General features: G+C 43.1%; 1 protein-coding gene across 1 annotated transcript; it reads right to left on the bottom strand.

The window, feature by feature from the left end:
• Positions 1–19,227: 19,227 nt before the first annotated feature.
• On the bottom strand, positions 19,228–76,241 carry GCNT1 (glucosaminyl (N-acetyl) transferase 1). The gene is made up of 2 exons (XM_082244079.1): positions 76,150–76,241; positions 19,228–20,688 (listed from the first exon to the last, which is right to left on the bottom strand). The coding sequence occupies exon 2, from the start codon at positions 20,552–20,554 to the stop codon at positions 19,274–19,276; it is 1,281 nt and encodes a 426-aa protein (XP_082100205.1). The 5' UTR covers positions 20,555–20,688; positions 76,150–76,241; the 3' UTR covers positions 19,228–19,273.
• Positions 76,242–144,179: the final 67,938 nt, after the last annotated feature.

Genomic DNA, 144,179 nt, shown 5'->3' on the forward strand with positions numbered 1-144,179 from the left:
CTTGGTTACGGTGTTCAGGCGCCACCAACAGCAAAGGCCCAATTTTTGGCACCCGTATGACAAGTACATGCGATTTCATATTTTTATGGATTTTTTAGCAACAGGGTCCGTTTCTGGGCCCAGCAAGAGTAACTGTGAGGGGTTACGGTGTTCAGGCACCACCAACAACCAAGGCCCAATTTTTCTGCACCTGTATGACAAGTACATGTGATTTGAAATTTGTATGTATATTTGTATATGCCATTTTTTGCTTTAGAAATGTCAGTATTGCTGCAGCAGGCTACATACATGGTAGAGATGCATTACTTCACAGGCACATTCAGGGGACCCCCCAGGCACGATATTTGAAGGAATTTTGAATTTTTATAGTTTCACTTTAAGCCTCATTAAAATCAGTAAATCAGTGCTCCTTTAAAAACGATTGTTTTTAAAAACTTTTTTTTCATTGCTACATGTTCCCCAGGTCAGGACCCAGACCCCCATACACTTTTTTGGGGCAATAACTTGCATTTAAGCCTTCAAAATGAGGCCGCTTGATGTTCAAGGTTCGAGTCCCATAGACTTCAATGAGGTTCGTTTGTATGAATAAACTTTTCCTCTTTTTGCGGTGTTCTGGTGTAAACCAAACTGGGGGGTGTTCGGCTCATCACTACTGGAGACATGCTTGGCTAGTCCATCACCCTTCCCCCCCAGCTTCTTTAGCAAGACAGTGCTCGTCTTGGAGGTGTGTTAGGGGTCGTTATGTTGGAATACTGCCCTGGGGCCCAGTCTACGAAGGGAGGGGATCCTGCTCTGCTTCAGTATGTCACAGTAAATGTTGGCATTCATGGTTCCCTCAATGAAGTGTAGCTCCCCAGTGCCAGAAGCACTCATGCAGCCCCAGACCATGACACTCCTACCACCATGCTTGACTGTAGGCAAGGCACACTTGTCTTTGTACTCCTCACCTGGTTGCCACCACATGCGCTTGACACCATCTAAACCAAATAAGTTTATTTTGGTCTCATCAGACCACAGGACATGGTTCCAGTAATCCATGTCCTTAGTCTGCTTGTCTTTATCAAACTGCTTGCTGGCTTTCTTGTGTATCATCCTCAGAAGTGGCTTCCTTCTGCGACAACAGCAATGCAGCCCAATTTGATGCAGTGTGCGGCATTCGGTCTGAGCACTAACAGGCTGAACTCCCACCCTTTCAACCTCTGCAGCAATGCTGGCAGGACTCATGTGTCTATTTTGCAAAAACAACCTCTGGATAGGACGCTGAGCACCAGCACTCAACTTCTTTGGTTGACCATGGCGAGGCCTGTTCTGTTAAACTGCTGTATGGTCTTGGCCATTGTGCTGCTGCTCAGTTTCGGGGTCTTGGCAATCTTCTTATAGCCTAGGCCATCTTTACGTAGAGCAACAATTCTTTTTTTTCAGATCCTCAGAGTTTTTTTTGCCATGAGGTGCCATGTCAAACTTCCAGTGACCAGTAAGGCTGGCCATACACCATACAATTTTCTTATTCAATTTCCTTTAGGTTTACCTTAAACTATGTAGTGCAAGGGCCTGCCTGACTGCATACAAATTGAAAGTGTTTAGGTTTGACCCTATATTACATGGTTTTGGTAAATCTAAAGGAAAGTTGAACAAGAAAAATGTATAGTGTATGGCCAGCCTAAGTAAGAGTGAGAGCAATTAAACCAAATTTAACACACCTGCTCCCCATTCACACCTGAGACCTTGTAACATTAACGATTCAGATGACACCGGGGAGGAAAAATGGCTAATTGGGCCCAATTTGGACATTGTCACTTAGGGCATACTCTTTTTTTGTTGCCAGCAGTTTAGACAATAATGGCTGTGTATTGAGTTATTTTGAGGGGACAGCAAATATACACTGTTATACAAGCTGTACACATTGCTTTACATTGTAGCAAAGTGTAATTTCTTCAGAGTTGTCACATGAAAAAGGTATAATAAAATATTTACAAAAATGTAAGGGGTGTGCTCACTTTTGTGAGATACTGTAGGTAAGTATAAATGTATATTATTTTTTATTTTTTTATAAATTTCCATACTTCTCTTTGAAAATTATTACTCATATTTGCAATTGTAGTCACAAGAAAATGAAGCTGCTTGGAGATGGTCTTATAGCCTTTAACTTCGACATGCCGGTTTATAGTTTTCTTTCTGATCTCCTTAGATAATTCTCCTTTCTCTGGTCCATGTTCCGTGTCGTGCACTGATGATACTAAACAGAGAAACTACTTTTCTCTATTTAACCACTTGCTGACTGCCTAACGCAGATCTACGTCGGCAGTCAGCCCCTCACAGGCAAAGCGACGTGGGTCTAGGGAGCGAGCGCGCACCCCCCCGCGCGTGTGACCGGCGGACCCGATGTCCGCCGGTCACTCGGCGATCGGCGGGGGAGAGGGAGAAAGTCAGGCGGCTTGTGTAAACAAGCTGCCTGTCATTCTCCCCGGTGTATGAAGGATGATCATACGGTTCTACTATGTAGAACCGTCGATCACTCTTCATACACCTGAAGCCACAGCCAATCACAGTAGAAAGCACGCCCCCTAGGGACACACACACAGCCCCTCCCTCTCAAATAAAGTTAACCCCTTCACTACCAGTGTATTTTTACAGTAACAGTGCATATGTATAGCACTGATTACTGTAGAAATGTCACTGGTAACCCCAAAAGTGTCAAAAATGTCAGTCAAGGGTCCGATCTGTCCGCCGCAATGTTGCAGTACCGCCAAAAAAAATAAAAAAAAATTGCAGATCGCCGCCATTACGCGTTAAAAAAAAAAAACAACAAAAATGACAAAAATCTTTCCCTTTGTTAGTAAACGCGATAACTTTTGCGCAAACCAATCAAAATACGCTTTTTGCGATTTTTTTTTACCAAACATAGGTAGCATAAAACAAATTGGCCGATAATGTTAAAAAATTTTGATTTTTACATTTTTTTGGGGGGGAATTTCATATAAAAAAAATGTGAAAAATATTGTTATTTTTGCAAAATTGACGCTCTTTTTTTGTTTATAGCGCGTGATCAAAAAATCGCACAGGTGATCAAATACCACCAAAAGAAAGCTCTGTTTGTGGGAAAAAAAGGACGCCAAATTCGTTTAGGTACAGCGTCGCACGACCGTGCAATTATCCATTAAAGTCACGCAGTGCCGAATCGCAAAATACCCCCTGGTCAGGAAGGGGGTAAAATCTTCCGGGGCTTAAGTGGTTAAGAATATCTTTATACAATAAGCAATAATAAATTGAACTATTTTTTTCCTTTACTCTGGGACATACCAAAAGCATGCAGGTGTGGTGGGATTTTATATACAGGTACCTGACCTCTGTTAGACAGTGATACCCAGTTCAAAAGATAATATGTAGCTACATAGAGACTAGACAGACTCAAGGATGCCAAGTAAGCTGTTTTTTTAAATTTAATTTGGCGCAATCTCAGATTAAGTATACAAATTGGCGTATGTCATGTAGGTTGTATCAAGATATGAAATTGACCAATCAAAGAAAAATATGATTACAGCAAACATTGAGTTGTCCTGTGATCATGGCTCTTGAAAAAGTTATCATAAGAGGGTGTTTACTTCTTGTGGCTTGATGTGACATTCAAAAATAGCGTGCAGAGGTCAATTTCCAGGAACTGCTTTGCCACGGGTTCTTCAAACATAAATCCTTAGTTTTGGTAAGTCATTATAATTATTTTTGCAATATGCCAAGGTTACAAGGAAAATACCAAGCACAGATTAGAATTCTTATAACGAAAACCATCTATTCCCTAAACAGCCATCTTGTTTTGCTACCTCACAGGTATACAGTTGCTTTTCATGTCATCAATTCATAGGAGGAATGACGCACAGGTACCAACACATTTGTCTATCTCTGTATCACTAAAGGCCCGTACACACGTACCGATCGTCATACAAACGTCGGCGGACGAAAGATCTGCCGATTGTCCGCGTGTTAGTATGGTGCCTCCGACAGCTGTCTGCGCACAATCCGCGGACAAGAGTCTTTCTTGCAAACATGAAAATTTTTGTCTGCGGACACCAGAACGGACGATTGTTCGCCTGTCAGTACAGAAATCAGCCGACAGACCGCAGATTTGCAAGACTGGGCATGCTCAGAAAATAAAAAACACAGGGAAAGTTAACCATTACATGACATCACTTCTGCAGTCAGCTGAAGTCTGCGGACAAAATTCTTGTGCTGTCCTTGTGCTGTCTTTGCACTTTTCAACAGACACCGACATCCCGGGGAGAAAAGACGAACGTTTGTATGACGACGATCCGTACGTGTGTACGGGGCTTAACTGCTAACAGAAGGCAGACCTGAAGAGGTTTAGGACAGGGTAATCCTTTGTGGATATCCCAAAAAGGTACTAAACAACATATCTAACCCAGCACCCTGCATTCACTATATCTGGTCACCAACAGAACATGGAAATGCATTTTAGTAAATATAAGCTGATAAATAACTTTCATCAGCAGTATATAGCAGTCTTGTGACTTCTATTAGTTTCTGGTTAAAGCTTGGAGGAGGAGTTTTCACACTGCACTGATCTATCCTATTAAGATGCAGGACCCCTAACACTGTCAGGACAGTGCTAATTGGCCCTGTGCTGATCACTTGCACTCTCCCAAGAAAAAAAAAAACTGTTCTGGAGTCAGTGGAAGAAGAGGAGCATACAAGAACAAACAGCCTTTTTACACAATGCAGAGGAATAATCCCTTAGTTTCCACAGTAAGATAAACAAGCATGCTAAGGCCCCGTTCACACTGGGGCGACGCTACTTTGCCAGGCGACCTCATAGGTCGCGGCGCGCGGCTCGCTCCGCGACCTCGGAGCGGCCGGCACGAACTTCATAACATTGAAGTCTATGCAGGACGCTCCGGGTCGCCCCAAAGAAGCTCCGGACCCTTTTTCTAAGTCGGAGCGACTTGTGTCGCTCTTATTAGAACGGGTCCGCAGCTTCTCTATGGAAGGCGTCCTGTCAGGCGACCAGGTCGCCCCAGTGTGAACGGGGGCTCACTGCATATATAGACCGATTTTATTGTTGTGGGTTTAGTAACACTTTAGCCACCAAGTGCATGTGATGGCTGCTGCAAGATGTGCAGTGTTGTTGGGACGTAAGAATAAGTTAGGAAACAGTGCAGAAGGCAAACTATCATATGTAGCCCCCCCATAGTTTGAAAACTTATTTTAACATTCCAATGACAGCTCTCATATCAGGTATTGCCTTGGTGGCATCAGATACAAAATATTAAATACAAGTTGTACATTATATTTTCTCTGTTATTTGTTTTTGTTGCTGGGTATCATCTGCCATCTCAGTTATGTGTCATCCCTATATGAGTGAAACTGGCCTGGGTGCATGGAACTTAATGGCTGACCTAAAAACTGGGCCTCAGGCCCATGACTTTTCCCCACTGGAATACTAGAACAGTGAAAAAGTTGGTGGGATTTAGTACATGATAAAAAAAAAAAAAAGTTTAATAAGAAAATGAGGTCCACACTAACATTCTATACAGAAGTGGCCAAACGTTTTGAGAATGACAAATACATATTCACCAAGTCTGCTGCCTCAGTTTTTGTGATGGCAGTTTGCAATTCATCTGACAACTCTTTGTAACATCCTGAAGTATTTGCAAAGTCCCTCTGCTGTGAAAATGAACTTAAAGTGGAACTTCCACTCATCTGCTTCCTCCCTCCCTCCAGTGCCAAATTTGGCAAGTTTCGGGGGGAAGGGTACCTGTTTTTGACAGGTACCCTTCACCACTTCCAGGAGACGGCACCGTCCCTCAGAAGTTCTGTCCCCTTTCTCCTTCCCCCAACGCCGAGCAAATGAGAAAGCGCATGCGCAGTAGGGAACCGGCTGTGAAGCCGAAAGGCTTCATTGGCAGTTTACCTTAGAGTGAATGGAGGCGGCAGCACCTGGAAGCTGACTGGGGTACGGACATCACGGGCTCCCTGAACGGGTAAATGTCTATATATTAAATGTCAGCGGTGGCAGTATTTGTAGCTGCATTTAATTTTTATTTCTCACAGCTGGAACACCACTTTAATCCCAAAAAAAAAAAACATTTTCACTGCATTTGTGAATAAGGGTTCGGGGGGGGTTCAGTGCCATCTCCTACAGTTGATTCAGCTGCGGGGTCGGGGCACCACCAGTGCAGAGCTTGCTCAGGAATGGCAGCAGACAGGTATGCACAGTGAGGTGAAAACTTTTGAGAGGATGGCCTGGTGTCAAAAAAGTGCAGCAAAGAGGTCACTTCTTTTCAGGAATAACATCTGGGACAGACTGATATTCTGCAAAAGGTAAAGGGATTGGACTGCTGAGGACTGGGGTAACGTCATTTTCTCAGAATAATCTCCTTTCCAATTATTTGGGGCATTTGGAAAAAAACTTGTACGGAGAAGAAAAGGTGAGCGCTGCCATCAGTCCTGTGTCATCCCAACAGTAAAGCATCCTGAGACCAATTATGTGTCAGGTTATTCTGAGCCAAGGGAGTGGGCTCACTCACAATTTTACCTAAGAAAACAGCCATTAACAAAGAATGGTACCAAAACATATTTCGAGAGCAGCTTCTCCCAACCATCCAAAAACTGTTTGGTGACAAACAATGCCTTTTCCAATGGGGCACCGTGCCGTAAGGCAAAAGTGATAGCTAAGCAACATGGGGAACAAAACATGGACATTTTGGCTCCATGGCCGGGAAACTCCCCAGACCTTAATGCCATTGAGAAATTGTGGTCAATCTTCAAGAGGCTGGTGAACAAAAAAAAAAAACCCCACAAATTCTGACAAACGTCAAACATTGAATATGCAAAAATGGGCTGCCATCAGTCAGGATATAGCCCAGAAGTTGATTGATAGCATGCCAGGGCAAACTGCAGAGGTCTTCAAAAAAAAAAAAAAAGGACCAACACTGCAAATATTGACTCTTGGACTAAACGTTATGTAGTTATCAATAAAAGCCTTTGACACTTATGAAATGCTTGTAATTATACTTTAGTATACCATAGTAAAATCTGACAAAAAGATCTAAAAAAAGACTGAAGCAGCAGACTTTGTGGAAATATTTGTGTGGTTCTCAAAATGTTTGGCCATGGTTGTAATTGTTGGAGGATAAAACAATCCTCCCCTCTAAAGCAACTCCTCCCACTGCCTTCCTGAAGACTGGTGCTGGACTGAGAGCCCTCCTCGCTCCAAACACACCACGGAAGAGATACTCTAAGCCCCCGTTCACATAGGGGTGACGCTACTTCACGCCGCGACCTCGGAGCGGCCGCCACGGACTTCATAACATTGAAGTCTATGGCGGTCGCCTCCTGGTCGCCCCAAAGAAGCTCCAGACCCATTTTCTAAGTCGGAGCGACTTGTGTCGCTCCTATTAGAACGGGTCCGCAGATTCCCTATGGGAGGCGACCTACGGCGACCTGTGAGGCGAACAGGTCGCCTTAGTGTGAACGGGGGCTTACACATACCCCTGATGTCACAGATGTCAACAAAACTTAATTTCACAAAGCCCATGGAATGCACTACGGAGGCATTTCATCAACAAAAGCTTAGTCGAATATACTCCAGCCTATCTGTAAGGATATATTCAGCACTATATAATGGCTATATACAGAGCACCAACTATGGTTCCTACTTTGGTCTCTTTATTGCTCCTAGTCTCGTCACCCGCCCCCCCCCCCGTTTGTGGCTGTCATCTTAGCTTGGGGGCTGTTAAGGAAACACTGTTGTATACATGCTCCCAAGTGATGCTGTGTGCTTCCATAGACACGCACCACTGCTTTCTTTCCCCAGCAACTTAACTGGCAGGAGCCTATCATTTTACAGAGAGCCATGCTGGGGCATTTTTTACCCTAATGCAAGAATGTATTAGGCCCCTTTCACACATATGGACCATTTGTCCGTTTTTCATACATCCGTTGATGGATAAAAAAAATGGGTATCAATGCATTGCTATGGAAAAACAGACGACAATGAATGATCATCCGTTTTCATCCGCTTCCGTCAATATACGTTATTTTGAACGGATGAAAGCCCTATTTTTCTTCCGTTAAAAAAACAGATTGGATGAAAACGGATGTAAACTGACAAACAGTCCCTTTTTCATCAGTTTTTGCATTCGTAGTGGATGTAAAAGAAAAAAAGCGAACAAAAAAATGAAGAAGAATACTTCATCCATTTTGACGTGACTGAACTGTTGAAATGAACGATCTGTATGTGTGAAAGGGGCCGTAAGGTAAAATATGCCTAGCATTTAGTACCATTGTAATTTGGGGTTTCACTTAACTGTGTTTACTGAACAATGTTTTTACAGTAGCAATTTGCAACTGCTGCAGACAGATGTTTTTATCAGAGCAACCTGGAGGATTCAATCTCATTCTTGATAATATCCTAAGGGCTTGTTTACATTTGCAGCTATCATTGCTGCTCCTCTGTAATGGAAATGGAAGGTGATGGAAATAATCTCAGTATGTATAAGGCCGCATGCACACTGGACGTTTTAACAACTGCCATTTTTGGCTTCAGGAGTTTTGTCCTGCAGACAGTAAATCCCCACCATGTTATCCTATGTGTCCATACACACATAGGCTGGTATCAGCAGCTTTTGGCAGGGACTTTTTCTGGCTGGAAAAAAACCCTAGAACCAGTGGGTTTTGAGAGGAGTTTTTCAGCTGTAAATACGCTCTAACTCTTCTAACGTGGCTATTCTGCGTTTATAAGCGTTTTTGAGCCATAGGCTTTTGCGAGAGTGTAGTTTTGCTACAAAAGGCTACTGCAAAAAAGCTAAAAAACTCCTTCTACAGCTTTCTACTGGCGTTTTTATAACGTCCAGTGTGCATGAGGCCTTAGGAGGAGTCTTTCAGCTGTAAAAAAGCTCTATGATAAAAGTTCAAAAAATATTGAAAAATGATAAAAAAAAAAACTCAGACTTTGACATTTATCAGCATTTTTAAACCATAAGCTTTTGTGGGAGTATAGTTTTGCTCAAATAAACTACAGCTAAAAACACTACTACAAAAATGCTAAAAAAAAACACCTATAGATTCTACATGCTTCTGGCATGTTTAGAACGTCCAGAATGTAAGTGGCCTTACCGCCGACGGAACCCAAATATGCAGGCCTCGGCTTCAGGGGGTTGTACTGAGGTGATGCCTGCAGCTAGGGGCATCAATCGTTGTTTAGAGCCGATGGTCGGCTTTCGTGTAATAACAACCAGTGTGGCTGACCAGCCACTCAGCTGTCATAAGGAGCAGAATGGGATGCCCCCCTCCCGCAGCTTGCCCGGGTCTCCCGTCCCACCGGGAGACCAGAGCGACCAGCCAGCACGTCCGCCGGCTGGCCAAAGGCCCAAACAAAGCTGAATTCGGCTCTGTTCACGGGTCTCGGATGTAAAAAAACGGAAGTGATTTCATGACATCACTTACAGGTACTGGGGCCTTAAAGATTTAAAAAGAGACAGCATAACAACCAAACTTGGCGTTTGGAATGCTTTTAAGTGCAAAGGAGGAATTTGGGATCGCAGACCCCAGACCCCTCCGTAAAGACCACCTGTCACTGCCAATTACTGTCACAATGGATGCTTGCATTCATTTGCTTGCTTTTATATGTTCATTGTTCCTTGCCTAGGGTGGTTTTTTTTATTTTGTTTTTAGGCAATTGCACCAGTGCCCATTTATTTCTGCCTGGGGGCACATTTAGGGTGCCAATGCTCTTTACAAATCTGTTAGATACTTGTCAGAAAAAATAGAGTTCTAGAAGGAGCTTTTAGCCATTTATTGATGGGGTTCTTAAAGCGGAGTTCCGGGCACAAAATCGACCTACTCGATTTTGTGTCCATCCGCTTGCTCTTCTTCACCTGAAAAGGAATTGGATAGTTAGGGTTATTTATTTTTTTTTTTTTAACTTACCTTGTAATTGTGGATAGAAATACTCACCTATTTTCCACTTCCTCCCTCTGTGGCCACGGCCCACGCCGTCACTTCCGGTTTTGAAATGATTCCTGGGAGCTGAACGTCACCGCTCCCAGGAATCAATGCGACGGCACCAGCCCCGCACGTCACTTCCGGTGCGACGCCGCATTCCCTGCTCCCAGAAGCTGTGGAGGAATGCGGCGCCACACCGGAAGTGACGAGAGGGGCCGGTGAAGGGAGAAGACGCGGAAGAGGATCGCGCTGGCTTTAGCTGCCCACAACAGAGATGGCAGCGCTGGAGAAGAAAATTTTAAAAGTGAGTATTTCTTCTTGCAGGTAAGTGCGAATCGGGACAGATCAGAGGCTAGCCATTGTGGAATGTACTAGCCCTGACTGTCCCGGGGGTACGTTCATTGAAAAAATGATTCTGTGCCCGGAACTCAGCTTTAAAGGACAGCTGCAACCTTCATGGGGAGGGTCAACGGAATACTGCCAGATCCAGACAGGGGCAGCTCACTTTTTAACCAGACCATCTTCAAACGGGTACAATATGTATCGGTTAATGATTTAAGAGACTCGCATCAGACAGGGCTCTGGCAGCCGAGGGCTCAGAGGCTGCAGGCACTTTGGATAGGGATGTAAATGATGCATCACCTGCAATGCTTATGGACTCTGCGGTCAGAAATAGAAAAAAGGAGCAAATTGTCCCATTTTATCCGGCATGCCTGCAGTGAAATCCTTCTGGGATAGAGCTAAGAAGCAGACATACCCAACAGAGTTAAGAACAGAGAGAACAATTCCTCACCATCTGTGTCACACACCTCAGGAAGTACATGAAGGCAGCACAAACTGTTAAGTGTGCACTTCAGTCACCCAGTTTTAAAGGGACTGTTCCCCATGTGTCTATAGCGAAGCATGTTACACCGCTCTGCCGTACATACCATACCTTGAGTAAGAGGCTAGGCATCAGATTCTCTGTAACCCAGCTGCTGGGTAGCAGAAATAGGGTAAGGTGGCCAAAATTTACCAAGTCTCTGAAGGTAGACCACAAAGATGAACCACGTATAGTTCCACCTGTCACTTCCAATGAGAAGCAGCAGTGGAAAGGCGCTTCCTCAAAAACACTAAATAGAGTGAAACAGTGGAGAGCGAGCACCACTCCAAGTAGATGATGCCAGCACTCAATTTCTCAACGTTGACCCCTTTTGTTGCAAGATCAATAAAAAGTAGGGATTTTTTTTAAAGGCACCCAGCGGTCCTAGTAACAAGGTAGATCCCAGTGCTTGGCTTGCATATCTTACTCAAAATGTGAGTTTTCTGAGACAGGGTCATACTTGAGGCTGTGCCACAGCTCTGGACCTAGAGAGCACACTGTGGCCAACTTAAAGAGTATCAACTTAAATCATAAAATTTCCACATCGAATTACATTTTTTCCTAGCCTATTCCAATTAATTTGAATAATAAATGGATTTTTGTAAAATCTTACCGTAAAATCCTTTTCTCTTAGCTCATTGACAGACGTAGTCCTCGGTGATCCAGCACCTTCGGGTTATGTTGCCTCCACAGGAGTAGGACTAGACAGGAAATAAAATGCTCTGGCCACACCCTAGGGGCAGTCCCCGAGGGTATATCCTCTCTCTCTCTGCCACAGCAAATCAGTTATGTCACAAAAGCAGTGTTTAGAGAATTTAACCCAACCCAACTCAAAAAACAGAGGGGCTGGTACTACGTCTGTCAATGAGCTAAGAGAAAAGGATTTTACGGTAAGATTTTACAAAAATCCATTTTTCTCTATCGCTCATTGACAGACGTAGTCCTCGGTGATACAGCACCTTCGGGAAGTCCCAGAGCAGTATCACAAATGAGGGGTGGGAAAATGGAAATCAAATCCAAATCTAGAAGGCCCAACCGGTGCCAACTAGAAGTTTACAATGCTCATCCTTAATGATGAGACTCAACAAAAAAATTTTTCAACAGAAAAAAACCCTCAAGGTAGACCACCGGTCTCCTCAAATTGCGGCCTGCAGCACTTTGCGGCCAAAAGAGGCATCCGCCGATGCCATCACATCAATTTTATAAAATTTTGTAAAGGTAGGTGGCCGCCTTACATACCTGGACCACTGACGCCTGATGGCGAAAGGCCCAGGAAGTACTGAGCGCTCGAGTGGAGTGCGCCCTAACAGGGAACGGAGGACTCTGACCCTTAATAGAATAAGCCTGTACCACCGTCTGTCTAATACATTTGGCAATAGTCGCGGCAGATGCAGGCAACCCCTTTCTGGGGCCATCCGTGATCACAAAAAGTGAATCCGTCTTACGGAATGATTCCGTAGCTTTCAGGTATACCCTGATTGCCCGAACCACATCCAAGGAATGCAACGCATGTTCCCGATGATGATTGGGCTGAGGACACAAGGAAGGTAGTACAATATCTTCATTCAGATGAAAATCTGAAACCACCTTAGGAAGAAAGGATGGCTTAGGATGAAGTACTACCTTATCCCTATGAATCACTAGGTATGGGGACTGGCATGATAATGCAGCCAGTTCTGACACCCTGCGAGCAGAAGTGATAGCCACCAAGAAGGCCACCTTCTGGGATAAAGTAAGCAAGGGAATCTCCCTGATGTTTTCAAAGGGAGGTTTCTGTAGAACCGACAAAACTAAATTAAGATCCCAGGGCGGTAAGGGCGCGCGGACTGGTGGAGCCAGGTGCCGCACCCCCTGGATGAAATTCCGCACCAAGGACTAGGTAGCTAAAGGTTTCTGAAAGAAGATTGCTAATGCTGAAACTTGACCCTTGATGGTGCTCAAGGCTAGTTTCTGCTCAACCCCTTTTTGCAAAAAGGCCAATATTCGAGTCACCGAATAGGTACGTGGAGGAAATCCTAAAGATTCGCACCACGCAATATAAGTCTTCCATGTGTGATAATAGACCTTGCTGGAAGTCGCTTTCCTTGCTTTAATAAGGGTAGGAATGACTGAAGCTGACAACCCTCTGTCCTTCAGTACTTGGGTCTCAATGGCCAGGCCATTAAAACCAGCGACTGTAAAGCACGATGGTAAATTGGTCCTTGAGACCACAGACACTCCCTGAGACGAAGTTCCCACGGAACGTCTGCGACTAGCATGTCCAAGTCGGCCAGGCCAGCTTGACGAGGCCAGCCTAGAATTTCTAGGACCACTGGCGCTGACTGGATCTGAACCAGGCGTCCCTAGAGCTATCTGGCCCAGACCATCCGAGAAAGTCTGGTCGTTTTCTGTTCCCACACATTTATCAGATACCTGATTCCTATCAGGAAGGGTGATCTTTTCTGGTTGAACCTCAGGGACCGAAGTCACCCGGCTCGAGGCTTCTTGGTCTGTCTGGTCAACCAGATCCCATTCCTGTGGGGAATAGAGACTAATCTTAGGAAAAGGTAAAAGGAAAAGATCTATTCAGGGAACGGTGACTACCACTCCCTGTAGTACTTAAATGTTGGAAGGGAAGAATCGCACCGGTAGTAGTAGTCGATGCTCGATCTAATGTCCTGAATACCGGTGAAAACGTCCCCCCACCCTCAACCCGGGTGGGGGCGCACCTTCAGGCTGTATAATCCTTTGCTTCGGGTTTGGCTGAGTCGGTCCTCTGTTTGTCCGACCAGCCTTTCTTGAACCCTCCTGGAGGAGTCTTGCCTTTCCCGCTTGTTCCAGCCGGGCGTACGAACCCTTTATGGGCGGTAAAGAAAGGTCCTCGCTTGTTGCGAGGTCCCTTAGCTTTAGCAGCCTGTGGCAAGAAAGTGCTCTTGCCCCCAGTGGCGTCCTTAATAATTTCATCTAGGGTGGCCCCAAATAGGCGATTCCCCTGAAAGGGGAGATTCGTCAAGGTCTTTTTGGAACCTAGGTCAGCTGACCAGCATTTTAACCACAGCACACGTCTGAGGATTACCGCTGACATAGATACATGCCCTAATAGGGGGGTAGCATCCAAGGCTGCGTCACAGACAAACTGTAGCCCTTGTATAATCTGTTCCATCAAATCAGATGTTCCCTGGGGGATATCTTTTCCCCTTAGGTCTTGGCGTACCAATCTCGCCCATTCCGTTAGTGTCTGGGAAACTAGACCAATAACAATTACTGGTCTAAATGCTGACCCTATCAGGGAGAAGATAGTGCGGGACTCCGCTTCCATCTTTCGATCCACCGGATCCTTAAAGGACGAAGTGTCCTCCACTGGGATAACCGTGGCTTTATTCAGCCTGGAAATAGGTGGATCCACCACTGGTGGTACCGTCCATTTCTTAATGATGGATTCCTCAAACGGATAGCGTCTAGCAATACGCTTGGAAATAGTAAAGGTACGCTTAGAATGCTCCCATTCTCCTTTAATTTTTTTACCAAAACACTTGGGTACAGGAAAAACCTTCACCGTTTTAATGGGCTTGTTAGTACCAAAGGGAATCTCTGTTTCAGTTGCCTCTGCCGGTGAAACCTCAAGTCTTAAGGTTTCCCGCACCGCCACAACTAGTGCGTCCACCAATGCTTCTTCCTGAATTATAGCGGGAGAAAGAACGTCCTCCTCACTATCTGAGGGAGCTTTACCTGAGATAACAGCCCTTGCAGAGGGACCTGCAGCTGCAGTGACCATCTCTGAATCTGAGTCAGAGGTGTCAGATAATATAGGGGTAGGCGGGGGTCGCTTTCTTGACCCCCGTCCCTGACAGACTGCCTCCACCCGAGCCACCAAAGACTCCAAAACTGCTGTAAATGCATCCCGTGGCCCCCTCGAGGGAAACAGGTGGGGGTATTTGTGTGGCAGGGTCCATGATTATTCTAGTAATTTCCCGGAAAATACAATTCAAATAAAAAACTTTTTTTTTTTTTTTCAGACCCCCAGCGCCACAAAAGCCCCTCAGTGTTACCTGCTAGGCATCCCTATCGATCGAGAGAGAGAGAGAGAGAGAAAAACCCCCAGGCTCACCACTTGATGCTCAGAGTTCACTGCAACAGGTTACAGCGCTGTGTTCACAAACAGGAAGTCTTTTGGCTGGCTGCCCAGGAAGAAAGGAGGCGGCTCCGCCCCTCTGTACGCCTTCCGGCGCCTCCCCTAGCTCCACGAGGTGCTTGGATCACCTCAAACATGGCCGCCCCCATGCTGGAGACACGAGGCTACGCCAAAATGGCGGCCTCGTGCGATCTAGCAAACAATGGCGGCGGTAGTACCGAATAGCGGCGTGACTGCAGAGCATCACAACACCTTCTCTACATGGGGATTTAGCCTGGTCGGCGGTACCGGCCCTGGCGGACTGCATGGCCGTTCGGACGGCCTGCTATCGCTGGAGACTTGACTAGGAAGCAGTCTACATGTCCGTGGCTACTGACTGGTAGGATACTTATATATCACAGTAAGATACCCATACTGCCACTAATTACAATCTTTTTTAACATGTTTACAATTAGATTGTCAGCTCCCAAACCAAGCCTCCTGGCTTTTTGCACATAAAATCACACTCAAAGTAGGGGGATCTGTGCCATGTTATAGGATAGAGGGGAACTCATCCTTACCATACAGAGAGGGGCCCGCGTTCACCACAAGACCCGTCAGGGGAAAAGGGGGAACATGCTACTCACCATACCGGAACCAGGCGGGCACCAACTCCTGACAGTACCCCTCTCCACCGGGGCGGGAGGGCTGTCGACCAATATGGACGCCGTGACTCATGGTCCTTGGCGTTTCAGCGAGACATTTAACTCGCGGGGTCAGTCCCACCAGTGGGACTATGTCGCGGCCGACCCAGCGCGGAGCTATGGCCTGCACGCGCTCGTAGGCTGAACTGGGGTGACCACCGGATCTCAACATCCAGCCCGTCGCCCAGTTCAGCTTTCTTGCTTGAAGATCTCACAGGAACACTGGAGAAAAAAGCGGTCTAAAAAAAATCTTAAGAAAAAAATCCTGCCAGGACCGAAGATCCCAGCAAGGTATCTAGGTCCTTACTCCTGACTAGACAGAAAAAAAACTGATTTGCTGTGGCAGAGAGAGAGAGAGAGGATATACCCTCGGGGACTGCCCCTAGGGTGTGGCCAGAGCATTTTATTTCCTGTCTAGTCCTACTCCTGTGGGGGCAACATAACCCGAAGGTGCTGTATCACCGAGGACTACGTCTGTCAATGAGCGATAGAGAAATTGAAATTTGTAAACTTACTTTCTGAAGAATCCCACATATTTCCCTGGATTGTGTGACACATACACTATGCCCTGTGAATATGCACTGCTGTGTCACCCAACTACAGTGGAGCTGAGGAGAGAAGTTTCAGGAGGCAGAGTCAGTATAGGAATCCTGCAACATAGCACTGGATATGTCTTTAGAAATTGAAAGTAAAACAAAAAGGAACGAGCAGAAAAGCAACTGCATTTAATGCAGGAAATCCAGGAAATTGTTGAAATAAATAGCTGACAAACAGGCAATGTGAAAGGAGATTTTTCAAGTAATCTTAAATTAGAATGTCAAAAATGGCTATTTTTTGCATTGTTCGATGTTATGTGTATGGTGTGGCTACAGATCTCCTTTAACGGGCGGCACAGTAATGTAGTGGTTAGCACTTTCACCTAGCAAGCAAGAGGGTCACTGGTTCGAATCCCAACCATGACACTACCTGCATGGAGTTTGCATGTTCTCCCTGTGCCTGCTTGGGTTTCCTCTGGGTACTCCGGTTTCCTCCCACACTCCAAAGACATGCTGGTAGGTTAATTGGATCCTGTATATAAAAAAAAAAAAAAAATGGCCCTACTGTGTATGTATGTGAGTTAGGGACCTTAGATTGTAAGCTCCTTAAGGGCAGGGACTGAGGTGAATGTACAATGTATATGTAAAGCGCTGCGTAAATTGACAGCGCTATATAAGTACCTGAAATAAATAAACCAGTAAACACTGGAAGGCACCACAGTGCAAAACTCAGCACCCAAAGGTCACCCTCTAGGCTAGGTTCGCAACACTCAGTTCAACTGGATCTGGGTATAGCACTCAAAGGTGGGGAAAGGCCCATCAAAATAGCTACGCAAAGAACAGCCCAGAAGTGATGTAGAAAAAACCTGAAGAACATTTCTCAGCCGACAAAAAAGGTACTACCTAAAAAACAAAAGGGATTTTCTAACTGCCAGTGTCATGTAGGCAGCAGAATACCTTATAGACTCTGAATTCCCATGTCCATCAATGAATTAGAAAGTAGTATTATCTACATTTAAATACTAAGGAAGTGATTCTGTTAGGCACTGAAGAGAAACTAAAAGTAACAAGCAATAAAATGTGCTTTATTTGTTACCAAATTGTTTTGTGTGCAGTCTGGAGGCACCAAATCCTAGATACACTAAGCAATTAGGGTCTTCCCTGGTCTGAGATTAAGGAAAATTCAAAATATTCAATTTCTAACTGAAAATGTCCATTTTTATTGTTTTAATGCACATAGTGACTCATGAAACACGCAATGATATAGGAGGAACAAAAAAAAAAAATGGTCAACAAATATTATGAACTCTGGTAGGGAATGTAAATAATATGACACTTCATGCAATTTAAGCAAGTTTTGGCTTTATTCAATCAGCATCAAAACCATTTAAATTTAATGTACAGTACCCATTTTGACAATCATGACCCAGAAAAATAAAGGTGCTTAATTTTGTAGAAAAATATAGAATATTCTTCATATGAACATTGGACAGGCACTTAACGATACTAAAAAATGCCCTGAGGAAAAGGTGCACTGCATACAAATCTATAATGTAGAGGCCTTTGGATTTGGAGGAACATAAAAAAAAAAAAAAAGATGCCAGACTGAAATGCTTAAAATGAACTGTGTATCAAAATATAACAAACAACATTTTACAGGTATTAAATAAATTTCAGCTGACAAGAATATTTAAACACTAGTAAAAGGGGTTCTGTAATTACCAGACTATTTTTACATCAGCTATACATAAAAATGTTAGTTACATATTGGATAAAATATTTTTATCTTTTTGTCACATAAATCCATGAACATATGAATTCTGGCTGTAGCAAAAACTCTCCTGTACATAAACTCCATTTTGGAGAACACCTTAGAAAATGTTGCAGTGCAAAATCAGTATGTTAATATCTGGCTACACACAGCCAGGAATAATCAAAAGAGGTCACTCAGAAGTGGGTGAATGATGGTCCTCCTCCCATTTAATAGGCTCAGTAGGTTTACCATTAAGGAATACCTGGCATTGATTAACTCTTTCAGTAAGGTGAATCGAACATAATTTTGGCAAATTGACTACTTTGTCCAAATGTTTGACTACAACCCTTAAGCCAGCCTAAGGTGGATCAAATCTTGGCCAGTTCAGCATGAACAGCCAAGATTTCATACATCTATGGACAGGCTGGTTGTACCCAAGTCAATCAATTGATCAACTTGGCTACAATCAGCCTGTCAGATTTTTTTCTTACATTGTCTGGGAAGGCTCCCCGCTGGCAAAACACAATAGCGCTGCGGGAGGGATTCCCCCAGCAACACATTCAGTGTTGCTGGGGTAATCAAGAGATTTTCTTTCCTTCCTCCACCTGTGGTGGAAGGAAAGGAAAATCAAATCATCTATGGCTTGGCTTGTCTTAGGATAAAATACAGCATATTATGGGTGGAACCAGTGTTGACTGGATGGCACTTAACAAATGACTTGAACTTTATGTATAACTTAGATAGAAAGTAAACAGATTTTTGCACGGAAGAAAAAAAAAAAAAAAAAAAAAAAGATACTGTCTGCAGTTTGTATGACTGTTGAAAAATGTTTCAGGAAATGACTGTTGATGTTCCTAACAAATCAATTTCTCCAAGAATGCATGGTATGACAGGCAGCTAAGTTTTGGCAATACCCAACAATGGTCCATAATGGTAGTAGATCAGACACTGCACGTAATACATAAAAGGTCAATTTTCATGGGAAACATTCAGATGGGTAACAAGTGCTCCATATAAATATTTTAAACAAAAATGTGCCGGGATATGGAGATATTTTCTTTGGTTGTTATAATCTACCTAACCTTGTCAACATAATCTAAAAACAGTCACAACTATAAATAATGCCTCAATCTGACATGAGGATATGAAATGCAGCTGGGATTTTATTGCACTGCAACTCCTACGGAGTTAAAATAAAAATCGTATGAATCTTTCCAGCTGTGGAACAGTGCATAGGCTAAAAGGTGTACATTTATTTCTATTACAATCTACTGATACTTGCAATGTTGATTTATCGCATCAAAAAAAACAAAACAAAAAAAAAAAACTACACATTCCTGGATTATAGCACTATGTATGCCAATAAACAGCTCAAGTGTGTCCATCTGGATTCAAAGCTTTTTGTCTTAAATGTTCTTCCAGGCACTGAATAGCATTGGGGTCCACATCAACATCAAATTTGTTAGCAAACAAGTGGTGCTGCTTCAACATGAACTGTAAGTCCCCCGCACCGAAGACACAAACTGAGCGAATATGGGTCCCACTGCATGGAGGATACGGGGCACCCTTGTTGACATCTCCTTCCCAATATTCCCATTTCACAAACCTGGCTATGGAATTCATGTCAGATACATCATATTTACTATTTGCAGGGACGGATCCAGGCACTTCTGGAATTCTATGTAGGGTAGCCCACAAAAATTCATCCGGGCTATAGGTATCCTTGGACCATTCTAAAAACGTTCTAGCTTTTTTACTTTCCAAAACATGTCCAACAAATGCCCTACTGACAACAAAGTAGGCACTGCCAGAAAATACTGGAATGTGAAAAGGTGGAGGTTCTTTGTCAATTTCTGTTTTATGAATACCACTAGTTTCTATGTCATAGTGTTTTCGCCATCTGCTTTCTTTGTGCGCTGGCATCTTTTCAGTTTCAAGACTGTTCTCTCCTTTTAACGCTTTTAACATTTGCACCATTTCCCTGTTGGTCTTTATTGGGAAATCCATGCCACAAAGATTTATTAAGTACTTCCATTGTGCATTGGCGTTATATAGATCTTTCATGCAGTTGAGATCAGCTTGAACCCGAGTCCAAGATGCATACACGACATTCTCTAGCTCTGATGCAATAAAGACATTTTCAAAGCAAGATGCAATTGCCCTCACTGCGGACAAAAAGGATTCCGAAGACTTTTTATCAACGTGGATGCAGTAGTAGTTCTGAGGCATATAAATGCTGCGTAAAAGTCTTTCCAGCATGTCAATTTTATGGTGAACCACTATTGAATAGGCTATAGGAAATTCACTCTCCTCCTGACTAAGGGGATATAGAATATATTTACGGTTTCTAGTAAATGAGTTGCAGTCTTTTGTCATATTGATTAAGTCTTTTTCAGTCAGCCTGCTGTGGCTTTTTTTGTAATCCACTCTTAGCAGTTCCAGTTTGGCAGTCTGAATTTCCTCAATGTCCCCCTTAATGATTTTGGTGCAGTTGACATGGTTTTGGTTTTCTACCAACTCCAAGTTTCTTTTGCTAAAAAACAGAGTTTTGTTGTGGTTCTTAAACAGCGTAAGAGTCACAGCCGTAAGAGCTATAAAGACGAATAGGCTTACGCAATTCACTTTACAATGGCGGAGTTTTCTTCTCAGCATTTCAAAATTTAACTGAGCACTTTAACATGAGAAAAAAGTATAATGGAGAAGACTATCTTGTACAGCCTAGTTGTCGTCGTCACCAAATATCAGCTGCAAAAGTGTAATTTTAAACAGTACGGGCCAAGCATCTCCTGAAACAGAAAAATAAACTATGGTTAGATTTAAGATTAAATCATTTAAAAAACAGAAAAAGAAAAAGCAAACACATACATCAGTGTCTTTTAACTAAATTGATGCTGCATTTGTAAACTAAGCCCTCCCTATATAGATCTATTTATCTAAACATATTTACATGTTGAATGAGATTACATCATTGCATCCCATTTTGAAATGCCACGTGTAAGGAGCTTCAAGTTCCAATAGTAGCCACCATTCAAATGTAAGTAATTAGAGGTGAAAGAACACATCTCCGACAATCCTTTAGACAAGCCTGTTCCTCCCTGCTAACCACTAGATGATGCAGACTAAAGCCTGGTACACACTACACGCTGGCTTAAACAGAAAAAAAACGCCAGCTCCGGTCAGAGCCACTGTACTAATGATCTGACATTAGTACAGCGATCTCCCCCACTGAGCTGTTGTGTTCTGACCGCCCCCCACCCCCCCCCCCACCTGCCAGAAAACTCAGAGCAGCGTTCTCAGCCATTGGCTGAGAGTGCTGATCGGCTGCTGGTTTTCCAGCATGCTCATCTGACAGAAGCTGGCCAAATGGTCGGCTTCTGTCCGACCAGCTGCCATACACATGGGCCGAATGTCAGCCGGTTATTAAACCGGCAAATGTAGCCCGGCATTCATCCCTGTGTGTACAGGACAAACTGTGCTGAACAGCTGTTGGATTACGGTTTCTGAAGCAGGTCTGCAAAAGATAAAAAAATAAAAACTGATGGGCAGAATGCATAGCCAAAGTTTATACCATCCAGGAAATACTAAAAAAAAAAAAAAAAAAAAAAAAAAAAAACAACAGCAGCTACAGGGACAAAAAGGGGACATGTACACATTTTCAAAAATTATTTCTACATTATTAATTTGGCATTTAAAGTCAATGATTAATGCTCTTAATAGTGCTTGTAAAGGTAAAAGTTTTTTTCTACGCATTAAAAAGTAAAAAACTTATGTGCAGCTCCCACCACAGCCCCTAAAATACTCACCCGAGTATAAACTTGGTCCAGCGCAGTGCGCTCTGCAACAGCTCTTCTCTCATGGGCTTGGCTGACAGCAGCGGGAGCCATTGGCTTTTTAATTTCTTTTTTTTTTTTAAAGTAAACCTTTAATGCAATGAATGAGACTTTACTCCTATATATGGTTCTTTTTGCCTAGGGTACCTTTAAATGCATTTTTTTTAACATGCTTAGCTGACTAGCAGCCCTTCATTGTAAATAAGGAAGCAGCGCCCCCCCCCCCCCCCCATTATCCAGAGAATCATAGGAAAGAGATGAGTGCCGGGTGCCAGGGGAGCAAAGTAATGCTTTTTAATGGTTTCCTAGAAATAAAAATAGCATTCAACTCTTGCAGTGTATGGGGTGTCCCACTGCAGGGGGAGTTTTGAATTTTCCCCATAGTTCATCTTTAAAGGGAAAGTTCACTCAACCTGTAGCTGTGTGTACTTTGAATACCTAATTGCGTGCAAAAAAAAAAAAAAAAAACACAGGAATTGGTTTTTCACTTGATTGGATGAATAAAGAGAATTTTCACTCATATTTGTTGAGCAAAGATTCACAAATAATTTAGTAAATATGAATCAAATCATGCAACATAAAAAGTACATTGAACAAAATTATAAAAACGCAATACTTTTGTTTTTGATCACATTTTTCATGAGCTGAATTCAAAGATCTAAGACTTTTTCTATGTACACAAAAGGCCTATTTGTCTCAAATATTGTACACAAATCTATCTAAATCTGTGTTAGTAAAAAAAAAGAAGAAAAAGCAACTTACAGTTTTCAGCAACTTAGTTGTATCTCTACACACAACTTTGTTCTAGCGGTCATTTTTCTAGTCAAAGAATGGTTTCAGTGAGCTGTGACTTCACATTTCCTTCCTCAATTTTTATACATTAGCTCTGCTGACAATCCTGTCCACACATAACCCTTGCATTTATTTTTACTTTAAGATTTGATCAGAATTTAAAAGCTAAAATGACAAATTTATTACACAAGCTTAAAAAAAGTGTATGGAAAGGAAGGATAGATCTATATACACATACATATACACAGTGAATATAAAAGGTCTACACACCCCTGTTAAAATGTCAGATGATTTCTGTGATGTCAAAAAGTTAGACAAATACAGTGGAGATTGAAAGTTTGGGCACCCCAGGTAAAAATGTGTATTAATGTGCATAAAGAAGCCAAGGAAAGAAGGAAAATCTCCAAAAAGGCATCAAATTACAGATTAGACATTCTTATAAAATGTCAACAAAAGTTGGATTTTATTTCCATCATTGACACTTTCAAAATGACAGAAAACAAAAAAAATGGCGTCTGCAAAAGTTTGGGCACCCTGCAGAATTTATAGCATTCACTGCCCCCTTTGAAAGGATGAGACCTGCCAGTGTCATGGATTGTTCTCAATCATCATCTGGGAAGACCAGGTGATGTCAATCCCCAACAATCAGCACCATGGGATCTTCTAAGCAGTGGTCTAGAAAACTGAAACTGAAAATAGTTGACACTCACAAAGCTGGAGAAGGCTATAAGAAGATCGCAAAGCGTTTTCAGATGTCAATATCCTCTGTTCGGCATGTAATTAAGAAATGGCACTGATAAAGGAACAGTGAAAGTTAAAGCAAGATCTGGAAGACCAAGAAAAATATCAGACAGAACAGCTCGCAGGATTGTGAGAAAAACAATTCAAAACCCACGTTCGACTGCACGATCCCTCCAGAAAGATCTGGCAGACACTGGAGTTGTGGTACACTATTCCACTATAAAGAGATACTTGTACAAATATGGTCTTCATGGAAGAGTCATCAGAAGAAAACCTCTTCTACGTCCTCACCACAAAAATCAGCGTTTGAACTTTGCAAATGAACATATAGACAAGCCGTATGCATTTTGGAAACAAGTTCGGTGGACCGATGAGGTTAAAATTTAACTTTTTGGCCGGAATGAGCAAAGGTACGTTTGGAGAAGAAGGGGCACAGATTTTAATGAAAAGAACCTCTGTCCAACTGTTAAGCATGGGGGTGGATCAATCATGCTTTGGGGTTGTATTGCAGCCAGTGGCACAGGGAACATCTCACGAGTAGAAGGAAAAATGGATTCAATAAAATTTCAGCAAATTTTGTATGGTAACTTGATGCCATCTGTGAAAAAGCTGAAGTTAGAGGATGGCTTCTACAAATGGATATTGATCCTAAACACACCTCAAAATCCATGGGGATTACATCAAGAGGCGTAAACTGAAGGTTTTGCCATGGCCTTCACAATCTCCTGACCTCAACATAATTGAAAATCTATGGATAGACCTTAAAAGAGCAGTGCGTGACAGACAGCCCAGAAATCTCAAAGAACTGGAAGACTTTTGTAAAGAAGAATGGGCAAAGATACCTTTGAAAGAATTGAAAGACTTGGCTGGCTACAAAAAGGTGTTTACAAGCTGTGATACTTGCTAAAGGGGGCAGTACAAGATATTAACTCTGCAGGGTGCCCAAACTTTTGCAGACACCATTTTTTTGTTTGCTGTTATTTTGAAAGTGTAAATGATGGAAATAAAATCAAACTTTTGTTGACCTATTATAAGAATGTATAATCTGTAATTTGATGCCTTTGAGATTTTTCCATCTTTCCTTTGCTTCTTTATGCACATTAATACAAATTTTTACCTGGGGTGTCCAAACTTTCGATCTCCGCTGTAACTCATTTCAGAACTTTTTCCACCTTTATTGTGACCTATAAACTGTACAACTCAATTCAACTATAAACTGAAATCTTTTAGGTGGAGGGAAGTAAAAATAAAAGAATATGGTTGCATAGTTGTGCAAACCCTTAAACTAATACTTTGTTGAATCATTTTTTGATTTTTTTACAGCACTCAGTCTTTTTGGGTAGGAGTCTATCACAATGGCACATCTTGACTTGGCACTATTTGCCCACTCTTCTTTGCAAAAACACTCCAAATCTGTCAGATTCAGGTTCTGACTGGGCCATTTCAAAACTTTAATCTACTTCTGGTGAAACCATTCCTTTGTTGATTTATATGTATGCTTTGGGTCGTTGTCATGCTGAAAGATGAAGTTCCTCTTCATGTTCAGCTTTCTAGCAGAAGCCTAACGATTTTGTGCGAATACTGACTGGTACAGGCGGTCCCAGGGTTACAAACATCCGACTTACAAAAGGACTCCTACTTACAAACGGAGGGAGACAACAGGCAATTAGGAGAAATCTACCCCTAGGAAGGGAAATTCTCTCCTGTAAGAGTTCTCATGGGAAAAAGGTGTCTCCACTGAAGCTTTATCACTAATCCTTGTTTCCAAAACAACCCAAAATTTTCAAAATCCAGTTGTCATAGGGACAGAAAGTGAGGTGAAATCTTCTGAACAGGGTTATACACAGCAAAACAAATGTTACAGGGGTGTTAACCCTTCCCTATGCTATCCAAAAAACATGATGAAAAAATGGTCTGGTGCGCTAATAAATGTGACAAAATAAATACCCATACACAAATGTATAGGAAAAAAGTGAAGTGGAAAAAATGTATACACATAAAAAAAGTCCATAAATCACTGGTGTATCAACAAAATGGTGTATCAACACCCTTTGAAAACGCCCAATAGGCGGGTGAAACGCGTTGACGTAACTTCCGGTACGGCTGGAACGCATCGTCACTTCCAGTTTGCTTCCTGGATCTCAGTGGAACGCACGCCTGTAGCGGCGTCCACCGCGATTGCAGATGTTTTTTTTTTTAAATCAGAATGTCTTTATTGAGAGAAATTCACATCACAACGGTAAACAACATTACAGGGTTCAGGCAGAATAGCAAGAAATCACCATTACCATGCATAACAAATACGTCACATTCCCCCCTAATCAGGCAACCCCCAACAACAATGCCAATTACAATATCACTGCCCTCCAGTCCACCCCCAATGGAACAAACCGTCATCCCACAGCGACCCCAACTCATCTTCACACAATTAAGATAATAAACGGTCCAGGATGAGGTCATTAGGAGCCATTCCCGGGCAATTCAACCAATTACCCCATATTTTAGAGAATTTTTGTGGAGAGCCCCTATGTTGGTATATAACTTTTTCCATTCTGAGAGTGCCCCCCATCTGCTCTAACCACATCCTAAAGGTCGGAGGTTCAGGTGCAGTCCATTGCCGCAATATAAGTAGGCGAGCTTGGAACAGGGCGCGGGAGGCCGCCTGCCGCAGGTATCTGTCTTCCACTTGTAGGTCCAGAATGCCCAGAAGGCAATGTTTAGGGTCCCCAGGTATATCTGCAGATCTGTTTTACATGCTGTTTTTTTCTGTTAAGCTTGCAAGTATGTTTTATTGCTTTGGGGGAATAAAATAGCCAAAACTTTCTACACTATTGGTCCCCTTTTTTTCTTACATCTGGGAAAGCGGAGCCTTCAGTTGGAGTGATCCCATACTAGGCATCTTCAATCCTGGAAATCCTATATCAAGAGCTGAGTTGCCAAAGCCACCTTTGATCTTATCAAGCGTTTGATACTCATATTTGTGGTGAGTAGGGAACCTAGAGGGTCTGGACACTCACTTGAGCACCGTTTGAATGATCGGTTTACTGCACTTGAGCACTTTTATTTGGACACATAACTCCTAAGGACTGTTTTATCTATTTAACCACTTTACCTCCGCTCACATGGAGGCTACTGCGGCACTTTGCCACGATCCCATCCAGCGACGTAGACCTACGTCGCTGGACTCCTCCCCCTGTAGGCGGCGCTCGCACGCCGCCGGAGGGGCGCTCCCGCTGTTTTCATTCACAGCGGGAGTCTGGCCAGGGGAGGAGCAGCGGCGATCGCCGCTGCTCTTACCCGATCGTCGGGGATCGAGTCTGGAGATCCGCCCGCTGTGTGTAAACACAGCGGGCGGATCTCCATAGTGACAGGGAGTGACAGATCGGAGTGTTCAGCATAGCTGGACATCCGATCTGTCCCTTTCTCACAAAGTCACCTCCCCCCGCACACGTCAGTAAGCACCAGGCATACATTAACCCCTCCCTCTCCAATAAAATTAACCCCTTCACTGCCAGTGTCATTTTGACAGTAACAGTGCATATATATAGCACTGATTACTGCAGTAATATCACTGGTACCCCCAAAAGTGTCAAAAATGTCAGTCAAGGGTCCGATCTGTCCGCCGCAATGTCGCAGTCCCGCAAAAAAAAAAAAAAAAAAAAAAAAAAATCGCAGATCGCCGCCATTACACGTTAAAAAAAAAACAAAAATGACAGAAATCTTTGCCGTAGTTAGTAAACGCAATCACTTTTGCGCAAACCAATCAAAATACGCTTATCGTGATTTTTTTTACCAAACATATGTAGCAGAAAACAAATTGGCCAAAAATTTAAAAAAAAATTTGATTTTTACATTTTTTTGGGGGGGGGGGGGGGGGAATTTTCATAAAAAAAAAAATGTGAAAAATATTGTTATTTTTTCAAAATAAACGCGATTTTTTTGTTTATAGCGCAAAAAGTAAAAATCACATAGGTGATCAAATACCACCAAAAGAAAGCTCTGTTTGTGGGAAAAAAAAGGACGTAAATTTCGTTTGGGTACGGCGTCGCACGACCGCGCAATTGTCAGTTAAATTCGCACAGCGCCGAATCGCAAAAAGTGGCCTGGACGGAAGACAGCAAAATCCTCCGGTGGTAAAGTGGTTAATATCTATTGGATTCTATTTTAATACCATTCACTTTGCACTTTATTGGATATATCACGATTAGGAATTGTAATATTATTGTATTATTTGTATACACAAAACATGGTTATTTATACATATTTATCAAATTAGTTTTATATTTTTATGGAATGCTAGCGCTGTATTAATTTATATTTCACATTTTTCTAAGATTTACTTAGATGCACAGCAGCTTCACTAATTTATTTATTCATCAATTTAACACAATTATTCAACACCAGCAGCGCGGGTTTTAATTTTATTTATTTCACATTTCACATGAACCTTCAAAGTGTTATGGGAAATGCCCTGGTCTGCTCCTTCTTGTAAAAAAAATCTAAGATTGCTGAAATAGTTCCCTTGTCGGGGTCTCCTTTGTTTTCTAATACCAGAAGACAAACCTTTTCCTCACTTTTTCCTAGATGGCTCTAGTCGCATGTTTTCTGCTGGCTAAGATGGTGTCAATCACCCTGTTTGTTCTGTAACTCTTTCAGGAACCAGGTCGAAAGCTCCATGACCTTGTGCTTCGGGTGGTTGACTGGCCCTTTGCGATAGGAGGTTCCGCACGTCTGGAAGTTTTAGATGAGGCTGAATACTGAGGTTTTTTAAGTGACTGAACCATGGTCTCTGAGGCCAATGGGGTGCAATAAGTATCAACGTAGCCTTTTCTTCCTTGATATTTTGTACCAACGTTGGAATTAGGCCAGTTGGGGGGGATGCATAACACAGATGGGGAGCCCAGCTTTGATTGAACGCATCCACCCCGATATTCCCATCTGTAGGGTTTAGAGAAAAGAATTTAGGGAGCTCCATATTTTTTGCCGCAAACAGAGCCACCTCAGGCACCCCCCAGACTCCGTAAAATGTGATTTTGTAAAGGTCTCATATAGAGCTGAGCCCAGGCGATGGCCAGGATTGAGGACATCATTAGTCCCATCACTGCCATGCCCCGTCTGATGGTCATGACTTTGGTCTCTATCAGGCATACTATCGCTTCCTTGATCTTTTCGACTTTTTTTGGCATCTAGTACTATGTAGCCCAAGTATTTGACTCTCTGGCTTGGTGTTAGTTGTGATTTTTGTTCGTTCACAATCCACCCTAAGCCCGGCAAGTAAGATATGCTCTTGTGTAGATTGGCATCCAGCCTGTCTGCTGATTCGGCAAAGAATAGTCGATCGTCTAGATATGGCACTACTCCTATGCCTTGCTGTCTTAGGTTTTTTTAAGGCTTCTGCCATTATCTTTGAGAAGATCCTGGGCGTGAAAGATGCCAAAAAGGAGGAGCTGTGTATTTAAAGAGGAAGTAAACCCTCCTCTGCAACTTTTATCTATAGGTAAGCCTATGATAAGGCTTACCTATAGGTACTGTAAATATCTCCTAAACATGTACCGTTTAGGAGATATATTTTCCTTACATGCAGCCAGTGACCTCACTGGCGCATGCGCTCCAAAGGAAAGGCCGCTGGTGCCGTTCCTTCAGAGCCCCGTGCCGTGACCGTCGCCGTGCGTGGGAGTGACGTCACCACGGCTCCGGCCAATCAGATGGCCAGGTGCCGCGATCCCATACAGATAAGTGGGTGGCACGGCGGGACTCGTTCTAAGGAAAGTATTTCATAATGAGCTAGTATGCGATGCATACTAACTCATTATGTGTTTCGCGTTCAGGTTGAAAAAAAAAATTTTTTTATTGGTTTACAGCCTCTTTAAAATGTAGAGTGGGGAGGGGTGTCCATGTATCTTCTGCTTGTTTTAGTAAAATTTTGTGAATTTCCATTTTGACAAACGCGCCGCCTGGAAGTGATGTCAGCGGACGTTTCCCGCTCTATCGGCCGCCTTCCCCAAGATGGCTGCGGACAAGAAGCCTGTCACCGGAAGTGTTATGAAGCTCTGGTCGCCGCCATCTGGCTCCTCCAACAGTGTGGACGAGGAGCAAGGAATGCCGACGTGGTCAGCCTGGACTGGCACCCAAAGGGGGGGAAGAACCAGGGGTACTGTATGCGGGGGCGCACCTCGCTCTACAAGTGTTCCAGCTGGAAGGATAACTGTGGCTAGCAGGAATTAGCGTAGAAGATCGACAGGGTTGCTAGCTCCAGATGCGGTTTAGGGTGGGGGGGTTGGTTTCCACAGGCATCTTGACAGCTGGGGGGATGAAACCTCAGGCGGGGCCAGCTTGCCCCACTGTGCTGCCCCTGACCTATCCTGCCCACGCTGACCTGGATAGGAGCCGACGCTGAGCTGGATGGGAGGCTGGCCAGGGAGCCTCCTGCAATTTAGCACAGAGACTGAAAAATAACAGTTGCAGCTCCTGTGGATCCGGAGGAAACCCCAAACTGAGGCAGAAGGTATGACTGACATTTTTATAATGGTGGACTATTGTGTTTTCTGTTTCAGGTGGCAGGAACCTATCTCTCAGATGCTGCCTTGGAAGATGATTAGAGAAAAAAAGTTCCTTTGTAAACTGGAACAATATTTCAAAGATAAAGAAGATGCACTAAATCAGCTACAGAAAGTGCCTAAAAACCGAAGATTGCACAGAGTAGCCCCAATCCTCCTCTTCTCAGGTCAGCCACCGGTACTCCTGGCTCCTTCTCCATTCCAAGTACAAGGAATGGTTTAGGCTCTAAAACTACTTTAATCTCTTTAAAACCTAGATTTGCAGATTAAAAAAATAAGGCAATAAGAACTGTGGCTGCAATACTTTGGCTCTGGTTATTTATCTTCATTCCCATCCCAACTGGTCACTGAGAAACTGTATAATTTAGCAAGGTTATTCATTCTGACTCATTTTCTAATGCTGCCACAAGAAAAAAAGTAGAAAAAACAAAAAAGGATTAAAAGCTGTTCCTTCTCAACCTGTCAAATGTCCACATTACCCGCTTTGTCTCAAGTTTACTATGTAACATTGTCCTGAGCTTTTCTGCATGGTTTAGCACAACTGCAGCGTGGCTCACTCAAAACCTATTTAATATCCTAGTTGGATCATTTTCTATTTAACTTTGGATTATCTTTAGAAAGTATGAATTTATTTATAATATATATATATATATATATATATATATATATATATATATATATATATATATATATATATATAAATAATAAAAAAAAAGCACACCTTAATGCAGAATAAAGACACACTGTGTGTCAAAGTGTCACCATAATGTAAACTGAAAGGAAATTGGCAAACTTCTGACAAAACTTGGCAATGCTGTGCATAGACTCATCACGGTTTATCTGCTGTGTGAGATCAAAGGCTCTGCGGCTTCTGACTGCTAACCTAAGGAGATCTAGTGAGGTCAATACTGTTCTGCATGCTGGAGAGAAATCTTCCCAGCATGCCCCTTTTTTCTGCTTCATGTCTTTTGTGGATCTGTGCTTTGTTAGGCCCATCTGCTGTGTTTTGATCATTCCCCTGCAAAATATGAGATCACCAATCATCAGGAGACAGCTATAACATGAGGAAGCCAAACCTCATAACTTTACCAAGATGGTCACCTTTACAAAGAGACACAGTGCAGAACAAGACATGGTAAGTCACGTCACGGCATTGAATAGTACGTCAGTAATGATGAAAATATCAGTAGCAGCAAGACTTATAAGTCCTTTGCTATCTACTTGCTTTTCTTGGGCATTGTATCAAGAGTCCAGGTCCTCGTTAACCACTTGCCGACCACAATATGCATTTAAAAAGTTTGTAAGTGGTTTTACTGGGTTTACTGGGATTATGGCTAAAGATATCAGCCATAACCCTGGGATAATTTGTTTGCAGCCAGCTTTCTCATGATGCTTTCCGAGATGGCAGGAGGGGATGCCCCTCTGTTTCTCAGGCTTATCATTTCTGCTGGTTTGCCCGAAAAATAATCCGACGGTGCGGCCGGCTGCTCCTACAGGTAATCAAAGACTAGATACTCTTTGATCGACTATGACTTTTTTTTTTAACCTTTTGCTTTAAAAAAGATAAAAAAGAGATTTGGGGACTTTTAGACCTGTCATCCTTATTTTTATTACAAAGGATGTTAATATTCCTTGCAATAGGATTAAAAGTAAAAAAAAAGAACAAACATTTAAAGCCACTTCAACTCTCTATGCTTGTGCGCAGGAATGAACGAATACTTAAGTCATGCATGCATATAAATTCACCCCCCACATGAGGTAGTCAAGCAAGAGCAATAATTTTACCACTAGACCTCCTCTATAACTATTAGGCCCCTTTCACACGGGCGCTCCGTGTGTCTGTATATCACCCCATCTGTTTGCAGATGATATACGGACATAATGAATGTCAATGGGATTGCGGATGTCAGCGGATGACCATCCGCTGACATCCGATTTGCGTCCTTTCAGTTCGGTTCCATTTTTTGGAACGGAACAAAACCCTATTTTTCTTCCGTTAAAAAAACGGAAAGGATGCAAAATCGGATGTCAGCGGTGACATTTGCAATCCCCATAGACCTACATTATGTCCGTATATCATCCGCAAACGGATGGGATGATATGCGGACATATGGATCGGATGACACAAGTGTCATCCGTGTCCGTGAAAAAAAAAAAAGTGCTGGAGCGGATCGCAATACGGTCTGCTCCTTGTGAAAGAAGCCTTAACCTGTAAAGGCTTTTAAAGCGTCGTCTATGGAGATTTTTAAGTATCATAGTTTGTCCCCATTCCAGGAGCGTGTGCAAGTTTATAGAGTGACATGTTGAGTATCTATTTACATGGTGTAATATCTTTCACAATTATACAAACATATTGTGGTAAATGTTGTGTTTGGTTTATTTTCAATTCATTAAAAAGTGTATTTTTTTTTTTATGCAAAAACGCTGCACAAATACCATGCGATATAAAAAAATGTGCAGCAATTGCCATTTAATGCCCCGTACACACGTGCAGATTATCTGAAGACTTTTGTCTTCAGATTTACCTTTTCTATGTAGTGCAAGGGCCTGCCGGATTGCATACAAATTGAAAGTGTTTAGGTCTGACCTCATATTATATGGTTTTGGTAAGTCTACAGACAAAAGTCTTCAGATAATCTGCACGTGTGTACGGGGCATTATTCTCTAAGGTATCTTCTATAAAAAAAAAGATATATATATATAAAAAAAGTACAATGTTTGGTAATAAGTAATTTTCTAGCAAAAAATACAAAGTTAAAACTTGTAAAAAAAAAAAGTGCCGGAAAACTCTTGGTCGGCAAGTGGTTAAACTCTCCATTAACTGACTCCAGCCCTAAAAAAACAAAAGTTTCCAATATTTTATACTTTTTTTCCTATGTTGTGCAAAAAAAGGAATTGCAATGTCAAAAGGGGGGGGGGGGGATTGCTAGGGTTACCCAATTTGGTGACCGTGAACCTTACAGAGAGATCTCAACTAAGGAAAAAGATGGCTAAATGCTCACTTCAGGTCTTAAGAGCTGATAAAATGCAGAGCACATATGTTCTACATATATACATACACACAGCCATAGTGCGGGATGTGTTCCTGCTTGAGACCAGCTGTATGAAAGTCCACCGTTATTCATGTGTGAAAACACAGAGCTCGGCAGTAGCTGGGACTCTGAAAGCAGCACTTTATGCTAGCACCGAGGATTTTTCAGCTCTCCAATTATACGTTTTTTTTCTTTAGAAAAGTGTAAGGTTACTTAGTAACTTAATATTTACCTAAATAGAAATGTCAGCAGTCTTCAAAAAAGGTCTACATTTTGAAGAACATTTATTACTAAAATGTTATTTTTTTTAAGAAAGAAAAAAAAACCCTTGTGATTTCAAGGAAAACCAACTGCAGTATCCTCTACTCTATGCAAATTACTAATTTTACATATACTGTACACACTGCACTTTTTCCCACATAGAGGATTACCACATTTATTTTTTCACACAGTTTTTTGCCTTGGAGTTTATAATCGTCTACTACAGAGACACAACCTCTAAGTCTAATGGGCCATACACACTATAAGATTTTCTGAAGACTTTTTCCTTTAGACTTACCAAAACCATATAATATGAGGTCAAACCTAAACACTTTCAATTTGTATGTAATCTGGCAGGCCCTTGCACTACATAGAAAAGGTAAATCTGAAGGAAATCTAACCACAAAAGTGGGATAGTGTGTATCCAGCTTAAGGCCAAACTAAAGACAAAAATTCACATAATATGGAGTATGGTCCCCTTCTGCTAACACAGCCCTGACCCCATTGAGGCATGGACCCCAAAGTAGCATCTACATGAATGGCAGAACATTGCCTAAAGCATCACACTGCCTCTGGCGACTTGCCTTCTTATACTGCATCCTAGTGCCATCTCTGCCTCAGGTAAGTGACACACACGATGTAAAAGAAAATGTGATTCATCAGACCTGGCCACCTTCTTCCTTTGCTCAGTCGTCCAGTTCTGATATTCATGTGACCATTGTAGAAGCTTTTGGCTGTGGACATGGGTCACCATAGGCTTCACAGCCCCATACACAACAACCTGCGATGCCCATTTTATTCTGCTTTTGTCACATCAACTTCATGGACAACATGTTCACTTGCTGCTTAATATATCCCACCAATTTTATAGATTGCATTGTAACAAGATATTCCCTTTACCTGTCAGTGGTCATAATGTTATGGCTTACTGGTGTATGTAAACATGGGTAGACTGGTAGACTATACAGATTGTCCATGTTAGCAAGTGTCATTCCCCCATCTCTTCACACCTTTTAAATATGGCTGAATTATCGATTTGGGAGCCAATGGTATAATTCATCACGCCAGGTTCCTGAAATCATGGCCAAAAATATTGGCACCCCTGCATTTCTGCCAGATAATGCAACACTTCACCCAGAAAATTGTTGCAATTTTAAATGTTTAGGCATTCTCATGTTGATTTCTTTGTTTATATTGGTACGACACAAAAAAGCAGAGAAACAAAACTAAAGCCCCGTACACACGCATCGATTGTCGGCCGAACGATCGGCCGTCTTTTGTCCGGTGCTGTCCTGTCGGTTGAAAAGTGCAAAAGACTGCACACGAATTTTGTCGGCCAACAACAGCCGACTGCAGAAGTGATGTCATGTGATGGTTAACTTTCTGTGTGTTTTTTCTTTTCTGAGCATGCCCAGTCTTGCTCATCTGCTGTTTGTCGGCCGAATGCTGTACTGACTGAGGAACAATCGGCCGTTCTGGTGATGGCCAACAAAAATTTTATAGCCTTCACGCCAGATTCTGTTCGGCCGAAAAGTTGCAGTCGGTTGTTGGAAGCATCATACTAACAAGCCGACAATCGGCCGATAGGACGTTTGCAGAATATTTACGGCCGACAATCGCTACGTGTGTACGGGCCTTAAGTGTCTATTCACACTGGTACGACTTGTCAGGCGACTTGGTCAGCCTGACAAGTCGTGCACCGTCGCTCCCACTGTGTAGTACAGGAGCTGTACTAATAGGAGCTGTACTAATAGGAGCGACACAAGTCGCTCCGACTTAGAAAAAGAGTCCTGTACTACTTTGGGGCGACCTTGAGGCGACTTGCATTGACTTCCATTATATGAAGTCCGTGCAAGTTGCGCCGAAGTCGAGCTGCACGCGACTTCACAGGTCGCCCCCTAAGTCGAAGCGACCTAATGAGAATGGGGGCTAAAACTGACACATTCCATACAACTCCGAAAATGGACTGGACAAAATTATTGGTAGCACACCCGTTGGAAAAAATAATTGAAATCAATCACTTTGTGTAACCATCAAGGAGTTTTACACTTCTCTAATGAAATTTGGGACCACTCTTTTGCCAACTGCTCCAGGTCTCTCAGATTGGAAGGGTTCATTTTCCCACCTGCTGTTTGGAGATCTCTCCCTGGATCTGGCAGTCTATCATTTTCTCTTCCTTAATGCGGAACTTTAGCCAAACCAACTTGCTTCTTGAACAGACAAGGAGTCACTGCTCAAGGTGGTGTAATTGCCTGATGACTCACACAGGTGCATGCCCCGGCTCGCCTCCGTGAAAACTTGATAAAAGAAAAGGAATTGGCAGCACTCCAGGTTGAGTCAAAATCCAGGTTTATTGACTGGACATCCAAATATGACAATCGTGACAAGGTAGACGCGTTTCACACACTGACTGTGTGCTTAATCATTACTAATTACTAGGTAATGATTAAGCACACAGTCAGTGTGTGAAACGCGTCTACCTTGTCAGGATTGTCATATTTGGATGTCCAGTCAATAAACCTGGATTTTGACTCAACCTGGAGTGCTGCCAATTCCTTTTCTTTTATCAACTTGCTTCTTGCTGGAGGCTGCCATTTTGCTGGAGCCCAGAGCCCCTAAACAGCAGTAAATCATAAAGCGGAACTAAACCCATCGTTTTAAAAAAAAAAAAAAAACAGTTACATTCCTGGAATGCCGGGATTGCTAACTGTCACATTTGCATGTGTTCTCAATCAAACTGTCAAACCATCAAATAGCTGGCGTCATAACTGATCACATGTGCAGCACCACGGCAGTTGCAGATTAAACAGAAGCAGCTTCCTTGGCTGTAAAGGATAGGAGGGTTCCACTTTAAGGCTGTCAGCCGATCAGCCTCTACAAACTCCGCAGTGCTTAAAAATGCCTAAAATGGGAGAGCAACTGAGGAGCATGTACAGAGCAGGGTGAGAGTGTATTATTGGATTTTACATCGTATAGACGCTTATTTTTAATGTTTTACAATGCTATATCTGCAAAAGGGGCCAGCCTGAAGTGATCCAGCAGGACTTCCATTTTCTGATTAAATTTCCACTTTAGGCTGGCCATAGACAGAGCAAAATTTATTTTCTGCAACCACAAGCACAGTTAGTGTTGACAAGGAAATCCCTCCTGCAGAAGCCATTGTATTTTCCTGGTGGGGAAAGCCGCCCCAACCAGGAGAACACAGAGATTATTGCTGCTGGCTATACCAGCCACTAGCGATAATCTCATGTAAAATCCAGTAGGCTGGTTGTACCAAAGTTGATTGATCGATCAACTTGGGAACATTCAGTCTGCCCTTAGGGCGGCTTTCATACCAGCATTCCATTCTTCAGTCTTTTATCTGTCTGTTTTCAACAGAAAGGTGATCCATTTCTGTGGGCTTGTGAATGCACCCTCAGAGATTTATTTTGGTGACATCTGCTCACCACTGGGGTTCTTTCTTATTATATAAATGAAAAAAAGAAAAAAAATTAGGGGGGGGGGAATGAAAATTAAGGGGGAAATTAAGTATATATTAATTGGTTTCTGTGAAAGTTACAGCATCCACAAACTATGGTATATATAGTGAGATTTACACAGCTATAGATGCTATACTGTAATAGCGGTGATCGGCAAATTATAGTGGGACTGTGATAGTGTTGCAGGCAATCTGGTGCTAACAGACACTGTCTGGAAGGGTTACTAGCGGACACTGATGTCGCTAGTGAAATGATTACAGTGATCAGTGAGAATACTGTACTAATCACACTGGCTGGGAAGGGTTTAAAGTGGTTGTAAAGTCAGAAGGTCTTTAATCTAAACGCATTCTATGCATTAAGATAAAACACATGTGTGCAGCAGCCACCCAATACTTACCTGAGCCCATCTCGATCAAACAATGTTGCAGGAGAGTCTCAGCTGCCCGGGACTCTCCCTCCTTGTTGGCTGAGACAGCAGCGTGGTGCCATTGGCTCCCACAGCGGTCAAAGTCAGTGAGCAAATGAGGAGAGAGAGAGAGAGAGAGAGCGCGAGAGAGCGAGAGATGGGCGGTGGTCGAACCACGGCGCTGTGTCTCAATGGACACACAGAGCAGGGGCTCGGCTCAGGTGCCCCTCAAAGTAAGCTGCTTGCTGTGGGGGCACTCAGCAGGAGGGAGGGGCCAGAAGCCCCGGCGAGGGACCCAAGAAAAGGAGGATTAGGGCTGCTCTGTGCAAAACCAACTGCACAGAGCAGGTAAGTATAACAAGTTAGAGAGACTTTAGTATCAATTTAACATCTAGGGGCAATCAAGTGGTTAACAGTGAGCCCAACAAGTGTAATGCGCGCTGCTTTTCAGGAAATCGATGTTCACTGTACACAGAGTTCTGTGTGTTTGTAAACCCAGAACTCTGTGTGTGATTGTACACAGCCTATCAGCATGTTTCAGCTAAAATCATTGGCTGAAATCTGCTGCCAAACTCATGCTGTGTCCAATCACAGCACATATCAGGGGGCATGCGCATTCGTGCCCCAAACCTGGCAGCAAGCCAGAAACGTACATTGCCGAGCCTGCACCTGCCGCCACTCGCAGTATATGTACTCTGAGCAGTTGGCAGGAGGTTAAACTGAACAAGCCTGCATCCTTTTACGAACAGATGTAAACAGAGGTCTTCCATTTATGTCGGTTTTAAAGAGGAGCTCCAGGCACCTATCAAAAAAATTAAGTCAGCAGCTACAAAAAGTGTAGCGGCTGACTTTTAAAAAACAGCCACTCCCCTATCTCACGGAGAGCTTACCCCAGCTGTCTTCATCCATCCTCCGTGCTCCCTCGCCGGCATTGTCCCTATGGGCACCCGGCTGTGGCAGCTTACGTGCCCACTGCGCATGCGCGAGTCGTGCTGCGCATACTGAATGGTGGATGCAGTCTTCTGGGACCTGTCAGTGTCCCAGAAGACTGCAGGGGGAGGGAGGAGAATGTTCTGTTGCTAAGTGCCGCGGCGCTCGGAACAGAAGTGGGAGCAGGTACCTGTCAAAAATCGGGCACCTTCTCTCCTCCCCCCTGCACCTCAAAAAAGACAATTTTGCAAGAGTAGCGGTGGACGTGTCCTTAAAGTGGAACGTCCCCTTTTGGGTGGAGTTCCGCTTTAAGGCAAGAAACATTTTTTGTTTATACTTTTGTTACCAAGGAGTCGTTTCTTCAAAAAAAGAACCAAAGTGAAAACTGATACGAATTGAACTGAAAACTGAATCCATATTCAACAATATTTTGCCTTGCAAAAAACAAGCCTTAATTGGATAGCACCCAAGAAAAAAAAATAAACACCTGAGGCATAAGCCTGCACAATTATCAGAAAAAGCTTTTAAAACACCCACATGTAAAAAGACTGACCTCATCATGACGTGTCTACATGAGATGTTATCTCACTTTAACATGCTTGGGATTTCTTCTCTGCCCATTTTTACAAGGGGTTAAGCTAAAACAATCCGATAATTATCCATACTGGGATTGTAACCAGAATAGTCAGAAAAAAATAAATAAATAATTGAGCCAATTAAAGGGATTGTAAATGCTCTTACTATACAAAAAATGCATTAAGGTAAACATTTTTAAGCTTTATAACCTCTAATATTTTGCCCTTCCCAACTCTCACACAAGCCCGTGTACTGTGAGTTATAGAGCGGTGGCAGTGGTGTTCATTTCTGTATTAAACACTTGCTGACCGCCAGCAGTACATATATTTTGGCAGGTCGGATCTGTCCCTCAAAACTACGTAACTGTACGTTGCTTCGCGGGGCCGTAAGTGGGGGTGCGCGTGCCTATTCGCCACAGGGAAAGCTGATCTGCGGGTACTATGATCTCTCCCGGTGGAGACAGAATGGCGGTCTTCCGCTGTAAACAGCAGATCGCTGTTCTGTGAGCAATGAACATAGGGATCCTGTGTTCCTACTATTTAGGAACATAGGTCCCTGTGTTCATTCCAAAGGGTATATCCCCCCACACAGTTAGATAGCACCCCCTAGGCACACATTTAACCCTTTGATCACCCCTGGTGTTAACCCCTTCCCTGCCAGTGTCATTAGTATAGTAACAGTGCATATTTTTAGCACCAATTACTGTAGTAATGTCACTGGTCCCCCCAAAAGCGTCAAAAGTGTCAGTTAGGTGTCCGATCTGTCCGACACAATGTCGCAGTCCCGTTAAAAATCACTGATCGCCACCATTAAAGTAAAAAAATAAACAAAAGTGACATAAAAAAACTTTCCCTAGTGTGATTTGATTTTTATTTTTTTTTTATTGGGAATATTATAAATAAAGAAAGATAGCAGAGGTGATCAAATACTACCAAAAGAAAGCTTTATTTGTGGGGAAAAAAAGGGATACAGTGTCGCACGACCGGGCAATTGTCAGTTAAAATAATGCAGTGCCGTATCGAAAAAAATGGCCTGGCCATTAAGGGGGAAAACCTTCTGGTCCACAAGTGGTTAATAAGGGGAGGAAAAGTCAAGTAATAAAAGATTTACAACCTATCCGATAGATCTTTCTATCAGGAAGGTTACTCAATATCCTCTGAGTGCTGAGGTGGCTATAACTGCTTATCTACCACTACTAAGTTACCTTATACGACTGTTTTATTAGGGGGGGGGGGGGGGGGTTTGGATTTACAAAGAAGCACAATGATGGGGAAGTGTGTACCAAGCAGTTTAGCCCAGTGTACAGAGTAACATTCACCAGTAAAACAAGGCCCTGGCAGTGGTCAGGTATGCCAGTCACATGCAGACTTAAGAGGGCCATAGGTGGATTAAAGATCAGCCGGTTTGATTTTTTGATCCGTCAATGACTGTTCCCCAAGCCGAGGGAAGTCTAGGTTCTCTAGAAGAGGATAGTTGGAAAAATTTAATTTGACCAGTGCATGCAGCCAGTCAGCAGCATTGATAATCAGTGTGGTGTACAATCGCATTCCCTCCATCCACCTTTTGATCACAAAAATTTATTTTTATATATATATATATATATATATAAGGCAGCTTGAAGCTTGGTATACACTAGTAGAATTTCATTCAACATTTTTCATTGTAAGAATATTCGTTCATTTTTCGAATCATTCCTGGGGTCAAATCAACATTCGTTTTCAACCATCAACCATAGTGACGAGACAATTCAAAGGAGCAGGAGGAAGAATTTTTATTGAACTAATACTTTTCTAACAACGCATGGGGTTTTTGTTCTGGAAATTGCAATCATTCCAAAAATCAAACGCTAAAAAGCAAACAAAATTTAGAATGACAAATTGTCAAGTCATTGTATGATTTTTCATTTGAAAATATACTAGCATATACCCTGCTTTAGGTTTAAAGTGCTCAGTTAAAAAGACAACCCCTTCTGGACCGTCCAACGCAGAAATGCTGCGGCAGGGCAGCCCTCCTGCATGAAATGACATACCTGTACATGATTTTGTGCACTGGGTCTGGGGCACAGCGGGAGCCCCCAATGCTCACTGGCACCTGCCCATCGTTCTCAGGAGAGGCAGAACAGCGGACCGTCTATGTAAACAAGGCAGACCACCGTTCTGTGAGATCTCCATGGCATCCATTCGTGTTGTTTTTCCCAAATTAATTTATTGACCGACATGTTTTGATTATTACAATTGCTGCTTGATTTTTCCGTCATGTAGCCATTGACCAATAAATCATTATTTGGCACCCGTTGTTCTTTTTGTTTATTGACAGCTAATGTTTCACCTCACTCAAAGTCCCACTGGCCCCCCTATTTATTTTCACAATTTCAGGGATGGAGGTTTTAGCTGTGGTGCCGCAGATCGAATTTCTTAAATTAGGGGAAGATGGAGATCTTGTGTTTCTGCCAAGCAGGAGCACAGACCTCTATCTTGCCCCAGTCAAAGTACCCCTCACATGTAGAAAGCACTCCCTAGGAGCACACTTAACCCCTTGATCGCCCCTGATGTTAACCCCTGCATTTTTCCAGCACGTTTTGCTGTATTGGTGTCACTGGTCCCCAAAAAGTGTCACTTAGTGTCAGAATTGTCCACCGCAATGTCGCAGTCCTGCTAAAAATCACTGATCGCTGCCATTAATAGTAAAAACATTAAATAAAAAAAAAAAATATTCCATAAATATATCCCATAGTTTGCAGACGCTATAAATGTTTGCGTAAACCAATCAATATACGGTTACCAGGATTTCTTTACCAAAAACATGTAGCAGAATATATATTGGCCTAAATTGATAAAGAAATTAGATTTTTTTATTTTATTGGGTAGGTTTTATAGCAGAAAGTAAAAAATATTTTTTTTCAAAATTGTCAGTTTGTTTATAGGACAAAAAATAAAAACCTCAGAGGTAACAAACATTACCAAAAGAAAGCTCTATTTGTGGGAAAGAAAGGACATCAATTTCATTTGGGTAGACTGTCGCACAACAGCGCAACTGTCAGTTAAAGTAACGCAGTGCCATATTGCATAAAACGGCCTTGGTCATGATGGGGGGTAAACCTTCTGGGGCTGAAGAGGGTAAAATAATACTACAGATAAATCGTTATTAAGGGATACACTTTTTAATGTTCCACTAGATGTAATGATGCAATACACATTTAATGTACTAATTAAATACCAAGGGAATTACTAAAAAGTCAGTGTTTCATGTCTTAGAGAGCCGTCCCCATGGACACCATGAATTATAGTAATTAGTTATAATAAGGAAAGCATATCCAACAATAAGGCCTCATGCACACTGGATGTTTTTACAGCTGCTGTTTTTGTCGTCGCCGTTTTTTTCTACAGCCAATAAACGCCCCAGCATGTTATTCTGCACATTCTGGCTATAAAAAACAAAAAAATAGGCTTCGAGTGGCATTTTTCAGCTGTAAAAACGCTCTAACGTTTATAAACGCTGCGGTGAGCTTGACAGAATCACATTGCATGGGTGTTCACACCCATGCGATACAATTTTGATGAGGGGAACAAAAGGTCTACATTTGCACCAAAAAGTGGTAGGACCCTTTTTCCCCCGCACCTAAATCTTATCGCATGGGTGTGAACACCCATGCGATGCAATTCTGGCAAGCATTGTCTGGCAAGCATTGCATTGTGGGAAAGTGGGAGTTACTAAAATAGCAGAGGGGTGATTTTTAGCTAAAAACGCTCAAAAAAAGCCAATGCAAAAAAGCTGAAAACGCTGGAAAAACTCACTACAAAGCTACTGGCGTTTTTTAGAACGTCCAGTGAGCATTAGGCAAAAGGAGTTGCATTAAAAAGGCACTGCAGAAACAGTAATTGTCTTTTCAGTGCAGGACAGATGTAACATTCATGTCCGTGCAGTTAATGCAGAGCGGACCCAAACAGACCCCACTCTGCTCTATGGGCAGCTAGGTGTAAACAGACTCAGCTGTGCCTTTCCATCCGGCTACCTCCGATCAGGTCCTCCAAAACAGAATAGGATGCAGCTTTTTTTTTTCTTTTTAGCAGACCTGAAAAAGGGAGACGTCAGAGCTGCACGATCATTAAAAAATTGTGATCTCGATTCACCCCCACCCCCCCATCATAAAAGCATGTCCTTGATTCTTACAAAGCCGTTCTCTGCTCACTCACAGCTGTCAAAAAAAAAAAAAAAAGACCCTCCAGCAAATGTTTATAAACATTGTTAAGGCTGCTAGATAACTATAAACACAGTACTTTACAATGTATCATTTCGTTCTTTTTGATCAGGGGTGGGCAATCTATGGCCCGAGGGCCGTATACGGCCCGCAAATTCATCTGGTCCGGCCCCCCATGCAGATGAGTCTGTGTCTCAGCTGATCTGTCAGAACGGAGCCGATGCTTCCTGTATAGTTCCGGCTCCGTTCTGAGTGAGTCACAGGCGGAGTGATATCAAATGCACTCCGCCTGTGACCAATACAGACATCGCCTCTGCCTCCAGCACAGCTGCACGCTACACTTCTCCTAGCCAGCATTTTCCACCAGCAGCACACACAGCAGTACCAGCCAGAACCAGCAGTACCAGCCAGAACCAGCAGTACCCACAGCAGTACCAGCCAGAACCAGCAGTACCAGCCAGAGCCAGTAGTACTCACAGCAGAACCCGCAGTACCCACAGCAGTACCAGCCAGAGCCAGCAGTGCCCATAGCAGTACCAGCCAGAACCAGCAGTACTAGCCAAAGCCAGCAATACCCACAGCAGAACCAGCAGTACCAGCCATAGCCAGCAGTACCAGCCAGAGTCAGCAGTACCTACAGCAGTACCAGCCAGCAGTACCTACAGCACAGTACCAGCCAGCACCAGCAGTACCCACAGCAATACCAGCCAGCAGAACCCACAGCAGTACCTGCCTGAGCCAGCAGTACCCACAGCAGTACCTACAGCACAGTACCAGCCTAAATCAGCAGTACTAGCCTGAGTCAGCAGTACCTACAGCAGTATCAGCCAGCAGTACCCAGAGCAGTACCCACAGCACAGTACAAGCCAGCAGTGCCAGCCTGATCCAGCAGTAGCAGCCAGCAGTGCCAGCCAGCTGTACCCACCAGCAGTACCAGTCAGCTATACCCATCAGCAGTTCTTTTCAAAACTTACCACCACAAAGAGTCGACTGCACTCCAGACTGACCGACGCAAACCTGGAAAACCAGTTGCAAGTAGCATCATCATCAATACCAGCTAACATCACAAATCTCACCTAACAGAAGCAGTTGCAGCCATCACTTTAGGGGTGAGTTAATTAAAATGTTTGACCAAATATAACAGGCACATTTTTAAGTTTATAATTTTTGTACGGCCCCTGAAGGATTTTATAAATACCCAAATGGCCCTTGGCAGAAAAAAGGTTCCCCACCCCTGTTTTGGATCAACCTTTTTCAACCAGGGTGCCTTTTGAGTTCCTCAGAGGTGCCTTAAGGCTGCATTCACATGTCAGCGTATGATCGCGGGCAGAACCGCCCGCGATAATACGCTGATACAAAATCGCGGGATGCAATACGCTCCAAAAAAGTACAAGAGCTTCTTTGGAGCGTATTGCGTCCCACGATTTTGTTTGCGCGATGTTGCCGCGATTCGGCGGGCGTAAATCGCGGCAACATCGCTCGGCGTTTGGGGGGCTATTGCAAATCAACGGGCAACGCTAGGCGTCCCGCGATTTGCAATAAATCTCCGAATCGCGGGCGGAACCGCGGCGGTTCTGCCCGCGATCATACGCTGACATGTGAATGCAGCCTAAGAAAATGCCTAAAAAATTGCTCAGAAATTGTCAACAAGTCAGTAAGTGAATCCAGTTTGCCTTTTTGTCACACAAAGCCCCAGATTTTTTTTTGTGCAGCATTACAACCTTGGGCACCCTGTGGGCCAGTGACTGGCATCCTAACAACCAGTGATGTCATGGGTTGATATGGAGTACATCAGACGCCAGCACAGCATCCTCGTTTCGCCCTCCCTGTCAGGACTGGGGTAATTTTAGCGGAGTGAGGGAGAATAGCCGACAGAGAAGAGAAACACTAGAATAATTGGTACCAATGTGAAAAGGTGGGGAAGTAAAATACTTTCATTTTGGGTGATCCATAAGTATGGATGCTGCTGCTATATGTAATATTAGTTTTTTACATTTTAGAATGGGGCGCCTCGATATTAGAATTCTATACAAAGGGTGCCTTGACTGTAAAAAGATTGAGAAACACTGTTTTAGATCAAAGGAACGAACTTCCGTCTCTAAGTGAGGGCAGTTTAACCTCTTAGATGAAATGGTGGATGTTGCAATTATTATGTCGCACAGTATTTGTGCAGCGTTTTTTTTTTTTTTTTTAAACTCAATTTTTTGGAATACACTTTAATGGATTTTAATACAAAAAAAAAAAAAACCACACACACACACACACACACACACACACACACACACACACACACACACACACACACACACACACACTAACCCAATTTGTTGGTACTATATAAAAAGATGATTTTACATTGATTATTTTTTATTAAAAAAATATAATTACACTGTCCCTTTAATTAAATTTTTTTATCACTTTTATTCCTCTCTCAAGAAATGCAAACATCCTTTGTGATAGAAATGCAGCATGACCGGTCCTCTTTATAGAGACATCTGGGGTCTTTAAGATGTTGATACTGGGGTTACGGCGGATACCTGCAGTCATAGCGCCGGTATAACTATTTGAAGTCAATCAGATACATGTATGGAATTTGGCAGCAAGTGGTTATACAAATACAAGTTATGTGATTCGATTTACACTGTCAGGGTTTAGACAAACATTTTTTCAAGCCAAAAAGACTGTCTTCACTTGTGCAGTCCCTTTTACATAGCATACCCAAAAGTCAATTTAGATACAATCTTTAATTTAATCACTTTGGGTTTTTATGTTTTTTTTTCTGAGGGGGGTGGGCAGGGAAGGAAAAAGAAAGGGGAAATGAAAATGAAAAAAATAGTCGTAGCTCTTTTCATGGTTTTGTGTAAATCGATGTTTTTGTTTTGTAATGTCACATCGTCATTTGTTGTGTATGTAAAGAAATTTAATAAAAGTATTTTTTTTATTTTTATTAAAATAGCTAAAAAAGTTAGGAGCCAGTTTTTTTCACGCATGCCGAATGTCTAGGTTCGGTCGGACCGGCTGCCTACACACTGGCCAAATGGCAGCCAGTTTTTAATGAATCGGCTGATGTTGCCTGGCATTCGACTCGTGTGGACTTGGCTTTATGGTGTGATAGGCAGTGGCTCACTAGGGAAGGACAGTGCAGCAAGTTAGAGGCGATAGGAGATGCAGTAACTCATGCCACCTTAGGGCCCTTTAACACGTGCAGATTCCGCTAAGCTGATGGAAATCGACTGCCTGTCCATTTCAATCCGATGCCATCTGATTCAATCCATCAGACCGATGGAAAGTAGGACCACCATCCGTCTGTTTTTGGTCATCAGGATCGGATGGCAGCGGGTGTCAGCAGACATCCGCCACTCCATAGATGAGACTGGAGGGTCCGCCTGAAAAACTGACAGGCGGACCTGATCAGAAAGCCTGTGTAAAAAAAAAAATGAATTAAAAAAAATAAATAAAAAAAACGCTTTCCATCTTTGTGGGGTTGTAAATGTAGCTGAGGCTGTTTCTGACCAGGTGTCCCACACTCTCTGTCCACTCACCGGTAAGGACAGGGCTCCAGATCAAGCCCTCAACATCTTCAACCTGTTCTCCAAGCAGTGAGAATAGACAGGGGAAACCCTCAGCGCCGCAAGTGACTGCTTGTTGCAGCCCTGGCCATCACAAGAGGGCGCCAGTTCCCCGATCTAAACGTCTCCCCTACAGTAGGTCGCAAAGCCGCGGCCTCAATTACCGGCCGGCGCAGCATCATGTGTCCGCACACCCGCGGGCGGGGGCGGCATGGGGACAAGACACCTGCCACAGTGTAGCCCAGGCGCCAGGCCACTAATTCTAGTTGCAACCTGGTGCCTGGGGTTTGTCGAGCCCTGCCTTTATGCATGCATTGGATTAATACCAAATGAAAAAAATAAATGTTTTGCACTTCCAGCAAAATTCCTTTTTGGTCTGTAATTCAATGGGGGACACAAGACCTGTGCAGTTCACTTTTATTCAGTTGTCAGTCCTGTTCCCAGTGTTTATAAAGGTACACGATTCCTAGAACTAGCAGTCAAAAACATATATAGACTAAGGTAAATATAAGGCTGGCTTACTGTGCAGATAGGTATAATATAGAGAAGCCAAGCCTTGTGGCCAACCTCCTAATGGCAGGTCATATACCCATTGGTCTGCTGTGTGCCCAAAGAAGCACTAAAGAAGAGGATTTAATAAGTAGTACAAAATTCCTTTTTTTGTTGCAAAATTTGTCAAAAAAAGCCATCAAGGGGTTAAAACAATATTTAAGAATTACATTTTCCATTCCAATTTAATGGCAAAGTTAATTTTCTATTTTATTCCATTTTAAATGGAAAAAAAAAAAAAAAAAGATTTCCATTGCCAAATGTTTTTTTGTTGCACCTATAAAAGTTCTTACATGAGATAAACAGAAGCAGAGACCGTGGAAATCACAAAACAATCAACTCTCTGTATAATATATGAGCAGTTTCTGGAGGCACTCAGCTACTTTTATTATATTTTGAGCTGAAATCCAATTAAAATACTCATTTTTTCCAACTGGAAAAAAATATATACACCATAAAAACTTTCCAAACCAACCAGCATGAGAAATCATTTTCAGCTGTGGATTAACTGGTCTTGTTAAGTAGTTAACACTACAGGTGCGATTTATTCAAGAAGTGACACAAAAAAAGTACACAATATGGTTTATGAGCACAATATGGCCATAACAAAGTACAGGGACCTTGGTTTCATATTTAGCCTTTAAAAATAAAAAAGTATGCATGCATTACAAACATGAACAGTAAAATGGAAACACAGTAAGAATTCTAGCAGATTCTTCAGACATTAACTGCATACTTTTCCAGCATTAGAATTCTAAAATAAATCTGTCATGAGATGCATACACACTACACAGGCTTGCGTTTGCCAGATAATTTGATTTTAGTTACAGGATATCTGGTGTTTCTTTCCGGTGAAGGTCTTATCTTTCAGCTCTGGAGCTTCAAAGGACAAAAAGAGCCAACATGCTGCAAAAGGTATTTGCTAGGAATTATGTAAATAGGTTAGTGTTAGGGTTTAGGGGGTTCCGCGCTAGATACATAATCCAGCATTTCTGAGTAGGGGGCGTGCGTGTCCGCCACCACATTTGCACTGTCATTCGGTACAGCACAAGTCAGTCAGCAGGTCCCAGCCAATGATTTATGGCCCAGACCTGCTGAACGGCTTAGCAAATCACAGTACAAAAGCACTGCATTTACTTACGCAGAGCAGCGAGGTTGCGGTTTTCTTCTCCCTGATAAGCAGAAGAAAAAACAATTGGTACAGCACAAGTCAGTCAGCAGGTCCCAGCCAAGGATTTATGGCCCAAACCCACTGAACGGCTTAAAGAAAAAAAAATTACAGTACAAAGCACTGCATTTACTTACGCAGGGTAGGGGTGCCCGGAGCAGCGAGGTTGCATTTTTTTTCTCCCTGATAAGCAGAAGAAAAAACAAATCGGTACAGCACAAGTCAGTCAGCAGGTCCCAGCCAATGATTTATGACCCAAACCCGCTGAACGGCTAAGCGAATCACAGTACAAAGCACTGCATTTACTAACGCAGGGCACGGTGCCCGGAGCAGCGAGGTTGCGGTTTTCTTCTCCCTGATAAGCAGAAGAAAAAACAATTGCATCTTAGTAAAAGCAGCACACATTACCCATTGTTAAGCACACAGTCAATGTCAGTCAGTTCCCGCCCAGTGTCAGTCAGTGTCAGATTGGCCACCACACTATCACAGTTCCACTATAAAGTGGGGTACACACTATAAGAAAATCGGGCGAATCATTGTCCGATTTGCCTCATTTTACAGCAAGGCGGAGGGGAGGAAGGAAATAATGTACGAAATTTCTTGAACAAAAGGCTTTTTTTGTTGTTTATTGTTTCCGATCAAGCGCAGTCTTTCGTTTCTGATTTTTCTCGTATGAAAACAGTACGCATTAAAAACAAAAAATTGTTCATTCTGTCCCCGCACGAAAGAAACATTTTGGAGTTTGTCCCTTCAGAAACTCTTTTTCGGAAGGTCGGAATCGGCCGTTGAAAGTATGTACACGTGCTATGGCCTCTTGCACACGATACTCCCGTTTGAGCATCTACTTTTTCCAGATCTTTTTTTGTATGCATTTGCGAGTATTTGTGCGTATATGCGTGCATTGAGGCATAAATACTGACCAAAAATGCAGATTTTTCTATTTTGGTTCTTACTGAAGAATGCACAGCGCTTGTTTACGCGCCTGCATGCACAGGCACATTACAATTAATGGGCTGTATTTTAGCTCAGAAAAAAATAAAAAAGCTGTACTGCGCTTTTTCAAGCTGCGAGATGCTCAAACAGGAGTATCGTGTGCAAGAGGCCTATCAGAAAACCATATGATCGTTCCTCGGAACTAAAATGCTCCTCTGATTTTTTTTATAGTGTGTACGAGCCTTAAGTCGCTGATTACTGGTGTAAAATTTAGGCATATTTACCATCATTTGTAGACGCTTTATCTTTCATGCAAACCAATCAATCTACACTTGTTGGGAATTTCTATTTTACCAAAAAGACATGTTGCAGAATACATTGATGCCTAAATTTATGAAGGCTTTTTTTTTTTTTTTTAATTGGATACGTTTTATAGCAGAGAAAAATATATATATATTTTTTTTTTTCACATTTTTTTTTTCAGAACTGTGCCTTTTTTTCATTTATATAATGAAAAAAGCGAGGTGATTAAATACCACCAAAAGAAAGCTCCAGTTCTGTGAAAAAAAATAGGATATAAATGTCATTTGGATGCAGTGTTGCATGACTGCGCAATTGCCAGGTAAAGTAGCGCAGTGCTGAATAGCAAAAAATGCCCTGGTCATGAAGGGAGTAAAACCTTCTGGAGTTTATAAATGGAATCTACTGCTTCAACATGCTTTTTTGATGTGTTTTTGATGCTTCGTGGGGCTTCAAGAGAGCTTTGTCAGACTTCTTTGGAAGTTTTGAAGACCCTTTATGGCACCACTAAAAGAGACCATGGGGTATAATTTGTGAAGCAAAGCAAGGTGTAAACAGGACTGTAAGCTATTTTATTTAGAGCCGGTTCGCATTGCAGTGACCCGACTTGCCGGGGCGACCTGTTAGGTCGCGGTGCGCAGCTCGCACCGCGACCTTGGAGCGGCCGGCAGTGACAGGGGATTTGACTGGCAGAGAACTTTAACAAGGCATGACCAAAGACTTTGTTTTGAAGCAAGTGTAAACTAGCCCTAAGCGCAGTATTTTAGAGGTCTGTGTGAATGAGCCCTATCCGATATATTCAGTACTAAGGTACTGACCATCAAACAAGTAATCAGGAGTTCGCTCTAACTTTCTATCGTCTTGTCTAGGGTCTCAGACTTTGTACTGAAGCCAGAGAACCAAGCAAGTGGTATTCTTAGGCCAGTACCAACTGCCAGCTGTTGTGGTATTTCTTTATAGCGAAAAACCTTGCCCACACCTTTATGCCTCAAGCACGCATTTTCGTCAGGAAGTAATCAGCCCTTTTTTTACCCATTTTATCCAGCCCAGCAAAATGTAACCAAAAAAAATAAATACGGTATATTCATTTTTAAAAAGATAATGGATACGCTACCCGATTTTCTCATATCTTACTATTATTGAGAGTTTATGCACCCAAGTTCCTAGGTGTGAATACCTGCTGTGGCCCATAATGGAGAACAAAGCATGCTAAAACATGCAAAAAGGTGGCAGAATACCCAAAATTCCCAGGTGGACAGGAACACAGTTTGGGACTGACCTAGGGAAATGTTTTCCAAGTATCCAAGGCATAAAAAAGTCATAGAGCCTACCAGGTTCCTCCTCTACTGTAACTAAATGATCACTTTGTCTCAGGTCCAACACTGGCCTGGAAGGGGCAGATAACTGGGGTTTCTAGCCACTGTAGCATGCTTTTGAAAAAGCAATTGTAGCAGGAACTGCTGTGAGGGGCTTTTGCTTAAACTTTGCCTACCAAACTGAAATCCATTCTTAGGCTGGCCATACATTATACAATTTTCTTGTTAGATTTACCTTCAACTATGTAGTGCAAGGGCCTGCCTGATTGCACACAAATTGAAAGTGTTTTGGTTTGACCTCATATTATATGGTTTTAGTATAATTGTATAATGTACAATGCACGGCCAGCCGAATGCCTGGTACATATGATGAGATTATTGGACGAAAGACCATCTGTTTATTTTTTTGCATGCCAATTTTAAATTTGAAAATTTAGTTCTACTAAAATTGACAAAAATTTAAGTACGGCAGAATAAAAATGTGTAAGTGATGTGATGTGTTGTAGTGGATTTGCATTGTATTTTCAACAAACAACTGATTAAAACGAAAAATCTTACAATCTGGTTATCGTACGGGAACATTTTTTGTGTTTGTCCCCCTGGATAATATCAAATGAACTGTCACGATCAGCTCTTGGAAGTGGTGTACCAACGATCAGATTATTGTAGGATCACTTCAAAAGCGTTATTTTACGATTGCACGTGTACACGGCCATTAGTTTGAGGGAGCATGCACAGATCCAGTTTCTCATAGGAACACCCAGCAGTCTATACTGAAGTCCTCCGGGTTATTTCTTTACAGTGGTAGGACAAGTCAAGTTGCCTATTCTAAAAATGTTTAGTGGCAAAAGTTTGGATTGCTCGTTAATGTGATTTAGCCAGATACAACTTTGTGCAACTTTTTTTTTGCTGTTTCAAGGATGGAAAATTTTAGGTTCAGATGTACTATATGTTATTTTTTTTAACCCAGCATAGTTTTGGCTTCTGTAAAACTAATAATTTAGGACATGAGCAACTGCAGAATGATTCAGATCATTTCCTTTTACAAGATGTGCAAGGTACTGATTGGGATGAACTAGTTTCCTCCCGGCTCAGAGAGCATGTTTAGCAAATGAAAGTAAAAGAAGTGCTACAACATTGTCCAAAACAAAACACCCAGTGTAAGTGTTGGTTCACACTATGGCGATCTGACTTCGGGGGCGACCTGTGAAGTCGCGTGCACCGCGACTTGCACGGACTTCACATAATGGAAGTCAATGCAAGTCGCTCCGATTTCGCACCTAAGTAGTACAGGAACTATTTTCTAAGTCAGAGCGACTTGAGTCGCTCCTATTAGAACGGTTCCTGTAGCACAGAATGGACCGCGACTTGTCAGGCTAACCAGTCGCGGTAGTGTGAACCAACACTAAGGGCCCACAAAGAATGGAGTGTTTTATATCACAAAGTTCCAAAACTCATCAAAAATCCCATGGCTTTCAGTTGTGTCTAAAGCTCCGTACACACGATCAGATTATCGAACGATCTGTCGTCCGTTTTTTGTGGCATGCTAGTCTGATGTGGAAAGTGAAGAGGTTATTTTCATACGAATTTTCCCGTACGACAGAATTCTACTTCAGAAGTGATGTCATGTTTTGGATTGCTTTGTATGTGTTCTTTCTCACTGAGCATGCCTAGTCTTGCTCTTAAGATTTTTTTCAGTCGAAAACTGTACGAATGAGATGAAAAATCGGACGTTGTATTACGGACAACAAAAATTTTATAGCCTGCACATCAGGATTTTGTCAGCCGAAAAGTCGGAGTTGGCTGTCGAAAGCACCATACTAACAATCCGAAAATCGACAGATCGGTCGTCGGAGGAATTTTCCCTACAGATTTTCTTATCGTGTGTACGGGCCTTTAGTGTAGCTTCAAGCTTGTAGCGTAAAAAGTACCTAAAAGCAGAACTAAAAAACAAAAACATTTTTGTTTTTGTTTTGGATAGAGTGCAGGGGGATTAGAACTAGGGTTGCCATCTTTTCTTTAAGCCAAACCCGAACACTTTAGTGGCATGGGACACCTTTGTGTGCCTCAAGGAGAGTAGTAATGCGGTGCGTTTAGTGTGCCGCAGCAAAAAGTGGGTGTAGCCAAATTGCTCTTGCTGACATTAAATCGCCCTGACCCCAGTGATGCCAAGCCTGCCCTCAGAAAGCCGCCCACAGCTCTCGCCTGGACTGCAACAGATTTGTGTGTGCTTATCTTGTTTACTTGAGGAGCCACAGCCTGGTCTGAATAATGTGTCTGGGTTTCAGTCTGCCCGAAACCTGGGCACATGATTCAAAACCCAGACTGTCCGGGTGAATCCAGGACAGGTGGCAACCCTAATTAGAATGCTTGTCAGCTTTTATTGCTATCTGTGCCCCCATTAAAGAGAATCACCCTCTCTATTTGTCCTGTTCACCATTATCATTGAAAGTGAAAAAAGAAAATCCTAGATTTTGGGTTGTCCCCAGAAAAGTAAGAGGAAACCTTCCAATGGGGACACTAGTTCTGGTGACCTGTGGGGTCAAGGTGTAGGAATTCTCTTATTTGTAGGGATTTCCTCTCACTTCCTGTTTGGCTATGGGGCAAGAAGTGAAGGGAAATATCCGCAATGGGACACAGAGGGTAAAAAATAAATAAAATCTGACAGGGGTTATAACCCTCCCTTACTTGATCCAAAATGGAAAAAAAAAAAAAAAAAAAAAAGTTTTGCCTTTAGTTCTACTTTAGGCTTTTTTTGAGTTCTATTCAGTTCAAGTGTAAATGCAGCCTAAGGCCCCTTTCACACAGGCGGACCGTTCAGATCCGCCTGTCCGTTTTTTTTGGCGGATCTGAACGGTCCCCCCATGCATCCCTATGGGGCATCGGATGTCAGCGGAGACATGTCCGCTGACACCCGATCCAATCCGATCCGTCAAATCTGGACGGATGGAAACCCTATTTTCCATCCGTCCAGGAGATCGGATCGGATGGGATCGGGTGAGAACGGACTGACAGTCCGTTCCCATCCGATTTCCCCTATAGAGATGCATGGGGAACTGTCAGCTGTGTCTCCGCACACAGAGCGGAGACACAGCTGTCATCCTCCTGCTCAGCGGGGGATCGGCGGCTCGATCCCCCGCTGAGAAAAGCGGAGTCCGTTTGACGAACTGCTGTGTGAAAGGAGCCTAAAAGGTTGTTCCTATTAACTGGTGTCACAAACTCAGATCAAGTCAACCAAAGTATTTTTTTAGCAGTTAGGCTGTACAGAGGCTATAACCAGAAGAATTCATTGTCACATACCATTCTCCCCTTGACCCGATGGCAAAAACTCATATTCCGTGGAGAAAGGGGAAGAAGCCTTTCATCATACAGTGCTGTATTTTTAGAGGAAATGATGGTAATTTCTGCTGATGAGATGATTAATGCAACAAGAGTCACATCTCCCTCATCAATGAGAGATTTAGCCATAAGCATGCATTAGAAGACTTTGGGGGGGGGGGGTTGTGGAGTGGGGGGAAGAACTTCAAATCGGAGCAGAAGGCGGTACCTGTCAAAATCGTGTGTCCACCCCCTCCTCTCCAAAAGCTCCATTTCACAAACAGGAGCCGGGGGAAGGGAGGCCTGAAAGTGGAACTTCCTCTTTTGGGTGGAGCTTTGCTTTAATATGTCTAAAATTTGTTGCCACCATTATCTGTTCTCGGCTGTTTTCCCAGGTCCCCCCCCCCCTCCCCCTCCCGCCGCTCTGCCCAGGTCGCCTGTCCCACCTGGAGACCCAAGCAACCAGCCGCCACATCCCCCGGCTGGTTAGAGTCTCAACGTCACTTCTTGTTTACTCGGCTGCTAACGGCACTAAATTAAAAAATCTGACAGTATTTAAAAATGCAGATTTTTGTCATTTTGAACACTTAAGAGTGCAGAGGACGGGTTTGGGATCTCTCCATAAAGAGTACCTGTCACTGCCTATTACTGTCACAAGAGATGTTTCCATTCCTTGTGTCAGCAATAAAAAAAAAAAAAGAAGGAGCAGTGTTAAAATAAATAGGAAGAAAAAACAAAAATTTAAAGCGCCCCCGTCAGCTTGCGCACCAAAGAAAACACAAATGGAAATTGCGTCCGCAAATGTAAACGGTGTTCAAATCACACGTGAGGTATCGATGCGATCTTCAGAGCGAGAGCAATAATGCTCGCAAAAAAACCTCCTCTGTAACTCTAAACTGGTAACCGTTAACATTTTTTAAAGCATCGCCTATGGAGATTTTAAGTATCGTTGTTTATCGCCATTCCACGAGTGTGTGCAATTTAAACTGTAACATGTTGTTAGGTATTTATTTACTCGGTGTTAAATCATCTTTCACAATATACAAAAAATTGGGCATACTTTACGGTTATTTTTTTTCTAAATTCAATGAAGTGTATTTTTTTAAAAAAAATTGCATTTGAATGACCGCTGTGCAAATACTGCGTGACAAAAAAATATTTCAACGACGGACATTTTATTCTCCAGAGTCTTTGCTAAAAAATATATTATATAAAATATATATAATGTTTGGGGGGTTCCAAGTAATTTTCTAGCAAAATTACTGATTTTAACTTGTAAACAACAAGTGCCAGAAATTGGATTGATCCTTACATGGTTAATTCGTACCCGGTGTGACCACAGGCTTCTACACAGTTGCTAATTGTATTGCAAGACATCGCTCGTTAAAATCTATAAAAAAATTTTGCTCGTCTTGTAAAAACACATTTGCAGACCAAGGTACTCGCAATCCAAGGTTTTAATGCATATCATGACAGCCAATCAACCACAAGGCGAGATCAGAAATGGCCAGCCTCTGTTCTATCACAAAAGTCTTGTTTAAAAAAAAAAAAAAAAATCCTCAACTTCTCGGGTCCCTCTTGGGTGCTCCTGGCCCCTCCCTCCTGTTGATTTCCCCCACAGCAAGCAGCTTGCTATGGGGGCACCCAAGCTGAATCACAGGGCCATGTGTCCATTTGGACACGGAGCCACAGCCTGGCCCCGCCCCTCTCTCCTGATTGGCTGGCTGACTTTGACTTTCTTTTTATCTTATTTTATTTAGCATAAAACGCATTAAAGTGTTACTAAACCCACAACAGGAAAATCCGCCTGTGGATGCAGAATAGCATGCTTGTTATACTCACTGTGTAATTTAAGTGATTAATCCTCTGCACTGTGTAAAAAGGTTGTGTGATCCTGTATGAACAGATCCTCCTCCTCCTCCTCCTGCAATGTCACTCTGGACAAGTTCAGATAAGACACAGTGAGTGTAGTTCAGCTGCACATGCTCAGTTTGGTCTCTATTGCTGGAGAGAACATTTCCTGGTTTTAGCTGAGCTATTCAGGTCACATGGTATTTTATCACAAGTGGGCGTGTATACAGATCCTAAATGACAGCCCAGTCCCTCCCTCCTCCTCCATGCCCAGTAACTAAAAAAAAGAACACAGTGGGTGGGATGTCACATTTTCATTGATGGATGCTCCGCCTCCCATAAAAGAATGAGGACATAGGCTATACAGGATTTCAAAAGGCAATGAAACCTCCCCCTACATGAACACTCCAGACTCGGGCGGGCTGAAGAGTATAACGTGACTGCGGTATATAGATCAGCTAACAAGGTATATAGCTGCAGTATTTGAATGTAAAAAGATTTTAAAGCGGTTGTAAACCCTAAAAAAAAAAAAAAAAAAAACACCTGCAAGACAAAGGCATAATGAGCTAGTATGCATCGCATACTAGCCCATTATGTGTAACTTACCTTAGAACGAAGCCCCGACACGGACCCCCGGACATCGCTGCGGATGCTGCCATGATCCCTTGCTGTCTCTTCCGGGTTCGGCGGTGATTGGCCGAAAGACGACTCCGGCGCGATGATTGGCCGGAGCCGCGATGACGTCACTCCCGAGTGATTTTCCGGCAAGCTCCCGGCAAACAAAATTGAAGGTCCCCCCGGACCTTCAGCCTCGGTTCACATTACTGTGGCTGCGGCGTTCGCATGTAATGTCGGAGCGCACTGCTCCTTCATTACATGCGATCGGCTGTGCAGTGCGAGTTTAGCCATACACTTTGTATGGCTAAATTCGCACCGCACCCACAGCAAACTCGCACAGGACCCTTTTTGGCAGCCGCATCAGGATCGGATCGCACATCGGTTCACACTTGTGCGATCCGATCCTGTGCGAACTGCAAGATCGCACTGCGATAGGCGATCAAACTGGGGGTGTCGTTAAGATCACATTGACACCCCCAGCGTATCGCATATGGCAGTGTGAACTGCCGGGGGTGCGTTTGCGATGCGGGAAGGCTGCGGATTCGCAGCCTTCCCGCATCGCATAAGTGTGAACCGGGGCTCAGAGTGCGCGAGCGGCTGCATGCACTCCATGCCGGTTTAGGAGATATTATTTGTACCTACAGGTAAGCCTTATATATAGGCTTACCTGTAGGTAAAAGTGTCAAAAAGCGGGATACTACCACTTTAAGCTGTGGGCAGTGCGGGGGGGGGGGGGGGGGGCTGATGAAGATTTTTTTATATTACTGTATTCAGTAACATTTTAAGATATAAAAACATTCTGCCTTTACAATCCCTTTAAGCAAAAATTATGACGTAAGAAAGTGGTTTTTACGTTATCTGTAACTCATCACAAGGTGTTGGTCATGCTTCCTTGAACTAATTTAATCTGAAAGAGAAGAAAGTCTGTTGGATTATACCATCTTGTCTTTCCCTACACTGAAATCAAACAGGACATTGTGTAACCCTGAAGGAGTAAAAGGCAGAAGGTTTTTTTTTTTTTTTAATGCATTCTATGATGTAATTTTGAAAAACCTGTGTGAAGTAGCCTCCCCAGCACCACTAATACTTACCTAACCCCCTTTTTTTTTTTCAGTGTTGTCCATGAGCCCCTCGGCCACCCGGGACTCTCACTCTGCCATTGGCTCCCGCAGCTGTCAAAGTCAGTTAGCCAATCAGGAGAGAGAGGGGGGGGGGGGGACTGAACAGCAGCTCTGTGTCTCAGCTCGGGTGTCCCCATAGAAAGCTGCTTGCTGTGTGGGAGGGCACCTGACTAGAGGGAGGGGCCAGGAGCACCAAAGAGGGACCCAAGAAGAGGAGGATCCGGTCTGCTCTGGGCAAAACCAACTGCACCGAGGAGATAAGTATAACATGTTTGCTATTTTTTTTTAAAAAAAAACACACAAGAAAAATCATTAAAAAAGAAAAAGGTGGGCACAAAACTACCAGTTTTAAAGTGGTTGCATCCTCATGAAAGGAAAAAAAAACCAAAAAAAAAAAACCCTGCAGGACAAAGCCATAATGAGCTAGTATGCATCACATACTAGCTCATTATGAAATACCTAACTTAGAATGAAGCCCCGACACGGTTGTCTGGACAACGCTGAGGGCGCCGTCATGCTCCCTCCGCGTCTCCTCCTAGTTCGGCGGCTCCGGCGCTGTGAGTGGCCGGAGCCGCGATGACGTCACTCCCGTGCATGTGCGTGGGAGTTTCACTTTTCCGGCAAGGAGTTGATGTCAGCGGCTGCATGCAGGTTGAATATCTCCTAAACTGTGTACCTACAGGTAAGCCTCATTATAGGCTTACCTGTAGGTAAAAGTCAAATAGCGGAGTATACTACCGCTTAAAGGGGAACCTGGTCGAAACTCAGATACAGAGCTTTAGAAAAATTACATCTTCTAGCACTCTATTGAAGATTCTGACCCTAGCCCCTTAAGGCCCCTTTCACACTATCCGGACTATCCTATCCGGTGAGACGGATTCAGTTTTTCTCAGCGGGGGATCGAGCCACCGATCCCCCGCTGAGCAGCAGGAGGACAGCTGTGTCTCCACGCTGTGTGCGGAGACACAGCTGACAGTTCCCCATGCATCTCTATAGGGGGAAATCGGATGGGAACGGACTGTCTGTCCATTCTCATCCGATCCGATCCGCTGGACAGATGGAAAATAGGGTTTCCATCCGTCCGGATTTGACGGATCGGGTGTCAGCGGACATGTCTCCGCTGACATCCGATGCTCCATAGGAATGCATGGGGGGGGGGGGGGACCGTTCAGATCCGCCAAAAAAACGGAACTGAACGGTCCGCCTGTGTGAAAGAGCCCTTAAGTTGGCCTGTGAGGCTGCCAGTTAGCTGATAGGCCAATAGGGTGTGGCAGGCAAGGGTGGGAGAGCTTCTTTAGGAAATGACAATTTAGGTTTTGGGGCTCCTGGGTGCTTCCGATTACAATGGTTTAACCACTTTACCGCTGCTCACTAGAGCTCTACTGCGGCAAAGTGGCTCTTGTAGGTCTGACGACATAGACCTACGTCGGCAGACACTCCCCCTCGCTCCCGCTGTATTCAGTCACAGCGGGAGTCGGGCCAGGGGAGGAGCGGCGGTGATCACCGCCGCTCTTCCCCGATCGAGTTTACACAAGCGGGCGGATCTCCTAAGTGACAGGCAGGGTCAGATTGCAGGATTCAGCATAGCTGAACCTGCGATCTGTCCTTGTGTCACTCAGTCACCTCCCCACACACACGCAATGTCGCAGTCTCGCAAAAAAAAAAAAAATTGCAGATCGCCGCCATTACTCGTTTAAAACACCAAAAACGACAGAAATCTTTCCCTTAGTTAGTAAACGCAATAACTTTTGCGCAAAACAATCAAAATACGCTTATTGCGATTTTTTCCCCCAAAAATATGTAGCAGAAAACAAATTGGCCTAAAATGATAAGAAATTTTGATTTTTACATTTTTTGGGGGGGGGGGGGGGGGTATTTCATATTAAAAAAAAAAAAATGTGAAAAATATTGTTATTTTTTCAAAATTGTCGCTCTTTTTTTGTTTATAGCGCAAAAAGTAAAAATCGCACAGGTGATCATACCACCAAAAGAAAGCTCCGTTTGTGGGGAAAAAAAGGACGTAAATTTCGCTTGGGTACGGCGTTGCATGACTGCGCAATTGTCAGTTAAAGTCGCACAGTGCCGAATCGCAAAAAGTTGCCCAGACGTAAGACAGCAAAATCCTCCGGTGGTAAAGTGGTTAGGTTAAATAATGCAGACAGCATCTTACTAGAAAAACATTTCTCCCAACTTCCTGAATTATCAATGATTAAAACTAGTTGGCAAATGTGTACTTTATCTTGTGTTCTACATTAAATTAAATGCAGCAGTCTTCTCTTCTCAGGCTTCAGTGCAGACAGCATTCAGTAGCTTTCTCTATTTAATTTCCTGTTCAGGGGACTGCACACTTGTGTCTGGTCAATTTGAACAGAATGGTTCTTCGGTGACTGCTTGGAATTACATCTATAGGCGGGTCTGTTGCAATTGTTCTCCTATGCCCTGCAGGATACTAGGCATCAGCAAACACAGAGGAATTTCTCATTTGTATAACCTGCCCTCGAGCCTACCTCTATACCTGGCTATGTGCTGGTAATGTGTCAGCACTGTCAGAATGCAGGCACAGAACAAAGGAGCCGATGCTTGTCACGTATTACTGTGCTATGAGCAGTGACAGAGGAGCTGAGAACTCCTGCCACTGCTGATGGCTACTAGGCCTCAGCACTTCTGTATACTAGCAAATCAGCACTGCCAACTCCACTATCAATGACTGCACTACCACCTCTCCCTCTGTGCCTACCTGAGCTGGTTTTCAATCAGCATGTTCAACAGTGTTGTAAGGTACAGGCACAACAAAAGGAGTTCTCAGGTTTACATGGGTCAAACACTTTCTGTGGTTAAAGCACTACTGCTAAGATAATGGTTGTGGCTGTGTACAGTCATTACTATTAGTAGAGAATGAACAGAGATAAGTATCAACTATTTGCCTTTATCTCTCCTCGCCCAAGCCTGCCTCTGTTCTCAGGTGTGTACACAGTGCTGCAGGCTAGCATGCCTGAATAATGATAACGGAGTTCTCAACCCACACACCTCTTACAGTGTTGTCTTTTAGGGCCGATTCACACTAGTCCGATGCCAGATATTACATGTGATTCCCACCACATTGCTGTGCAGATCACATGCTATGTCTGTGCGATGCAAATTCAGCAATAAAAAAACTGTATGGCTGAATTCACATCACATTCAGACCAAACTCGTGCAGGACCCTTTTTTTGTCCGCATCAGAATCGGATCGCATGGCTGCTCACACCCACGAGATCCAATTCTGCAAAACGCAAAGCATTTTGCGAACTGACTGCGGGCTGTCGTTAACATACACTCCGCAATCAGTTCGCATGAGCAGGTTGCGATTTTGATGCGGTGTGGATTTGCACTGCATCTAGTGTGAACAGGCTCTTACTCACAAGGGCTCTTGTGAGTTGTAGAAACACAAAGCACTCGGAACTGGACCAGAAGTGACACTGCAAGTTCCTCCTCTCAACGGTTGTTGCAATCTGTAGTTTAGGGATCATGTGACAATACACAAAAAGCATGACATTAGGAACCCTGTGATCCTGTGACAATACACAAAAAGCATGACATTAGGAACCCTGTGATCCTGTGACAATACACAAAAAGCATGACATTAGGAACCCTGTGATCCTGTGACAATACACAAAAAGCATGACATTAGGAACCCTGTGATCATGTGACAATACACAAAAAGCATGACATTAGGAACCCTGTGATCATGTGAATACACAAAAAGCATGACATCTGGAACCTTGTGATCATGTGACAATACACAAAAAGCATGACATTAGGAACCCTGTGATCATGTGACAATACACAAAAAGCATGACATTAGGAACCCTGTGATCATGTGACAATACACAAAAAGCATGACATCTGGAACCTTGTGATCATGTGACAATGCACAAAAAGCATGACATTAGGAACCCTGTGATCATGTGACAATACACAATAAGCATGACATCTGGAACCCTGTGATTATGTGACAATACACAAAAAAGCATGACATCTGGAACCCTGTGATTATGTGACAATACACAAAAAGCATGACATTAGGAACCCTGTGATCATGTGACAATACACAAAAAGCACGAGGGTTTGTCTGGAGTTCAGCTTTAGGAAAGAAAAAAAAAAAAAAAAAAAGCTGCATTTATTATACATACCAGAAGCATTGTGGGTGGCGTTTCCTGTTCATAAAACCCAATTCTAGGCAAACATTTTTATTTTTAACTACCATGCTGTGATCCAAAGATATCAGCATTTTTAGGCCATGTGACATTATGCTCTTGGAAACTAATGTAATGCAGAGGAGCGTGTGTGGGACTGACAGCAGCTGATTGGGTAGTGATAGAGTGCAGAGCTTCCTTCTCATGGTTGCAACATCAGGAAGGGATGTTCTGAAGCAGTGCCAGAGCGGTCATTACTCATTTACCCGTGAAGAGACACTATTAGGCTAGTAGAGACTGTGTGCTTCTGGAATACAGGTGTAATTTCAAGTGAAGTGAGTCACTAGATGGGACTGCATTACAATGTAGACTTCTCCATTTATTGCCTGCAGGTAAGGCCACCATGGCCATGGGCCACATGGGTGTCAGTAAGTGCAGGCAAACAGTTTTTCTGGGTGGTTAACATAGGGAAAAGAGAAAACAAAAAAAGGATAAAATGCAATATTGAGCACATTTACAAAAAATGTTAGGCCAGAGTTGGGATTGAAGGACATCAGAATGTCTACTGTGTTCAACAAGACAGATTCTGTCCAGTAAACATGTAGTTGTAAAGGCTGAAGATTTTTTTTTACCTTCAGTGTGCAGCTCCCACCTTAGTCCCCCCCCCCCCATACTTACCTAAGCCAGATCTCGATCCAGCAATGTGTACAAGACCTGAGGCTCTCCCTCCTGATTGGCTGAGATGCAGCAGCAGGGGCCATTGGCTACCGCTGCTGTCAATCGCAGCCAGAGAGGCGGGGTTGAGTAGTGCTCTCTGTGTCTTATGGATGCAAAGAGCCGGTTCGGGAGTGAGCACGCACAAGTGCCCCCAGAGCAAGCGGCTTGTTATGGGGGCACTCGGCAAATGGTAGGCGCCCAGAGCGCTGGTGGGGGGCCCCAAAAAGAGGAGGTTTTGGGCTGCTCTGTGCAAAACCACTGCACAGAGCAAGTATTACATGTTTGTTTGTGTTTAATTAACATTTTTCCTTTACAATCACTTACAATCACTTTAAGAGCCCATATATGGATCGAAATTTGGCTGGTCCCTGCTGAATTTGCCAAATTTCAATCCATCTCTGGCCAGCTTAATTCACTGTACTGGAGGATCCGCATTGTCACCCTGGACTCCTGTAAGGACTACAGAACCTCTATAGCTCTCTCTAGCTCCATAATATGGGGGGGGGGGGGGGGGGGGATTAGGCTGTTCTGCATTTCACAGAAGTAAGCTGAGAAGGGCTGCTTGAGATAGGCCTGTATAGTACAGCACTGGATTTTCGGCTTATTAATAGGATTTTTTTTTTTTGTGCACTTAACAGAGATAATTTATGTTTGAATAAGGGTTCATGCAAAAACGGGACCCTTTTGCAATCTGCTCCATGCCTGCCCCAGACCGGTGTGAACTGGCTGCATTGAGAGCTGGTCACACATTTTTTTTAAAAACCAGCCAATAGAGCAAAATATTTTTTGCAGCTTTTCAGCTTTTTCATCCCCTTTAGTTTAATAATTTTACCATTTTTTTTTGGCAATTTCCTTACTTATTTAGTTAGGTTTAGGTATAGCTAAGGGAAAGATCAGCGCAACTAGAGTTAAATGTGCAGTAAAAATAAATACAAGTGCGATTCAATCAACTAATTAACTCAGGCTGCTCTCACTAAATGTGTTTCCACTTCACAAGTAAACCATAAATATCCAAAACAGTGCTGTGCCAGATTATGACCGAAGAAGTCAACACTTGACGTAACGCGTATAGGGGGCGAAGCCTGTCAGTCACACGTGCCTCTCTGCTGAGACCGCTGATACAGACCGCCCTGCTGAAGTGCTGCGTTTGTAAGTGTGTTACATGTTTAATAAACTTATTTGGGATTCAAATCTCTCTCATGCATCTATGTCTGCTCTTGACATCGAGTGATCCGTTCTTGGACTGTTTCACTGACTCATTCTATTTGTATTATAAAAGTCATGCTAGTAGATTGATGGTATTTTATCACATCACTTGATGTATGCACCAATGGGTTAAGTTATTTTGCACGCTTATAGGATTTATTTAGCATATTGAAATTTAGTGATTTATTTACTTCACTCACTTGGATATTTAATCATTTTTATGTAATAATCAGGTTAAGGTATAGGGGATATTATTAGATTTAGGGTTATTTGTATTATTTATGTATTTTATTATATGTATATTACCATTATTATTTTTAACTGCCCGATTCGAGCTACAAAAAGCTCCAGAACTTTGTTGCACTTCAGGTGGCTTGTAGTGGAGATGTGAACATCTCCATAGAGAAGAATTGTTTTTTCTCCTCCAGAGTCATGGAGTTTCGAGCAGTATAAGCAATTGGGTGACTCTACAGCTGCCCAGATCATTTTTACTGAAAAGACAGTCACCTTTTTACCCATCTGAAGTCCATGCCATTTATGTTCTACAGACAGCAAGAGGTTAACTAATGATTCAGCTTGGATTTGCACATATTTTACATATGCAAAATAGGTTATCAATATGCTAATACACTGGCAAGTTGCTGACCTTATTCGTTGCAGTAAACTACCAAGTTGTGGTTGTGAAATTTTTTTCTAACTAAATGCATACTTATCTGCACAGGTATAAAAGTGCTCTGGCTTTATTTTTAGCATACAGCCCACAATGGTGATTCAGATTTCCTCCCTGGAGATCATTACAGCAATAGAACAGGCTAACAGCAGACTCTTTATAACGCTGGGACCAATGTACACACTTTTGCCCCCTTTACATTTTTAGAAGATAATTAGATCTGCTCAGCAGTTGAGTCTGCCCTTCTTTTGGAAGTCTCTGAACATTTGTTTTGCCATAAAAACAGGAAGAGGAAATAGAAAAAGAAAAGACACCCGTCATTAATCAGTAAATAATTTAGGTATACAATATGTAAAAAACTGACACAGAAAACAGCTGAGGTCAACGTGTGTGTGTATAAGAAAAAAAAAAAATGTATAAAACACACGTGTGTGTGTGTGTGTGTGTGTGTGTGTGTGTGTGTGTGTGTGTGTGTAGATATATATATATATTTTTTTTTTATTAAATAAAAATTATTTAGGGAAACGATAGAAAAAAAGAAAAAAAAAAAAAGTCAGGTTTTACTGTTATCCAGGGCTAGGGAAGAGAATTGCCCTCTGAAAAGCAATCCATGGATAGCTTTTCAGAGGGCCTTAAACAGGTGGTGAGAAGGGATTAGGTTTCCTCCTCACTGCCTACACTACAACACTGAGCATTGCATGCAATTACTTGGTGGTTATACTGCATCCCTTTCCATTGGGACACTTCCATCCCAGGCTAATTTTTAGCTTTCAGTGCTGTTGCACTTTGAATGATAATTGCTTGGTCAGGCAACACTGTATCCAAATTAAATTTGTATCATTTTTTGAGACAGAGCTTTCTTTTGGTGGCATTTAGAGCCGGTTCACATTAGAGCGATCCGACTTGCCGGGGCGACCTCACAAGTCGCGGTGCGCTGCTCGCACCGCGACCTCGGAGGGGCCGGCACGGACTTCATAACATTGAAGTCAATGCAGGTCGCTCCGGGTCGCCCCAAAGAAGCTCTGGACCCTTTTTCTAAGTCGGAGCGACTTGTGTCGCTCCTATTAGAACGGGTCCACAGTTTCTCTATGGCAGGCGACCTGTCAGGCGACCAGGTCGCCCCAGTGTGAACCGGCTCTTAATCACCACTGGATCTTTTATTTCTTTCTAAATAAACGCAAAATAAACTGAAATTTTGAAAACAAAAACTATTTCTCAGTTTCGGTTATAAAGTTTTGCAAATACATTTTTCACTCAGGTTGCACTAATGGGCACTGATGAGGCTGCCCCAATGATTAGTGCCCTGATTATCAGTGTAAACCATGTACTCACTATGCCCTGTCAGATCGGCTCTCCTTTCCTCACATGCTGTGTCTGTGCAAGGAAAGCAGAGTCAACAGATGGCAAGTCCGTTTACATGTGACCAGCTGTGATTAGACACAGCTGATCACACGGTAAAGGGGCACTGTGATTGGCCCTTTACCCCAATCTCTGATCAGCTGTGTCCAAAGCACACAGTGAACCAAAAGATGTGAATGTGAACAGCTCAGGCTATGCAGGAACACTAATCTTGTGAACCCCCCTGCTGTAAGTACCAGCTGAGAAGGGAGCTCATCTATGCTCCAAACAATGGTAACATTCAAAGTGTCCCGAAAGCCACACATCAGGACAGACCTGCTGTGTAGTGGTGAATGGACTCCAGGCTGAGAATGTCACTCACCACAACACAGCAGGTGTGTCCTGATGTGTGGCTTTCAGGACACTTTAAACGTTTGCCACACAGCGGTCACAGAACGCACCCAATGCGTGTCCCAGGGGGTGCATGGGAGGCACGCACGTGGGAAGACATCCATGGATGTCCTCCCAGTACTGGAGGCCCCTGCTGTAGCAGTCTTTCGGCTATAGCACAGGAAAAAACTGGTAAAGTAGAACTGTATTCTAAAGTAAGGCAGGTTTTTTGTTGTTTTTTTACTTTCTGCATTTCGAGCCTCATTATGGGGATTCCCACTTACTTTCTGTCCCATTGCCAAAAGCAGAAGTGTGTCCCTACTGGAAAAGTCCTCCTCCTTTCCTGTTCTGGCAACAATCCAAAATTTGGAATTTTCTTTCCCTTTCGGTGATAATGGTAAACATGACATATAGAGAGGGTGAATCTCACCAAACGTGCCACATACAGCAATAAAAACCTGTCAGGTATCAGGTATTCTGATCCCCCCCACTATCCATAGAAAATAGTTATAGTTATACATTAAAAACAAATGTAAACTCAATCACTAAAATCTAATGTAACTTAATATGAAAAATCATGTTTCATTTCTTTAAAATCTGCAGCTTGTGTTAAAATAACTGTCAATCCTGCCATGAAGGTCCTGGTTTGGACACATCCTGTTCTAGGACAACACTGTTCCTGTCTCCTAATTATTCTCCTGCATTGTCACTATTAGTGAAGACTAGAATCAGCCAAGCATTAGCTCACTAAGCAGGCTTGTGCAGCCAGTGTAACCATTTTAGGAAGTGAAACTTGAAAAACGATAAGCAGCAGCCACCGAGTTCTGCGTAGACAAGATGGGATTATAATTAGGCCAAAAGGAGATCAGCAACACAAAGCTGACTAAACAGAAAGCATCTGACCGATTCCTCCAACTACATTGCACAGCGTGCGATGGACAAATCTCCCACACGGCTATTGCATTTTGAAAGCTCCAGAGGCTGGCAGTCAAAATACAACAAATGGAAAAAAAAGCTGACCATTACCTGTCAGCGCTGAATGATTTGTCTCAACTCTCTTATTGCCATTTTTTTTGCTGGTCTGTTAGAGCCCATTCACACTGCCGCGACTTGTCAGCCTGACAAATTGCCTTATGTCGCGGTCCATTGAGTAGTACAGGACCCGTTCTAATAGGAGCGACACAAGTCGCTTCGACTTAGAAAAAGTGTCCTGTACTACTTTGGGGCGACCTCGGAGCGACTTGCATAGACTTCCATTATGTGAAGTCCCTGCAAGTCGCGGTGCACGTGTCTTCACAGGTCGCCCCCCGAAGTCGTGCTGCTTCAGTGTGAACCGGCATTAAAAAGAAGTTGAAAAATAATTGCAGCATAAACAGGTAAAAAAAAAAAAACTGTTACAGGTTAGACCAGAAAAACAATAAGAAAACATTCACCTTGTGTAACAGGTTACATATGCACCAGTCCCGCCTCCCCCCGATCCACCGTTTAGACAGCTATACAGGAAGATTTCCCCCCTTATTGACCAGGCCATTTTTTTTCGATTCAGCACTGCGTTATTTTAAAGAGACAATTGCGATGCTGTACCCAAAAAAAAATGATGTCCTTTATTCCCCACAAATGGAGCTTTCTTTTGGTGGTATTTGATCACATCTGTGATTTTTATTTTTTATGCTAGAGGCAAAAAAAGAGCGACAATTATGAAAAAAAAAAAAAAAATAATTCACTTTCTGCTATAGAATATTTCCAATAAAAAAAATTCAAAATCAAAATGTTTTTCATCATTTTAGGCCAATATGTATTCTGCTACATACTTTTGAAAAAAAAATCTTAATATGCGTATTTTGATTGGTTTGCACAAAAGTTATTGCGTCTACAAACTAAGGGTAAGATTTATGTAATTTGTATTTATTTTTTACTAGTAATGGCAGCGATAAGCAATTTTTAGCGAGACTGCGACATTGCGGTGGACAGATCAGACACCTGACATTTTTGACACTTTTGGGGGGGGACCAGTGACATTACTACAGTAATCAGTGCTAAAAATATGGACGGCTACTTTACTAATGACACTGTCAGGGAAGGGGTTAACACCAGGGGCGATCAAAGGGTTAAATGTATGCCTAGGGGGTGTTTTCCAACTGTGAGGGGGATGGGCTTATAGAATAAACACAGGGATCCTGTGTTCCTAAATAGGAACACAGGATCCCTGTGTTGATTGCTGACAGAACAGCAAACCGCCGTTCTGTCTCCACGGGGAACGATTGCAGGTGCCCAGCGGCAATCGCACCCATCGACCCACAGATAAGCTTCCCCGCTGGCGAATGGGGTCACGTGTGTGCCCATACGATCGCTCCCGCAAAACGCTGTACGTGTACGTCCATTCGCGGGAACCTGCGGGAAGATCTGCAGTGTTTGGTCGGTAAGTGGTTAAACCAAACCCCTCCGCTAGCTGTCACAATCTAAAAAAAAGACATGGCTGGGCAGGGCTCCACCCACCCCGCAGCTTCTTCCATTTACAGTGTTCTGTGAATAGCAAAACTACAAGGTCCGACAGTCTTTGCAGCTGTCGGCTTGTAGTTCGCAATGAACTACCGCAGCGCTGTTGAGTGCTCTAGGTTATTCATTGAACTGCCTGCTCATATCAGAGCTACAGACAGATATACAGAGTCTGCAGACCGTGGCATTCTACCCACAATCTGCTGATCGCGGGTGCAATGCTTTACAGGTCTATAAACAAAAATAAATAAATGCATCATTTTTTTTACCTACAAAAAAAAAAAAAAAATGTGCATTCGTTATTTTTTTTAAAAGGTGAACTTAAAATGTAATATTAAATCAAAAATTACATGTGAAGTGCAAGTGCATTTTTTTTTTTTTAACCTCTTGCCGACTGCCCACCGTAGTATTACTCCGGCAGGGCGGCTCGGCTGCGCAAAACCACGTAGTGCTACGCGATTTCGTGCACGAGGTCTTGGCAGCGCATGCCGCCGAAGCTGCGCTTCCGTGGGAAGCTAAGCTGAAACTCCAATCTCTCTGTGCCTATCACAGAACCCCCCCCCCCCCCCAGTTAGTAAGCATATTTAGGCACACATTAACCCCTTTGATCACCCCAGTGTTAACCCCTTCCCTGCCAGTGTCATTTATACAGTAACAGTGCATAATATTTAGCACTGATTACTGTATTAATGTCACTGGTCCCCAAAAAGTGTAAAAAATGTCAGTTAGGGGTCCGCTCTGTCCGCTGCAATGTCGCAGTCCCGCTAAAAACTGCTGATCGCTGCCATTACTAATAAAAAATTACTATATAATTACTATTACTAATATATACTATTACTATATATATATATATATATATATATATATATATATATATATATATATATATATATATATATATTGCTAATAAAAAATTAAAAAATAATAAAAATTACAAAAATCTATCCCGTAGTTTGTAAACGCTATAACCTTTGCGCAAACCAATTAAAATACATATTTTTGGTTAAAAAAAATCCCAAAAAGTGTAGCAGAATACAAATTGGCCTAAACTGCTAAAAAAAAATTAGATTTTTAAAATTGTTTTATTACTAATGTTTTATAGCAGAAAGTAAAAAATAGCGTTTTTTTCAAATTGTTGCTCTTTTTTTGTTTATAGCGCAAAATTTAAAAACCGCAGGAGGTGTTCAAATACCACCAAAAGAAAGCTATATTCGTGGGGGGAAAAAAAAAAAGGACATCATCTTTATTTGGGTACAGCGTCGCACGACCGCGCAATTTTTCGTTAAAGTAACGCAGTGCCGAATCGCAAAAAATGGCTTGATCATTAAGGGGGTAAAACCTTCCGGAGCTGAAGTGGTTAATAAAAATCGTGCCTTTATTTTAGTGGATGATTATCTTTCACTGCCTGCATCAGAGGGATTCTGATTAGTCAGCACTTGCTGTAGGGGCACTCAACAGGAGCACAGAGGAGGGACCCGAGAAGAGGAGGATCTGGGCCACTCTGTACAAAACCAACTGCACAGGAGGAGGAAAGAATAACCCGTTTGTTATTAACAAAACAAAAAAAAAAAAAACTAGTCTTTACAATCACTTTAAATTGGAACTTCACTCAAAAAGTAAAGTACTGATGGTTTTCTCCCTTCCCTTGCCCCTGGCCACCTGTAACTGAGGAGCAAGTACCAATGTTTATTGGTACCTGCTCCCACTTCTGCAATCATCTGCTAGGCAAGGATGATGTCCCTTTGCCCCCTCCCACAGCCTTCTGGGACACGTTGCATGTCCCGGTAAACTGAAGGACCATTCAAAAAGCGCTGCACAGTGGGGATCCAAGAAGTGATATCCGACTCCTATATTGATCGCAGCACCAGCAACCCACAGTGGTAAGAAGAATGGGCTGTGGGAAGACAGCACTGGACCCCAGGCACTGGTAAGTATCTGATTTTTTTAAGTCCGCAACTACAGTCAAATGGAGGTTCCTCTTTTTGAAGTACAAGTTCACCTTATGAAAAGGTGAACAAACACCTGACACCCTCACCATTCTCCCCAGTTCGCGCTGCATGTGGATAATTAGCTTTTACTGCCCATGCAGCAGTCTGGTGATTTGAAAGTAATGGTCTTCTTCCCATTTTTCCCTTTAGTCTAGGTTCACACTGAGGCGGGTTCAGCTGAACTCGCACGATTTCAAACCAGCATTCTTAGTCCTACTTCGGGGACGATTTCACCGACATCTGTGTGGGTTCCTGCACAGATGTCTATTGAAATCACCCCTGAAGTCGCCAAAAGTAGTGCAGAAACTACTTTTGGGAATCAGTGCGTCGCTGCAAAGTCGGCATCAAACAGATTTGGACGGTGCCATTGCCGGAAATTGGCTGCGATTTGACATGTCAAATCAGACCAATGTGAACGTGGGCTCAGGGATGCTGGGGTGGATCAGAGTGATTGCTATTGGTCAATATAAAAGTCACATAGTACACATGTAATGAAACCGGTTTAAAATGTCTGGGATGCCATTCAAAAAACAGATCTGAAGAATATATATTATGGGCTTTCACATTCTTTCCGTCAAGAAAGAATGTTCTCATACATTTTCTATGGCGAGCCCTAAATGACACTAAACAATAGCCTTCTTCTCTAAGAAGTCACACGCATCCACTACTTAAAGTGGTTGCGTGTTTGTACCTATAGGTAAGCCTTACCTATAGGTACTGTAAATCTCTCCTGAAACATGCACAGTTTAGAAGATATTTTCTGTATACTGCACTGATGATGTCATTGGCGCATGCACTCTAAATGAACGGCCGCCCGTGCAGCTTCTTCAGAGCCCTGTGCCGTGACCGGCACGCATGTGCGGGAGTAACGTCATGCGGCTCCAGCCTGTAGCACAGTCTAAGTCCACGGACCTGGAAGAAAGACGGGTGAAGATGGATGCAGCCTCTAGTGGGGGCGATGAGGGCTTCATTTGGAGGTGTCACATAATGTGCTAGTATGTGAAGCATACTAGCACATTTTTCCTTTACTTTTCAGGTAACAAAAAAGAAAAACAAATGACTACTTCTTCAACCAGTTCTGGACCGGAAGATTTTCCCCCTTAATGACCACTCCATATTTTGCGATTCGGCACTGCGTTACTTTAACGGACAATTGCACGGTCATGCAACGCTGTACCCAAATAAAATTGATGTTCTTTTTTTTCCCCACAAACAGAGCTTTCTTTTTGTGGTATTTGATCACCTGTGAGATTTTTATTTTTTGCACTATAAAACAGAAAAGCGACAATTCTGAAAAAAAAAAAAAAAAAACATTTTTCACTTTCTGCTATATAACATTGCCCCCCCCCCCCCAAAAAAAAAATTTTTTAAAAAATCTAAATTTAACATTTTAGGCCAATTTTTTTTTTTGGCTAAATATTTTTAGAAAAAAAAAAAAAAAAAATCACAATAAGTCTATTTTGATTGGTTTGCACAAAAGTTATCACGTCTACAAACTATGGGAAAGATTTATGTCATTTTTACAGGACCCCTAATTGACATTTGACACTTTTGGGGGTACCAGTTACATTACTACAGTAATCAGTGCTAAAAATATGCACTGTTACTGTAATAATGACACTGGCAGGGAAGGGGTTAACACGGTGGGTGAATAAGGGGTTAAATGTGTACCTAGGGGCGTGTTTCTAACTATATGGGGGTTGGGCTTGTGAAAGGATCACAGAGACCAGCGATCCTATATAGAAGGATCACAGGCGCTCTGATCATTTCAAAGAGAAGAACGGTCGGCTGTGTTTACAACAGCTGATCGTTCTCTCTCAGCGGGGGAACGCTCACGGGTGCCAGGCGGCAATCGGAGCCACCTGCCCCGTGCACCGCTGCCGAGTGGGGGACTCCGTCATTTCGCGCAGGAGGGCCGCCCTGACGCAGTAAATTGGCAGGGAGCGGTCCGGAAGCGGTAAAAGAGGAGCTTCAGTCATGTGAAAATTGACAGTCAGCAGCTACAAAAACTGTAGCTGATGACTTTTTAATAAACCGCAATTCATCTGTCACAGGATCCAGTACTATCCTGACCTGAGCCGTTTTTTTTCCACCCGTCTTTAGTCCCTGGTGCAGACATCTTAACTGTGGGCAGCTGGTTGCTCACTGCACTTTGCTGTGATTTATGAATGGTTCTGCAGTCAGGGCAGGGAGGGGGGGGGGAGAGGAGAACTAGCCTAGGCGATCCAAGCGGAAGTGGGTACCTGTCAAATCCAGGTACATGTCCCCACCCCCTTAAATATGTCAGAAGAGGGGGGTGAAATTCCACTTTTATCACTTAAGGACCGGAAGGATTTGCCCCCTTAATGAAAAGGCCATTTTTTTGAGATACGGCACTGCGTTACTTTAACTGACAATTGCGCAGTTGTGCGACACTGTACCCAAATAAAATTGATGTCCTTTTTTCCCTCAAATAGCTCTTTCTTTGGGGGTATTGGATCACCTATGCGATTTTTAGTTTTTGCGCTGTAAACAAAAAAATAGCGACAATTCTGAAAAAAATATATATATTTTTCATCATTTTAGGCCAATTTGTATTCTGCTACATATTTTTGGTAAAAAAAAAAAATCCCATTAAGTGTATATTGGTTGGTTTGCGCAAAAGTTATCGTGCCTACAAACTAGGGGAAAGATTTATGGTATTTTTATTAATTTATTTATTCATTTTTTACTAGTAATGGTGGCGATTCAGCGATTTCTAGCGGGACTGCAACATTGCGGTGGACAGATCAAACATCTAACTGACATTTTTGAGGTGACCAGTAACATTACTAGAGTAATCGGTGCTAAAAATATGCACTGTTACTGTACTGACACTGGCAGGGAAGGGGTTAACACAAGGGGCAATCAAAGGGTTAAATGTGGCAGATGGGCTCACTGGATGAACACAGAGACCCGTGCTCCTAAATAAGAGGAACACAGGAGCCCTGTGTTCATCGCTGACAGAACAGTGGTCTTGCATGTTTACATTGGCAGACCACCATTCTTTCTTCAGGTGGAGCGATCGCGGGTGCCCGCAGATTGGCTCCTCCTCTAGCCGCTACTTGAAGCGACATACATGTACGTTGTTTCGTGTAACAGAGCCGACCTGCCGCAGTAGAACTATGGCGGCCAGTCGGCAAGTGGTATTAAACCCAAAACCAAAAATGTAATATATTGCAGCTTAACAATCAGAAGTGGTGGCTGCATTCATTTTCGTTTCCTCCGTTTTCACCTGGTGATTGGGCAAAGAACACACCTCCTGAATGAATGGTATCTGAAATGTGCGATTTGTCATTCGCACCTGGGTGTTTTGAATTGTGGGCAGATTTGCTGCGATTTAAAAGCCCAGGTGTGAATAACAAATCACACATTTCAGATACCATATCCATTTGAAAGGCACTTAAAAATGTGGTGCAGTTCTGCTGCAACTGTCCTGCAATAAACCGTGCTGTGATTGCGGAAACCGCATCACGTGAAGCTTGTCGCCCCAAAAAACAGTTCAGAAGCTTGTTTTGGGTGACAGGGTTTGCTGCGATTTCTCGTGGGACAATCACGGCAGAACAGCACCGTGTTTTTAGGTGATATTTAAATGAATGGCATCTGAAACGTGTTGTATGATGTCATTCACACCTGGGCATTTTTAAATGGCGGTCAGAATCGCATCAAATCTGCAATTCAAAACGCCCAGTGTTAACGCAGCCTAAAGGCCCATACACACTATAAGATACAAGAACCTTTTCATCCGATGAACGATCATACAATTTCCTGATCGCCTGTACAAACTTTCCACAGCCGATTCCAACCTTCCGTAAGAAAATTTCCCAAGGGACAAACTCCAAACTTTTTGTCGTATGCGAAAAAAACAATTTCAAATGATTTCCGTACGGGAAAAAAAAAAAAAAAAAATCAGAAATGAAAGACTGCGCATCATCACATCAAACACGTGATGCAGTTTGCCTTTGTCGTACGAGAATTTTCATACATTGGGGCTTATTTACTAAAGGCAAATCCGCTCTGCACTGCAAGTGTACTTGGAAGTGCAGTCACTGTACATCTGAGGGGGACATGCAAGGAAAATAAAAAAAAAAAAAAAAACAATTTTTGCTTGCACATGATTGGATTATAGAAATCCGCAGATCTTCCCCTCAGATTTACAGGACTGCACTTGTAGTGCACAGTGGATTTGCCTTTAGTAAATCAACCCCAATGTTTCCTTCCTTAGACCTGACTTGCTGTGAAACAACTAGGAAGATTGGACGATTGTTCACCCAATTATTTTATTTATATATATATATATATATATATATATATATATATATATATATATATATGCACATGCACGCACTTACTAGTAGTGTAGTACTCTGGAGGGATGAGCACTGGAGGCACAGTAACACACACACACGTGGTGTACCCTACTTTAGAGAGACACTACTCTGGAGGGATGAGCACTGGCAGCACAGTAACACACACACACACACTAGTAGTGTACCCTACTTTAGAGAGACACTACTCTGGAGGGATGAGCACTGGCGGCACAGTAACACACACACACGTGGTCAGGGGCTGACTGGCAACTTTCAGCCCAGGGGGCAAGTACAATCCAGAGGTCCATGGTGCAGCAACTCGGCCCCCCTCCCACTCTCCCTCTTCCCGGCCTCCTTTTGACCCCCATTCCAAGCTAAAGCTCTGCTCTAGGTACTCTGCTCTAGGTACTCTCCAACCCCCGGCCGAATCCAGGTTTCCAACCTGGCCAGCAGGGTGCGGTTGGGGGGAGCTGGGACAGCTTGGTTGGGGCTGGCCAGAGGAGAGTCTCCAGTGGGGTATGGAACTGGCCTCTGACACAGTTTACACCATCCATGCTGGGGGAAGGGGGCTCTATCCTTGTCTTCATCTTGCACGTAGTAGGTCAGCAGCGGGAATTTTTTTTCCCTTCACCAGGAATAATTTAGACATGCCTGTGGCAGCCTTTCAAAGTGGCCCAGGGGGCAATTGCCCCCCTGCCCCCTGGCCCAGTCCTCCCCTGCACGTGGTATACCCTACTTTAGAGAGACACTACTCTGGAGGGATGAGCACTGGCAGCACAGTAACACACACACTAGTAGTGTACCCTACTTTAGAGAGACACTACTCTAGAGGGATGAGCACTGGAGGCATAGTGACATTGTAAATCTGGAAGGGGGGGGGGGGGGGGTAGTGTTAAATGTATTAGCCGATTTATATACACTAACGAATTGAAGCCGCCAAACTCCAGCTTAATTTTTATTAGCAGTTTTTTTTCTTATGGGATACAGGTTTTACATAAATAGCAGCTGATCATTGTAAGCATCTGTGGGGCTGCTTGTTCCTTTGATAGACAACAGACTTCCTAGCCCTGATTAGAGGACAGAAAGCCTTGAAAGAAGATGAATGCAGCCATGACATGTAAGAATGAGTAAGCTGTGATATAATAAAGGTTTGCTGTCCCTGTACTTCCCCCACACACAGGATGCTGCTGTCAGGTCACAGTAGTGTGGATGAAGCTGTCAGGAAATATCTCCTGTATACAGAATGGAAGGGTAATGAAGCAGCACTGACTTTTCCTGTCCCCTAGGACGGACTCCATATTCTGTGAGGGTAGTAGTAGTATATTGCGATATATTGCGGTGCAGTAAGGTGAATGAATGTCCAGCAGTCCATATAGAGAGTAAAAGAATCTTACCCCATAAGTCCTCCATAGAGGTGGTGTGCACATCCTCTGAGCCCGCTCCAACACTCTCCCAGCGCCCGTCTATGTGTTCTCCGCCGACACACCGCTCACCAGCACCAAATCCCACACACTGCCCCGCCTACCGCTCCCCATCCTTCACTGCCTGGCAACTCCTTCCTAGCCCCGCCCACCGCCGATCTCACACCTTGCTCAGGCGGCAGGACGTCTAGCTCACGTTGTGTAGTAGTCGGGGTGGGGGATTAGAGGAGTCCTCCTCCCAGGAAACGTGCCCGAGAATACAGGAACGAGTGGCTGCGGCTGCAGATGTGGGCGACTTGCGCCGCCACATGGCTAATGCTGGTACTGCCGCCCTCTAGCTTGAGGGCTGCGAGCCGTCTTTGTCTTGTTCACATAGCTCGCCTAAGGAGTTCTAATAACTGGTGCCTGTGCAAAATGTTACATTTCATTTGGAAATCAAGGTGCCAGAGTCTGGAGGAAGAGTGGAGAGGCACAGAATTCAAGTTGCATGAGGTCCAGTGTGAAGTTTCCACAGTCAGTGATGATTTGGGGTGCCATGTCATCTGCTGATGGGTTTTATCTAGTCCAAAGTCAGCGCAGCCCTCTGATGAAACACAGTGGACCAACACCAGCAGATGACATGGCTCCCCAAATCATCACTGACTGTGGAAACTTCACACTGAACCTCATGCAACTTGGATTCTGTGCCGCTCCCAGTGGTGTATTTTGGTTTCGTGCTGCCCTAGGCAAGACTAAAATTGGGCGCCCCCCTCCAAAGTAAATTTGCCCCACTCCTTCCTTTTTACTGGATGTGACTCCCTCCAAAATCAAAGTCAAGTCCCAGCATGAACCCTTGAGATCTTACAAGGGGGGGGGGAGGGGGTGGGACAAAGAGAGGGGGGGGAGAGAGAGAAGGGAGGGTGAGAGAGGGGGGTGAGAGAAGTGGCCAATGGAGTCTCAGGTGGAGGGGGGGTGGCTTTTTTTGCTGCTCCCCCCTGCAAAGTGCCGCCCTAGGCCTGGGCCTTGTTGGCCTAGGCCAAAATACAGCACTGGCCACTCCACTCTTCCTCCAGACTCTGGCACCTTGATTTCCAAATGAAATCCAACATTTTCTAGTCAGTATTGATTTGGGAAGCCGTGTCATCTGGTGTTGGTCCACTGTGTTTTCTCTAGTCTAAAGTCAGTGCAGCCCTCTACCAGTAAATTCTAGAGAACTTCATGCTTCCATCTGCTGACTAGCTTTATGGAGATGCTGATTTATTTCCAGCAGGACTTGGCACCTGCCCACACTGCCAAGAGAACTAATACCAGGTTTAATGTTTCATGTTATCACTGGGCTTGATTGCCCAGCAAACTCGCCTTACCTAAACCCCATAGAGAATCTGTAGGGTATTGTCACGAGGAAGATGAGAGACACCATACCCAACAATGCAGACGAGCTGAAGGCCACTATCAAAGTACCATATATCACATATCTATGGTAAAATGTAAAAATTATATAATTATTTCCAAATTGCATACCAATTATTTCTAGCCTGGTCCTATTAATCTGAACAATCTTGAAGTTTGTAAGCTTACTTTGCGTACACTTTTTTGGTGAATGGGTAGGGGTATGATGTACCCGATATCCATTCACATAGGGGGGGCGGGATCTGGGGGCCCCCTTGTTTAAAGGGGCTTCCAGATTCCGATAAGCCCCCCATCCGCAGACCACCACAGCCCAGGGTTGTCGGGAAGAGGCCCTTGTCCTCATGAACATGGGGACAAGGTGCTTTGGGGGGCACCCATGTTGAGGGCAAGCAGCCTGGTATGGTTCAAAAGCGGGGGGTGCTCATTCGGGTCTGGTATGGATTCTGGGGGGGACCCCACTCTGTTTTTTTTTCATATTTTGACACGGAGTTCCCCTTAAAATCTATACCAAACCCAGAAGGGCCTAGTATAGATTTTGGGGGGACCCCATGCCATTTTTTTAAAATTCTGTCATAGGGTTCCCCTTAATCACTTAAATACAGGTCACTTCCACCCCCTTCCTGCCTAGACCAAATTTCAGCTTTCAGTGCTCATTGGCGTCTATGGGAAATCTCGGTCAGCTTGACATAACACTGCTCCCTATCTTTAACATTGGCGTCTATGGGAAATCTCGGTCAGCTTGACATGGCACTGCTCCCTGTCATTAACATTGGCATCTATGGGAAATCTAAGTTAGCTTGGCATGGCACTGCTCACGAACTATAAGTGACAGGGACACAAAACTTGGGGAGCACTGAGAGGGGACCCAGGACTACAACATATCTATACATTATAAAAGTGGGGTATGCCTGTTAAATACACTGACTGCACTAAACTAACTCAACTCACTATCCACTAACTACATGCCTGACCTCTATTATCATACACTATACACGGCTGCCGTGTAAGCAGCAGCCTTATATAGTGTTGGGCGTGGACTTAGCCCCTGAGCTATGACTGGCTAAAGGCAGCCTGCCTTTGGCCAATCATGGCTCTGACAGGACACTGTGCTGTGATTGGCCAAAGCATACAGGTCATGTGCATGCTTTGGCCAATCATCAGTAATTTATTCACTGCACCAGCACAGTGCATTATGGGGCACTCATCAGCGGCTAACTTCATGGCCCCATTTGTTTGTGTGTTCAGTGTATGCTGTAACTGTAGAACATTATTTAATAATTAAAGTGATATTAAACCCTTACACTTTTTTTGGGGGGGGGGTCCACACTTTTGTTACTGTTAATTTGCCCCTTTTTTAGCTCCTGCAACTGGTCACCAAGTCATGGGCAACACTCTGTCTGTTCGCAGGTGTCTCCTTGGCAAGCTGGCTGCTAAGGAGACACCTGTGCTACACTTTGCCAGTGCTGTGTGGTTCTATGGATACACAAAGCATACAGCAAGAACTCTTCTCCTCCCTCCCGTACCCACAGTACCTGCTTCTACAATCTGGATGATTGAGGAAGTGCCCAAGATTCATGAGGACTGGCAGCGGTGACAACAAACCACAGGTAAGCATTTTGGCACAGGAGGCACAGAAATGTATTAGAGCATTTCTTACCTTAATGAAGAGAATTCAATGAAATTATATTTTTACCCCCCCCCCCAAAAAAAAAAAAAATTATAGATTGCAGCTCACCATTCTTAAATGTAGTGACTGTATTCATTTTCTTTTTTAGTCTTTCTCCTTTATTTTCAGCTGTCAATCTGCCCAGTAAGTGTCATTTTTAATCTTACATTAACAGACCAAACTGACAAGACGTAAGTAGGAGGAGTTTTCTGGTGTGATGGTGGAGGATCACTGGAGCACACATGAATTATTAGGCGATTGGAGACATTTTTTGTACAGTATAAAGCACTTTGTGGGAAAGAATTAAAGCACAGACACTTTAAACATACAGTAAGTACAGACACTTTTGAGAGATATTAGACTTTATGGTTTTTGTTATTGTTTATTTTTATTATTTTTGATGTGATAAATTAACACAAAATAGCACTAATAGGTTATTTTAAAAATACCCAGCGTTTAACTGTGATATAGTCCTTGATGCTATGTAAAGAATCATTAATTAAATGCCTTACTGAACAATAAAATATAAATAATGCAAAAGGCACAGATAAAGTCATATATTGGAAGTGACCATTGAGGGGATCTGTGAAGGAAACCATTGAATAAGGAAGCAGTTACCTGATCTCAATTGTTGGAGTTTTTTCATTATGAATGGCACCACCAGTGGGGTTGTTATCAAGCGTTTATAGACCTCCTATGATTTAGAGGTGTAGCAGTGTTATGAGGCAGGTGGAAGCCTGTCGTGCAGAGAAGGCTTACCGTTGCCGGTGGGCGGAGCTTGGATGGAAACCCGAGGTGAGTAGCACAGGCTAGCCTGAGGTGCGGGGTCTAAGCACCCACTGGTCCTCACCAGAGCCTCTGATGGTGAGGATGGATTTGGCTGCAGGTGGATACCAGGTCGCGGTCCCCAGGGCCGCCCCACCAGGGGGTAACCGGTCAAGGTCCGAAGATGGATGAGCCGACAAGGAGAATACAGAAGAGTAGTCAAGACGAGCCGGGATCAGGACAGGCAGCAAACAAGCGAGGTCAGGGATGAGCCAAAGGTCAACAGGTATCAGACAGGAATCAAACAGGAAGCAGGTTCAGAACACAGGAGAGCTGAAGACAACACATCAAAGTGCAAATGCACCAGCTGCCTTTAAATAGGCCGCCTTCGGCGCCAAACGTCCGGGTCAATGTGTGAGAACGTGAGAACGCATAATGTGCGTGGGGTCACGCACGTTAGCTAATGCGCATTAGCCAGGCGCTAATTTGCGCATGCGTATTAGCCAATTAGCGTCTTCTAACAAGCAGCCTCATAGAGTAGTGTAGGCTGCTAGATGCCAACTAAATTTAGTTGGCATCTCTGTAATCAGTGGAGCAGGGGTTGATTGTTTAGGTCTGCTCAGTGCCTCATAGGCTTCTGCTCTGATTGTTTTCACCTGTTTTCTAGAGGATTCTACTGCTAAGGTGGTCATTCTCCAGATGATGCAAGTATAGCTTCCCCTCAGTATTTCATGCACCTGGTGGACTGGGCCCTCATGTACCATGGGCTTCAGGCTTTCAGTTGGATCATGGAACCCTACACAAATCAGAAATTTGTGTCTCACTAATCTTGTACAAAATGTATATAACTAATGTGGTCAAAATGTATACCTCCTGTGCAAAAATATCTATTACTAGCATAGCATGCTTAAACTAAACGTCCCTTATCAAGCCACAAAAAAGTGAATGGGAATGTGTTAGGTGTCAGCAGCTCTCATCAGATTTTAACAGGTATATAGTTGCTTGCAAGGATTTGTACATATTTGATCATGGAAACTTAAACTGTAACTACGTCAATAAGGCCTTGCACAAAAAGAAGCTCTGGGCACTTTGGGAGTTGTAAAGATCATGGAGAAAGATAGTCTAGGACCCACCTTCGTACACAGAGTCAGTTATCTATGACAGTGTTTGTCAACCTTTTTTTAGAAAAAAAGTTTCCACTATTTCAGAAGCAGGTGTCTGTTGCAGACATCCCAATTTTATAGAAAGAACAAAATGTCCCCCACTGAAAAGCGGGACTTTAAAGGCAACCAGTCCACCAAGATGTGTTGGTCAGTGATTGCAGCGCTGCTATAAAGTGTTTACGTGCACAAATAACAAAAATAACCTGTAATTCTCAAATGCATAAAATACTTAAAAAATAAAAAATGATAATTTAAAAATATAATTGATGTTACAATATTTCCATAAAGTGCAAATATCTGTGCTGTGCAAAATAACTTGTGCAAATAATTTATTATAATAGTGCTGTGGTAAAGTCCATGTAATAATCCTTTCTTCAAATTGGAAAAAGTGCTGGTGCTTAATCCGTTTTTGCTTGTGGGGTTACCCCCTTTGTAGATATACTTACCACAGTGTGGTTTCAACAAAGCAGAAAGTGATGGTCATGGTAATCCTTAAATTCCTTGGTAATTGCTGTGAATCCGTAAGATTCCTTTTCCTTTTAAGTGATCCCAGATTTCCTCATAAAAACAAAAGGCTTTCCATAGTGAAGACCGTTTAAAATTGTAATTTAATGAGGTATAAAGACAATGGGATACTTACAAACATGTTAAAAACAAAGGACATGTAAATGTACACTCGGCTCGGTGGTTAGCTGCTCCCGCAGCGTGCGCTTCACCGACCGGATATCATGTGACAGACCGCTCGGCCAATGGCTAGACGTGTTTCGCTGTTGAACACAGCGTCTTCTGTAGCTACAGTTCAATATACAACCAAATTGTTGAAATGTAAGAGGGAGCACTGAGCTGATTAGTGGAGCTGCGGATGTGCGCCGCTGCCCATGGAGCGCATGGCACCGCCCTGTTAACATCAGAGGGTTCCGTGCACTCTGGGAGCAGTTGGTGTCTTTGGCCACTACCCACACATGTGCAGTGATGCTGTCACTATGCCCATGCGTGGTGACGCCATATCCGTGCACGGCCGTTTGGCACCATATTTAGACCCATAGGGCAGCCTGCATTCACAGGGCTGTATCTGGGAAGATCATATACGGACACCCACTATCTCTGCCACAGCAAGGTAATCACAAACTTCTGTCCTTCCTACATGAATTGAAATCCTTTTGTTGATATACATATTGTGTCTGATGTGGCATTGTTTCTATTATAGGACACATATACCCCCTATGGATAGTACATATTTACCCCTTGTCTATCCTTTTAAGGGACAGATTTTTCTTTAGTGCACCTTGTGAAGCCTATGACCACCTCACCCTAACAGGGTAATTTTGATAATCCATCTACACATTATGAACACACAGGTACTTGGTGATATTTGAATTAATAGTATATATTTTATTTGACCATGAACAGTTTACGCTTTTTATGATTAGAAACACACTTAGATGGATATTTCCATTCTGACAAAGTACCCTGTTATTCTCTGTAGAATTAATTTGTCCCTTGGCGTCCAACATCAGCGGCTTCCATTTTTTGGGGACCTCCGTGGGGACTTTTTCGGGGCCCAATGGCGGTGACGCTCCTTCTGACTCTTCCATCCAGACGAAGGCAAAAAAAAAACTTCATCCTTGCTTTTAATATGTACACCGCTATATATTACTCTGAGCACTTTAATTGGTATGTAACTATATGAATATAAGCATAAGTTGATGGCCTTATATCCATTTTGCCTACATTGTCATCACAATGTTGTTTTCTATTCTTAGAAATGTTGAATAGACATATCTCCCTGGCAGTACCCCTGAAGAAAGGTGTTTAACCTGAAAGGCATCAGGTAGAGTGGAGACATCATGGTAGAGTGGAGACATCATGACATCTTTATGTGTTTACATTTCGACAATTTGGTTGTATATTGAACCTTGAATTTTATTGGTGTATGCGCATATTCTTTCATATTCAAATTCTTTTTTAACATGTATAAATAAAAATGTTTTTTAACAAGTGATCTTGGTGGACTGGTTGGCTTTAAAGTCCCGCTTTTCAGTGGGGGAAATTTTGTTCCGTCAAACATTTTTTTAGTCAACACACCCTATTAAATAATGGACAGACTCGAGGCACCCAATTTAAAAAAATTAAACAAATCGTTTTACATATCGCAGCATCATTCACATGTCAGACACCCAACACTAGAGCCGATTTATTGCACGCTGGTACTGAATAGTTTTCCAGCATCTCTGTTCTCTCCCTCCTTTTGCTATTGTGACCCCAGTGCTGACAGAGAGGGGCTGGGGGGGGGGGGGGGCAGCAAACAAAATGCTGTGCAGACACCCAATGTCCTCCTTGTCAACTGATGATGTCATTGGTTGTTTGGACATTGATGACTAGAAGGTTGCAATGGTGCACAATGAAAACCTGTGGCTTTGTGTAACTAAAAGGCAGGCTTGAGCCAATTTGAGGGCAATATTTACACATTTTGCAAAGGCACACCTGAAGAAACCTGAAGGCACCCTGGTTGAAAAAGGCTGACTATGATTAGGGCCTTTACAGGTGAAACACAGTAGTTGACCTGCTGTGCTGCTATATTTTCTTGGATCTGTTCAATTAGTTTCCAATAAAGTGCTAATAGGATTTATGACATGTGCAGGACTTTTCTTTGGAATACTGTTTTATCTGGGGTAAACAGGAGCCTCGTACCTTGCACTGATGATTCCCGAACAAGCTGTGACTGGATGAGGAAGTAGAGCAGTTATATTTTTCCTATATTTTACGTTAAAGTGTATCTAAACCCAAGAACAAAAAAATAACGTATTGCAGCTTACCACTATTTAGGTAAGATGACTAAATTCAATTTTTTCCCCTTTACCTTAACCTGACAATCCTTCAAGTAAAACATTTCCTGTACAGTAAGTGACACTTACTAATTTACAGTATCTATGGAGGAGCAGTGTCGTCACTCAAAGACAAGAGATGTGGCAAGACTACTTTTGGTTAACTAGCAGGGCCCTTGGCATTGCCCAACCCTTGGTTATACTATTTAGCGGCCCAGTTGCAGCACCTGATTGGTACGATGTTGGGAGTAGGGGAGCAAGGGGATACCAGGGTCAACTCCTCTGTGGCTGTGATGCATTACACAGTTAGAAGGGAATCTATCCCAATAGCTTCTAAATCTCAAGCATTTGGTAAACCGCATAAATCCTACCCAACATATAATCTCATTCAGAAAATATGGAATAAGACTAAATACCTCCAAAAGGTGACAGGGTATACAGAATTCAGTCCAATTTGGTTAAATGAGACATATCTTGAATTGGCTAAGCTACAACATGGAGCAAAATGGAAAGAGTATGGTGTAATGTTTCTTAGCCAAATTTTCAGTAATGGGGTATTGCTCTCCTTTGACTCTTTGTGGGAGAAATTTAACCTGCCATCCTCAATTTTCTTTTATTATGCACAACCTAGGTACGCAGTTGTTGCTTAGGGTAGATCTTCTGAGTGGACACTATTCCCAACTCCCTTGTTTAATCTAATTAAGGATACTGAGTCCTCCAAAGGATTCACATTGCAATGCTACGCTATACTGGGGGCTCAGGTAAGTATTAGGGGGCTGAGGGGTCTGCTAAACACAGAATGCATTAAGATAAAAAACCTTCTGCCTTTACAATCACTTTAAGCTCAGGAAATTGTTCTGTTCTACCTTCTGCTGGGGAGCAATTTCCAGTGGATAGAGTGATAAGATACAATGTTGTAGGTTATGAATATTTATTTCATTCTGGCCAATCATTGAGGTTTATGCTAGTAATGTCAGCTGGTGAAGGTAATACATATTTGGGGAGCCTTTTCTAGAAGGGTCCTTCCCTCCCAGGACCTACTGCCAGGGGAAGGGGAAGGGGGGTGGTATTGAGGTCATTTGGCTCCCAGTTAGTTGCCTAAGGAGGAGGTTCCAGGTCCAGTGACCGATAACTGGAAGCTGGGCTATATTAGGACCTGGGAGCCCAGGAAGGTGGCTTTTAAGGGGGCACACCTTATTTATGCTCAGTCCATTGCTAGTCTCATTTTAATGACCCACAATTATAGATTGCCATTCTCAGCAGAACCCTTCCTGTGAGCCTGGTCCCTTCCTGATCTTGATTATTGTTCCTGTACCTGCTTCTGTACCTGATCTTGAGACTGATGGGTGTTGGTTGTGGAATTGTATTATATGTCTTAACCACTTGACCTCTGGAAGATTTATCCCCCTTCATCACCAGGCCATTTTTTTGTGATACGGCACTGCGTTACTTTTACTGACAACCACGCAGACATGGAATGCTGTACCCAAAAACCATTTTTTATTTTTTGCGCTATAAACCAAAATATATATACTGTATTTATATGTTTGACTTTCGGCTCTAAAACATATCCAATACAAATTTAAAAAAATCAAATTTCTTCATAAATATAAGACAATATGTATTCTGCTTCAGGTTTTTGGTAAAAATAAATATCAATAGGCGTATATTGATTGGTTTACGTGAACGCTATAGCATCTACAAACTATGGGATATAATTATGGATTTTTTATAATTTGGGATAGTTTTAAAAAATTGTATTTTTATTTTATTTTATTTTATACTAGTAATGGCAGAGATCAAGGACTGCGATATTGCGTCAGATAATCGGACATTAACTGACACACTTGACACTAATACAGTGATCAGTGCTAAAAATATGTATTGTCACTGTACTGACACTGGCTGTGAAGGGGTAAACATCTAGGGGGATCAAAGGGTTAACTGTATGCCTAGTCAGTGTTTTTGTGTACTGTGTTAGGTGCTTTTACTAAGGGTAGAAATCGATTTTGTTCCCGACTTTGCAGGAACACAAAATCCATACCTTCCCACCTGTCAGAACAAAGATATGCCTTGTTTACATAGGCAGATCTCAGTTCTGTGTGGATTACCACGATCGGCAGGTGCTGGAGGACATCCAATTCCCTGTCATCCACAGATTGTCTGCTGCTGTGAATAATTACAGCAGAAGCAGTACGCCCCCCTGCAGGTGAAAGAGCAGAATCACATGCAGAGTATATACAGTACACGATTCTGTACAGGAGAGCTGCCCTGTAGCATTAAATCTGCTATGGGGCGGTTTTAAAATGGTTAATAAACATAATTTAACTTCCTTCAGCTTGATTCCTGAATTCTTAAGGTACCGCCTACTGATCTGGTCATCCTTGCTGGATACCTCCATGTGGTATCCTTGACATGAACACAGTTTCCTCTGTTACATTTACCCACCTAAAGTAATACTAAGTGCTAGCTTTTTAAAATAAAAATAGGTAATACTTGCATGTTCTGTACAACGATATTGCTCAGAAAGGTCCATTTTCTCCTCTTTTGGCAGTATTTTGCCAGCCCTGTCAGTTTCTTACTCTGCTAAGCTAGGGCTCTGCTTAGCTAGGATGTACATATTTATGTGTATATATATATATTCATATACTTAAAAGTATTTTTTCTACTCTGCAATTTTATTGCTACTTTTGTGCAGCTATTTATTACTTTTTACATGTGTTATCCCACATGTTTTAAATGTGTTACCTGTTATTTCCCTCCTCCCTTCTTTTATTCACATTGGGTGCCCTTCCTTCTGGGCTCACAAGCTATTTTTCAGTTGGCCCATGAAGACTTGGCAGCTTTTGTTTTGTTTAGAAAACTGGGCATTGCTTCATAAGCTGTGGTTCTGTTGCCTCCCCCTGATTTCTGGAACTCTTTAGATATTTCCAGAACCTAGTGGGTGGAGGGATAGAGGCTGCAGCTTGAATATCTATGGCATTTCCACTAAGCCCTGGGGAGGCAGGGTCCAGAAGGTGGAGAGACAACCCATAAATACTAAGACGTCTGGCAGTCTGTGAGCAGAGTCCAGGGTCCAGTCATCTGGAGGTGACCTTGTGCTGAAGGGTCTGCCCCTGGGCAGAAGGAAGAGAGAGCGAGAGAGAAAGAGAAGGAAAGCTCCAGGACACCACTGTCTCAGCTAGGCCTAGCTGTAGACTTCAAGCCAAGCCAGAAGCAGCCTGTTCAGCATAGATTCTAGGAGCTACTTAAAGGGACTGAGTGAGTACACACCAGCCACCATACCCAAAAGCAACAGAGAGAACAGTGTAGTGCAATACCGCATGTTTCTGGGATCAAGGGGAGAGCTTAAGTGCAGTGCAAGACAGCTGGCAGCACCTGTATAAAAAAAAAAAATTGGCCCTACTGTGTATGTATGTGAGTTAGGGACCTTAGATTGTAAGCTCCTTGAGGGGAGGGACTGGTTTGAATTTGTAATGTACAGTATATGTAAAGCGCTGCGTAAATTGACAGTGCTATATAAGAACCTGAAATAAATAAAAAAAGTAAAAAAAAATAAAGACAGCTGGCAGCACCCCAATATCTCTACTTTTGGATCTAGAGCAGCCAGGGGTGGTCCAATACAGCCAGGTGTTATCTCTTCAACTTTCACTTTTGGAACTTTCATGCTTTTGTTTCAGCTGCATTTTACTCCCACTGGTGTGTACCACAGTTCAGTTTGGATTTTTAAGAGCCAGAGACTTTAGCAGTTCCTCATTCGCTTGTTTGGAGTTTACATGTTTCCTGGGCCTCCCATGGATCCCAATCCCTATCCCAGTTCAATGTTCCCTAAATAAACAACCTAAACTAAAACCCCTAGACTGTCATTTTGAGCCAAATAGAGAGTGTGGAAAATTCCTGTTGCCTGACTGTGGGTGCTGTGTGGGGGGTAAAGGCCCCTTTGGGGGGGGGGGGGTAGCACTACATTAAGGATGAAACACCCTTCATAGCTGATGCAGTTCTGCAGAGAGCCTCAAGGACTGTGAGGGATTTGGGAGAAATCAAGGTTCTTCAAGAGGGAGTCCAGAAAGTGGTGTAGCTGCAAGTAGTGGAAAATTTCCCTAGGTGGTGCCTGATAAGATTTCCAGATGTTCTTGCATGAGCATACACCTCTATTAGTTAATAGAGATGAAATGGTTGTGAATCATCTAGAAATCCTCCTAAAGAACTTATGTTTGTCTGTGATACCAGGATGGAACAAGGGGCTGCTAAAAAGGAGTAGAGGTAAGTGAAGTAGCATCAGTCTCGTATAGTATTTCACTGAGTGCAGTGTGTGAGCTGAAACTGGGTTGAAGGGCGTGGGTCGAGAGAAAGGTGGGAACCATATGAGAGAATATAGTGGTATGAGGTTTATTCCCACTATGTCAAGAAGAGCCCAGAGCAGTAAGTCCTAATCAGAATATAGCTGAACCAATGGGGTGATGTGGGCCTCCTTTATTTTAGTGGTGTATATTAGGTACCCCCAACCCCCCACAGATGTTAGGTTTATATAGTAGATGTCTATTCCACCTAGGTGGGATGCAGATCTGTAAAATGTGAAATGGTTAGAGTAATTTGGGTAAGTATGCCTTTACAGCATGTATACAGCCGAACCAGGAAAAAGACATATGATCCCATAACACTAACAATCTTTTAAGATGTTTGAGTAGGGGGGGATTTCAGCTTGGTAGAGGTGTGAGTACAATTCCTAAATACAAAAGAGTAGTGGAGGAGATTAGATGGTAATTGAGACTAAATAGACTGGAGGACCCGAAGTTGGGAGAGAAACATTCATAGATTTGGATGTGTTTACATGGGGACCAGACAAAGTAGCAAATTGAGAAAAAAGCGCCAAAAGTTTGGGGAGTGAAATGTGGAGTGATGAGGTACACAAATATATCATCCATAAAGAAGGCAGCTTTGGGTCTCTGCAAGCTCTAGGCCTTTAATATCAGAATGTTGTCTAGTTTGGACTGCCAGGGGTTCCAAAGCCATAAATGAAAAGTATGGGCGATAACAAGCATCCTTATCGAGTGTGTCAAGAGCGATTGGGATTCAAAACCAATGGTGACTTATTTTGGGGAAGCATAACAATACAAAACAATGCCTATTGGGCATACCCAGGCTTCAGAACACATGAAAAAAACACACCATACTTAGTTCTGCTGGTAGGCACTAAGTAGGATTCAGGAGAACAGTACTCACATTGAAATGCAATAACATATGTCAAGGACTGGGAAGCAGAAAAGCATTATTCAGGGTGGCTGAGTTGAGTTTCTTCAAGTTTTGCTGTGAAGGTGGGGGCTATAGCAGTCGAGTTTTGGAGACCAGAGTGTAAGGTTAGGAGGAGAATTCCAGCTGTGAAAGAAGACTGGGGTCGAAAAGGCACTTTTTAATCTCCACTGGTTGCCTTGATATTTGAATTGGAGCTTGAAAGGAAACCTGTAGTGAATTAGGCAAGCCTGAAGAACCTGGAGAAGAGGTTTCATGCTTTGTGCATTGGTCCGAATCATTTAGTGGAGGGGGATTATGGTGAGGTGTTGTTTTTCAGGGGTTGGGCTTAGCCCCTAATTCCAGTGAAGGGAACTCCTAAGGCTTCAGCATACCAAGACATTTTGGACAATTTCATGCTCCCAACTTTGTGGGAACAGTTTGGGGTTGGCCCTTCCTTTTCCAACATGACTGCGCATCAGTGCACAAATCAAGGTCCATTAAGACATGGATGAGCGAGTTTGGGGTGGAGGAACTTGACTGGCCTGCACAGAGTCCTGACCTCAACCCCATAGAACACCTTTTGGGATGAATTAGAGCGCCGACTGCAAGCCAGGCTTTCTCTCCAACATCAGTGCCTTACCTCACAAATGCGCTTCTGGAAGACTGGTCAAACATTCCCAAAGACGCAATCCTAAACCTTTTGGACAGCCTTCCCAAAAGAGTTGAACCTATTGTAGCTGCCAAGAGTGGGCCAACTCAATATTGAACCCTATAGACTAAGACTGGGATGCCATTAACGTTCATTTGTGTGTAAAGGCAGGCATCCCAATACTTTTGGTAATATAGTGTAGATCTTTAGTGAGACCTCATTTAGAATACTGTGCCCAGTTCTGGAGACCTCACTTGCAAAAAGATATTGAAAAGGCAGAACGAGTCCAGGGACGGGCAACAAAAATTATAAAAGGTCTGGGGGATAAAACATTTGAGAGCGACTGCACAAACGTAACCATTTTCCAATAATAGCTAAATGACAGCCAAGCAGGACTTTCGTCGATCTGGTTGTGGACATCACAAGACGTCCTCCCAGGCCGCACTGCAGCACAATCTGTCACTGGCCGATGACTGATCCGTGTACAGGCCTGCTGCTTGTACCATGTGATCGCAGTGACCAGTCACAAAAGATCACATGACAATTGTAAACAATGGATGACTTCATTTCATGCCATCCATTGTGCACAATTATGTTGCTAGCTGTGATCACATGGTACAAACAGGGCCAATTACAGACCATCTGTACCATGTGATTAGCTGTGGCCAATCTCAATAAAAGACACTGAATGAATCAGTTTCATTCAGTAAAAATGGTTGCTTATCCCAGTGAAATTCACTGGTATAAACAATCATAATGTGTAAAAAAAAAAAAATCCTGATCACTTCCCCAGAGTAGTACCGGGTTACAATGGTGACACTTTTTTTGCTATGGTCACAGTGTGTTAAGAAAAAAGAAATAACCCGTAAAAATAGAAGAAATTATATATTAGAAAAAAAAAAAAAATCTCTCTTATTTTTTACATATTGTCCCTAGTCAGTGTCCCTGATCACTGCCATCCCCTTTATATGATAGCGCTGTACTGCACTGGTAACAGTACGTTAAAAAAAAAAACTATTTTTTTTTTAAATTTTTGGTCTTTCATTAATTTAGCAATAATCAAAAAACACAGTGGTGATTTAATACCACCAAAATAAAGCTCTATTTGTGTGAAATAAAAAAAGATAAAAAGCTGAAAATTGGTCTTGGCAGGAAGGGGGTAGAAGTGCCCTGTATTGAAGTGGTTAATATGTACAGTCTTTAGGAAAGAAGGGAAAGGGGAGACATGATTGAAACCTTTAAATACATCAAGGGGGTGAATAAGGTTCAGGAGGGCAGTTTTTTTAAATATGAAACCAAAATCAAGAACACAAGGACATGACCTCCAACTAACTGGAGGAAAGTTTAAAACCAATCTTAGAAAGTATTATTTTACTGAAAGGGTAGTTGATGCTTGGAATAAACTTCCAGCAGAGGTAGTGAGCCAAAGTCAACAGTAAATGGCTTTAAACATGCTTGGGACAAACAGACAACTCTACAAACGAGGGCAGACTTGATGGACCACTTGGTCTTTTATGTGCCATCACTTTTTAATGTTTCTATGTGTGTCCTTTCACACACAAACACAATCCTGGGCTATATATAGAGAAGCAATGAGGAAGAAAGTATTTTTCGTTCCTTGGCTAATGATCAGTAAAATTTACATTTTTTACTGCTGTTTTATGGCCATATGAATGAGGCCTTAGTGAGATAACTTACACGTGCATACAGTAAAAAAAAATGTTGAAATAACATAGAAAGTTGTGCAGTGCACAATCTTTTCCAGGATAAACGAGAAGTCTTTCTATGCAGCATCCACACATACAGAATAAGAACATAGATTGAGAACTGCACCCAAACAGAATGTGGACATTGAATAATATAGACAATGTGTATATAGCACTACCCCCTTAAGAGTTGCTGTTTAGTGTATGTTCTTCCGCACTGCCTTGACCCTGTGAACCGTCCAGCCCTCCTGACACTCTAGGTTCAGACATAATGTATATGTAAATGTTACCTTTAAGTAATGCACTGACACAGTATAAATGAGTTTTAACTTTTACTTAAAGAATAAGTTTGCAGAATTATGTCAGTCAGCTAAACCCTGGATAAACCACCAGAGTTCAGAAAGACTGACATCAAAAACTTTAAGGAAAACAGAATGTTATAACATTAAATGATATCACTAAACACAATATTCTATAACATGCAAGTAAATCTTCTCAGTTATATTGTCAAACAGCACTCAAACTAAAAAGGAACTCTGAGCTGACCTATACCATGTGTATCCTAATGAGAGATATGATAATAGGAAAATCAGAACGTGTTCCCTTTAAGAGTCACCGTACAACAATGTCCCTCCTTGCAAGGCCTTGCTATATTCTTCACCGGCAGTTGGAGCTCATGTAAAGCAATTCCCAATGTAGCTTGATATATAAAAAAGGAAACAGAGTGGTAAATTGTAATCCTAAGAGATCTGGTATCTGCTTCAGTGTTCAGAGTAATGAGGAAGTGTAATACTTGCAGTCTGGACTTGGAGCAGGTGCCCTCTCACCAAATCCTGATGTCCGTCAGTGAGGGCCCTGGGGAAAAGGCAATGCCCCCCTCCACGCTCTGTGGTCTGAAATAGCTGTGCTCTGCTGCTTCAGGGTATTCAGCTGACCTCCACTCTGTCAGCGATACTGCTAGGATATCCGCACTGCAGCAATGGACATCCATTCCACAGAGGCTGAGTCTGCGAGCGGGTCAGGCAACGTGCAGTAGGCCGCAATCTGCTGTCTCAATCACTACACAGCAGAATGATGTGCACACAATGGGTCCCGTAAGCAAGAGAGCTCACGTCTGTTAGACAGATAGTTTTATAGCTCCTCCCAAGATGCTCCACTGTCTCCTTGCCTTCTGGGAAAGGTGGTTTCCTGAGTAATCCAGCCACACGACCATTACCCTGTAAAATACTACAGTTCCCACAATGCCATTCTCCCCATTTTCTGCAAGATGATGATCCTATGCAACGAAAGGTAAATTTGCACATTCAAAACATGATAGTCCGGTCCCGGCTACATGTATAATAAAAGAAACAGTGCTTTGTAATTTTCATATCTAAATGTCTACTTTTTAGAAACTGTAGCCAAAAAAGCAAAATACGCATTAAGCCTGGGTTCACACTATTGTGATGCGGGAACCAGCACGATTCCAGTGCAGGTTTCTGTATTGCATTTCCCTCGCAGGCAGTTTACACTGCTCTCTGTGAACTGCTGCGGGTGTCAATACAAAGTTAATGACACCCCCAGATCTTGCTCTGTGCACTGGTGCACAGTCATGTAGGAACAGAAAGGGGCCATCCCCAAACTGTTCCCACAAAGTTGGGAGCATGAAATTGTCCAAAATGTCTTGGTATGCTGATGCCTTAAGAGTTCCCCTCACTGGCCAAGCCCAACCCCTGAAAAACAACCCCACACCATAATTCCCCCTCCACAAAATGATTTGGTAGAGTGGCCCATTACTTTTGGCAATCTAGTGTGGATGAGCGAGTTTGGGGTGGAGGAACTTGACTGGCCTTCACAGTCGAGTCCTGACCTCAACCCCATAGAACACCTTTGAGATAAATTAAAGTGGAGACTGCAAGCCAGGCCCTCTAGGCCAACATCAGTGCCTGACCTCACAAATGTGCTCCTGTAAGTATTGTCAAACATTCCCATAGACACACTCCTAAACCTTGTGGACAGCCTTCCCATAAGAGTTTTAGCTGTTATAGCTGCAAAGGGTTGGCCAACTCCCTATTGAACCCTACAGACTAAGACTGGGATGACATCAAAGTTCATGTGTGTGTGTGTGTGAAGGCAGGTGTCCCAATACTTTTGGCGATATGGTATATGTAGAAAGAAGAGAAAACAGGGAGGGCTCCAATAGTGTATTACTTCATACACCAATTTTTTTATATAGTTAAATCTTATCCACTCATATTTTGAAACATTAAAACAAGGATTATACATAAAAGGCAATATGGCAGCCATCCTATAGCAATCTCACCACCTCCAGGCTGGTATGACTACTGTTTGAACCTTGCCAATCGTTCTCCTGACATTGACACTTCATATCCATGCCCCATGCCTCCAAGTATATACAGTATCTCACAAAAGTGAGTACACCCCTCACATTTTTGTAAATATTTTATTATATCTTTTCATGTGACAACACTGAAGAAATGACACTTCGCTACAATGTAAAGTAGTGAGTGTACAGCTTGTATAACAGTGTAAATTTTCTGTCCCCTCAAAATAACTCAACACAGTCATTAATGTCTAAACCTCTGGCAACAAAAGTGAGTACACCCCTAAGTGCAAATGTCCAAATTGGGCCCAAGGTGTCACTATTTTGTGTGGCCGCCATTATTTTCCAGCACTGCCTCTTGGGCATGGAGTTCACCAGAACTTCACAGGTTGCCACTGGAGTCCTCTTCTACTCCTCCATGAGGACATCATGGAGCTGGTGGATGTTAGAGATCTTGCGCGCCTCGACCTTCCGTTTGAGGATGCCCCACAGATGCTCAATAGGGTCTAGGTCTGGAGACATGCTTGGCTAGTCCTTCACTTTTACCCGCAACTTCTTTAGCAAGGCAGTGGTCATCTTGGAGGTGTGTTTGGCGTCGTTATCATGTAGGAATACTGCTCTGCGGCCCAGTCCCTAAAGGGAGGGAATCATGCTCTGCTTCATGTCACAGTACATGTTGGCAGTCATGGTTCCCTCAATGAACTGTAGCTCCCCAGTGCCGGCAGCACTCATTCAGCCCCAGACCATGACACTCCCACCACCATACTTGACTGTAGTCAAGACACATTTGTCTTTGTACTCCTCACCTGGTTGCTGCCACACACGCTTGATACCATCTGAACCAAATAATTTATTCTTGATCTGCGATTGGTAATCCATGTCCTTAGTCTGCTTGTCTTCATCAAACTGTTTGCGGGCTTTCTTGTGCATCATCTTTAGAAGAGGCTTCCTTCTGGGACGACAGCCATGCAGATCAATTGAATGCAGTGTGTAGCATATGGTCTGAGCACTGACAGGCTGACCCCCACCCCTTCAACCTCTTAAGCAATGCTGGCAGCACTCATACATCTATTTCCCAAAGACAACCCCTGCATATGACGCTGAGCATGTGCACTCAACTTCTTTGGTCGACCATGGTGAGGCCTGTTCTGAGTGGAACCTCTCCTGTTAAACTTCTGTATGGTCCTGGCCACCATGCTGCAGCTCACTTTCAGGGTTTTGGAAATCTTCTTATAGCCTAGGCCATCTTTATGCAGAGCAACAAGTCTTTTTTCAGATCCTCAGAAAGTTCTTTGCCATGTGGTGCTATGTTGAACTTTTAGTGACCAGTATGAGCAAGTGAGAGCGATAACACCAAATTTAACACACATGCTCCCCATACACACCTGAGACCTTGTAACACTAAAGGGTCACATGACACTGGGGACTGAAAATGGCTAACTGGGCCCAAAGGACTTTTTTACTTAGGGGTGTATTCACTTTTGTTGCCAGTGGTTTAGACATTAATGGCTATGTGTTGAGTTATTTTGAGGGGACAGCAAATTTACACTGTTATACAAGCTGTACACTCACTACTTTGGATTGTAGCAAAGTGTCATTTCTTCAGTGTTGTCACATGAAAAGATATAATACATTTTTTCAAAAATGTGAGGGGTGTACTCATTTTTGTGAGATACTGAATGACTAACACAGTATAGCATAGAGTCATATTCTCCTTTGGAAGTCCTGAGAGTGTCTACTAGATTTGTTGGTATATTTAAATATACTGTTTATACATACATACCCAGGGAACATCTTTGTCTATGGCTCTTTAGTCAGACCCAGTGTGATGGAAGCATTCATGAGGAATTCAATGTAAAAAAAAAACAGTTTAGTGACTCTTATATTTTACAGTGTTTTTACTTGACTTTGTTGCCTTGGTAATCCCTGACTCGCAAGTCTTGAAGGTCTTTATTCCTTGCTTATCAGAGGTGATAATGCTGGTAATGTGTTTTCTTCTACAGAAATGGTGTTTGGGCAGGTCTTTCTTCTGCACTCTGGGACATTTAACATGAATGCAGTTATCAGAGATGTGTACTCTACATCAAAGTCATAACGTCACATTTAAGAATGCTTGAGTTTATCGGTCTACTGCATTTTTACACCTAATGTAAACTTACAGTACCAAGTATAGGAATTTAACCCTTAATGCCAGATACAGAACATTTTTCTTTTGATATTTTTTTTTATGTAACCTGTAATAGGAACAGACTATGCAAAAGTGCATGTATTTATTATTTTTTAGAATTTATTTAAACTCAAAAATATACACTGATCAGTGATAACATTATGACCACTGACAGACAAGGGCGGCTCCAGACAAATTTTTTTGGGGGTGCTATGGTGGTGCTTGAAGTTTGAGAGGGGGCCAGCAAGTAGATGTTTTTTCATGGTATGTGGCTTGTAGTGTAACACTTTTCTCCCTTTGTATAGACCAAGTAAGACCTGGGGGTAAACTAAATAGACTGTTGGATTAAAATAAGCCCAGCTGGGGCCAGAAGTAATAACCCCCTAGCTTGTGTTACATTCAGCAATAACCCCCTAGCTTGTGTTACATTCAGCAATAACCCCCAGCACAGCAGAATAATTTATTCACAGAACACCACAATAATTAACCCACAGTAGTACACAGAAATGAACCCCTAGCATAACACAGTAATTAACCAGGGCATGGTTCAATACTTAACCCCTAGCACGGCACAGTAATTACCCCCCTCAACATTGCACAGTGACTAGCCTCACAATTGCACAACAATTAGTCCCCTAAACTACACAACAATTAGCCCCCTAACACTGCACAATAATAAACCCGCTGCAAAACACAGCCATAAATCCCCAGCACAATACAATAATAAACCCTGGGCACAGCACAGTAATTAACCAAAAATACATATTAAATTAAACCCCAACATTGCGTAATAATAAACCCCAAGTAGTATAGCAAACAGTTGGCCCCATTCATTGTGCATCATAGCATACAGAGTGAAGAGGTTACCACTATATAGCATATAGAGTTTAAAGGTCAGGACATTATTTCCTCAGTGTTCCCTTTTACATTGGTGGTCAATACTCAGTATGCCCCTTACATTAGTTGTCAGTGTGCATCTGCACAATGGTGGCTGGTGTGCCATATATATATATATATATATATATATATATATATATATATATATATATATATATATAGTCTCACCACTATTTGCCCATTGCATCTCTATATTTCTTAACTTTTGCAGAGAGGTGTGACACCATCACTACTATGTTCTAATACACTGGCTGATTTTCATCTCTGCTATTATTATTGGATGTAGAGGCTTTTACCATTGTTTGCACATTGCAGCTCTGCAATTTCTCTAAATATTATTGCATATCATTACTATATTAAAATGCATTGGTTGCTTTGCACTGGATATAGCTATATAGGTTTTACCATTGCAGTTATAAGTCCATTTGTACAATTTTATAGAGGAAGTCCAGGGCTGCGCTGCATTTTTTGCTTTTTATTGAAATGTGGGAACCAGCTAAAAATATTCTGTGGTTATTGCTTTTGAGATTTTATTTTGGTAGTTGTCTTATTTAATTTTGTATGTCCTCTATATACTGGATCCAGTGACCTTGCATACTGATAGCCAAACTGACGGTCTGGCCAAACTGTAATAATAGTTGCAGGGTCCTAAATGGGTATTGTTAAATACGAGGAGAGCATTACACACAGGGTGCAGAGTTCAGGAACACTCTATGCACATGCACAGAGTGCGGGGTTCAGGAGTGTGTAGTGTGCTACTTACAAAGTGCAGGGTTCATGAGTGCGCTACTTGCACATTGCATGTTTCAGAAGTACGCTATGTACAGAGTGCAGAGTTCAGAAGTGCGTTATGTACAGAGTGCAGAGTTCAGGTTTGCACTACATACAGAGTGCAGGGGAGTGTGCATTGTTAGGAGTGCAGAGTTCAATGGTGCGCTTTTTAGAGAGTACAAAATTCAGGATTGTGCTACATACAGAGTGCAATGTTCAGAAGTGTGCTACGTGCAGGGTAGAGAGTCCAGGCTTGCATTACATACAGACTGCAGGGTTCAGGAGTGCACAACATTAAGTTAACATTAAATTTGGGGTTGCACTATTTATAGAGTGCAGAATTCAGGCTTGTGCTACATACGAAGCGCAGAGTTCTGGTGTGCGCTACAAATACAATGCTGGTTTCAGGAGTGCACTATACAAACAATACAAGGTTCAGGAGTAGGGTTGAGCGGACACCTAGATGTCCGTGATCGACGGGTTCGGCCGAACTTTAAAAAAAAGTCCGGGTCCGTGTCCCGGACTTTTACCGAACTTTTCCCGGACACCGAACCCCATTGAAGTCAATGGGGACCCGAACTTTAAGGCACTAAAATGGCTCTAAAACACCAATGGAAAGGGCTAGAGTGCTGCAAATGGCAGCAAAACGTAGTTAAGAGCATGGCAAGTGCTCTGCAAACAAATGTGGATAGGGAAATAACTTAAAACAACAAAAAAAAAACAGAAAAATAAAACAATGTTCTTCATCTCTGAAGGACGAGGCCCATAAGGAGTAGGAGGGAGGTTGAGGTGGTGGTGGATGTGGCGGTGTCATAGGCGTGCGCACAGGGTGTGCCTGGTGTACCTGGGCACACCCTAATCACCTAGGGCACATAGCATTATCGCTCTGTTTGCCAGTGAGGAGATGGGAAAGATCTCCCTCGCACCTGCTCTGCTCTATTTCTCTTTGCCAGCAGGGAGAGTAATGTATCGGGGCCATGTACATGTAGGCAAACACATGCATGTGTATTTCAACTTTGGGGTGCACACCCTAATGCAATAGGCTGCGCACACCTATGGGCGGTGTAGGTGGAAGCGGCGGTGGAGGAGGACCAGGGCCGGATTAAGAGCATCATGGTCTTGGTGCTGAGGATTTTGAAGGGCCTTAAGGGCCGTGCCTTGGCATGCACCCAGAGGAGGAAGGGTGCAGCCATGCATGCCTAATTCAACATGGGATGCTGTCTCTGAAGCCCATAAACACATCCATGCATCGGCAACTGTCCCTCCTTGTCCAGCCTTCGCGCTGTGTGGGGAGGTTCTGAGGGTGCTGCCTGGGGAAGCGAGCATAGAAGCCAGACTTCTGTGTTTACAAGTGACAGAAGAGCGGTCACAGTGAATATGGCCAACCCGGGGCCTATATAAAAGGTAGGGGCCTGCATGGAGCTGCAGCTCCAATAGCCCCTACGTTAATCTGGCCCTGAAGAGGAGGACGAGGTAGCCAACACTGCTTCTTTTCACAAATTTTAAATGAGGGTACACCCCAAAAGAGTGAGAAAGAGCAAAAATGGAACAATGGCTGGGTAAGGTCGGTATCCATTGCTATTCTGCACAAGGTACGGAAAAGTCCCGTGGGATCCATGCCTGGTTCATTTTAATGAACGTGAGCTTGTCCACATTGTCTCTGGACAGGCGGCTGCGCTTGTCTGTTATAACACCCCCAGCCGTGCTAAATACCCGTTCAGATAATACACTGGCTGCAGGGCACGCCAGCACCTCCAAGGCGTAAAGGGCAAGCTCAGGCCATGTGCCCAATTTGGAGACCCAGAAGTTGAAGGGGGCAGACCCCTCATTCACTACATGTAGGCGTGTGCACACATACTGCTCCACCATGTTGGTAAAATGCTGCCTCCTGCTAAGACGTTCCATCTGAGCTGCTGGTGCTGCTGTTTGTTGTGGTGTGCTGACAAAGCTTTTCCACATTTCGGCCATGCTAACCCTGCCTTCTGAGGTGCTGGCGGTGCCCTGGTTGAGTTGGCGACCTCCTCCTCCTCCTCCTCTGCCTTGTGCTTCCACTGTGGCCCCGCTGTCAGATGGGAATGCCAGCAGCATCGCGTCTACCAGCGTGCGCTTGTACTCGCGCATCTTGCGATCGCGCTCCAGTGAGTGAGTTAAGGACGGTACGTTGTCCTTGTAACGGGGATCCAGCAGCGTGGCCACCCAGTAATCAGCACAAGTTAGAATGTGGGCAACTCGGCGGTCGTTGTGGAGACACTGCAGCATGTAATCGCTCATGTGTGCCAGGCTGCCCAGAGGCGACGAAAGGCTGTCCTCTGTGGGAGGTGTATCGTCCGTGTCCTCTGTATCCCCCCAGCCACGCACCAGTGATGGCCATGAGCTGGCCTGGGTGCCACCCTGCTGTGAACATGGTTCCATCTCCTCCTCCAGCTCCTCCTCCTCCTCATCCTCCTCATCCTCCAGAACTGTGCCCCTGCTGGACAATTGTGTCCCTGGCGTTTGTGTGTGCAGGAACCCACCCTCGGAGCCCCTTGCGAATGACTGCCCTGAAAGCCTTTGAAATGTTACCTCTTCATCCTCCTCCTCCTCCTCCTCATCCTGTGCCACATCCTCTTCCATCATCGCCCGAATTGTTTTTTCAAGGAGGCATAGAAGTGGGATAGTTAAGCTGAGAACGGCGTCATTGCCACTGGCCATGTTGGTGGAGTACTCAAAACAGCGCAACAAGGCACAATATATGCAAATGTCAAATATGCAAACTATGCCGCAATTTAATGTTTTTTACACCAAAAGGGTGTGTATTGAATAGCGGAATAGGATAAAAAACTGTGTATCTCACACGTACAAACACAGACTAGGCCCGATTAAATTTTTTCCTACCCTAAAGGGAGGATGAGGAAGAGGAGTATGGAACAGGCAGCACCCTCAAATCTTCAGAAGTATGAGATGAACCCCAAAAACTTGGAAAGGTGGATCTCACACGTACCGACACAGACTATTCCGCAATTTAATTGAGCCCCAAAGGTTTTTATTGAATAGCGGAATAGGAAATATGATCAAAAAAAAGTGTATGTTTTTCACACGTACAGAAGCACACTAGGCCCCAATTACTATTGTTTGTACACCTAAAAGGATGGATGAGGAAGAGGAGGAGGAGGAGTATAGAACAGGCAGCACCCTCAAAGCTTCAGAAGTATGAGATGAACCCCAAAAACTTGGAAAGGTGGATCTCACACGTACCGACACAGACTATTCTGCAATTTAATTGAGCCCCAAAGGTTTTTATTGAATAGCGGAATAGGAAATATGATCAAAAAAAAGTGTATGTTTTTCACACGTACAGAAGCACACTAGGCCCCAATTACTATTGTTTGTACACCTAAAAGGATGGATGAGGAGGAGGAGGAGGAGGAGGAGGAGTATAGAACAGGCAGCACCCTCAAAGCTTCAGAAGTATGAGATGAACCCCAAAAACTTGGAAAGGTGGATCTCACACGTATCGACACAGACTATTCCGCAATTTAATTGAGCCCCAAAGGTTTTTATTGAATAGCGGAATAGGAAATATGATCAAAAAAAAGTGTATGTTTTTCACACGTACAGAAGCACACTAGGCCCCAATTACTATTGTTTGTACACCTAAAAGGATGGATGAGGAAGAGGAGGAGGAGGAGTATAGAACAGGCAGCACCCTCAAAGCTTCAGAAGTATGAGATGAACCCCAAAAACTTGGAAAGGTGGATCTCACACGTACCGACACAGACTATTCCGCAATTTAATTGAGCCCCAAAGGTTTTTATTGAATAGCGGAATAGGAAATATGATCAAAAAAAAGTGTATGTTTTTCACACGTACAGAAGCACACTAGGCCCCAATTACTATTGTTTGTACACCTAAAAGGATGGATGAGGAAGAGGAGGAGGAGGAGTATAGAACAGGCAGCACCCTCAAAGCTTCAGAAGTATGAGATGAACCCCAAAAACTTGGAAAGGTGGATCTCACACGTATCGACACAGACAATTCCGCAATTTAATTGAGCCCCAAAGGTTTTTATTGAATAGCGGAATAGGAAATATGATCAATAAAAAGTGTATGTTTTTCACACGTACAGAAGCACACTAGGCCCCAATTACTATTGTTTGTACACCTAAAAAGATGGATGAGGAGGAGGAGGAGGAGGAGGAGGAGTATAGAACAGGCAGCACCCTCAAAGCTTCAGAAGTATGAGATGAACCCCAAAAACTTGGAAAGGTGGATCTCACACGTACCGACACAGACTATTCCGCAATTTAATTGAGCCCCAAAGGTTTTTATTGAATAGCGGAATAGGAAATATGATCAAAAAAAAGTGTATGTTTTTCACACGTACAGAAGCACACTAGGCCCCAATTACTATTGTTTGTACACCTAAAAGGATGGATGAGGAGGAGGAGGAGGAGGAGTATAGAACAGGCAGCACCCTCAAAGCTTCAGAAGTATGAGATGAACCCCAAAAACTTGGAAAGGTGGATCTCACACGTACAGACACAGACTATTCCGCAATTTAAATGAGCCCCAAAGGTTTTTATAGAATAGCGGAATAGGAAATATGATCAAAAAAAAGTGTATGTTTTTCACACGTACAGAAGCACACTAGGCCCCAATTACTATTGTTTGTACACCTAAAAGGATGGATGAGGAGGAGGAGGAGGAGTATAGAACAGGCAGCACCCTCAAAGCTTCAGAAGTATGAGATTGTGTTCACTGTACCCCACAAAGATTGTGTTCACTGTACCCCACAAAGATTGTGTTCACTGTACCCCACAAAGGTTTTGTTCACTGCACCCCACAAAGATTGTGTTCACTGCACTCCAAAAGGATTGTCTTCACTGCACCCCACAAAGATTGTGTTCACTGTACCCCACAAAGGTTTTGTTCACTGCACCCCACAAAGATTGTGTTCACTGTACCCCACAAAGGTTTTGTTCACTGCACCCCACAAAGATTGTGTTCACTGTACCCCCCAAAGATTTTGTTCACTGCACCCCACAAGGATTGTCTTCACTGCACCCCACAAGGATTGTCTTCACTGCACCCCACAAGGATTGTCTTCACTGCACCCCACAAAGATTGTGTTCACTGTACCCCACAAAGATTTTGTTCACTGCACTCCAAAAGGATTGTCTTCACTGCACCCCACAAAGATTGTGTTCACTGTACCCCACAAAGGTTTTGTTCACTGCACCCCACAAAGATTGTGTTCACTGTACCCCACAAAGGTTTTGTTCACTGCACCCCACAAAAATTGTGTTCACTGTACCCCCCAAAGATTTTGTTCACTGCACCCCACAAGGATTGTCTTCACTGCACCCCACAAGGATTGTCTTCACTGCACCCCACAAGGATTGTCTTCACTGCACCTCACAAAGATTGTGTTCACTGTACCCCACAAAGGTTTTGTTCACTGCACCCCACAAAGATTGTGTTCACTGTACCCCACAAAGGTTTTGTTCACTGCACCCCACAAAGATTGTGTTCACTGTACCCCCCAAAGATTTTGTTCACTGCACCCCACAAGGATTGTCTTCACTGCACCCCACAAGGATTGTCTTCACTGCACCCCACAAGGATTGTCTTCACAGCACCCCACAAAGATTGTGTTCACTGTACCCCACAAAGATTTTGTTCACTGCACTCCAAAAGCATTGTCTTCACTGCACCCCACAAAGATTGTGTTCACTGTACCCCACAAAGGTTTTGTTCACTGCACCCCACAAAGATTGTGTTCACTGTACCCCACAAAGGTTTTGTTCAGTGCACCCCACAAAAATTGTGTTCACTGTACCCCCCAAAGATTTTGTTCACTGCACCCCACAAGGATTGTCTTCACTGCACCCCACAAGGATTGTCTTCACTGCACCTCACAAAGATTGTGTTCACTGTACCCCACAAAGGTTGTGTTCACTGCACCCCACAAAGGTTTTGTTCACTGCACCCCACAAAGATTGTGTTCACTGCACCCCACAAAGATTGTGTTCACTGTACCCCACAAAGGTTTTGTTCACTGCACCCCACAAAGATTGTGTTCACTGTACCCCACAAAGATTGTGTTCACTGTACCCCACAAAGGTTTTGTTCACTGCACCCCACAAAGATTGTGTTCACTGTACCCCACAAAGGTTGTGTTCACTGCACCCCACAAAGGTTTTGTTCACTGCACCCCACAAAGATTGTGTTCACTGCACCCCACAAAGATTGTGTTCACTGTACCCCACAAAGGTTTTGTTCACTGCACCCCACAAAGATTGTGTTCACTGTACCCCACAAAGGTTGTGTTCACTGCACCCCACAAAGGTTTTGTTCACTGCACCCCACAAAGGTTTTGTTCACTGTACCCCACAAAGGTTTTGTTCACTGCACCCCACAAAGATTGTGTTCACTGTACCCCACAAAGGTTTTGTTCACTGCACCCCACAAAGATTGTGTTCACTGTACCCCCCAAAGATTTTGTTCACTGCACCCCACAAGGATTGTCTTCACTGCACCCCACAAGGATTGTCTTCACTGCACCCCACAAAGAATGTGTTCACTGTACCCCACAAAGATTTTGTTCACTGCACCCCACAATGATTGTGTTCACTGTACCCCACAAAGATTTTGTTCACTGCACTCCAAAAGGATTATCTTCACTGCACCCCACAAAGATTGTCTTCACTGTACCCCATAAAGGTTTTGTTTACTGCACCCCACAAAGATTGTGTTCACTGTACCCCACAAAGGTTTTGTTCACTGCACCCCACAAAGATTGTGTTCACTGTACCCCACAAAGATTGTGTTCACTGTACCCCACAAAGGTTTTGTTCACTGCACCCCACAAGGATTGTCTTCACTGCACCCCACAAGGATTGTCTTCACTGCACCCCACAAAGATTGTGTTCACTGTACCCCACAAAGATTTTGTTCACTGCACCCCACAAAGATTGTGTTCACTGTACCCCACAAAGATTTTGTTCACTGCACTCCAAAAGGATTGTCTTCACTGCACCCCACAAAGATTGTGTTCACTGTACCCCACAAAGATTGTGTTCACTGTACCCCACAAAGTTTTTGTTCACTGCACCCCACAAAGATTGTGTTCACTGTACCCCACAAAGGTTGTGTTCACTGCACCCCACAAAGGTTTTGTTCACTGCACCCCACAAAGATTGTGTTCACTGCACCCCACAAAGATTGTGTTCACTGTACCCCCCAAAGATTTTGTTCACTGCACCCCACAAAGATTGTGTTCACTGTACCCCACAAAGATTGTGTTCACTGCACTCCAAAAGGATTGTCTTCACTGCACCCCACAAAGATTGTGTTCACTGTACCCCACAAAGGTTTTGTTCACTGCACCCCACAAAGATTGTGTTCACTGTACCCCCCAAAGATTTTGTTCACTGCACCCCACAAGGATTGTCTTCACTGCACCCCACAAGGATTGTCTTCACTGCACCCCACAAAGATTGTGTTCACTGCACCCCACAAAGGTTTTGTTCACTGCACCCCACAAAGATTGTGTTCACTGTACCCCCCCAAAGATTTTGTTCACTGCACCCCACAAGGATTGTCTTCTCTGCACCCCACAAAGATTGTGTTCACTGTACCCCCCAAAGATTTTGTTCACTGCACCCCACAAGGATTGTCTTCACTGCACCCCACAAGGATTGTCTTCACTGCACCCCACAAAGATTGTGTTCACTGTACCCCCACAAAGGTTTTGTTCACTGCACCCCACAAAGATTTTGTTCACTGCACTAAAAAAGGATTGTGTTCACTGCACCCCAAAAAGATTGTGTTCACTGCAGCCCACACACAGAAAAATGGATGTGGATCACTGACACCTGCCTATCTCCTATCCCACACCACACAGCAATATCGATTGTAGTTTGTAGAACACAGTTTCCCTAAAATTCAGCAGACTCTGTCCCTAACAGGATTGAGAAGAGATCGTAGATCAGGAGAACTAAGTGCAGACCCCACCCCACACAGCAATATCGATTGTAGTTTGTAGAACACTCTGACCCTAAAATTCAACAGCAGCCTCTCCCTAACAGGATTGAGAAGAGATCGTAGATCAGGATTGAGTGCAGACCCCACCCCCCACACAGCAATATCGATTGTAGTTTGCAGAAGACACTGACCCTATAATTCAGCAGACTCTATCCCTAAAATGCCTACAACTCGCCCTGCCTAAACACTCCGACCTGTCCCTCAATTCTATCCGGACACAAATGTTTTTTTCCTGCCTATCTTTCCCTAATCAGCAGCCAGCACGTTGATGTGTGCTCTGTCCCTGATCTAAGCAGCATAATGACGCCGCTGCGGCTGCCTCGAACTTATAAAGACTTGGTCACATGCTTCAGACGGCCAATCACAGCTACTGAGACATTTGCAGGCATGGCTGGGATGGCTTAAGGCACACCAGTTAAACGATTGTTGATTGGCTGTTGAAAGCCCGCCATGAAAAGAGCGCCAAAGCATGCAAAACCCGGAAATAAAACGACCGAAAACGGATTTTTACCCGAATATACAGTAAAGTGTCCGTGTTCGTGTTCGGGTAACAAAAATCCAATTATTCGGTACGAACACGAATAATACAGTCTGTGTTCGCTCAACACTATTCAGGAGTGCACTATGCACGCAATGCAGGGTTCAGGAGTGCACTACATACACAAAGCAGGGTTCAGGACTGCACTATGCACACAAAGCAGAGTTTAAGAGTATGCAGCGCACACAAAGCAGGGTTCAGGAGCATGCTACATACACAAATCAGGGTCCAGGAGCGCGCTATGCACACAATGCAGGGATCAGGAGCGTGCTATGTACACAATGCAGGGATCAGTAGCGCGCTACGTACACAATGCAGGGATAAGGAGTGCGCTACGTACACAATGCAGAGATCAGGAGTGTGATATGCAAAAAAGCCCTGGCTTGTTACTAAAGTGTGGTAAACATAGGGTTAGTAGAATGCCATTAGAGGAGAATATACTTTAATTTTCCAATCCATTCTTCTTGTATTGTGACACCAACAATGTTTATGTAAAGATGATGAATAGATGAATGGATGGACAGATGGACAGAACACTCAGACATCCTGTGTTCTTTTCTCCCTTTCAGAGTCTCTGTAAGAACCATATGACTTGTGCTCTCAGAAATTAATGCAGGATGTGTGTGTTTTGTCTGCCCCAAAGAGAATCTTTACCGCAAGTCTTGCTGGTGTCAGAATACAACCTGGATGGATTGGATAAATGGAGCTGCTCTGCTCACCTTCCCACACTGTAGAAATAGCTTGTGTTCTCCATGCTGGCAGCAGTGTAGGAAACAAAACTCACTGTTTAGACTGGGGCTGCATCTGTCTGCCTCTTACAGTGTTTCCCCCATGGGCTGTGAACAGGCTGTGTTCCTGTGTTGTCCCTAAAGTTGATGTGCTGAAAGCCGAAAAAATGAGCAAGCATAAAGGATTTGCATGACTTTGGCAAGGGCCAAATTTTAATGACTGGGAGACTGGGTCAGAGCATCTCCAAAACTGCAGCTGGTATGGGATGTTCCCAGTCTGCAGTGGTCAGAACCTACCAAATGTGGTCCAAGTTAGGAAAACCGGTGGTCCGGCAATAGAGTCATGGGTGGCCAAGGCTCATTGATACATGTCGAGAGCCAAGGCTGGCCCATGTAGTCTAATCCAATAGAGAGCTACTGTGGCTCAAATTGTTGAAAAGGTTAATGGTGGTGCCAATAGAAAGGTGTCAGAACACACAGTGAATCACAGTTTTTTGCGTATGAGGCCGTGTAGCTGCAGAACGATCAGGGTGCCCAGGCTGACACATGTCCTCAGTCAAAAGAGGTCTGCAGATCTTTTGGTTCAAGGGTTTATCACCACAGCTTCTACTTCTGAAATGTTTTAGGTGTTTTACTCAAAGCTTTGCACAGTCCCCAAATCAAAAGGGGCATCCACTCCATTTTGGATAACAAGGCTCTAAAACCATGTTATTTGTCACTTTAAAAAATTAGTTTGGACCAAGCTGGTTCAAAAAACTATTTGTTATGTTCCAGCAAGGGGACAGCAACTTCCTGTCCACTCCCAGAATAAAACCGCTGCTCCACCATTCACAGCTTTATATTTTCTGAATAAATACAAAGCTTCCCCTGAATGTCTGAGGTGAAGATCTTGAAGTCATCCACCTGCCTCCCCTTCAGCCAATCAGAGGAAGCTTTGTATTCAATATTTTTCACTTTCTGCTATATAACATTCCCAGAAAAAAAAAATTAAAAATCAAAAATTTTCATCCTTCTAGGCCAATTTGTGTTCTGCTACATTTTGCTGGTTTGCGCAAAAGTTATTGCATCTACAAACTAGGGGAAAGTAAGAGTTAAGTGAGGGGTATTGGCTCACATTACCGACCATATACCAGCCACATCCCTGGGTAAATTGGAAAATTTAATGAAATTAGTTAGGGGTAGTCTTAGTAAAAAACCAACCCAGCCCCATGGGAGGATAGCAGACTTCAACCCTACTAAATGTTTGGGATTTTCAAAAGCTGTGATACGGTCTATAAAGTTAGGGACAAGTAGAAAACTACATTTGTAAAAATTCAACAACTTTATTTAAGGTACAAAAACATACATGTTAAAACATAATTGACAGAGAATCACATGTCAGACATTTACAAAAGGAAAACAGTGGTGTAGATCACAGAGGTCCTACATGTTTCTTTATAAAGAAACATGTGGAGTGGAGTATGGTATTTCCCGCTGTAGCCTTTGCGATACAAGGAAGTATGTAGTGTGCCATCCTCATTGATGAATACCAAAGTATCCAAAAATGGAATACTGTGGGTGTCATATTGGACAGTGAATTTCCAATTGTAGTTGTTGACTGATATATACTCCACAAAGGCTAGCAGCTCAGCCGAGGTACCTGTCCAGATGATGAGTACGTCATCAATGTATCTGCACCACAAGGCAAGGTGGCACAGATACATCGAAGCACCATCGTCTGAAAACAGCTCCCTTTCCCACCCCCCCAGGTACAGGTTGGCGTACGATGGGGCACAAGATGTCTCCATTGCCACCCCCTGTACCTGGAGGTAGGTGATGCCGCCAAACGTGAATACGTTGGAGCGGAGAACATGGTCCAGGAGTTGGATAACAAAGTCTGCCATGGGCCATTGGGTCTGAACTTGTTCCCTAAGGAAGATCGAGACCACCTCCACTCCTTTGGATTGGGGTATGCTTAAATACAGTGCCTCAATTGATCTTGATCAATGATGGAAGATTGTAATGCATCTGCTAGAATATATTTAAAGCATATCCCAAATTGATCAATAACATCCTGGGAGACTGGTGCATACCAGTCACGGTTAGACAGGATCTTTAAGCACATGGCCTTTATATTGATGTTTGTCCATAACGACCACGTTGCCACCCTTGTCAGAGGGTTTGATGACAACGTGGTCGTTATGGATCAGCCCATCCAAAGTCAATCTCTGTGAGGGGAAAGATTTATGTCATTTTTATTTATTTATTTTTTTTACTAGTAATGGTGGTGTTCTGCGATTTTTAGCGGGACTGCGACATTGCGGCAGACAGATCTGACCCCTAACTGATATTTTTGACACTTTTGGGGGGACCAGTGACATTACTACAGTAATCAGTGCTAAAAATATGCACTGTTACTGTAATAATGACACTGGCAGGGAAGGGGTTAACCCAGGGGTGATCAAAGGGTTAAGTGTGAGCCTAGGGGAGTGTTTTCTAACTGTATGGGGGAGGTCTTTCTGGAATCAACACAGAGACCTGTGATCCTAAATCGGAGGATCACAGGCTTTCTCTGTTCATTCTAGAGAGAACAACGGTCGGCTGTTTTTACAACAGCAGGGAGCGATCGCGGGTGCCCGGCGACAACCGCTGCATTGCGTGTGTACCCAGGAGCGCTCCTGCGAACCGCCGTACAGATACAGCGGTTCACGCAACCGAGCCAGCCTGCCGCAGTATATCTGCGGTGGGCAGTCGGCAAGTGGTAACCGAGATATAAAGTTTAAGCTGTATATTGCACTAAAGGACATTACTTCATCGAAGGGTCTGAAGGACATGCAGTGTCGCTCATTTTGACACACATTGCTGTATGCATTTTTCACAGATTGTGTGCATTTTATACACTCTTGTTGAAGCCAACTGAACTTTCAGTTTAGATTAGCTAAATACTGTATATGAATTCCAGGTGCATCAACACAAAAGGTGTGCAAAGTGCCTTCTGTGTGGAAGCAGTGGTCTCTCTGCAGAAATCCGACACACATACTGAGTCAGAACTAGAGACAAACATATATATATACAGCTAGTCAGCAACAGCCGGTGGAAGTCGGCGCTTCCTGGTACCTGGAACGCACAGAGGCACTATCCCGACATAACTTCCCGGATATGACGAAATAGGCGCAGGCGGCAACGTGTTTGTGGAGCATGCGCTCCTTCCTCAGGCCTCAAAAGGGCCATTTTGGACAAGAGAATATATAGAACAAGAGCCGGTGCACAGTATCTGGGTCCTAAAGACCACAGGTTTCACCGCAATTGGCACAAAGAAAACGGTTTACAATACACTATGCAATTGGGCAACAGACAGTGGCACATCAAACAGGGCGGCAGACCGTGGCACATCAAGCAGGGCGGCAGACCAAAGGCTCAGCAGGCACTGGATCAGCAGGCACTGGGTCAGCAGGCACCGGAACAGCAAGCACTGGATCAGCAGGCACTGGATCAGCAGGCACCAGATCAGCAGGCCCCAGATTAGCAGGCACAGGATCAGCGGGCTGAGTAGAAGACACCGGATCAGCAAGCACTGGAACTGCGGGCACCAGAACAGCGGGCACTGGATCAGCAGGCTCAGTAGGAGGCACCGGATCAGCGGGCACCAGAACAGCAGGCACCGGAACAGCCGGCAGAGAAACAGGCACTGGATCAGCAGGCTGGGTAGTGGTCAACGGAACATCGGGCACCGGAAAAACAGCGGGCACAGGATCAGCTGGCACTGGGACAGCGGGCTGAGTAACATGTATAACTGTATGTGTGGGGAAGAATCACCTCTTCTTTTTATGTTTGGATACAGAAACCTTGCAAATGATAGCAGGGCGATCAATAGATTGTGAAGAAGCATGAAGCGTAAAAGCGGTACTAGGAGACGGTGGAACAGGAGAGATAGTTACAGAGGAGAATTTCTGAGAGGTTGCTAGGGGCAACGGAGTAGTAGAGGAAGTGCAGCTCGTTAAGCCAGGATATGAACAAGCAGTAGAAAGCAAACCATACCCAAGTGCAGCTGTGGTTGCTACGGGTAACGGAGAGGGGCAACTTTGAGTAAACTGAAGTCTAGAGGCTGAAGTGTCTAGGTGCGAGTTAGCAGATTCAGGATGGAAGAGATCTAACCAGGTATGGAGTAAGGGCTGAACAAAACTCAATTTACCATCCCCTTGCTTGACTAGAGAGTGTACGGCATTAATACAATCCAGCAGAGCCTCTGGAGAAAATACTGAATAATGTTCAATGAAATGGGGTTTATCATCTTCAAGGAGCCACACAAGAGATTCCACCTGAGACACACTAAAAGGAAGAGAAAAATCATCACCTCCCTTAGGAATACTAGAAAAAAATAAATCTACACAAAGTTGAATGAGCGGCTGAATCTCACAAAACAAAACGCTGCCTTGGTCAACAAGCGAATGAGCCAGATGGATGCATTCTGACAACTGCTCACTAGTATTTGAACTCAAAATTTGGCAGCAATATACCCTGTCCTCAGTGGCAAGCAGTGAAACATAAAATACCTCCTCTGAGTGCATCTTGCAGCAAACAGAAAATTCCTAATTCCCAGGTGCAACAGAGCTGATAGTAAGGCCCCTTTCACGCTGTCCGTCTGTTGGACGGACTCCGTTTATCTCAGCGGGGGATCGATCCGCCGATCCCCGCTGAGCAGGAGGATGACAGCTGTGTCTCCGCGCTGTGTGCAGAGACACAGCTGTCAGTTCCCCATGCATCTCTATGGGGGAATCGGATGGGAAGTAACCAAAATATAAATGTAACAGCAAACCCCAATAGTGACCTAACAAACTAACTACACAAGAAGCAAACAATAGCAAGACAGGACTGGAACAGGAGACAATGATAGTGGGGATCCAAGTACAGGAAACGGGGTACAGGGAACAGAGCTCAGGATAAGGGTACAGGTTACAGGATACAGGTTCGGGATCCGGCTCAGACAGGGATACGGCTAGTAGAGAAGGGTTCAGGATAAGGTTTCAGGAACAAGCTCAAACAGGGACAAGGCTAGCAAAGAAGGGTTCAGGATAAGGTTTCAGGGACAAGGCTAGCAAAGAAGGGTTCAGGATAAGGTTTCAGGAACAAGCTCAAACAGGGACAAGGCTAGCAAAGGAGGGTTCAGGATAAGGTTTCAGGAACAAGCTCAAACAGGGACAAGGCTAGCAAAGAATGCTGAGGCCCTGAACCTTAGTGAAGGGCGGGCTCATATTCCCACAGCAGTTCTCCTCAGGTGCAGCCTAATTAAAGGTACAGTCCAGCTACAGGGAGACACCTGCTGGTGGGCCCTGGAACTGCGCCCTTCAGTTACCGGAACAGCAGAGCCACCAGCAGGTGACGTAATAACACCGATATAGACACATCCGTCTATCCAGTATTTAAAATGGCCGACATCGACCGCGCATGCGTAGTCGTATTTTAAATCTTTCATCACTATTCACAGATTGAGGGATCTCCTTATGTTTCACAGTGTGTAAGGGGACTGTTTACATGGACTTTCATTATATTCATTTATCTAACAGCGATTCACTTTTTTAATTTGTGTTTATTTAATCTGGTGTCTGGATTGTGCACAGCTGTTGACAATTTTATATGTTTTCATCATTTGAGAAGATTTATCTTTTATATAAGTTTTAAAGTTAGATATCGATTGAATGTGGAAGGCTGACATTTGGGAGGGAAATGTGTGGTTGTTGAATCTAAAATAGGATATCGTCCGTGTAGGCGGCATATTTATGGGTTTTGGAGTCCACCTTAATTCCATGGATACTGTTGTTGTTACTTATAGTGGACAAGAATGGTTCCAGGGAAATGGCAAATAAAATAGGTGAGAGGGGGCAACCCTGTCTTGTGCTATTATGTAAGGTGAAAGGGTCGATTTAAAAGACCATTAATCCAGATTTGGGCTGTAGAATTGGAGTAGATGGAACAAAAAATAATATTAAAAGTCCAATGTGACAATACCAACACCAAAAATATAAAAAGTGCTTCTGGACAGATGTGTCTTCCCAATGCTTCACCACAAGTGCTCATATGGTAGATGGCAACTCACCAGAGGGGTTTGACCTCTTTTTACAGAAGGTCAAAATATGCTTGTGGAAAAACCAGATTGGTTCCTGGGCTAGCACCTCTCTACTCTGATACTCCTTCAGGATAAGGCTGGAGATGTGGGAATAAACTCCACCAATCTGTCAAGCCGGCACTGGTGTACGATCCACGCCTCACTCTCGGTATTGGACCTGGATGGGTAGTCACAGAGGGACCCGGAAATTACAAATCCCTGCTCCGATGTATATTCCACCACACTAGGCGTTGGATTGATCGAATATATCTGCACATGCTGTAGACACCTAGTGCCAGGAAAGGCAGTTACTTGTGAGTGCAACGTTTTATCTATCTACGTTTTTTAATACCAATAAAAACTTACTACACTATAAGTCCTTCTTTGTGACCTGGTGGAGTTTATTCCCACATCTCCAGCCTTATCCTGAGGTAGTATGAGAGTGGAAGGGTGTTAGCCCAGGAACCAATCTGTTTTTTCCACAAGCATATTTTAAACTTCTGTAAAAAGAGGTCAAAAATCTCTGAGTTGCTATCTACCATATGAGCACTCAAGGTGAAGCATTAGCAAGACACATCTGTCCAGACCAGAAGCACTTTTTATATTTTTTTGGTGTTGGATATTGTCACATTGGACTTTTATTATTATTTTTTGTATTGTATTATTTAATTCCACATTTTTTTACACTTTTGCATTATGCACTTATTCTTGACATACGATGTGTAATGTGGATATCACTGATTCATCACTTGTCTAATTGCACAAGAGTTATGTATGTTTGAATATTACCCCACATTGTGAGTGCGAACACCTTTATCCATTGTTCTTAGTTTAGAAGTGAGCCTTTCATTTTTAAAGGGGCAGCCATACATTTTTCCAATTTTTTCATATTTTTTATTCAGGGGCGCCATCACTAGTTCTATTGTCACTATAGTAAACAATTTACTAGGCTTCAGTTGTGATTGAATCCATTGAGTGAGTGTGTTCACTGTGTTCATTTAGAAAAGGAAAAGGCCAGTAAATTACATTTATTTATTTATTAGAGGTGCTTCTATAGCGCCATCAATTTATGCAGTGCTTTAAACAATATTGTACATTCACATCAGTCCCTGCCCTCGAGGAGCTTACAATCTCAGGACCCTAACTCACATGCGTACCCATACTAGACAGTAGGCTATTACCTAGAAGCATGCCTAGAAGCCTATTGACTAGCCCCTTCCTCCACTCTCCATCCTAAAACATCCCCTGCCCAGGGGAAAGGAGAGGAGGAAAGCCAGCAGCACTGCAGTGTGTGTGTGTGTGTGTGTGGGGGGGGGGGGGGGGTTGCGATGGCGCAACACTGGGGGAAGCCCGAGCAGTAGGGGGCACTGTAAAGAGTGGCTATGGTGTGCCCCAATCTCACCCCCTGTGCACGCCTATGGCATCACAGGAGTGAGCTCTCAAACCCCTGTACATGTGTGAGCCACTGTCTTCTTCATTTCTGCATCGTTGAGCTCAGAGCTACTGTGACAGGGAGAGAGACCGCATGCAAGGGGGTTTAAATCAGCTGGGAAATTCTTAGCAATGTCCTAGCAACAAAGCAGGATGAGATAATGCAAGTTTTTTGGCCGGGGTTCAGGAGGTATATACATGGCCTACACCTATGACAAGGGCCTTATTTAACTTTGATCAAAGCTGCACAGTTTGTTTGTAACTACAGGCATCCCTTACCTGCATAGTCAGTTTTTCAGTAAAGATGAACTAATCTTTTAAGCTATAATATATTAAGCAAAGCCAGGCGAGAAACATTCATGATTGGTATTTTCCACGATGACATTATACTATGTTATTCGTGTGTTTTTCTGCATTTATCACTCATTTTATAGGGCCTAATGTATGCTTGAAATTGCAAATAAATGCAACGTGTCCTATACCATAAAAGTGCCCTAGATATGAATAAAAACCGCATAGGAATGAATAGGAATTCTAATTGAAATGCATTTTTTATGCAACAGAATTTACATGATTTACTAAACCTGTAGCAAGCTACATGTACTTGAATACTCAAAGGATCTAAAGGGTTTAAAATAAGTTCACAAACGTGTTTGTGTATTCACAATCATTTATTTCCCCATTTAAGTTCCCATAACTCTACCACACCCAAAAAACATGTCACCAAAACATAATATAGGCATTATTTCATTGCTTAGAATTTCAGATTGTGCAAGGCTAAATTTATTTACACAGCACAGAAAATCTGAACCTTGTGAAAAGCAGGCTTTTGTTTTAACAGCAAATGTAAAAACTGGAACTGGTTACACAAGTTAAAAGATAATTCCACCTAGCCCTGTAAAGAAGAAATCAGCATACATACCTTTTTGAAGCCGATCTGCCCGATCTCCAGCCTCGGATGCTCTGCAGAGGGCACGGCTGACAACGGCTGTGAAATGAATGGGATGTGACGTCATCTATAGACTTACTATAGGGCTTCTGTTGTCAGCTTAAAAAAAAGGCACATATATTGATTTATTTTTTACAGGGCTAGATAACTTAGTGTTAGATAACGGAGGTCTATAGATGCAGGGATTTTAGTTTTAGGGTGGACTTATCCTTTATTCTTTGATTGTACAATTTCCTTTATACCAATTATATTATGATGTACTGTGTTTGTTAGTTAATGTCAGTATTGTTGGCCTGAACTTGCTGCGGTGTGTCTGCTGTTTGGCCACTTGCGGTTCATGTAACTGGGGTATTTAAAGTGGTTCTAAAGGCAGAAGGTTTTTTACCTTAATGCATTCTGTACTTTGAGGTAAAAAAACCTTCTGAATGCCGCTCCCCCATTATACTTACCTGAGCCCGATTATGATCCAACAATGTGCATGACAGCAGAGGCTCTCTGTCTGGGCTCTCTCCCTCCTCATTGGCTCATACACAGCTGTCACTCACAGCCAGTGATTAGGGATCGGGGGGGGGGGGGTAAGGCCAAGTGACACTCTGTGTGTCTTATGGACACACAAAGGCAGCTCAAGAGCGAGCATGCACAAGTGTCCCTATAGCAAGTAGTTTGATATGGGGGCACTCGATGTGGAACCCCCAGAAGAAAAGGATCAAAGCTGCTCTGTGCAAATCCATTGCACAGAGCAGGTAAGTAAAAAGTAAGTAAAAAACTCCATTATGCTTAAAGTAAAAAACTTTAAGTATAATGGAGTTGGTCCCTAATGCCCTTTCTTGGAGATTTCTCATGGGAAGAACCTAAAGTGTAGTTTCACCTTTACTGAAAATCTGTAGGGTGACCTTACACTGGAGCCCCTTCCCATACCCCCAGTCCCACTGTACTGTAGTCCCATGATCCTGTAGACCCCCTGTCAGCCGCTTCACCAATCCAGGGATTTGAAATTTCTGCGGCTTAAAGTGTTTGTAACCTTTAAAAAAATATCACTGCTAGCCCCTACTCATAATGCAAGTGTTTGTTGAAAACGAAGCCTCTAAATACCTTTGCTTCAGATCTCTTCTGGTCGGTCACCTGAATCCTCTCCTACTCCATCTATGGTCTACAGTGGGATGTCAGCCAGGGAGCTGTGCTGGTCACTCAGCCCCTGTAGCCCTTAGACGGGGGGAGAGAGCGGCTGGGAGTCATGTGACCAGCCTGAAGAGATCTGAAAAATTATTTTAGGGGCTTCATTTTCAACAAACACACAGTGTGATATAGCTGGATAAAAGAGAGGGTCTGGCAGTGAATTTTTTGTAGAGTTTACTTTGCTACTAATAGCGGAAGGGGGGGAAGGAAACGGCTCTCACACACAGGAGCTGACAGGCAGGGAGGGAGGGGGAGAGAGGAGAGCTGCAGGTGATGGAGGCACGTAAACTGACCATGGTAATCAGGGCTCAGCAGCTATGATTACTATGGTCAGTACACAGAGGGGACACAGGAACTAGTAGGATCAACCAGGTTTTTTACAGCTTAGAGAGGGACAGGTTAGACAGCACAAACTCTCTGCAGTTTAATCTGCTATAAGGGAACAGGAGCTCCTTTTTCTTTATTTTTCTTTGGGGAGAGGGTTCAGTGTAAGGTCACTCTACAGATTTTCTATAAAGGTAAACTTACACTTTAACACTGATTTTGTGGTAAACTACTGAGTTGCTAAGTGTAGATGAAACCAAACCGAATGAAGAAGTTTTGTATGTTTTGCCAAATTATTCAGTGAATGGAGTTGCTGGATAAAGTGGTTGTAAAACCTAAAAATTTTCTACCTTAAAGCAGTATTAAATCCAAAACAATAACTTACTATATTGCAGCATAACAGTTCTTAGATGTGATGGCTGTGTTGGTTTGCTTTTGTACACTTTCTTTCTTCTATTTTCATCTGGTAATCCAGCCAGCAATTTTGTTGTTTTTCATAGCAGAAACTCTCCAGCAGAATGTATCAGTTTACATGGATCAGACTGACAATTTCGCTGTCTACTGAGCCTCCTTTTCTCATTCTTCCAGAGTTGTTGTTACTGGCCAGATTACCAGGTAAAAATAGAGGGGAGAAAAGCCAAAAAAAGGAAAACAGATGCAGCCACAACCAGCTGGCAATATAAAACATTTTTGGTTTTGGGTTAATACTGCTTTAATGCATTCCCTTCAATAAAGCAAAAAATATTTCAGTATGTGTATCATCCCCTTATACTTGTACCTGAGCCTGACTTCAAACCAGTGCTGTGCCCATCTGTAGCAGCTCTCTCCTCTTCTCACCACCCTCACAGGCTTTGCTGAGAGCAGAGGGAGCCATTGGGAGGGAGCAGGATTGGGGCCGAGCCTTGCTGTCTGTGTCTAAAGACACAGGCAGTACAGCTCGGTATAAAGCCGGCAGGCGTACCACAATAGGATGCGGCTTCCTATGGTGGCCCACCAAGAAGAGGAGGAGCCTGGAGTCCTGGTGGGGGATACCATTGCACAGAGCAGGTAAGTATAGCATGTTTGTTATTGAAAAGAATGCTGAAAATGCATGGGAATGGGTAATGTAGTGAATGCCTAATATTAACAAAGAGAGACAAGTGAAAGAAGAAGCAGCCAGTTCAGGAGAGGAAACAGTGGTAGGATGAAGGTTATGTCAGAGCGGTGGACTGGTGACTGTATGGTCTACTCATCTAGCAACATGAACCCTAAGCTTGGGCCCGCTGTGTAGAAGAACTTTCCTATGCACTGGGCCTGGACCATGAATGTGCGAGGCCTCTCGAAGTATATAGCAGTCTCCTTCTTTGCCTTTGGTTTGTAGCAAAATGTAAAGTATAGCAAATGTTAAAAGAACTGGTGGAGGAAGATCAGTGTTTTATGCCATCTCTCTAAAAATAGCTTTATAATCAGTGCGCAGACAGGTATCACTGGCGGGAGAAAGACGTTATTCTTCTAGTGTAGGGCCTGGAGTAGCAAGTTGGCATCTGGCCATAATATGGCATTAATTCACACATCATACGTTCCATCATGCAAACACTAAAAATTATTGAGCAGGTTTAGCATGTTGGTTCTCCATGCTACTGAACTGACCAACATGTCAACAACTATGTGGTACAAGGACCTTCCTGATTAGCTATAATTGAAAAGATTGATTAGAAAAGGCTCAAATTATATACCTGTAATTGCTGGTAAACCTAAAAGAGTTATTCTATGCTAAGGATGTAAAACTAATCGTGCTCGTCTAACCAGACACTAAAACATAGCTCTTATATGTATTATATGTAAACGATTACATTACCCCCTTTAAATATACAGTGTGTCATCACACTTGATTCTTTCTGCCTTCCTCTTCCTTTACTTAGAACTCCTCTTCTTAGATTTCTTCCTTTCTCTTCTTACCTATGTCTAAAGTATCTTTTTTATGTAAAGAAACAAAGAGACTGCACTGTATTTGTATAAATATTCCATAACAGTATCTTTCCTAAACATATTGCTCTTTAAGACCCCGTTCACACAGGGGCGACGCTACTTGCTGGGGCGACCTGTGAAGTCGCGGTTCACAGCGTGCACCGCGACCTCGGCGCGTCATGCACGGACTTCATATCATTGAAGTCAATGCAGGTCGCCCCAAAGTAGTACAGGACCCTTTTTCTAAGTCGGAGCGACTTGTGTCGCTCCTATTAGAACGGGTCCTGTGGTAATCTATGGCAGGCGACCCACCGCGACTTGTCAGGCGACCAAGTCGCCTGACAAGTCGTGGTAGTGTGAATGGAGCCTTAATTCTACAGCAGCCACTATCAATAATAAATTTAATTGCTAGTGGTCCCAAACCACTCCAAGTTATAAAGTGCAATTGGACTTGTATGAATACTATATTATACAGCATTTTACAAAATCATCAGTAGATCACATAACAATTAATAATTGCATTTTATTATCCACTTCTCTTTCTCTGATGAGGCAGCTTTGTTGGCTAGACATATTGTAAGTGGTTTTGGGGCACTTACCCTCAAATGAATTATTAATGATGACTTCTGCAGAATTGTAAGAAAAGAAAAAATAGCATAAAGAATAATCAAAAGATACACAGAATGGAGAGACAAGCCCGTGCCACTGTTTATTTTAGCAATTTGCGCCTTGTTTTTGGAGAGACAGGCATGCTGTCTTTCAGGTTTGGGGCCGGTTCATAATGGTACTGGGGTTAGAGATCAGGGCTCCACCCAACAGACAGGAGGTCTGTGTATGGGAGTCAGGAGGACCCCACCCGACAAGAGATCTGTGTATGGGAGTCAGGAGGACCCCACTCAACAGACAGGAGCTCTGTGCATGGGAGTAGGAGGAATCCCATCCTCTCTAGGCATCAGAGGCTGCATGGGGCAGCCAGAGCGTGCATGTCTGCAGGAGGCAGATGTAGTCCGCTACTGAGCAGCGAGGAGCTGATTCTGAGTAAGCTATGAGAGAGCTTGACTGAAGGATAACGTTGTGTTGGTCTGAGGAGCAATCCTAGGGCCTAGACGTGAGGCCTGAAACAGCCATGTGGCAAGTGAATAAGCCAGGAGGCTGAAGCAGTGTACAAGTTACAGTAATGGTGGAACCCATGCCTGGGAAATTGCTGTCTTTGAAGAATAGTTAGTGTTAAGTGCACACACGGGTCGAAAGCCAGTTTATCAGCTGGTTCAATGAAAACCAGGCTGACATACAGCATGTGTGCATGGCAGCCGACCAGCTCCCGAACGGGGACCTCCCCAGGGGGGAGGGGGCTTCCCTCTGACAGATCACAACAGCTCAGTGGGGGTAATCGATGTAATAACATCGGATCGTTAGTACAGCGCCGTTGACCGGCCAGCCAACCCGCTGGCATTATTGGAAAAAACTCAGTGTGTACTAGGCTTTAAGCTTGAATTCCACTTTAAGGCTGCAGTTGTATCTGTTTATATTGTGCCTTTTCCTGGCACAGATTGTGCCTAATTAGCTGTTTTTGTGACTACAACAGCCAGGGAAGAAGGCTGAATGCACACCTTGGTGTTTTGAATCAGATCAGACAGATTTCCCACGATTCTGCCCTTGATTTCAAATCGCCCAGGTGTGAGTGACAAATTGCACAACACACATTTCAGATGCCATTCGTTTAAATGGCCACTTAAAAATGCGGTGCAGTCCTGCCACGATTGTCGCATGATAAATCACGCTGCGACCGCGGCAAACCGCATTGTGTGAAGCTTATCATCCAAATAAGTTCAGGAGCTGCTTTTGCTTTATGCTTCATGCGATGCGGCCTGCCGCAATTGCTGTGTTGTTTATCACGCAGCAGAGCTGCACCGTGTTTTTAGGTGCCATTTAAATGAATGGCATCTGAAATGTGCGTTGTGTGATTTGTCATTCACACCTTGGCGAGTGTATGAAAAAAACAAAAATTGTCAATTTCACGAAACTTGACTTGCCACGGACTCCTCATGCCTCTCAGCAAATAATTAGGGGTGTCTACTTTCCAAAAAGGGGTCATTTGAGGGGTTGTTTGAACTGTCCTGGCATTTCATGCCCAATATTAGAAGCTCTCTTCTAACCACTTGAATACCAAGTCTTTTCTGACACTTTTTATTTACATGAAAACATTTTATTTTTACTAGAAAATTATTTTAACCGCCAAACATTATATATTCTTTTAAAGCAGAGATCCTACAGAATAAAATGGTGGGTGTTGCCATTTTTTTTTTATCACACAGTATTTGCGCAGAGATTTTCCGAACACATTTTTTATGGGGAAAAAAAAAACACTTTTTTGAAATTGAATGCACAAATAAAAAATATATTGCCCACTTGTCCCAATAAAAGATGATCTTATGCTGAGTACATAAATACCAAACATGAGGTGCTTTAAAATTGCGCACATTTTCAGAAGCCTTTACAGGTTACCACTTTACAGAGGAGGTCTACTGCTAGCTTTTCCTCCTTCCTCCTTATTTTATTCATTCCATCCTATTTTTCCATGTGGGAGGTTTGTTACAGCTACTCATTTTAGCATTGTAGGTCCATATTATGGTCTGCCTTCTGTATCTATATTTATATATATTTTTCACCTATTAGTGTCATTATCTGTAGGTATTACACTGACACTATTTTCATTCCATTGACATTATCATTCTATTAATGGTTTCTGATTTATATTATATTATCCTACAGGTACATTTTTGATCATTGGTCACCATTTAATATTCTTATTCGGCCCATGGGATTATACATTACAATATATATATATTTTTATGGTACTACCTATGCTGGCCCTTTATTTTATTTTAATTTTAATCTTATTAATCTTCTTCTTATTATTATTATTATTATTCAGGATTTCTATAGCGCCAGCAGTTTACGTAGCGCTTTATAATGTTAGAGGGAGACAATACAGTTACAATACAATAAAATACAAGAGGATTAAGAGAGCCCAGCTCAGAAGAGCTTACAATCTTATTATTATTATTATTATATAACTTCTATGTTAAATTACCATTGTCTACTCATCTTTTAAATATCTATTATTGGCCCAGCTATGTTTTGTATAGCCATGATACCAGACCTGATGTCATCGCTAATTTGTTGTGGATTACTAATCACAATGTTGTGGGCGGTTACTATAGTGACCGCACGCTATTTATACACCGGCACGTCATCCGTCTTCTTTACCCTTCAAAAAAAGTCACGTTGTGCTGTGACGCAACGCGCCGGAAAAAGGCGTTTGACGTCACTTCCGGTCCACGGCCGAGACCAGAAGTAATCGGAGATTACCGCCGTGAGCGGTTGTTACCCTGCTATGCTGTTCATTCCATATTTAAATGTGAGTTTTTTATTATGCTTTACAATAAATATACGTGAATTTACTACACTATGAAGTCCCTTCCTCTGTCTATGGTTTGTGCTCAAACCTTACCAGGATCCCTTATCCATTGGATGATCATTACTGGCTAAAGGAATTGAGGAGAAAAAGATACAGTAACCCCCCTCTCCCCTTCTTGGTTCCCGGAAAAGTGGTGAAATTATCTGCAACAGAGACCACATTGCTAACTACTACAAACGCTCTTTAAGAGAAATTTGGAGGTGAGCGGCCATTTCACTTATTGATGGATAAATGCTCACAACTTGGTGATATAGTCTCCCTCACTACCGGCAAATTATGAAGACACCACCACCTATCTTTAGATTATCTCTCTTGTTTGAGAGTGCACAAACGTTTTATGCAATTTCTATGCACAAGAACACTTTTTACTCATCTATATTACTGTATTGTTAACCTTTTCCTTTGAAGGGCGGCTTAGCACTGTTTTACCACTGATGTTTTCTTTTTACTTACTTTTGTGGTTGTTTATTATTATTTTACACAGTGCACTTTTTAACTCTGACTTCACCCTTTAACTGCTACTTCTATGTTGTAGCATTGTTTTTTATCATTGGTATTTTCTTCTATGCTATACCTTTTATATGGTATACTTTTCCTGATAATTTTTTACTTGATCATTTCAGCACAGTGCACTTTAGACCCATTGTCACCCTCTAACAGCCACGTGCACTTTAGCATTTATCTTGCAAATGTTGAGTAAAGTCTGTTTCATTTTATAACATTTATTATTATTTATGATCACTGCAGCACAGTGCACTTTTTAGCCTCACCATTACCTTGTTTAGGTATCCTAACTTGGTTAACATTTTCTGCTTATTTATATATATATTGCTGAATTTTATATCACCCTTGGGATATTTTTTATGATTTTTTGCAAATTTTACGTTATTACTGTATCTGTGGCAATTTTGATACCAATGAGTTTTATATCTGTGATGGATTACCGCTGATTTATTTATTACACATTATAGTCTTCTATGTAAGTGGTGACACTACAGAAAATTGGCTGGTAGTCATATTTTGTCACATCTTATCCTCTATTTCTCCACGCACTACATCTTGTTATATGGTTAGCGCTTAGATTTTTTCCTACCTCTACGACTGCTAGAATTACTGTCCGCATTCTGATGTTTGTGGCGATACCTTACATACATGCTGCAATTGCTGTTTACATATGACATGAGACCAATGCTTTTGTTCGCCTTTACGTGCAAACACGGGGGGACAGGGGTGCTTTCATTGTTTTTTTTTTTTTTTTTAATTATTTATTTAATTTGCTTTTTTATTTTATTTTTATGCCTTCCCTTTTCATTTTTTTTTTTTTTTGATCATTTTTATTGTTATCACAGGGAATGTAAATATACACTATGATAGCAATAAGTATCGACAGGTACTCTTTTTTTAAAAAAATTGGGGTCTATTAGACTCTGGATCTCTCCTCTGCCCTTAAAGCATCTGTACACACCAAGATTGCTGTGATAAGATGCTTCCTCAATTTCCCAATGGCGTTGTTTATATCTGGTGAAACCAAAGTCATGAAATGCTCGTAGCTTCCGGTATCTTAGGCCATAGAGAAGATTGGAGCCATTCTGAACTTCGATCAGCTCTATGGTCAGCTGATGGAACCACCGGCTGCAGCCTCAAGTTACCCAATGAGACAGGAGAGCCTGAGAAACCGTGGAAGGAGGCGGGAGGGGCAGTCCCCTCCCACTAATTGTAAAAGCAGTCTAGCGGCTAATTAGCCTCTAGGATTGCCTTTACATTAAAGCCGACCACTGGGTGTAAATAACGATACCAAGATGATGTCTAAACCTGCAGGCATCATCCCGGTATGACCACTCATAGTTCAGTGACATATTAGTACATTGCTGGTCATTATTTAGGTACCTTGATTAGCACAGCCGAGCCCCCTTTACGCAGTAAATCTGCGGCGGGTGGTTAAAGTGGAATTCAAGCCTAAAGCCTAGTACATAATACAAGTTTTTTTCCATTTATGCCAGCGGGTTGAACAAAAAAAACTGTCAGACCTGGTCAGAGCAGCTGTACTAACGATCCAATGTTAACTGGAAAGATTCAGAACTGAGCGCCTCTGACGGCCTAGACAGCAGAATAGATCAGGGAATGAATGTTCTCTGATCTCCCACTGCTCACCATCCTGAGCACATTTACAGTATTATGGTCCCAGGAGCAGGAGAGCACAGAAATCATGTAATGGAGGGGGGAATTGTTCCACGTTGCCAGGTCTGTAAGAGGGATGCGATAGCTGCCCGGATCACTTTTACATTATAGCCATGAGCCGAATGAAGAAAAAAAAAATACAAACTCAAGGGTGCTACTACAGCATAGGAGACAGAGCATTGCAACACAGGGTGTGTAAATCAACCCCTTGGTTTTATTTTGCCATTGCTCTTCTATCTTTTTATGGGCAGCCTTATTGGCCAACAGAGAGGTGAAAGGGGTAAAGCTCAGCTTTTACAGGAAAAGTTTGCTTGTAGTTTCCATTGCCTATATCTCTCGATATGCTGATCTTTGTAACATATGATCATCTCTAAAGATAACATCAAATCACTTTACCATTTTCACGTGCTCTGTTTAAATTTCCATTTTTTTACACACTAACTTTATACTTCCTTATTGGCAGTAGTAAGATATTACCTCCTGTTAGGCAGAGATAAGAGGATTATTATCAGACACCCAATCTGGTTTGAAAATGTTATCAGAATAAGGAAATCAATATACAAACTCATTGCAATATTCATTCTTACACAAGGAAGTCGCTTATTTATAAAAAAAAAAAAGTGTTGTATGAAACAGTGATTGAATAAGCTATAGAATTTACCACTGGCCACACACTTCAAAATGTATTTTTCTTTTACAATATTATCATTTAAATATCATTCAACCAACCCTTACTTAGCATATTGTACTAAAATGTTTACTGCCAGGCCTTTTTTTTTTTTTTTTTTTTAGCTTTGGACAGAGCGTGAGAAGGGTTAGAATATTTGTCAAGTTTTTATTAGTGTCTGTGACTCCAATGGGCAGATTTCCCCTTGCTTCCTGTCCCAAGAACAACACTGACACAATGAAATAGAAAGTGAGGGGAAATCTCAAGCACACAGACAACAATAAAAGGCTGATGGAAATTCTAGCTTTCCCCAGTCTACTATTTGCTTCTTTTTCCCTCTAGGAGAAGTGAAGATGTAAGCACCAACATTAAGGGCTCTTTCACATGGGCGTTCAGTTTTTTTATGCCCGATCAGTTCCTTTTTTTTTTTTTTTTGAAACGGACACGGATGACACTTGTGTCAGCCTGTCCATATGTCGGTTTTTCATCCCATCCGTTTGCGGATGCAAAACGGACATAATGTATCTCTATGTAAATACGGATGTCAGCGGATGACACCACTGACATCTGACATCTGTTTTTGTGTCCGTTCCGTTTTTTTGAACGGAAGAAAAAATAGGGTTCTCCTCCGTTCAAGAAAACTGAACTGAACGGAACGGACAAAAAACAGATGTCAGCGGATGATCATCCGCTGACATCCGTATTTACATAGAGATACATTATGTCCATTTTTCATCCGCAAACGGATGGGATGAAAAACGGACATACGGAACGCCCATGTGAAAGTGAAAAAAAAAAAATCCACCAACAAGGACAGAGACTGGCAGGAGTTCTGCATCCTCCAGTGCCTTTTTATTGTTGCGTATTTCCCACACATTTACATTTTCTGTTTGTCCTGTGACCACTGTAACCAAGACAAAAAGTAAAGGGAAAGTTTTAGAGCTGCCATCTTTGAGCTTGGTATCTGATATTGTACTCTTTGCACTTATGCTTTCAGTCTATGGAGTAATGTTTATCAGATGGTGCAAGAGGTGGACTGTATATTGGACATTATGAGTTAGCCCATTGGGGTTGTATGTCTGAAAATTTTGTTTTTTTGTGTATAGCGCAAAAAATAAAAATCGCACAGTTGATCAAATACCATCAAAAGAAAGCTCTATTTGTGGGAAAAAAAGGGACATCAATTTTATTTGGGTACAGTGTCGCATGACTGCGCAATTGTCCATTAATGTAATGCAGTGCCGAATGGCCTGGTCATTAAGGGGGCAAATCCTTCCGGTCCAGGAGTGGTTAATCCATGGCAAAAAAACAGTTTTAATCATGGAAATGAGAGGATGATTAAGGTATAATTATGGCATTTGGTAACAGTGGTTTATCTTGGTATTCATTGTTTGTGTATGACCTATGCATCCATGTACGGATCCTCCTATGGTTGCTATCAAGGCCCTTTATACTGATTCATTAGTCATATTATTCAAAAGTAGTTGCAGGGTGTGAAAATTGCAAACCAGATTTCTGAACTTGAATGTAAAAGATGACCTTTCATGCATTTTGCATTTTCTAACACAATGTTATATGCGATACAACCTCTATAAGTCATTATCAGCACAGGACTAGGCACCTGCTGAACATGTGAGAGTCCTATGGTCTGGCCACTGGTCAGTCAAACATTAGGGTGTGTATGCATCTGCCCATATCCAGAAGTTCAGTTTTTTCAAGGAGCTCCAGTCGTGTAAAGGGACAGCAGGCAGGAAGTCCACTTCATAGACATACTGTAGTATTATGTTGCTTTCTTCTAACATGCTACAGGTTTCATTCCTATCTATTGATCTCCCAGTCATTAAAGTGATTGTAAATGAAAAACAACCCATTCAATTTAAAATGAAAATGAAAGGCAAAACATTTGCGTAAATATTATTATAAATACCTTTTTTATAAATGATCACATTCCCTCTGTTTACATAAGAGCTGGGGGGAGGAGAATCAAAAGTACACTGAAAGGCTATACGGGGGGGGGGGGGGGAAATGTCAGGACAAGTCTGATCATTAGAGGAAAGAGGGCTAAGTTTCCAGCATAGAACTGACCACACTGTGCTATCATGCCTAGTGTGACCAGTTTTTAATAGGAAAGCAGAGGGGCTGGCAGAAACATCAGGGATTTCACACAAACAAAGCAAAACAAAGAGAACAGGATACTTTCTCATACAAGTACATGGTACAGCAGGCACATATCAGGAATATGAAATGCTGGGGTAAAAAACACTTGAAAACAAGCCTTCACCAGAAAATTAAAGTTGCTCTTGTTTTGTTAAAATGTATTTTTTTCAGAACCTATACCCACCAGTCTACCTGCACCACTTGATCTTGAGCATGTGCAATGGGGAGCAGGCAGTGAGTCATCAAAGTCATCTGCAGCCCTGAAAATAATTGTCTGTGAGAGAGACAGCAGAGGAATCCATGGGCTGGTCAGTATCAGTATTTGTTTCCTAAAGGCCCGTACACACAATACAAAAATCGGAAGTAAAATTTCGTCTGATGAACAATCTGCCAATTTTCGGATTGTTAGTATAGTGCTTTCGACAGGCGATTACGAATTTTCGGATGACAAAACCTGGATGTGCAGGCTATAAATTTTTTGTCGTAAGTCAACACAACATCCGATTTTCGATTAATTAGTACAGTTTTCGTCCGAAAAAAATCATAAGGGCAAGACTAGGCATGCTCAGAAATTAAAGAACACCTCATAGGCGTGCGCACAGGGTGTGCCGGGTGTGCCTGGGCACACCCTAATCACCTAGGGCACATTAGCATTATCGCTCTGTTTGCCAGTGAGGAGATGGGAAAGATCTCCCTTGGACCTGCTCTGCCATAAGAGAAGTGCCACACACTTCTATTTCACTTTGCCAGCAGGGAGAGTAATGTACCGGGGCCATGTACATGTAGGCAAACACATGCATGTGTATTTAAACTTTGGGGTGCACACCCTAATGAAATAGGCTGCGCACACCTATGGAACACCTACAAAACAATTCAACACATTGCATTACTTCTGGAGTTGAATTCTGTCATACGGAAATTTTTGTATGAAAGTAACCTCTTCACTTTCAATATGAGACTGGCATGCAACAAAAAACGGACGAAAGATCATTCGATAATCTGATCGTGTGTACGAGGCTTTAAAGTCAGCAGCTACAGCATTTGCTGACTTTTAACCTTCACACAGTGTGGTAATGTTCCTCTTTAACCACTTGCCGACCGCTTAACGACTATTTACTGCGGCACTCAGCCGCTTACAGGCAAAGAGATGTACACCTACATTGCTCGCCCCCGCCGCTCTGGGGTGCGCTCCTGGCCCCGCTGATGATCTGATTGGGTTCAGAACCGAACAGACATCAGGTCCAGGCCAATGATTTTTGGCCTGCACCTGTTGATCGGTCCTGCCCAATCAGAGACTGACCTGTGCCTGTGTAATGTAAGCACAGGCACAGAAAAGACCCACTCTCTCCTCCCCAAATCCTTTTTGGATTCATCGAGAGGAGAGAGCGGATCTGAACTGTGAGTACTGCACCAAGCGCCCACACACACACACACACCTAGGTTAGGCACATTTAACCCCCAAACAACCCACAGTTAACCCCCTACACCCCCTGTCACAACATACACTGTATACAGTATATAGCATTTTCCTATATACCCGTATAAGTGTGAATGTGACCAGGTTTAGCGCTTGTGGTCCTTCATTTTATACTTAGGATACCCGCCACCCCCCCAATAAAGATTTAACCCCCTGATCCCCCCTGATCACCCCCAGTTAACCCCTACCCCCCTGTCACATTGCACACTAATATACAGGTAATATAGTGCTTAACTGTATTTTGTATTCGTGTGATTGTGACTTGAGTTAGCGCTAGCGAGTTAGTTTCTGTCCCAAGGAGGTTTAGGGCCTCCGCCATCCCCCCAATAAAAATTTAACCCCCTGATCACTGCCAGTTAACCCCTACACCCCCTGTCACAACACACACTGCATACAGTATATCGCAGTTTCCTATATACCTGTATCAGTGTGACTTGTGACCAGGTTTAGCGCTTGTGGCTGTTCCTTTTAGGGTTAGGATACCCGCCACCCCCCACCAATAAAGATTTAACCACCCCCAGTTAACCCCTTCCCTCCTGTCACATTGCACACTATACACAGGTACAGGGGCGGACTGAGAACCCTCAGGGCCCCCGGGCAAAATAAATCAAGGGCCCCTTCCAGGCCCCACCCATGTTCTGCCTCCAGACACACCCTTGCCATGCCCCCATCCACACCCACACCCCACCTCCAGCCACACCCACACCCGCCTCCAGCCACACCCACAATAAAACAACACAACATAGCTCTCTGTATGAGAAAAATAAAAATCGGCGCACCTGGTACAGATGGATAAATGATGAATATGTGAGTAGAAAAAAGAATAATCCAATCCAATGTGAAAAACTGTGTATGAAAAAAATGTAAAAAATGTGTCCTCACTGAATCAATGAAAATGATGGAGGTGTGAGGTGCAGATACATGAAATGCACAAAATTTTACCAAATAGATACAGATGGATAATGTATAAAGGTGAATCCAAATCCTATTGTGCTGGAAAGGTATCAATAAAGATACATGTGTAAAGTACAGTTAAATAAGTGCAAAAAGAAAATATCAAGGAATATGGTACAGATGGATAAATGCACAAAAGGTAAAATCAAATAATCTTCTACTGAAAGTAGCAAAAATATAAATGACTGGTGAGGTGAAACATCAAATAAAGTCCAGATGAAATGAATCTATATAGTTTTGCATATAATAATACCAAAGTGGCTAAGTGCAAAAAAGTGAGGGTGACGATGGTAGCAGTGCAATCAGCAAATGCTGACGTGAAAATAATCACAAAAAACGAATGAATAGATGAAATCAATAAATATAACATTAACCACTTGCCGACTGCCTAACGACGATTTACGCCGGCAGTCAGCCCCTCACAGGCAAAGTGACGTAGATCTACGTCGCTAGCCTGTGAGGGTCTAGGGAGCGAGCGCGCGCCGCCGGTCACTCTGCGATCGCCGCTGCAGAGGGAGAAAGTCAGGCGGCTAGTGTAAACAAGCCGCCTGTCATTCTCCCCTGTGTAGAAACTGTGATCACACGGTTCTACTATGTAGGACCGTTGATCACTGTTTCTACAGCTCAACCCACAGGCAATCACAGTTAGAATCACGCCCCTAGGGACACACACAGCCCCTCCCTCTCAAATAAAGTTAACCCCTTGACTACCAGTGTCATTTTGCAGTAACAGTGCATATGTATAGCACTGATTACTGCAGTAATGTCACTGGTAACCCCAAAAGTGTCAAAAATGTCAGTCAAGGGTCCGATCTGTCCGCCGCAATGTCGCAGTACCGCAAAACAAATCGCAGATCGCCGCCATTATGCGTTAAAAAGAAACAACAAAAATGACAAATCTTTCCCTTTGTTAGTAAACGCGATAACTTTTGCGCAAACCAATCAAAATACGCTTTTTGCTTTTTGATACCCAAACATAGGTAGCATAAAACAAATTGGCCGAAAATGTAAAATTTATATTTTTACATTTTTTTGGGGGGAATTTCATATAAAAAAATGTGAAAAATATTGCTATTTTTGCAAAATTGACGCTCTTTTTTTGTTTATAGCGCATGATCAAAACATTGCACAGGTGATCAAATACCACCAAAAGAAAGCTCTATTTGTGGGAAAAAAAGGACATCAAATTCGTTTAGGTACAGTGTCGCACGACCACGCAATTGTCCGTTAAAGTCACGCAGTGCCAAATCGGAAAATACCCCCTGGTCAGGAAGGGGGTAAAATCTTCCGGGGCTTAAGTGGTTAAACAAAAATAAAGCTGTGGTCTTGCTGGCTATGGCTGGCAAGCTATGGTCTTGCTGGCTATGGCTGGCAAGCTATGGTCTTGCTGGCTACCGCTAGCAGGCTGTGGTCTTTCTGGCTACTGCTGGCAGGCTGTGGGCCTGTGGCTGGCACTGGCAGGCTTGCTGGCTGGCTGTGGCTTGCTGGCTGTGGCTGGCACTGGCAGGCTTGCTGGCAGTCTGTGGCTTGCTGGCTGGCTGGCAGGTTGTGACTTGCTGGCTGTGAGCCTGTGGCTGGCACTGGCAGGCTGGCTGGCTGGCAGGCTGTGGCTTGCAGTCTGGCTGGCAGGCTTTGGCTTGCTGGCTGTGGGCCTGTGGCTGGCACTGGCAGGCTTACTGGCTGGCACTGGCAGGCTGTGGCTTGCTGGCTGTGGGCCTGTGGCTGGCACTGGCAGGCTTTCTGGCTGGCTGTGGCTTGCTGGCTGGCACTGGCAGGCAGGCTTGCTGGCAGTCTGTGGCTTTCTGGCTGGCTGGCAGGTTGTGGCTTGCTGGCTGTGAGCCTGTGGCTGGCACTGGCAGGCTGGCTGGCTGGCAGGCTGTGGCTTGCAGGCTGGCTGGCAGGCTGTGGCTTGCTGCCTGTGGGCCTGTGGCTGGCACTGGCATGCTTACTGGCTGGCTTTGGGCCTGTGGCCAGGGGCAAACTAAGCGGTCGGGCACTTCGGACGTGGTCAGAGGGCCCAGCCGGCAAGGGGGCCCGCCGCCCAGTACAGAATTAACTCACCCAGCGATACATAGTGGGAGGAGGGTAGGCCCGCGCTGCTTCAGTGTAAGGAGGGGAGCTAGGGAGGGGCCCGGCGGCTGTTGCTGCTTCAGTGAGAGGAGTGGCCCAGGCTGACACTGGATTTCCATGGTGTCCTGTGTGCGGGGGCATGACGGCATCAGGGGTGGACTGACAACTCATGGGGCCCCCGGGCAATCAGAGATCATGGGGCCCCCTGTGTCCACACTCAAGCCACACAAAGCCCCACCAACAAATTGCAGCTCAGCCACATAGGGTGGGCATTTAAATATCTACCACAGCATAGCCTGCATGGAAGTTCCTGGCTTCTTTCTGTAGTGTGTAGCCTCTCATGGGGCCCCCTACTGACCCTGGGCCCTCGGGCACTGCCCTAATCCCCAAATGGTCAGTCCGCCCCTGGGCATCAGATACTGATGTGACGTCGATGTGCCCTGCCTCCACAGGCCGTGATAAGGGTAACGGTCGGTAACCTCACCAGAGAAGAGTTCCTGGATGCCTGCAATTGCGAAGGAGTGCCCTCTTTATATTCTTCAATCCCTGCTTCATCCCTCAAACCCTGGTGGTTTCTGTTTGATTGTGAGTAGTTCTTGTGAACTCTATGTGAAATACAGCTCCACTCAATGGTCTCTCCTGTGAGGAATGATGTGTACATACATTTGCATTATCCCACACAATTTTAATAAAAATATATGAAAAATATATGATTCATATATTTTTATTAAAATTGTGTGGGATAATGCAAATGTACACATTAGGTGGTAAAGGGTTTCCGCGCTAATGGAAAAAATTAAATGTATGACTGCAGCCTACCTCAAAATATAGCAAGCTATATTTAACAAATATGGGGGGGAGTGGAGGTAAGTGGCGCTGTCTAAAATATAAAATAGGGAATATAAATATATTGGTGGGTCAATTTATATTGTGTAATAAATAGAGTAAAAAGTGTTGAAATATTAAATACACAAAGTAAAAAGTGATATACAGTGAATAATTAAAAATATAAAGAATGTTGAAAATTGTTAAATATTTTGTGAGTGAATAGTGGGAGGTGGAAGTAAAAAGTGTATAAAGTTATTCCAATATAAGTGTCACAAAAATAAATAAATTCTGTGTGTAACAATCAAATGTGTAAAACTGAGCCACTTATAAAACACACTTATAAAATCAATAAATAAAGTGATACATTGTTGCATAAATAAATAAATTAATTAAATATCGTTAAATTACAGTGCTTTTATTCAAGTGCATACATGTGCTAGTGATCAGAGGTTATATATCAATATTTAAATTAGGTGAATCAAATTATAACAAATCAGATCATATGCAATGTCCCAGCAACTTGCGTAAAAAGTCCAAAAAAAAAATTATAAAAAATATATAAAAAATAAATAGTGCCACAAATACACGATCAGGTGTAGGTAAGTCCCAAAATAGAGAGGAGGGAAAATAATATAATGTCAGGAGAAAGTGGATTCCAGAGATTCAGAAATGGTGGGGGTGCCCCTACGGGGGTAAACAGCGTTTGGGGTGACTCTCAGAGGTCCCTCCGAAGGCTGGCTAAGTATCCACTTAATCCCGACCTCCTATCATATGCTCTTCTCCAGGGTAATTAATAAGTGAAAAAACCTCATATGCACTCCGATATGTAAGGGAGATATCCGGATGAAAAGGAAGAAAAAGGCTCCAATAGTGAAGTATTGTAATAAAATGGTGCTTTATTAAATCATAAAATACAATACTCACATTTAATATAAGAGAAAAATGCATGTATGTCCTAGGGACCGCAACACCCTCGTGTAGCTGTTGTTCCGGGACGTGGTGCGTTCCACCGGCCGGATGTGCGTCTCAGTCAACAGGAAGCGGAACTGGTGTGACCACGCTCTACGCGTTTCGTCATCAATGACGTCATCAGGAGCATCAGGAGACCCTCCTCTCCTCTCACTACTTATCGCGCTGGGTGAGTTAAAATGTTATACTGGGCGTCGGGCCCCCCCCCTCCCTGGCTTCCCGGTCGGGCCCTTGGACCACGTCCGAAGTGCCCGACCGCTCAGTCCGCCCCTGCACAGGTAATATAGTGTTTTTTTGTATATCTGTGATAGTGTGATTGTGACTTCAGTTAGCGCTAGTGAGTAAATTTCTGTCCCAAGTAGGTTTAGGATCCCTGCCACCCCCCCCCCCCCAATAAAGATAAACCCCCTGATCACCACCAGTTACCCCCTTCATTGCCCTGTCACAGTGTCACTCTTATAGTGTACAGTTTTTTTTCTGATCACTATTATAAGTGTCACAGGTGACATTAGTTAGTGTTAGCGTCAGTCTAAGATAGCGCATAGTTAGAAATAACCCCTTGATTACCACATACACACACATACACACAAACATACACACACACATACACTTCTATTACTAGTATAGTGTTTGAACAGATCAATATTTGATCTGATCAGAACTATACTAACGTCCCCATAGTTTAGGGTTCCCAAAACGCGGTATTTGCACGATCAGCACTGATTCCTGCAAGCACCTGCATTTAACCCCTCCGCCCAGCCCACCCCACCCAGGCAAGTGTAGTAATCAATAGATTACTGTCACTCACAAAACACACAAAACCGCTGTGTTAGCAGAGTCAGGCCTGATCCCTGCTAGCTTTACCAGTTTTTTTTGGTAGCGGTTGAAATAGTCCTTGACAACCAGGTGCTTTTTTACCTGTGAGTCACACTACTGTACCGGTAAATTTAGTTGCTAAAATGTCCAAACGGTGGTACAGTAGTGCAGAGGCCTGCAATTGCAGATCACAGCGTGCGCATATGGAGCAGAGTGTCGGTACTAGTGCTGCTCAGCCTTCTGGTGATCTGGTGAGCACCAGTGGCCTAGTACACCCTGGACCTAGTACAACCAGCACTGCAGTAACACTTGGTGACGTGGCGAGTCCCATAAGTGCAGTTGAAGCTGGTGCGGTGGCTAGCACAAGTAGTGGCCCGCAGCCACCGCGTATTTGAAGACAGGCCTGTAAAGCCCATAGTGCCCTCCCTAATGCGCTGTCATATCCTGATTGGCAACCCACTGATACAACAGCGCCCGTACTTTCCCCATTCACTGGCCAACCTGGAATCCATGTGGAAACAGCCAATTTTACTCCCTGACCCTGAATATGATCGGCACCACCAAAATTGTACCCCTCGTTGACAATTTCAATCAGCGGTTTGCAGCCTTGTTTACCCCCCAACAAGTTGTCTGCGTTGATGAGTCCCTGATTAAGTTTACTGGCCGCCTTGCTATGAAACAGTATCTCCCCAGCAAGCGTGCCAGATGCGGGGTCAAACTGTATAAGCTGTGTGACAGGGCCACAGGCTATACAGTTAGTTTCCGGGTCTACGAGGGAAAAGATAGCTCTGTGGAGCCCCCCCAACTACCCAGACTACATAGGGAGCAGCAGCAAGATAGTTTGGGACTTGGTGTCACCCTTAACCCGGAAAGGGGTACCATTTGTACGTGGACAATTTTTACACAAGCGTGCCACTATTTAGTAACCTGCTTGAATTACAAATTGGGGCATGTGGCACCGTGCGACCTAATCACCGGGGCTTCCCCCAATGGCTTGTAAATTCCCCGTCTTAGTCGGGGGGAAAGAGCCTGCTTGAAAACTGACAAATTGCTTGCAGTGAAGTGGAGATACACAGAATGTTTTGGTTCTGTCCTCCCTTCACGCAGACACAACGGTCCAAATTACTACGGCAACTGGTGTTATGGAGAAACCCCTCTGTGTCCACAACTATAACCTTAATATGGGAGAGGTGGACCTTAACCACCAGCTTTTGGCGCCGTACTTAGTTGCCCGTAAAGCCAGATGCTGGTACAAAAAAGTGTCTGTTTATTTATTTCAATTGGCTATGCTGAACACCTTTGTACTATACAGAGCGTCAGGACAAACCGTATCCTTCTGAGAATTCCAGAAAGAGATCATCAATGCCTACCTGTACCCAGGAGGTGTTCCTACCCAACTTCCCCTTCCAGATGCAGTGAGCTGGCTGTATGAGAGGCATTTTTCACATGTCCTCCCGATTACCCCTACCCAAAGATACCCCCAAAGAAGATGTCGTGTCTGTTTTAGTGTAGGGCACAGCACGACATAGTGTAGGGCACACTAACACAGGGTCTCGAAAGATGTTCGATGGCTATCACCATTTTGAGAGACCCTAACCTGGAAAGTTGCAGTTCAGAAAAAAAGTGTAAAAAAAAATTACAAAAAAAGTTACAAAAAAAAAACATATTTATGGCAAAATATAAAATATTCCATTGACTCACCATGCCTCTCAGCTAATAGCTTGGAGTGTCTACTTTGCAAAATGGGGTCATTTGGGGGGGGGGGGGGTTTGTGCTATCTTGAAATTTCAGGGCCTCTGAAACTGTGACAGGTAGTGCGGAGGTGAAATGCACAATTTACGCCAGAAAACTTGAAGGTCGTGATTGGTTTTCGGCATCCCGTACACAGCTAGGCTCCCAAAAATCTCACACAGGTGGTATCCCTGTACTCAGGAGAAGTAGCAGAATGTATTTTGGGGTGTCATTCCACATATACCCATGTCATGTGTGAGAAATGTATCTTTTAGTCACAACTTTGTGTTAAAAAAAAATGTAATTTTCCCAAAACTTGTGGCAAAATATAAAATATTCCATGGACTCACCATGCCTTTCAGTAAACAGCTTGGGGTGTCTACTTTCCAAAACGGGGTCATTTAGGGGGTTTTGTGGTATCTTGATATTTCAGGGCCTCCTAAACCGTGATAGGTAGTGAGAAAATGCACCCTTTGAAATTCTGAAGGTGGTGATTGGTTTTCGGGGTCCCTTACATATCTAGGCTCCCAAAAAGTCTCACATATGTGTTATCCCTGTACTCAGGAGAAGCAGCAGAATATATTTTGGGGTGTCATTACACATATACCCATGGCATGCGTGAGCAATATATAATTTCAATGACAAATTTTTAGTCATTTTTCAAACACCTGTGACAAAAAAATGTAATATTAAATGAGCTCAACATGCCTCTCAGGACATTCCTTAGGATGTCTACTTTCCAAAAAGTGTTAATTTGGGGGGGTTTTGTACTGCCCTGCCATTTTAGCACTTCATGAAATTAGATAGGCAGTCAGAAAGTAAAAGCTGCATAAATTCCAGTATTTGCGCCATAGTTTGTAGACGCTATATCTTTTACGCAAACCAATAAAAATACGCTCATTATGATTTTTTTTGTCAGACATGTAGCTAAATACATTTTGGCCAAAATATATGACATAAATTGAGTATATTGGATATTTTTTAAAAGACAAAGATGAAAATGTAAATTTTTCTCTAAATTTTCGCTCTTTTTTTATTAATATCGCAAAAAAACAAACAAACGCAGAGGTGATCAAATACCACCAAAAGAAAGCTCTGTTTATGATAAAAAAGGATGTAAATTTTGTTTGGGTACAGCATTGCATGACCGCGCAATTGTCAGTTAAAGTCACGCAGTGCCAAGTTGAAAAAAGGGGCCCCGTCTTTGAGCAGCCAAATCTTCTGGGGCTTAAGTGGTTAATATTTGTGTCATTGTTTCTGATTTAGGAAAACATATTTTCATTGAAAAGGAGAGGATTGCCCTGCGGGACTTTATATGACGTGGACCCAATAGTCATAATAATCAAGTTGAAATGTATCTGGTTTACAGTGTAGAACCAATATACAAAAGTAATACAACATGAATACATGACATACACAAAACATAACATGGTCATACAAATATATTAAAATATCTCGTATCAATAACAGTATGCACATCAATACAAATATCTTGAAACTCGACGCACGTTTCGTGGGTCGCATTGCCCACTCATCAGGAGTGTAAGTGTGCAGGCAAGTCTGAAAAGAAATTATCATTTTTTAGACATGCAGGATTGGTGGCTATTGGAGTATGAATAACCCATATGGGGAGACAACATACTCAAAAATATAGCCGCGTCATTGTGCTTAAACCGTGCTTCCATATGGCGGTGGCCAAACAGTCCGACATGGGAGCTGAGGGGGCAGGATCCAAAGGCATTGTATTCGACTCAAGGAGAGCAATGAGAATGTGTTGTAAGTATATCAATCAAACACCTGGCCAGTCTCTAAATGAAAAAGTATACATATAGGTAAGTGAGCAGCTACTTCCTGTATGATAGCAGCCAACAAATGATAATGGTCATATATATTAAATGTATCAGAGACATGAATATGGGCCAGGGAGTGAAAAGAAATAACCAAAGGGTGAAGGAAGTGCCCAGGTGGATAAAAGTAAACCAAGTGGATAAGGATAAAAAGATTAGTTGTAAGACTGAGTAAAGCCAATGAAAATATATCACCATAGAGTGCATATGGGAAGTGATGAAATAAAGACATGAGAAGAAAAAGAAGTGGAGAAAAGGGGAGAAAAAAAAGGTAGAGAGTGAATGAAAAGTGCTATGAACAAATATAGCAAAGTGCCCATCAACATGTTCAAAATACGTCCTAGGGATGAGGTCCAGGTGGACTACCAGGTTCCAACGCGGATCCCTCAATGGAGTGGTAACATGTGTGATACAAAAAAATACACCGCCATAGCGTAAAACCAAAAAAAATTATATATGTAAAGAAAGGACACCCAAAGTGCATTGAGAACACCACTGCTCCCGTAGTGAAAAATGTGATAAAGGATGCCACAGAACCCCAATAGGTACTCCTTACCAAAATATAGATGAAAAATAGCAGATACACCAAAAAGGGGGGAGAAGGGGGATCACCCCAATAGGACAGCAGCTTACCACAAGGATGAATATGGAGAGCTTATATAAGACTGGATAGGTGTGGTCTGAACATGCAAGCAAGTGGGGGAAACACCTCTGATGGATAAAACACCCTTACCGACTCCCGATGATAAGGAGGCAGGAGGGATGTGTATGGAACCGATCCGTTGTGTCTCCTCACTTAGATAGGGAACTCAGATGGACGGTATTGGATCAACCATAGATGATACAAAATATGGAAAACGCCATAGTGTAAAACCCACGGATGTATTTATTAATAAAATAGTAATGCACTTACAGACAAACAGAAGATCTAATGCGAAGAGGAAAGAAAGCCGCCGGCCGGACGGCTCCGCTCGCCCGTCCCTCGTGGACAGCAACGTGTAGGTGACGTCAGCACGCCGTGACCTGACGCGTTTCATCAAAGATGATATTCTCAAAGGTACGGGCGGCGTGCTGACGCCACCTATTAATAGCCATAATGGTGATTAAATCGATGACCGGAAGTTCCCTAACCACCATCTTGATTGAGGTAACCCGGAACCGGAAGTTGCCTCCACGGTCCGGTAACCATCAATAAAAATAAAACAAAAAAAAAAAAGAAGGTGATCCTGCATAACCCAGAACCGGAAATCATGGCGAACCCGGCACTGAAAGGGGTCAGGACCATCAGGATGTAAACAACATAAGGAGTAACTGAATAGTGAGACCCGCGCCCGTAGGGGTTAGGCCAACTGTTGTATGATGTGAAGAAATTAATCAAAAATGATTAAATATTAGATATTGGATATTGAATAGATCCAACATAGTCGTTGCACTTGTTGAATAGTAAAACAAACTATGAATCCAATTTGTGCATAAATTAAATAAATCAAATATGCATAATAAAAATATATAAAAAAATTTAATTATATATGTATTAAAATAAGTGGGAAATTCCGGTGATGGATTCTGACCCCAAAAAAAGATTGTGCAGTGTTTATAAACCCTGTTATGAATTGAAAAAATTATAATAAAATAACCGTAACAGGCATCCAAAAATAAATTGGAAAATTAAAATAGTAACATAAACCAAAAAAGGGATTACAGTAACATTCTATAAATTTATAAAAAGCATAAAAGGATAACAATACGATAATCTCTGGACATAGTAATAAATTGTAAATTGGACAAGATACAATCTACCACCTTGTGTGGACTATGAATTATCAATAAATGCATTGATCTCAGTATCTACATTTAAACCAAACGGCGTATAGGTCTTGGCCCTATAGATCCAAGCCATTTCAAGACGGGAGATACCTCTAGTTTGGGGCTCCCCCCTCCAGTGGGGAGTGAACCTATCTATTCCCAGAAACAACGTATTCCTAGGGTCACTGTTGTGGGCCTGTGCATAATGCTTGGAAACAGAGTGCTTCGGGAACGCTTTCCTAATGTTAGTTACATGTTCATTAAGTCTAACATTAAGGGGGCGTTTAGTCCTACCAATGTATTGGTAACCACATGGACATTGAAGCAAGTATACCACTCCTTTGGTGGTACAGGAGATGAAGGGGTCAATGTCAAATGTTTTCCCCGTACTTTGGGAAGTGAACGATTTGGTGTTACGCTTCCTCACAGAGTTAAGTGAACAGATTTGACACCTATTGCATCTATAGTACCCTGTAAGTTGATCTAGGAAAGTGGCCCTAGGTTTAGGGGGCTCCAATACATTGGGGGCTAGATGATGCCTCAAAGAGGATGCACCCTTAAATATAACTTTAGGCCTATCAGGTAAGATGGTTCCCAAAACTGGGTCATTGTTTAGGATATGCCAATGACGACGAATGAGATTTTTTATAGTCATATGTTGGCTAGAGAAAGAGGTAATGAAGGGTGCCATAGTCGAATTAGATGCACTAACAATATTTTCTACCTTCTTAGGTTTCAGCAATTGTGCCCTGTCTAGTTGTTGAACTTCTGTGAGTGTCTCTTGAAGAAACTCACAATTATACCCCTTCTCCTGAAATCTTTTGGTCAAAATACCTGCTTGGGACAGAAACTCCTGGTGGTTAGAGCAATTTCTCCTAATGCGGAGGTATTGCCCCTTCGGTACTGCCTTTAGCCATGGGTCATAATGGCAACTATCCACAGAAATATAGGAGTTTCTGTCTGTTGGTTTAAAATATGTGGATGTTGTAAAAACATCATCCTTGATCGATATTGTTATATCAAGGAAGTTGATGTTGGATTGGCTGCACTCATAATTAAAATGTATACCCCTTGAGTTAGTATTGAGCTCTTCCATAAATGAAATTAAATCATGGTGATGGCCATCCCAGAGGAGGAGGACATCGTCAATATACCTCGCCCACAGCATCAGCTGAGGCCTATGATGGGCATAGACGACGTCCTCCTCCCACTGGGCCATGAACAAGTTTGCAAGGGAGGGCGCATATTTAGCCCCCATTGCCACCCCTGTTACCTGGCGATAAAACCTCCCATCAAACCAAAAATAGTTGTGATGGGTGGCATACTCCAAGAGTCTCATAATGAAAGAGATTTGTAGGGGGGGTATTTGTGAGTCTCTATTCAAAAACATTCTCACTGCATCTAGACCAAGATGGTGCGGTATGACAGTATAGAGAGAAGATACATCTGCCGTTACCATCCATAAGTTGGCAGTAGGAGTCAGTCCAGATAACAAATTAAGGATCTGAGTCGTATCCTTGACATACGATGGAGTCTTCTGGACTAAAGGCTGCAAATAAGAGTCAATGTACTTCCCCACCCGGGACGTCACAGAGTCTATGCCACTGACAATGGGGCGACCCGGGGGGGAAGTCAGACTCTTATGCAGTTTAGGGAGGCAGTATATGACAGGCGTACGGGGGCATTTCGGAACAAGATAGGATTTCTCCTTCTTATCCAGTATGCCCAATTCATGGCCTTCTTCTATGATATTAACCAGCACCTTTTTATATTTAATCTTAGGGTCGGAAGGGAGTAAGGTGTAAGTTTGACCATCACTTAGTAACCTGTTCATTTCCGCCATATAATCCTCCCTATCAAGGACGACTATTCCTCCACCCTTATCTGCCGGCCTGATTACTAGATTCTTATTATTACATAAGGAGTCCAGTCCTATTTGTAGGTCATTGGGCAAAGAGGTTTTGTGGACCTGAATACGATCTAAATCTCTTAGCATCACGTCTCTGAAAACCTTCAAAGACGGTGCTAGAGACCCTGGTGGGTTAAATACCGAAGCATTGGATAACCCCGAGTGTTGGAACTGTCGGGGTTCAATGCATTGTCGTTCTATGGGGTTACTCATAATATGCCGTTTGACACTCATCTTCCTCACAAATTTATGGACGTCCATGTAAGTTTGAAACTTATTTAGACGTTGTGGTGGTGCAAATTTTAAGCCTTTATCCAGAATGCGTATTTCAGCTTTATTAAGTGTTACTTTACTTAGATTAAAAATTCCTGCACCTTCTACGTCTTTGATTTCTTTTGATTTGTTGCGCCTCCCTCCTCTACATCCTCTTGGGGGTCGGCGGGCCTTTTCGTGCCTTGGTTGGCCTTGGGAAAACCCCAACCCGGATAGCTTTATGTATGCTGTTTCCAAGCATTATGCACAGGCCCACAACAGTGACCCTAGGAATACGTTGTTTCTGGGAATAGATAGGTTCACTCCCCACTGGAGGGGGGAGCCCCAAACTAGAGGTATCTCCCGTCTTGAAATGGCTTGGATCTATAGGGCCAAGACCTATACGCCGTTTGGTTTAAATGTAGATACTGAGATCAATGCATTTATTGATAATTCATAGTCCACACAAGGTGGTAGATTGTATCTTGTCCAATTTACAATTTATTACTATGTCCAGAGATTATCGTATTGTTATCCTTTTATGCTTTTTATAAATTTATAGAATGTTACTGTAATCCCTTTTTTGGTTTATGTTACTATTTTAATTTTCCAATTTATTTTTGGATGCCTGTTACGGTTATTTTATTATAATTTTTTCAATTCATAACAGGGTTTATAAACACTGCACAATCTTTTTTTGGGGTCAGAATCCATCACCGGAATTTCCCACTTATTTTAATACATATATAATTAAATTTTTTTATATATTTTTATTATGCATATTTGATTTATTTAATTTATGCACAAATTGGATTCATAGTTTGTTTTACTATTCAACAAGTGCAACGACTATGTTGGATCTATTCAATATCCAATATCTAATATTTAATCATTTTTGATTAATTTCTTCACATCATACAACAGTTGGCCTAACCCCTACGGGCGCGGGTCTCACTATTCAGTTACTCCTTATGTTGTTTACATCCTGATGGTCCTGACCCCTTTCAGTGCCGGGTTCGCCATGATTTCCGGTTCTGGGTTATGCAGGATCACCTTTTTTTTTTTTTTTTTTTTTTTTTGTTTTATTTTTATTGATGGTTACCGGACCGTGGAGGCAACTTCCGGTTCCGGGTTACCTCAATCAAGATGGTGGTTAGGGAACTTCCGGTCATCGATTTAATCACCATTATGGCTATTAATAGGTGGCGTCAGCACGCCGCCCGTACCTTTGAGAATATCATCTTTGATGAAACGCGTCAGGTCACGGCGTGCTGACGTCACCTACACGTTGCTGTCCACGAGGGACGGGCGAGCGGAGCCGTCCGGCCGGCGGCTTTCTTTCCTCTTCGCATTAGATCTTCTGTTTGTCTGTAAGTGCATTACTATTTTATTAATAAATACATCCGTGGGTTTTACACTATGGCGTTTTCCATATTTTGTATCATCTATGGTTGATCCAATACCGTCCATCTGAGTTCCCTATCTAAGTGAGGAGACACAACGGATCGGTTCCATACACATCCCTCCTGCCTCCTTATCATTGGGAGTCGGTAAGGGTGTTTTATCCATCAGAGGTGTTTCCCCCACTTGCTTGCATGTTCAGACCACACCTATCCAGTCTTATATAAGCTCTCCATATTCATCCTTGTGGTAAGCTGCTGTCCTATTGGGGTGATCCCCCTTCTCCCCCCTTTTTGGTGTATCTGCTATTTTTCATCTATATTTTGGTAAGGAGTACCTATTGGGGTTCTGTGGCATCCTTTATCACATTTTTCACTACGGGAGCAGTGGTGTTCTCAATGCACTTTGGGTGTCCTTTCTTTACATATATAATTTTTTTTGGTTTTACGCTATGGCGGTGTATTTTTTTGTATCACACATGTTACCACTCCATTGAGGGATCCGCGTTGGAACCTGGTAGTCCACCTGGACCTCATCCCTAGGACGTATTTTGAACATGTTGATGGGCCTTTGTTTATTTTATTTCCGGTAAGCGGTACCTGCACAAGTTACCCGTTTTTTGTTTCCATATTCTGGACATTATTCGGACTCTTCACTATTTCACCATACAGTCAACCTGTATACATCATCCACAGCGCAACTTATTT

The sequence above is a fragment of the Pelophylax lessonae genome, assembly GCF_965119305.1.
Source record: "Pelophylax lessonae genome assembly, chromosome: 1".
Classification (NCBI taxonomy): Eukaryota; Metazoa; Chordata; class Amphibia; order Anura; family Ranidae; genus Pelophylax; species Pelophylax lessonae.

What these genes read in the sequence shown, in the direction of transcription:
- GCNT1 (XM_082244079.1), bottom strand. Translation starts at nt 20,554, where the DNA reads ATGCTGAGAAGAAAACTCCGCCATTGTAAAGTGAATTGCGTAAGCCTA.